Below are 116889 nucleotides of genomic sequence, written 5' to 3'. Positions count from 1 at the left end.
CATAAACGGATTGTCTTAAATTTTAAAAACAAGCTCAAATAAATTATAAATGGATTAAGTTAATAACTTAACGGGAGTTAAATCTTCAAATTCTTGCAAGAATCCGCAAAAGAATCTAGACTGACCGCAAGATGTATTCGGAATAAAGCTCCAATTATTATCTCTTTCGACGCGCCCGATTCCATCTTCTTCCATGGGATATTGGGCAAGACGAGAGAGCTCCAATCCTCGCGTTTGCCTTCGCCGCTTCAACTCGCCAACTCCGTGATGCGATGCTTCCCGGTGCATCGCGTGGCGGGAGAACGCGGAGAATTTCCAGGTTGGCAGCCAGCTAACCACCCACGTGGGTCCTCCACGTGACGTGCCGCCCGACCCCGACACGTGTCGATGTCCAGCACGTGCTCGAGCCGAAACCACCCTCCCTCCTGTCGTATTTAAGACGACGCACGCACGAAGTGGGAGGGGGGCTCTGCGGGCCGGTGCCAGGCAAGCCTCTCTGATCCCGCCACGCGGCGCAACAAGCCGGGATCGCAGCGGTTCTCTGGAGTCCACGTTAAGGTACGACCTCGCGTCGGCCGATCCAACGGCGGAGATTTGACCGTCGACTGAAATGGCTGTTGGGTGGGTATTTGTTGGGGTGCATTTATTTGACTTTGAAGGGAGGAGATGTCCATGTTGTGGGCTGGAAAGGAAGCATGTTTTTCCAATCATGCGCAGGTGCGATGGATAAGGTAGGAATTGGATTATTTAAGGGGAAAAAAAAAATAGACATGTATATTCAATCTTCATTGAAGTCTAAAAGCCAACTCGAGAACTGATGTTAGCAAAAGATTAAATTAGTATAGGCACGCTATGACGAGGTATTGTTATTTGAAAGAGTAGAAGCAGGAAGGGATGACGCAAATGCTATTGATTTGCGCCCTTAATTTAATTCGGAAGTGGAATGTAGGATTAGAGACCGAGACCCGAGATTGGAACGAAGCATGGATTGGATACAAAAGTCCTAATTATGAAAGCTCCATGTCAACCCATGTTACTTGACCTCTTGGAGTGTCGTGATTGGGGAAATTATCAAAAAAGTCTTAAACATTTCACACTTTTACCAATTCAGTCATAAAATCTCTTAAATTTGCCGATCGGCCCTAAATTTTTTCACTTTGTGCCAATTTAGTCCTATTTATCGGAATCGCTGACAATAATTTTTAATAAATTTTTTATTTAAAAAAATCGATTTTTTTATTTTATTTTTGGGTTTGCTAATTTTAAGACCGACGACCCTCATCGGATTAGGGCCGGCGGGGGTCGCCGACCCCAGGCAAGGACCGACGACCCCCATGAGTTCCTGGATGAGGGTTGCAAACCCTTCACGGTTGAAGGTGAGGGGTTGCAACCCTCGCCCTCACGGGCTACGATGAGGGCGTCGCGGCTAAATTTGGGCCGGCGGGAGTCGCCATGGCTAGATAGGGTCACGATGAGGGCGGGTGAGGGTCGTGACACCCTCACCGTGGCTGGCGAGGGGGAGGGTTGCGACCCCTTGCCAAGAGGGGTTCACGACCCTCGCCCAAGGAACCGCAAGGGTCGCCATCGTCGGCCCTCGTTGGCTCTCGCCCAGGGGTCGGCGACCCCCGGCCGCTCCTTGCCTAGGAGCCGGCGATTCTCGCCGACCCTAATCTGACGGGGTCGCCGGCCTTGAAGCCGACAAGGTAAAAACAAAAAAAAAAAAAAGCAATAAAAAAATGGATTTTTTAAAATAAAATTATTACATATTATTCACATCGGCGTCGGAGGTGTCACGTAAGACGGTTGGTGTCCACGTCGGTGATTTTCGGAGAATAAGATTGAATCGGCACAAAGTGAAAAAGTTTAGGACTGAATTGACAAAAATATGAAAGGTTTAAGACTTTTTCTGACAATTTTCCCGTTGTGATTGGGTTCATTCATCATTAGAAGGACGCTTGGAGTAGCTATATTAGTTTTACTAACTCGATAAATAAAAAGGATGTCCATTGTTATACATTTACTTTTTATTAAAATTTTATCAAAAGTTACCGTTAGAAAAGATGACGTAGATTTGTGGAATAAGTGGTGCTGATAGTTACGCAAATGCGATATTGAAAAAAAAAAAAAAAATACAAACAAAAAAAGTGGCAGATTGCTTGGCCAAACTCCTCCGACACTCTTGCAACTGAGAGCGGATAAGTGTTGTCCCGTAACTTGGGGAAAGAAAGGTTAGACTATGCACACCGATGACTGCGCACGAAGTCATCTTCAAAGATCTTTTCATTTGCTTTTGGAGAGACGTGTTGGATTGCAATGCAGCTTTAGAGCATAGGAATTTGGCGATTTTCATCGAACATCACTTCATGTATGCTCTCAATTCTCCAGATGCAGTGAAGCAAGACTCACCGAAGAAGACGACGAGCAGTCCACGTCATCTTCTTCAATGGTGACTTCAGACGGGATTGTAACAGAAGATAAACATGCCACAATGGGCATAGTTCGAGAATTTGGTGTCGCAAAAAACGTTTAGGGTAAATGTGTTGTGGTAAACATAACTTGATATTTTTGGTGGCCTTTTTCCTTTGTTTAAGCACGCAGGTGCCACTTGAGGAGTCAATTTGCTTGCATTATGTTGCTACCTTTGTTCTCTTGATATGCAGGCACATTTGAGAACATAGAATTTGAATTAGGTTTTGTTAAACCTAATTGGATTGGGCTTCTCACGTCCCTCTTCATTTAGGCCCATAGTACCTTTATAAGGTTCCACCCTATCTTTCTTCCACGTGTACAATTTATCGAATGGCATGCGGGCATTCGATGGAACAATTAAGTTAGCAATCTCGGGTTATATTCTCAGAGCACCCTTGAACAGATGAAGTGCTGTAAGGCTCATCTCCATCGCATGACCTTAATATCGATTTAATGCATCGAACTATAGAAACTTAGCTGAAGTTAATACACTCTCTTTCATTGTCATTTCGTTATTTAAGGTGATGGTAATCTTAAAAAGGCCTAGTCAATGAATGCGTCGGACACGCATTGATTGTGCATAACATGAGCTAAGATGATATTATGGGATTAATGAAGTTTCTTTGTCTGAATGCTAAACAAGCGTTATCGGTACCGTCCCTTACAAAAATCCATTAATATAAAGCTAAGAGTGTGACAAGCTTCACATTGGGCTTTCGGCTTGATAATATAAGCGGGCTCCAATTTGGGCCCATCAGAATCAATGGCCGAGTGAGTGCACCGAAAAGCCTCTGGCTGCCCGGTATAGCTGCAACCGGCGCTAGAATACACACGTTACAAAGCGCAACCCATTCGTTTCCTACGCACCATCTCACTTAAATGGAAACCCCATGCCACGTGTCAACAAGTATTCCTAGTGGAACAGACATCCGTCACTAATTAGCTTTGCTAAATAACCAGTCTTTGAAAAAAGAGAAAAGTGTGCCTCTTACTAAACTGATCGCGTCGAGATGGAAGGATCCCCATTCAACTTCAAGGATCCTGTAGACCGATCGAAACAGAGGAATGATGCGATGTATTCTCATGCATTGATTCTTCGACCTCGCCCCCAACTTCGGTGAGTGCATGATTTTCTGTGGAATGCGGACATTACCAAGCCCATTTAGCTAGCAAAACAGGCCTAACGTCTGCGTATCCGGACACACTCAACCTCGGATAATAAGTTTCGACGAAAAGATCCGTTGCGAATAAGATATTGACCCAGAAAGAGGAATTTTAGCAAACAAGGTAAATGATATTTGACGTTTAGACCCTAAAAACACAATTCGAAGGCAATAGAAAGCGCAGTATTCGAACTGGCAAAATCAACTAGAGGCAAAGAAATCCTGGTTATCCGACACAAACAAAACAATAACACCTATCATGTAGCTAAAGGTGCACCATGCTTAGCAAACAAACTAATCGAACAAGCTGAAACCCATGTCGTCATCAGACTCCTCGGCAGGCTCTTCCTTCTTCTCTTCCTCCTTGGCAGCAGCAGCTGGAGCAGCTGCACCAGAGGCGGCGGCAGCAACCGGAGCCGCAGCGACAGCAAACTTGCTAGGATCCTGCCCAAAAAAAATTCTTTTCTTCGTTATAGAAGTTCAATGAAAAAACTACAAAAAGTAAGTAACATTGATGAACCAAAAACTCTTTACTCTCCACGAAAAGAACTAGCATTACAAACCTTGAGGAACTCCTTCACTTCATCAGCATGTGGGTACGAATACTCGGTCTCAACAGCAACAGCCAAAACATTCTTGTAGGCATTGATGAACATGTGAGGTGCAGCAGCCAGAGTTGGGTATGAGATGGCAAGCGACAAGGATGTGACCATAGAGACACCAAGAGCAAACTTCTCCAAAAGGTCATCCTCGGTAAGGTCAAGCACCTCAGGGCTGAAGACTGACCCGTTGTCGTAAACACATTGCACGACGAGACCATATGAGAAGGGTCTTATCCCAAGCTTAGCAAGAAGCGCGGCCTCAGATGAACCGACCTTGTCACCCTTCTTGATAAGCTCAACAGGGGTGATAATTTCCACAGTACCCTTGTTAATCTTGGTCGGAATGTTGAGCACCTGAAGTTACGATAAGTATGAATAAGCTGGCCAAAAGATGAAGAAAAATGTTATTGCCGTGAAAGAAAGGCTCCTGTTACCTGGAAGAAAGAAGTCTGCGAAGGGTCGAGCCCAGTGTTGCCAGGCGGGACAATGACATCAATTGGAGCAACCAAACCCACACGAGCAGGAGCTCCAACCTGTCAAAGCAGAGTTGATTTTAAGACATTAAAGTGAAAAACTCGAATTTAGCCCACAAATTAACATGATAAAAACACTAAAACTCGAATAGATTGTTAGAAATTAAATAGGAAACTTGAAATTATCAATTCCCAGTCAGATGTCACCCTGCCATACCATATCCAAATGGTGAGATCAAGTCTATTGTCATTTCGTTTTCGGGCCATCAGCTCAAGTCTATCGTTAGACATGAAAGAGAAACCCTCAATTTTAGTCATTCCCAGTCACAAATCACCGTATATCTACTATACCCATAGTGCAATAGAGGCTGATCGATTTGGCTTCTATTAAACAACACGGGAAGTAACCCAACAGACAAAGCGAAACATTTTGCAATTACACTCGTCATGGCAAATCTTATTCAATCCATTGATTCAGATCGAAACACTCCATCACCATGAAATAGCCACGCATAGAAACTGACATAGCAGGAAAGTGCATACTCTTTCGATAGATTATCCAGTTCCCAAATTATGGCACACAACCATGAAGTAACATACTAATTGAGGTAAATTAACGAGAGCAAGAGCATCAGAGAGTCGCACCTTGTACTTGGCAACCTCCTCGCTGACTTCCTTCAAGTCACCCTTGGTGAAAATCAAGCCCACATTGCCCTAATCACAACGAACCATCAAACAATCAATCACAGAAGCTCCCTTTTACTATCCATAAGCACCATGCCAAATGAATCAGAAGTGATCATTCAAACAAAAAGTGAAATGTACCTGGAGAAGTGGGATGAGGTTGAGGAAGGCCTGGTTACCAGTGTTGTCAGCATGGATCCTGATGGACCTCTTCATCATCGTGTTCTTCCCCATGAGCACGATCGAGTCGCCTCTCAAACCCTTCCTGATGTTCTGGAGCTGGTTCGACCCGACGTTGTCCGCGGCCACGATCAGGATCTGGCTGTAATCGTCCAGGAGCTTGCACAGCTTCGCGTCGTACGCGATCTTCTTGTCGGCCTTCGAGAGTTTCCCCATTACTTCTTATGAACTTTTTCCCCTACGCTGATACAAGCAAAGAAAAAACAGAGGAAAAGAAAATATCGAAGCAAAACTGAGGGCCAAGACGAAGCAGTAGGCTCGGTCAAGGCGGACAGCGACGACGGCCGTCACTTTAACCTCGGTGGCTACGGCGATTGTGGGGGGTTTCGGTGGAGCTCGAAAATAAACCCTAGAGCTGTGCCGTGAGGAGGGAGCTCACAGTGTTTTCGAGGGTTTATATACGGAGACGAAGGAAGAAGAAAGGGGGGGGCGGTGGCCAATTTTTAACCTAGATCGGACGGTTCATATTTTCCCGCTGTTTTTGCATCTGATGGCCCTGAAATGATTAGTTTCTTGGGGCTTGGGCTTCGAGAACAGGGCACTCCAATCCAAACCCGATCCAAAAACATATAAACATAAAGTGGCAGCCGAACCGGTCCGAGCCACAAAAGGGGACCCGCTGATCAAAGCGAACCCAACCGATCCTAACTGCAAACCGTTTTCTCTCCCCCATACGTGCAAACCGTGAGGCCTGAGGCACAGCTGATCTTAGCTGCCCACGATTTTTCCCCCGGCGAACGCACCAAACCATGTAGAGAGTGGTCCAGATTCCGGCGAAAATCGATCCATTTCCATGGCGTCTTCCTCCTACCGAGACCGGACGTCGGAGTTCCGCTCTCTCACCGAAACTCTCCAGAAGATCGGCGGGGCCCCCGCCGTCAATCCGTCGGAAGTTAGCGCCAACGCGTCGAAAGATGCGTCCCCGGCCTCCGCCAGATCCGAGTTCAACAAGAAAGCTGCTCGGATCGGGCTGGGCATCAATGAGACCTCGCAGAAGATTGCCAGGCTCGCCAATCGTATGTGGTTGTTCTCACTTGCTTAGTAGCGTTGGCGCCTTTTGTTTCTTTCGTTGCCTTGATCGCGTTTGAGATTTTTTTTTTTTTTTGGTTGGATTGGCGATCATGTTGAAACTTAGATGGTATCCGTGTGGTTTTTGGGAGGCTTTGGATCGCGAGAGGTTCTTTCTATGCCGAATCTTGAGTTTAGCTGTTGAGGTTCTGATCGACTTTGCTGTCCAGGGGGTGTTTATAGATGGATTAAGATCGATAGAGCTTAGTTGGTAGAGTTGATCGGTAGGTTTTGATCGGTTCCACTGCACAAGTAAAATCTGTAGAATTGGTCTTTTTCGGATTTCTCAGTTCAAAAGCAACATGATTACTTGGGAAGTTGGGATATCGAATAATTTCCTGGATGATAATTGATAAACATTATAATTTGCGTCACTTGAGATAGGTTTACAGCCAAATGGCAGATACCATACTACTTCTGTCATAGCCATTGCATCTTTCTATGCCTCTATGGATGATGGTGCGTCACTAAAATAAATCTATCGACATCCCAAGCAGTACGGTGTCACCCTCTAATGATTCATGAGCTGGTTACAAGATCCAGTTTATAGATTGCTCGATGTTTGGGATTCCTGATGTCGAACAAGCTACTAGGATGTCCTTACTTTGCTTTGAAGTGAGAGTGTTGGACTTTTTCTATTTTCTTCTTCTGGTAATGTTTTAGCATCGCATCCACATTTGATGCTACTAATTTGGACAATCTTAAAACTGTAAGCATCTAGACACTCTCGTGACTCTCGTCTCGTCTGGAGTTTGCAGGAAGATTCAGTCATTTAACATCAGACTTATGCTGTAATATTCTTGTGATAAATTAATATCATTAGGATGAGTTCCTGGTTTTTTTGTTGGCGGTCAATTTTGAGTGGAAGTCTCTGCTATTGTGTTTGGTTTCTTTCCACCTTTTGGTTGCTGAAATTACTTCTTGCAAACTCAGAAGTTACCATTGTAGTGAATCTGGATGAAATTTAGAGATGTGTTGTTTATGCTAAGCAGTGGTGTTGTTTGACAATTTTGTCAAATGCAGTGGCAAAAAGGTCATCTATGTTTGACGACCCCACAATTGAAATACAACAACTAACTTCATTGATTAAGGATGACATCACAGCGCTGAATATCGCCGTTCAAGATTTGCAGACCCTTCAAAATATAGAAATGAATGGTGGCAACTATTCAGAAGATAGAGCCGTCCATTCGACCACTGTTTGTGATGACCTGAAAAGCAAACTTATGGGAACTACAAAACACCTCCAGGATGTTTTGAAAACCAGAACTCAGGTTAGCTATTATTTTTGGGCAGGTCTTCATGTTTAATTTGATGTATTTCTACTCTCCTTCCATGTTCTCATACACGGTTTTTTGTATCAGAATATCAAGGCACATGAAAACCGGAAACAGATGTTTTCTGCCAATGCATCAAGAGAAAACCATTTTAAGCAGCATACAAAGCCTGTGACCGAGCCACCTCCCTGGTCAAGCTCATCCAATGAATCTGGAAGTCCACCCCAAGCAGCGTAAGTATTTCGTTGGATCCTTTGGAAACTGGTTGGCTTGACTTCGTCTGTGATTGCACAGAAACAGTTAACTCTTGCAAGGAGATTAAGTAAGAGAGTGCAAAATGTGCACATGGTGGAACATCAAGGAGATTATTCTTAAATCTTGCAGTGGTTTATCCATTTTCTATGTCTTGCCATAAGTTATCTCTGTAGGAATTTTCTTTTCAATATTCCTCGACTGTATGATGCTTTAATATCTTGTAACTTTTGCAACATACGACACTTACACTTGTCAAAAAACCCCATGTGAAGTTTTCATTTACAAGCAAATCCATTCAGAAGATACAAATAGTGTTTCTTCAAATAATATGGCAATTGAAACTTGGAGGGTTTGTGTATGTTTGGTGGCATATAGTTGGACTGGTTATGTTCATTAGATTTGCAAAAAAGGAAACACCAGATCCTAGTGTGCAACAGCATTTTAATTTTTCTTACATTTATAATCTCTTCGGCATCAATAATTTATTTTTCCTTGGTACCATTACTAAACGCAACTTCTCATTACTGTGCATCTTTCCCATTATCTTTACATATGTAAGAATTGCTTCACCTTCTAATTATTGATATCAAATTTTCTCTCTCCATCTATTTGGCCCCGACTCTGCCTCTTCGCGACTGCTCAGATTGCCTTCAAATGGATCGCAAGTTGGCAACCAATTGAGGTATGTCTTACACCATCTTACAAGCTAAGCTGTGGCTTCATCGATACTTTCTCCAAAGAAGATAAAGCGATACTTTTAGCATGATTTGGTGAAAGCACTCTGAAACATTGTCTCATTAAATAGTAGTTGAAACATTGTCTCATTAAATAGTAGTTGGCATAAAATGATGCTGCGGCTACAATGTAAAACAGCGAAACTCTGAAAACGCTTCCTTTTTTTACGTTAGTACCTTGTCAGAGTCTTATTCAATCTCCGACAGGTTGCATAGTTAGATGCGAACATATTTCGGAGCATATGCAATGAGATGAGAAAACTTAAGGCCAACCTTTAAATCGCAAAATTTGGATTTTGGCTACCCAACCCCCTCTGCTTTATGGTGCAATATTGAGAGTGGATTGCTCTCTTGATGGCGTGTAGCCAGTATCAATTTAAAGAATGCTGGAGTTGGTTTGTAGCTGTAATAGTTGCTACCGGGAGAACTTCATCTTTGAAGGGATTGACATTGGATTAGGGGATTGCAGCCCTCACAATATCTTATGCGATACTCTCTGTCAAAAAGACTGCGGAAGGTGGTTTTGCGTGGTGAACTCGACTTTGCATTGCTACTTGGTGCGACGAAAGTTCCTTAAGATTCTGCATATGCACTGTGCAGTGTGCACGCCAGCAGTAAAGTGACAGTTACTAGATAACTAGATCCTCTTCAAATAGGTTCATTGCTCCGGTCATGTAGGAGAGAATGAATAAATAGAGTATGAAAAAAGAAAACCCATATATTTGCACATACGTTAGAGCTATGTTCGGGGGCAACTGCCATTTGTAATTGTTAGTTTTGCCTGGCGAAACTGTTATCTAACTATCTATATATATTATTTGAACTTTTCTTGTGAATTAACAACTTTTTACTCAGACGAAGATTAGCAGCAGATAATAGTCCATCCGACTCCGTGGAGATGTCCATGTTGCAGCAGGTGGTTCCTCGGCAAGAAAACTATTCTCAAAGCCGCGCAACTGCTCTTCACAACGTGGAATCCACAATAACTGAACTGAGTGGCATATTCACGCATTTGGCTTCAATGGTTGCACAGCAAGGTGAAGTGGCTATCAGGTTTGCCCCCTTTCCATGGCAATCATCTTCTGTATGCTGCCCTGAAAATTAATGCAAGACATGAAACGAATAGAAGCCGTAAGGGACGATTAATAGTGCATTTTGGAGCTTGTCCATCTGCAAGTCGTTATGCTGAAATTACAATATGAACGCTTTTCATGATGGTCACCTTCAATGGTGCAACCAGGATTGACGACAATATGGAAGAGTCCTTGGTGAACGTAGAAGGAGCTCGCAGCGCTTTGTTGAGGCATCTCAATCAAATATCATCCAATAGGTGGTTGATGATAAAGATTTTTGCCATCTTGATATTTTTCCTGATGATTTTCATCTTCTTCATTGCTTGAATGTTGGTATAGAAAGGTAAGCCATTGATGTGTTTGTATATATGCATGCTCTACCAGTTGTTTTAGGAAATTGGTTCCATTCTATTTCTATTTTCTATTTCTATTTCACAGTTAATTTGAAGAAGAGTGAAATTCTATGTCAAAGTAGACAGCACCTATTAAGTGTGCGCATGATAACACTTTCGGAAGTGAAATTTCTGCTTCAGAAGTGTTTCTGGAATAGAAATGTGTTTGGTAAATTTTTTTACTTCTGAATAAATTTCTACTTCTGAAGTTTTGTTTCACCCAAATTGAGAAGTTAAAAAAAATTGCTTCTCATCTCAAAAAGTGCTTTTTGCCTCACTCTCTTTTCATTGGGTACTTACTCTCTTTTCAACCACGTCCGCTGTCCACTTCTAACCACTGCTCACTGCCGCTTGTGACCCCCGCCTCTAACTGCTGCCGACCTTCGCCTATCGCTGCCCACCACCAATCACCGATCGCCATCGATCTCCACCGCCCACCATCGACTACGTGGCCGCCAACCATTGATCACTGTCCCGGCAAGCTGCCGTCGCCACCGTCGAGTCGCTGAAAAAGTAAATAAATAATAAAAATTATTTTTTAATGAAATTTAAAAGGTTAAAAAATGAAGTAGAAATTTTTCAATTCTCGATAATAATTTTTTATAAAAGATTTTATGTTAATAATGTTTTGGCAGTAGAAATTTTCAATCGCTATCTTACGAATTTCTCTTATCTGAAATTGACTTTTAGAACAGAAGTAAAAAAAAATTAATTTTTAATTAATTTCTGAAGTAGAAATGCTGCCCGTGTATGTCTTAAGAGGCCAGTGTTTGTGCCGCCTGTGCGCCTGTCTTGTTCGTATTGAGAAACCGACATTTTTACAGGAGCCCTGTGATCCTCCGTATAGGCCCTGTAAGTGTAAGGCTGTGAGGGTCGGAATGCCAATGGAGAGACGCGTTGGCGAAAAGCAAAAGGTTTTGGAGAAATATAAAATCAGCAAAAGGCTTCAACCTAAACCCATTTATTTTCCTAAGAAGGCCAAAAGAAGCTTTCGAAGATTTCAACGTCTTGTTATAAGCGCTGCCGTTTCAGGGAAAACTATTCAGTCCCATGAGGAAAGACTACTTTGAAAATGCTCATCCTTTTTTTCACTGGAAAGACCTAAATCCACGAGCCAGTGCGATTCGTCATGCTGTGAAGTCACTGGGAATGGAGAAAACTAAGGGTATGTGTGATAATGATTTTGTTCTCGACAATAATTTTTAAGCACAAATGATTTTTTTTAATTCTATTTTCCAGAATAGAAAAATAATTTTTTTAAATTCTCGTTTCTGTTTTAAATATGTTCTCTGAGAACAAAAAAAAAAAAAAAAAAAAAAAATAAATTTCTATTCTTTTTCTATTCCCTAAAACAAAAAAACATGGATCATAGAGATATGAGCAGTACCAAACATGCCCTAAAGATATAGATGTCTACTCAACTCTTCGTCATTACTTGCATCCTATCCATCTACTTGTATTTCAATTGCATCTTTTTCGTGTGAACGAAGATGTTCCTATTTAGGAATCCATGTACCAACATGAAAATCGAATGTAGACTAGTCTCCCAAGCACATTTGCCAACAACAATACAATCTCGGAAGAGGCTCTTCTCGTGTGGCTCTGGAGTTTGCACCCTTGAAACGCGATTGAAACTTTTGAATGTGTATTAGGGTGATATTAATGATGCGTTTGTCTCGCGAAAAATTAATGATTCGTAAAATATTTTTTCGAAAAAATGATTGCTTATGTCTTTTAGGAAAATCAGTCAACGAAAAATATCCACTTCGATGCATGACCCATTTTCATATTACCTCGTGTGGAAGTTCGCCAATTAGGACGGCGGTATCAAAATTCGATCGAATTTTACATCATGAAATTGCTTAGGGAAGATGTAAGAGACTCCTCAACAGGAAATCAAGCAACTTCTATGAGGGTGATGCCCAAATCTCAAATACACCTCTCGAGAATTCGAAATTCAAGTGAATGCACCTTCTTCCTAACCCAAGGATGGCTTTTTCCGTGCCAACGCGGCGGTGATGACTTAAAGGCACTAAAAGACCAACCGAGCGCTATAAAAGAAAATGAAATGAAACGAGCAAATTCACTAGGCGATTCACTGATCGCATTTCTTACGTGGAGGATCTCGAGGAAAATTACCCAGTTAGTCATAAACTTATTATACAGAAATCCATTCATATCTAAACTTTCTAATTTTACCAATTTAGTGCTTAAATTGTTCTTCCGATAAATTTTTGCTGCAAAGCGCTGATCCGGTGATCCAGTCATTGCCGACTGTCCTAGGCGACGCATCGAAAGGACCACATTGGAATTTCACGCAAATATTTAGGATTGAATTGGCAAAATCGAAAAAAAAAAATTAAGACTAAATTGACATCCACATAATAAGCGTGGGATCGTTCGGACAATTTCCCGGAACATCTTGCAATGGGAAATTTTAATGGAAGGCCATTAAAACTAAGGATTAGCGGTTTGGCCAAGATTCATCATTCTCAGACAGTGCTCGCGAAAGAGAGGATTCTGTCTAGTCACAGAACTGCAAATCCATCCTACTCTTGCAAGAAAAGTCAACAGTTTAATCACTTTTTATAATCTCTTTGATTTCGTCTTGAGATGCGCATCCTGTCAATCAGAGGTGGAATCATAGCCGCAATCATATTGGTTAGTCTCACTCATTCAGGCTGTAATTCCATTTTAACCCCTGAACTTATTGTCAAATAATGGTAATAAAAAAGTTTGAAATGTTCTATCAAAGCAATAATGTGAAATTCATTTCGTATAATGTTTATTTATTCGTGCACGGGTTCCTGATAAATATGCGGTACTCTATGTGTAAGCCGAGAACCAAAAAGTTTTTCATGCCAATTTTCTTTCTCTATCTTTCGAAATTTCTCCGAAGCAATCGTGCTTATTATAAGATGAGTTAGTAATTACATGTTACTATAAAGATGATACTCGAAATCATAACGCAGCTGAAATTTTCTTGAATGTCGGGACACCATGTCGCCATTTGAACTAAAATCCGTTAGTTCCATGGAAATAAAGATTGTTGAAGATCATTTCCTTGTTCTGCTGCTTTTGAAACTTCTGTAAATTGTGCGATACACCATAGCCGGGACGTGACAGTGTAGCAACAAGTGAGCAGAAGAAAGAAAAGATCAATTCATGGAATATTGAACTCTGATCTAGATCTGGGCTTCGGAGATTTATCTAATGATTAAATAAGTAAGCCAAGAGACTGGAGAGTAACATGCTGAGACGGGCAAAAAAAAAAAAAAAAATATCATCAACGACATTTTCTGAGAACAGAGCATTCTGCAGAACTTATGAAGGTCCATGCAACTGAGGGAGAGAAAAACAGAGGAAAGAGAGAGCTTTCTTTCTTGGTGCAGTCTTCTTTTTCTCTGGTCCAAAGACGACTGACACGTTCCTATATGTACGGCACTGCTCATGCTCTTTCGCATGCAAAGGAATCCCCTGTTTTTCCTCTGTTTGGTTTGGGGTGCTCCTCCTTGTCAGATCTTGGGCCTCCGTCTTCAGAACACTTACTCTTGGTTTTTGTCTGTCTGGGCTTTGTGCCAAACACCAAAACCTACTTTTTCTGGACAAGAAACAGCTCGTTTTTTTTTTTTTTCTGCCTCCTAGTTGTTTTTGATCATATCCTCCCTGAACTGGAAATATTGGATCCTACACTTCAAGGATGACTGGATATACATTACATTACATGCAACTATAGGAAACCGCTCCACTCAACCTCTGTATTCTCTGGCAAGAATGGCAAGCGGTTTAAAGGGCATTGAAGAAGGAATCAAGCGTATCGAGTAGTTTCCTTACGTGAAGAATGGGTCGTCTCTCTTTTGGGCGTTACACAAAAAGAGCCCCCAACTGAGAAAACGTTTGGAGCTGCACACAGCTGTCACAGAGAGAGAGAGAGAGAGAGAGAGAGAGAGAGAGAGAGATCTCATCATGCTCCACATGTAAACATATGTGCGGAGAACAGAGCAACGGGCCCGTTTGAGTTTTGGGTCTGCTCTCTGTTTCTCTCTCGCATGCACTGGCTCTTTTGGTCACAAGCCTGCATTTTTCTTCCCGTTGGTCAGTGTCCATTCAATGGTTTGTTCTTCGCGTATTCAGAGGCTTGAATTTGGCTGCAGGACAAAGAGGAGAAAATGCTGTCTCAGACGCAGGCTGAAGAGGCGATGGTCTCTAGCTTCACCAACGCCGGAGAGAGAGGCAGAGCAGTAGGAGAAGACGAAAAGGAGCAAACAGATGACTCCGGCTCTGGCCTCAAGAGCCTCCTCTGGCATGGCGGGTCTGTGTATGATGCTTGGTTCAGCTGTGCCTCCAATCAGGTAGACTTAACTCTTGCGTCCAACAATCACTCTCTTGGACATGTGATGACTCATGCCAGTGATTTTGCCTCAAATTAAAGTATCTGGCTTCAGTTTACAAGTCAAAAGCTTGATCAATTTTGATCAGACTCTCATCCATTTTGAGACATTGCGCAGGTGGCACAGGTGCTGTTGACGCTGCCCTACTCGTTCTCTCAGCTTGGGATGCTTTCCGGGATAATTCTGCAGATCTTCTATGGCATTCTGGGGAGCTGGACGGCGTATCTCATCAGCGTGCTCTACGTCGAGTACCGAACCAGGAAAGAGAAGGAGAATCACAGCTTCAAGAACCATGTCATTCAGGTCCTTCTCTATTCAAGAATTTCCATAAACGAAACAAAGATCATGATTTACACATTCATCTAATCAAAATCGCTGAACTTGGGGTGAATCTGCTCTGGTTTTGGTTCAGTGGTTCGAGGTACTGGATGGTTTGCTGGGTACCTACTGGAAAGCCATTGGGCTGGCTTTTAACTGCACCTTCCTCCTCTTTGGATCAGTCATCCAGCTCATAGCCTGCGCAAGGTTGGTCATTTCTGATGATTGGTGATCTCTTTTCGCTTAATTGAGACAACAACTTGGTCAATCTGTGTGTTTTTACTGTCTTTTTGTCGTTCATATGTACGATTCTTTGGTTGGTCATGGCATTACAGCAACATATACTACATCAATGACCATTTGGACAAGAGGACATGGACGTACATATTCGGAGCATGCTGCGCGACCACCGTGTTCGTCCCCTCCTTCCACAACTATCGGGTTTGGTCCTTCCTCGGCCTTGGCATGACCACCTACACCGCTTGGTACTTGACCGCCGCGGCCCTCGCTCATGGCCAGGTAAGACTTTCAGGCCTTCTAATTTTACTTCATTTCTTTGGTTCTTGATAGAAATGCCAATTGAGAAAAATGGTGCAGGTTGAGGGTGTGACCCACTCAGGACCTACCAAGCTGGTCCTGTATTTCACCGGCGCCACCAATATCCTCTACACTTTTGGCGGGCATGCCGTCACAGTGTGAGTTCCTCCTCCGTCTCGCTCTTGTTTAATGTACGTGTTTGTGCTCGATTTCTTCTTACTAACTATAGTCATTGACTGAAGTTTATGTGATTAAACTCAAAAGGAGCAGTACTAGCCTGATTATTGACAGTGAATGTAGCACAATACTTAGATCAATTGTCTTCTAGGATTGATGGCGATGAGTATTGTCGAAAAATTTACCTTTTCTTCATGATCTGAACAAGTCGTGTAAAACCGCTACAGTGAAATAATGGACGCAATGTGGAAGCCGAGAAAGTTCAAGTACATATATCTGCTGGCCACACTATATGTGTTCACTCTCACGATTCCATCGGCGACGGCGGTGTACTGGGCCTTCGGCGACCAGCTGTTGACCCATGCCAACGCCTTCTCTCTCCTCCCTCCCTCGGGGTGGCGCGATGCTGCTGTCATTTTGATGCTCATCCACCAGGTTCCTCCCATCAAATTTCCCTCCATTACATGTTTTCACATACGTGCACTTGTACTACTCACTAGTATAGATAGTTTTCCCTTGAATCCATTGACAAAGATGTTTAATGTGTGATTTTATTGGCATCCCAGTTCATAACATTTGGGTTCGCGTGCACTCCGCTCTACTTTGTGTGGGAGAAGGTGATAGGGGTGCACCACACGAAGAGCATATTCTTGAGGGCGCTTGCCCGGTTGCCGGTGGTGATCCCCATCTGGTTCCTGGCCATCATTTTCCCCTTCTTCGGGCCCATCAACTCCGCCGTGGGCGCCCTCTTGGTCAGCTTCACTGTGTACATCATCCCTGCCGCCGCCCACATGGTCACTTACCGGTCGGCCTCCGCCCGGCAGGTCCTGACATGATATGAATCGTCCTTGCATAAGGCAGTACAACAATATATGCTGCTGATCGAGAGTCTAGTCTTCTTTTCATTTGACATGTATCGAATTCTTGCATGCAGAACGCAGCTGAGAAGCCCCCATCTTTCCTGGCGAGCTGGACGGGCATGTACGTGTTGAACGCTTTCGTGGTGTGCTGGGTCTTGGTGGTCGGGTTCGGGTTCGGAGGATGGGCGAGCATGACCAACTTCATCAAGCAAGTGGACACATTTGGGCTCTTTGCTAAGTGTTACCAGTGCAAGCCACCTTCCCCATCACACCATTGACCTCACACTGAACTTGTAATTTGGGTTTGCTGATACTAAAATTGGCTGCTGTGATTAGGAATTGGAAATAAATAAAGCAAGTTGAACTGGCTCAGTGATACAAATCCGCTGGCATCTGAGCTGGTCTTCAGAGTTCTTCCTTTTCTGAATTGCAGCATCTAATCTGAAACGTTTGGGGAAATCCCCTTAAATGGAATCTGCATTCACTTGGTTTTACACAGAGGGAAGATAGAAATTTTTTCCATGTGGAAGCACCTGAATACAAAATGATATTTGCAATATCTGGAGTTCTTTCACTTGAAAACGGGCTTTGACTGAACTGGTTCTTCTTCTTCTTCTTCTTCTTCACATGATTAGATCGCATCACTCCAATGTCGGTCAAGTTGGATTGTGTAGATTATACTGAAGAAGGTGACTCTAGTTGGTTGGTTTGTAATTTCCCCTTTCCTTTCACGAAATATACACATATTTTTGGGCAGTGGACACCTCAATTGTTGATATTTGTGTATGACCCTAGTCTGGTGCCAATAATTTTTTTTTTAAACACTTAAGTGTCAAATCGGAGAAAAATAATCACTTAAGTGCCAATGGCAAGAAATTCCAGCAAAACAGTCCACATGGCTTTTTTTTTTTATTAATTTTTTAATTTTACATGGATTTTTTTTTAAAGGCTTGCGTCAATTTCTTTTTTTAAATAAGGCCATGTGGCAATTTTTTTTTTTTATAGAAAATTCAGTACTGACTTTTACAAATTAAGCTAATTTTTTTTTAAAAAAAAGTTAAATCAAGTTTAAAAACAAGCTGAAAAACTATATAAAAAAAAAACAAAACTTCTTTGCACAGTGGCGAGGGCTCGCATAGCCCTCGCTGCCGCCACCCTATCCTCGGCGATAGCTGGCGATGGTGGGAGATGTGTGTTGACACCTATATTTTGATTTCTTATTATATAAAAATTAGGGGGCTAACTTTAGTCCCTACAAAAATAATTAAATCATATTGCATATAGTTTGCATTCATTTTATTTTATTTTTTAGCACGCATAAATTTACATTTTTTATTGGACTGACAGCGGATGGACTCGAGTGTTTGAGCTTAATTAAATTCATGGGACTAAGCACGACGAAAAGAAGTTTAAAACCACCCCACTTCACAACGGAATCCTTAAGATAAAAGGATTATCAGTTAGCGAAATTGAAGAGAAGAATTCGGTTTGGTATTTAGATTGATTGGTTAGAGATCTTCACGCGTCCATACTTGCAAGCGAAACAGAAAAAAGATTGCAATCTGATTTCTTTTTAGCTAACTCAAGTCTACTCGGCTATAAAAGGGACTCATACTTCAGGAGCTACGCAGTATTATAGTGCAGAAAAGTCAGGAGGAGTTTTGGTCCAAGTGAGGTCGGTCAGAGAAAGAAAAAAAAAAAAAACGAGAGATAGAGCGAGAAAGAGAATGAGATCAGCCACGAGAAGTCTCTTCTAGGCGTCTGATGAAGTGATGATTGATCCCTTTATCATCTTACCATGTCCTTTACACGAGAGAGAGAGAGTCCATCATCCACTGAGAAAGGGGATAGAAAAGGCGAGAAGAGGGTCTGACATCATTGAGGAAAAAGGGCTTCTTTTTCTTTCTCTCGGTGAATACAAGGTTCATTTTCATTCTTGATGGAGCAAATTCCGGCAACGACAAGTGACTGCCAAGCAGCCACCACTTCCGCTTGCTTGCTTCGACGACGAAGGTCTCGGCATCCCTACATGTCGTTGCAATCCCACGGCTAATTGATGTTCATCGCCAGTCACTACCTCAACAATGTCGTGACGTGAATACGGCCCCGAGACCAGCGAGCACGACAAATCACCGAGCACTTGATAACGTCACGAGAGGACACGAGAAGAGGAGAAGGAAAAAGTTGCTTTCTTTTCTGTGCATGTAAGATAAAATTCCAAGCGGTGGTCAAGATGGCTTTGGTGAAAGCTTGATCTAAACTGAGGAACGTCCGCCGAAGCGTAGCAAAAGAGTCCACTTGGAGGTTGGTTTGCACACTGGCATCCTCAGCCGTGGCTCTATCACAAGGCTACTACAGTACCTTGCCAAAAGTCAGAAGCCGATCTTCCCTCCATCCAAGAGGTCATTGTTCAAAGAGTCCCTCGAGCTGGTTCGCGGAGCCCAATGTTGGGTTATCAATTCCGGCGCGAATTCGAACTTGGAAAGGCAATCTTTTGGTATATTTTCTAATATTTAAATATTAATTTGATTTCACTTGAGATTATTGGCATATCTGAGCAGATCATAAAAGTGAATATTTTTTCCAAAAAAAAAAAAAAACAGACGAGCAAGGATTTGAGTTCAATCGTTAATCGTAGGATTACGAATTAAAGATTTTCTCAAATATTCGCGAAATATTTTCAAAATCGGTTGAGATATCCACTTTCTCTGATATTTAAAATTCTAAAAGATATTGCGTTGAATGAATTGTCATGTTCAGATAGATTTGCATCCTTAAATTAAAATCATGTAGATATTCTCACGTTTTATTAATTTAGAATGAGTTAATTTAAATTTGTATTCTATGATAGAATCAGCATATTTGAGTAGATTTTCATGTCTAAAATAATTTATCTTTAATATGTTGGGGATTAGGCAAACTTAAATAATACAAAACAAGCTTGCTATGTCATTTGTATTCTAGGTTTAGACCTTATAGAATTTGCATGTTTAGGTCTTCAATTAATTCGTAAGTCGTGTAGTCAATTTAATTAGAGCATAACATCATTTGTACATTAGCTTCATTTAATTGCATGTCATCTAGGTTAGTCATGTAGTTAATTAAATTAATTTCATATGCATGCTTAGGATTTCCTTGCATTTAATTTAATTCATTTGCATCTTAGATTAAATTCATGCATTGCATATAGGTTAGTCTTTATCCCATTAAAAAGCAAAAATTCAAAAGTGAGAACAATTTGTCTTGGCGTATGCTTCTTGCAATTACCTTGACTTCTGGATGTTCAATTAATTGATTGTGCATTCATTTTCCTGAAATAAAATGGTACCAAAATGACGTTAAAGTAATATAGCGTAATCAAGTCTCCGGACTTAAAATCTACTGTTCGCAGAAGTAATTTAGTTTTCCCTTTAATTTACTTAGGTTTCTAATCGACCTACCAAAAACGATTAGTAGTGACTCCAATTCAAATATCTTTGCATATTAAGTTGCAATTTGATATGAACTTGGGAGAGTTCGAGTTAGCTTGGTTAAATAATTGACACGATAATCCATTAACCTAGAGTCTTCGAATTTTAGGTCGCGACAATGGGTCGGCAAGGGTCATCGAGCCCTGGCTAGTGGCTAGCGAACCTAGTTGATGGCTAGCGAGGGCTTGACCTTGCGCCGCTGCAACTTTTTTTTTTTTTTTTTTGAATTTTTAGCTCAATTTTACTTTTTTAATATTACTTGGAATTATTTATTAATTTTTGTCTTTTTTTGTTGCCGATTGGCACCCTTCGGCGAGCCATGTAGACGCTATGTAAGATTTCTAGCGACGCTCACGGGAGTTGGCAATCAAATAATCATTTTTCAAAAAAATTTGCATTTAAGTAATAAAAAAAAATTAGCATCAAAGTGAGTGCCGTATACAAATATTGTCACTTGAGGTGTCATTTACCCATATTTTCCGATTATAATAAGCCAATTCGAAATTAGATAGAAGATCGAGTTGCATTTTTGATGAGATAAATGGATCTTCTTCTCTAGGACGTAATCAAGAAGATTAAGCAACTTAGGAATATTATGTCTCGGGAATTTTCAAGTTTAATTCTCAATTATACTATCTGTATCAATTCCCCTATTTACATTTCGAAATTTATAATTAGCATCCTAGTTTTGAATACCGAATTTCAAGTTTACATCTCCATATCGTACTTTTTATTTCCTTTAATTTAGTTCGTACTTTTCGAACTTTTGTTTTTCAAATCTGAAATTTTTGAAACTTTTGTAGAACGCCAATATTGATATTGTATACATAATTACTTCATAATTTTTTAGAATTTGAATGAAATGACGGTTAAAGAAACAAATACTTTCTACTACTATTTTTACGTGTAAACAAATAGGTCCTCAATTTAATTTCTTCATCATAGACTTGTTAAATAGGTGGATTTTCAACCAAAAAAAAAGGGTGGGTCGAGTCCGATCCATATTTAAAATTATATTGCTAAAATACCGTAGGCAATTTTTATTTGAAGTTCGGCAAGGGTGGGAAGGCCCTCACACACTGGATTTCATAGAAAAAAAAATCAAAGACAGAGAAAAAAAAACAGTAGGAAAATTTAAAAAAAAACTAATGACGTATTTATCACAACGTGCTTAAAAATAGTTAGGTAACCATTGAGGACCCATTCAATTTTTGAGTAGCTTATTTATGACTCATTTAAATATTTTTTTTAAAATTTAGGTCAATCTATTCATGACCCACACAATTAAATTCCGATTAAGATATACGTTCTAGACCTATCTTGCTGAGTTCATTGCAAGTAGTCACGGCCGGTTCGGTGGAACCGCCGGTTCCGGTTCAGGAATCGGCCGTGTATAATGGTAGTTCCGGTTCCGAACCGGAACCGGCGGTTCCCGGGCCGGTTCCGGTTCATTCCGATTCCTTTTTAATAATAATTTTTTAAATAATAAATAATATAATAAATATAATAAATTATAAATTATAAAATACAATTAAATTGTACATTGTAATAAAATATGGGAAAAAAAAAAAAGAAAGGAATGTGCTTGAACTTAATGAATTATCATTAAGCGTCTACATATCTTCTTGGGGATAGAAGAATCAAAGCTCATGTAGTTCTTTTACCTTTGAGAACCCCAACTTACCTCATCGTCAATCGTCGCTACCCGTTGTGGTACCCGTGGCGGTGGTATCTCCAACATCATCGCTAAAAAATTCGTGTTCACGATCTAACTCTTGGTGTCGATATTTCGCCCTCGTCCAATCGCCGACACAAGCTTGAGCTTCCACAGAGTCCGGGCTTAATCTTGAACGGCGAGAGTCCAAAATTAATCCTCCAGAACTAAATGTTTGTTCAACTGCAACCGTTGAAGAAGGGGTTGCTAATATTTGACGAGCGATGAGGGCGAGAACTGGATACTCGATTTGGTGACTCTTCCACCACTGCAGGATTTCGAAATCTGTACTATGTTACGCATCACGAAACTCAAATTGAGTGGTTAAATATTTTTCTAATTCAGAAATACTACCTGTTGCTCCTTTTTTGTTTTTTTGCCTACTCTCAAGCATATTATACCATCTACTAAGTGAACTACCACATTCGCTACGTGAGGCAGTAGATTGTAAAGATCCAGAATCACTTAAACCATATCTACTACAAAATTCTCCATATAATGCTACTATAGATTCTTTAACATGTCCTAATATATTTGAAATATCTATTGAATCATCCAAATGTAAACAATCATGATAATACACATTCAAATAATCTTGTAAACCGTCTAATTTAATACGTGGATCAAAAATAATACCAACTAAATAGACAAGAGGAATTTGCAAATAATAATGCAACCATTTTTCTCGCATTACTAAAATAGTTTGACCTAATTCGGTATCATTTTCATATTCACTAAAAACACTACTAATATTAACACACTCTATTAAAAATAAATGCGTTGTAGGATAATAAATACCAGATAAAGTCTTAGTAGCATCATTAAAAATTTTCAAAATATCTGAAATTTTCTTGCAAACGTCCCAATGTTGAGGAAGTAAAGTAATTTCGGGAATATTTTGTGAAATAAACATACATAATAAATCTTTATATTCAAAAGTTTGCCGAAGCAACTCGTACGTAGAATTCCAACGAGTCGGAATATCTTTTGGAAATCTTTTTGCCATTCTCCCATTTTGTTTACAAAATTTTCCCCATGATTTCATACATTGGGGACGACTCCATAAAAATTTAATTGCACTTTTTATTGGGGCGAGAGAAGTGTCAAGAGTTCGTAAACCATTTTGTACACATAAATTTAAAACATGACAAGCACATCTAATGTGAAAAAATTGTCCGCCAAAAGTGGGTTTGCAAATATTTTCTAATTCGGGAATAGAAGCGGTATTTGCGGCGGCATTATCAAAACCAATTGAAAATACTTTATTTATTAAATTATATTCTTCTAAAACTTGCCAATTATTCTATAAATATTATGAGCCGAATGGCTTTCATCAAAAACTTGAAATGCAATAAGTCTTTTTTGAATCATCCAATTGTCATCTATCCAAAGACACGTGATACCCATATAAGAATGAATTTGCCAAAGATCACTCCAAATATCGCTACCTATATGCAGACGTCCATTGAATTCCGCAAAAAATTTTGCTAAAGATTTTTTTCCTTTTTTATAAAGATGAAAAATTTCGCGTTTAAGAGTATTTTTTGGAATAGTTGGCGCTTGCGGAACCAACGCAGTATTTATCAAATATTTCATATTAAAATTTTCACCAGTATTAAACGGAGCATGATCAAGGGCAACATATTCACCTAATGTTTGTTTATAAAGTGCTTCGGTGAAACGAAATAAAGGATGAGGCTTAGAAGTGGCGTACTCGGAAATTTGTTGTTGTGTATTGTCGATCCCCGCTTGCGTTGGATGTTTTTTCGTCAAATGCCGACGGAATGTTCCGTAGCCGTCTCCTTTCGTGAATTTATATGTTTGCGAACAATATTTACATTTTACATTATACTTACTTTCGACTTCATCACGTACCTTGTCGAAGTGTAGCCACAAGTCCGATGTATTATCTCGGCCCTTCCGTTCCGGCTCATTTGCCGTTGACGTTTCTTCGACACCGGTGGGAGGATGAAGACTTTCTTGTGTTGGGATGTGCTCGACGTTCGGAATCGGGACATAGTTGATATTATCGTCGTCGTCTTCCCAACTTGCATACGGGAATGAGATACTCGGAATCTCCCATAACCATCTTGCCCTTGTCGGCATTTCTGCTTCCACTTGCCATTTTTGAGAGAATTGATCGGAAATCCGATTGAGAGAATTGAGTCGGGATTGAGAGAATTGGGAGAATTTGAGCGATTTGAGAGGATTTCAGAGAGAATTCGAAAGATTGTTCAGAGAATTTGTGACAAAAATGAAAGGGGAAGCATATGCATTTATAGGCAAGAATCATTTTTAATTCTTTTTTATTTATTTATTAAACCAACGGCCAAATTGGCCGTTGCACGTTGGCAACGGCCCAAAGGAGAAGGAGGGAGGGGGGGGGAGGGAGGGGAGGGGCCCGGGGGCGGGTGGGGCCTGGGGGCAGAGAGCCCAACGGCTCTCGCGCCCCGGGCCCACTTTTTTTTTTTTTTGTTTTTGTTTGGGACGGTTCCGAACCGGCCCGGAACCGCCGGTTCCGGGCCCACGGGCCCAAATGGCCCCCTCTAATTGCAAGTAAGTGAAAAAGTACGAGTTTTTTTTTTTGGGCTCGTTGAAAGAGTACAAGTTCAAAAGCTGAAATAAGGAGAAGCTTTTTTTTTTGGGGGTCGAAAAATAATGAGAAGTTAACAACTTCAGATAACGAAACCATGATTTTTTTTCCTTCCACTTCGGGTTTGTTTAGTCGAAAGTATAATTTCGTTTTCACTTAAAAACTTAAAAGGATAATAAAAAATGTGATACGTGAATTGACTCTCTCTCTCTCTCTCCTCTTTCTACACTTTTGAGCAGCAGACGCCACCCCGCTTTTTTCCCGTGTTTCCAGGAAAGTTCCACAGAGAGGGACTCCGTCGGAGATGCCTGGACGCCCCAGACAGGTTTCTCTCTCTCTCTCTCTCTCTCTCTCGCATTCCGCCGGTCGTCGCCGATCCGATCTTCCGCGCTCCTCCGTCGCGCTAACTCGTTTCTTCGCCCGGAACCACCCGTTTCTTTTTTCTCCTCCTCTTTCAAGACGATCCTTTTACGACGTCAAGCTTCACATGGACTCCGTTCTTTTTTTTCTCTCGGTGGAACTGGCGTTTCGCATCCAACTTGTTACTCTCGCGCATTTGTCGTTGTTGCTAATGGGATCTTTCCTTTTTTTTTTTGGCCATTTGTTTGGCTATCGTCCCTTACGGTGGTTATTCGCAGACGGAGAGAAATGCACGAATCACGCGAATGGACGCAGCCCTCCACGCCATGCGTCCGTACGGATTTCCAGAGAGGATGGTTCGCGAGACTGTTCGAGAGCTACTCGGAGTTGGTTTCCCTTCTCTTCTTCTTCTTCTTCTTCTTCTTCTTCTTCTTCTTCTTCTTCTCTTTTTGTTTGTCCTCTTATTTCGTCTTCCTTAGTTTATTTATTACGTGAATGGTGAACCGTGTTGGTGGGTTTGTGTTCTCTTCTTTGTTTTTGGCCTCTTGAACCTTCTTCTGACGACAACTTGTTCTTACTTTTTTCCTTTTCGTCCTACCAGGTTTATGATGAGAAATGGGACTTCATTGAGGCTGATGCGTATTCGACACTCATCGAAGCTCTTATTTATAAGCAGAATCAACGTGAGAACCTTAATATTCTCATCTTTCTCTATAATCTGGCGTTTCTGTTTTGCCTTTCTGTGTACTTTTGTTCGAGCTCGCGTGGAAATCCACTGGTTTTCCGAGAAATCGCTCTATTGCTGAATGGACTGGAGATTGAATGGTGAAATGATGTGAAAGATAGTTTTCGAATTGGGTCTCGGGTCTGTGCCGATGGGCTCAAAGGTTTTCCAATTTGCCAAGACTACATAAATGTTTTGCTGTCGTCGGGGTCGAGTGCAAAGAAATGTGTCTTTCATCTCATGTTGATTTGAGCTGTTACAATAGCGAAAATAATTAGGAAGTTTGTAGAGGGCATTGGGCCATATTACCCACAAACTTCAATATGTCGAAGGCGGAACTTTTGCTGAACAAGAATTCTATAGTAAATAATAGTCTGGGAATTGTTTTGGCGAATAATAGGATTGTGCATGACTGCCGTTTCAAAATGCTTCAGAAGATGAATTTTATAACTAAAAGGAGCAATTAGTATTGATTCAAGAGTTTGATGATGCCTTATGTGTGGTCTTAATACACCGTTTAGATGGATTTCTTGGGACTATAGGAGCTAAGATTCCGCAGGGTGATTGATGAGTATGTGATTCTTGTGCCTGCAATGATATATGATATGGTAGTCTGAGGACCATAATTTCTAGATCCGTATAACATCCTTCTTGTACTTACTTATAAAAGAAAGACATGAATTAATAAAGATCTGTGATGAACAAACTCGTTAAAAACTGATTACTTTGCGGAAGTGAAGTGATACTCTCGCTTCTGGCTTCTCTGCGATTTTAACTTAGTGTAGCAGATTTATATGGTGCTTAGCACACAAGGGGAACAAAAATAATTTGTAGTATTAGATGTTTATTGATTGGAACTGTGACGCGGTAAGATAGAAATCTGAATTCTTTGCAAATTACATCAGTTCGGGCGAATTCGTGCGCCTTCTTTCTCAATTATTCCGTAATCATTGCTGTACATACGCACACAAACACGCATATAATTACACTTGTGTGTGCCTGCGCGAAAAGATTAGTATGCCTTTGGGATACGGTAACCCTTAATATTGTTCGGAGTGTCATTTTCATTCAAACTTTTCTGCAGCTATAGAAGAACGAGATTTTCTTGTTGGTTCCATTTGCCTTCAGTCTTGGCATTCCATCAAATTCTTCTGTTTCTCTTCTACTTGGAGTCTCTAATTAAACATACATTGCTTGTGCTAAAAGAGTTGCTTAGCAACGGAAATATAGATGTCTATGCAAAGGATGTACAATGTTTTCTTTTTAATCGAACCCACTTCTAAAACTCGTTCCACTTCCTTTTCTTTTTTGAAGTTTGAAGCTTCAACAAGCAGTAGAAAAGATGGAGACACCTCCACAATACTAATAGCCGGGCCCTCTGGTGGAATAGCGTCGACCGAACATGAAGCTGAAGCTGCTGTGAATGATATTGAGGCCGCTGAATCTTCTTCACAACTGGATAAGGCTCCCCCGCTAGCTTCTGCTTTGCCGACTCTTCAAATTGGTAGCTCTCTTTTACTTTCTTTTCCCAAGGCTTAGGTTTTTTCTGGAATTCCATCGCGTGGCATCGTTACTTTGCTAGATTCAAGTGATTTCTTTTGCTTTGATCTGGGTGAAACTTGGTCTCGTAAATGCCGCATAAGAGGATCTGCATAAAACCTTACTCTTCTCTGCGACGTAGGAAGTTGAATATAATCTCTGTATTCAGTGGGCGCGGAGATAAAAATCTAGCTACAGAAGCAATATTTTCTGTTCTCCTAAGAAGTGAAAATGCAGTTGGTTTCGTCGGAGTGGATCAGATATAGGAATGTTCTTGGAGGTAAAGCTACATGGTCAGATTTTCGCTTGCCTAGAAGAGGACGCTTTAGCGCCAAAAATTTAGTGAAGTGGAATTTAGCATGTATCGTGAATTTCTTGTAGATGGTGATTACTGGAGGTGGTTATCGTTTAGTTGCATGAGAGGGCGGAGTTTATGGGTTATCTTTTTTTATTAACTGCTTTATGTTACCTCTGCCGAACCAAATTTCCTAATGCAATTTATGGTATTGAATGGCTGTGGCCTCCTGCTCGATGTGACCCAATGGTAGATGTCCAAGCTGCTGTTTGTGGGATTTTATTCTAACATCTCTTGATAGAATCATTTGGATTGAAGTTTCTAATGCTAAATTCTTAAGTAGTAGCGCTGCGTAGGCAGTCATCAAAGAGTACTTTGGCAGAAGCTAAATTGGTTGAATGCTTTTATTCAGAAGTATATTTCATTGCTTGGCTATGAGTTCCAAATCGTCCTGCATCCCGGCCACCGCCCACAAGGTCACTTACCGGTCGACCTCTGCCCGGCAGGTCGTGATATGATATGTATTTTCCTTGCTTAAGGCAGTACAACAACATATACTGCTAGTCGAAAGTCTACATTTTTTCCTTTTTATTCGACGTAAATCGAAATTCTCACATGCAGAACGTGGCCGAGAAGCCCCCATTTTTCCTACCAAGCTAGATGGGCAGGTACGTGGTGAACACTTTTGTGGTCTGTTGGGACTTGGTGATAGGGTTCGGGTTCGGGTTCGGAGGATGGGCGAGCATGACCAACTTCATCAAGCATGTGGGCACATTTGGGCTCTTTGCTAAATGTTACCGGTGCAAGCCACCTTCCCCATCACACCATTGACCTCACATTGAACCTGTAATTTGGCTTTGCTGATACTAAAATTGGCTGCTGTGATTAGGAAATGCCAATAAATTCCGAGTCAGCGAAAAAGCAAGTTAAATTGACTCAGTAATGCAAATTTGCTGGCATCTGAGCTGGTGTTCAGAGATTTTCCTTTTGTGTATTGCAGCACTTAATCTGAACTGTTTGGAGAAACTCTCCCTAAATGGAACCTGCTTTCACATGGCTTTTACACACAGGGAAGATAGAAATTTCCCACCTGGAATCACATGACATGGTCTTGCAATATCTTGAATTCCTGCACTTTAAAATGGGTTTTGACTGAATTTTTTCTTCTTCTTCTTCTTCTTCTTCTTCTTCTTCTTCACATGATTAGATCACACACCTCTCCAACGTCAGTCAAGTTGGATTGGGTGTGTTCAAGTTGGTTGGTTTGTAATTTCGCCTTTTCTTTTTGATCTTTATTACGTGCTATCAAGTTTCCATCAGGAAATATGCATATATTCTCGGATTATGACAAGCCGCTTTGGAATTTCATTGATGGTGGAGTTTTCACTTTTCATGAGATAAACGGATCTTATTATTCGGGAGTAGTTAGTAATACTAAGCAGCTTAGGAATGCTATGTCTTTTTCGTTGAGAATTTCTCTAGTGTAATTCTCAACTTGTATCGATACCGTCTTCACATTTCGAAATTTATAATTATCATCCTTGTTTTGAATATTGAATTTCACGTTGCATATCCACATCTGGCCTGGAACTTTTACAACATGTTCTCCCCGTAATTTTTTAAAATGTAATTTTTATGTTAAATTTTGACGGTTAAAGCAACACAATACTTTCGACTAGACTTTTTAGGTGTAAACAAATTTTGTCACATATGATTCAATTTTGTTCGATTGATCCTAAAACAATTTTCCCCTTGAAATCGGCCTATTTAGTCGGAAAGTAAATTTTCCCTTTCACTTAATAACATAAAAACACGTTCAAGTCTTAAAAAAATAATAAAAAAAAGTGATATGCCAATAAATGCAATAATATTTGTAAATGATGAATTTTTTTTTGGCATTTTTCACTTGTGAAAAAAATTAAAATATATTCGCCGTAAAATAAAAATTGAAAGTGATTGTTTATCCAAACACGCATCAACTGTTAAAATGATCGAGAAAGAAGAAAATGAAAAGGGAGCATTGCAAACAGGTTCTCTGTCTCTCTCTCTCCCTCCTCTTTTTTCCCACTTCGAGCAATAGACGGCACCCTGCGTTTTTCCTGTGTTTCCGGGGAAAGTTTCACAGAGAGGGACGCCATTGGAGATGCCTCGCCGACGCCCAAGACAGGTTTCTCCTTCTCTCTCTCTCTCTCTCTCTCTCTTTTCCCGGCCTTCTCGCGTTCTTCCGGTCGTCGCCGATCAAGACGATCCTTTTACGACGTCGAGCTTCGTCCAGCTAGGGACTGGCGTTGCATCCAAAACTTGTTACTGAACGAGCTTTGGTCTCTCATTTGGTCGTTCGCGTACTTGTTGTGGTTCATGGGCCTTCTTTTATTTGTTTGGATTTCGTCTCTTACGATGGTTATAAGCAGACGGAGAGAAATGCACGAAACACGCGTATGGACGCAGCCGTCGACGCCATGGGTCGGTTAGGCTTTCCAGAGAGGATGGTCCGCGAGTCTGTTCGAGAGCTACTCAAAGTTGGTTTTCCTTTCTTTCTTTTTTTTCCTCCTATTTCGTCTTCGTTGGTTTTCTGTATGGCGTGAATGATGAACCATGTCGGTGGGTTTGTGTTTTCTAAGTTCTGGCTTCTTGTACCTGGTCTGACGCTAACTTGTTGTTACTTTTTTCCTTTTCGTCCTACCAGGTTTATGATGACAAATGGGACTTCATTGAGGATGATGCGTATAATACGCTACTCGAATTTATTCTTGAGAAGCAGAATGAATGTGTGACTAAGGAGGTGAGTTTACCCTTTGGCCTTGAAATTTTTACTATTCTCATTTTTTTCTATAATCTGGCGTTCCTGTTTTGCCTTTCTGTGTACTTCTGCTCGAGCTCGAATCTACTAGTTTGCCTAGAAATCGCTCCATTGCTGAATGGACTGGAGATGGAATGGTGAAAATGATATGAAGATAGTTTTCGAATTGTGTCTCGGGTCTGTGCCGATGGGCTAAAAGGTTTTCCAATTTGCCAAGACTACATAAATGTTTTGCTGTTGTCGGGGTCTAGTGTAAAGAAGTGTGTCTTTCATCTCATATTGATTTCCGTGGAAGATAATGGTGGATTTATGTTGGACTGTTACAATAGCAAAAATTAGTTTGGAAGTTTGTAGAGGGCATTGGGCCATATTACCGGCAAACTAAAAATATGTTGGAGGCGGAACTTTTGCTGAAGAGCATTTGATAGTACATAATAGTCCGGGAATTCTTCTGGCGAATAATAGGATTGTGCATGGCTGCTGTTTCAAAATGCTTCAGAAGATGGATTTTATAACTAAAAGGAGCAATTAGTTTTGATTCAAGAGTTTGATGATTCCTTATTTGTTGTCTTAATCCACCGTTGAGATAATTTTCTTGACTCTGTAGGAGCTAATATTCCGGAGGGTGATTGATGATTATGTGATTCGTGTGCCTGCAATGATATATGATATGGTAGTCTGAGGACCATAATTTCTAGATCCGTATAACATCTTCCTTGTATTTACCAAGATCTATGAAGAGCAAACTCGTTAAAAACTGATTACTCTGCAGAAGTGGAGTGGTACTCTGTAGACTTCTTTGCGATTTTAACCGAGTGTTGCAGATTTATATGGTACCTGGCACACACGGCGAACAAAAAGATTTTGTAGTCCTAGATGTTTATGGATTGGAACTGTGATATGGTAAGATATTAGTCTGAATTATTTGCAAATTACATCAGTTCGGGTGAATTCATGTGCCTTCTTTCTCAATTATTTTTAATCATTGCTGTACATATGCACACAAACATGCATATATAATTACACTTGTGTGTGCGTGTGCAAAGAGAGTTCAAACTGTTTCATCCCTGAAAGTTGTTGGGAGTGTCATTTTCAATCAAACTTTTCTGCAGCTATAGAAGAAGGAGATTTTCTTGCAGGTTTCATTTACCTTCAGTTTTGGCATTCCATCAAATTCTTCTGTTTCTCTTCTACTTGGAGTCTCTAATTGGACATACTCTGTTTTGTGCTAAAATAGTTGCTTAGCAACAGAAACATAGATGTCCACGCAATGGATGTACAGATGTTTTCTTTTTATTTGAACACACTTCTAACACTTGTTGTGCTTCCTTTTCTTTTTTTGAAGGTTGAAGCTTCAGCTAGCAGTAGAAAAGATGGAGAGACCTCCACAATGCTAATGGCTGGGCCCTCTAGTGGAGTAGTGTTGTCTGAACATGAAGCTGAAGCTGCTACGAATGATATTGAGGCCGCTGAATCTTCTTCAAAAGTGGATGAGGCTCTCCCGCTAGCCTCTGCTTTGCCGACTCTTGAAATTGGTAGCTCTCTTTTCCTTTCTTTTCCCAAGGCGTAGGTTTTTCTGGAATTCCATTGCACGGTACAATTACTTTGCCTTGCTTTGATCTGGGTGAAACTTGATCTTTTATATGCCACATAAGGCGATCTGCATAAAATCTTGTTACTCTGCTACATAGGAAGTTGAATATAGTATCTGTATTCAGTGTGTGTGGAGATAAAAATTTAGCTACTGAAGCAATGTTCTCTATTCTCCTAAGAAGTGAAAATGCAGTTGTTTTCTTTGGAGTGGATCAGATATAGGAATGTTCTTGAAGGTAAAGCTACATGGTCAAATTTTCGCTTGCCTAGATGAGGATGCTTAAGTGCAAAAAACTTAGTGAGCTGGAATTTAGCACGTATCATGAATTTCTTCCAGATACTGATTACTGGAGCTGTTTCTCTTTCGGTTGCGTGGGTTCTAGCCTACAGACGCAGACGGCAGATTTTATGGGTAGTTAAAATGCCTAATTCAATTTTCTTGGCAAAAAATCTATCTACATAGAGATAAATACAGGCCTTGTGGCCTTGTGTTTGGCATGACTATGAGCTGGGGTGGATATGCGGCACCCGCTTTGCCCCCTTGTTGACTGTGTGCCTCTGGAATTTATTAACTTCTTCATGTCACCTCTGCCAAGCCAAATTTTCTAATGCAATTTGTGGTATGGAATGGCTATGGCCTCCTGCTCGATGTGATCAAATGGTAGATGTCCAAGCTGCTGTTTGTGGGACTTCATTCTAACATCTCTTGGTAGAATCATTTCCATTGAAGGTTCCAAAGATGAATTCTTTAGTGGGGCTTCGTACGCAGTCATCAAAGAGAGTACTTTGGCAGAAGCTTATTTGGTTGAATGCTTCTATTCAGAAGAACATTTTTATTGCTTGGCTACGAAATCATAATCGTCCTTCAAGTAAAGGATTGGTTAGTAAGATGATTGAGGTGGGTTGGACCAGATCTTATCCAATGTTCAGGTTGCTGCTGCTATCTGGCCTAATATTTTCAATGTTCATTGAGCTGTTGAAACATGGAATAATGAGGTAGGTTGGGCAATCAGGAACTGCAAATGAAAGACGCTTCTGGCTTGGGTTTACAAGCTGGCATCAGTGCGCCCACTTGTGTCCTGTGTGGAGAGCTCAAGATGTTGAGTTTAATACTCTTAGCGTTGCTGCAACTGTTTTGATCGTGTCCAGCAAATCAGAAATGATGTTTGACATAATCTTTTAGCTGCTGATATTATATTTCACATTTCTAATTCTTTTTCTACGATGCTAGATTGCCCTCCAGAAGTTGAAGGACACAGAAGAGGCCACAAAGACGTCGGGCACGATGAGGACTCTGGTGGAGGGAGACAGGCTCCTGCTTTAATAATCAAGAGAGAGAGCTCCGGTGCTAAGGATATCCTTCAATCTTTTTCTACGATGCTAGATTGTCCACCAGGATTTGAAGGATACAGAAGAGGCTGCAAAGACGTCAGGGACGATCACGACTCCAGTGGAGGGAGACAGGCTCCTGCTTTAACAAGCAAGAGAGAGAGCTCCGGTGCTGAGGATATCCTTCAATCTGCTCTGCGCCTCTTGCCTACAAATGGCTCTGCGCCTCAGGTTGTGGCGAATGGTGCTCACCTAAGGCGCCGTAGACGCTACCACGGTTGGATTGGCTGCGAAGAAGAGGAGGAGATGGTGCAACTACCACCAGCCTTGCTGCCCGAATTCTTAACTAACAACAGGATGGATAAGCAGAGTCCGGAGGGCCAGCGCAAGAGAAGGTGGGATGCGAGGCCTTAGGATTTGTAGTCATTCTCCCTCTCTCCATCTCCATTCGAAACATCCATCATTGAGACTAGCTACAGGTCAAATTCGCTAGATACTTCACTTAGATGTTATGCAGAAAGAAATGAGAGGATCAAACCCCTCTTGTTCATATGCTTGGAAACACAGATAGAATTTCGTGATAGCAATTCTGTTATCGAGTTAGTAACTTTCTCGGTAAATGCCCGGAACTGTAACTAAACCCCTATCTATTTCATTACAAATTGTATGAGCATATCAGATGTTGGAAAGCAACAGGGTCATCCAGTAATGGTGAATACCAAATAGGAAGAGGCTAGGATTGAACTGTTTCCAAGATTGGCTGTTGAAATTGAGCACGGTCAGCTGTGACCGTGTGCCGACTCGAACCTATACCTGAAGTGGAGTACCGCTCGCGTTCGGCGTTGCCATCGAAACAAGAACATCATGTAACATGTTCTGTCACGTCATCGTTTGAGTCAAACGCCTTTTGTGATCACGATTGTACTTGAATCTACTCAGAAAAAGAGATTAAATTCGGATTGTGGGTTGATCATATGATCAATCCGCCCGGCCCAAAGAAATCACATTCATGCTTTTTTCATTTTTTTTTTCAAAATTCTTGGTGGGATATAATTCAAAGTTCAAACGCTTTGGGTAATCACGATCGTTCTTGAATCTCCTAAAAAAGGAGATTAAATTCGGATCGTGAGTCGATCATATGATCAATCCGTCCGGCACAAAGTAATCACATTCATGCTTTTTCATTTTGTTTTTTGCAAAATTCTTGGTGGGATACGAGAATGGCTTTTCAAACAGGATTTAAATGTTTCGACCAAAAAAAAAAAGAGTAGTTAAATGCGATTAACGTGGGATTCTTGAAGTCACATGTTGCACACCGCCCGTGCGATTCTGCATGGGACCCTTTTGTTTGCTTCCTCCCATTATAGTACGTCCTCGCATCGAACTTCAATGATCCCTTGGCGATGATCACCGACTTAGAAAGTGATGGCGTCAACTCGGAAGTGGGAAAAGCTTTAATTATTTGCCTAACCTACCGTCACTCGAACTGGGGTCACACGTCGTAGATCTCATGACGTTACACTTTCCATGATATCACAAACTTTTCTGTCAAAAAAATGATAAAAAAAAAGGGCATGAAAATTACGATGTCGTACTACATTAGCTTAACGTTGCAATCGTATTTATCGAACTTTGAAGAGAGTTGAAGCAAGAAAGCAACAAAACTTTGCAATTCGAGGTCGGTACAACACTTAGCACATGGGCGGTATCTGCACAAGTTACACACATAATCACTTCCGGCCAACATAATTGGACAATATGTTGAATGCTGGTAAGTCTATCCAGGACATTGATGGACTTACTTGAATATAAAAATGGTGTGAAATTTAACTATGCATTTAATACAAGATTTACTTTCCTTTACGAGGCAAATTGGACAGTAATCCTTTCTAATTAAGGGACTTAAGACGAAATAAGGACAATTATATTAAATGGAAAATCAGATTGTTCTGAAATATCTGCCTAAAACATCAACTCAGTCATTACCGAAGAGGACAAATGATGAAACGAAAGGCATTTTCGTTTTCCATTTGAAGGTGTCTGACCGTCTCCACCAATCAGTTGTCTTCATAAGCGCGCCATTTGGAGCCCGTCACTCTCACACTCTCTGCAGTTCGAAACCACGCCCGCACCACCCCCCCCCTCTTTTCCAAATAGCGATCGGAAAAGCTCGGGACCGGCCACCACCGGCATCCGGCCAACGGCACTTCTGCCCTCAGCGTGGCAATGCAAACCCTAGCGTACCCTCGGAGCTTGGTCCCGGCGAGTCACCGGCTGCATCCCGCGCCGGTCCCCGGCGCCCGCGGCAGAAGCTCGAGCTCGATGCTAGGCGTCCGCACGTTCAAGTGCCTGTCTCTTTCAAGTCCTTCATTAGGTGAGGCTATGGTTCCTCGCCATTTGTTTAAGATTTTCGTTTTGATGTGTAATGGAGGAAATCGATATGAGTACGCGCGGTTTAGACGATTTGTTCTGTTCTGATTGGGACTAAGCGGTGAGTTGATTCCGTAATGGAGGAACGATATCCCGGATTGATGCGCTCCGCTAAATGGATGTGATTATCCACATTCGGTGAACTTGCATTTGCTATGAACTTCGACTCGGCATTTCTTGTTAGAGCTAGCTCTTTTTGGATGTTGTAGCCGTCTTGATTAAGTTGCGAGTAAATCTTCGAAACTACATAGATTAAGCGGACTAGAATTAATACCTGCTTTTTGAATTTTTGTAATCTTCTGAGTAACACAGAAGAGGTTAATCGACATTTATCTTGAAACTTTTCTGGTTGTCGGATTTTCCAGTTGACGATGCGGTGAAGTTTAAGGAAGCTTCTAAAACCGGAAACCTTATTCCTCTTCATCGGTGCATTTTCTCGGACCAACTCACTCCGGTCCTTGCTTATAGGTGTCTGGTTAGGGAAGATGATCGAGAGGCTCCAAGCTTTCTCTTCGAGTCGGTTCAGCCTGGCTTTCGGACTTCAACTGTGGTAAGAGCAGTTCATTGCGCATCTTTCTTTGAACATGTTTGGGGTAAAACACAGTCCCTGTTGACCACTGTACATCTGTTGTTTAATTAGGGAAGGTATAGTGTTGTTGGAGCCCAGCCAGCGATAGAAATTGTTGCTAAAGAAAACAAGGTAACCATTGTCGACCATGAAAAGGGGCATCTCACTGAGGAGTTGGTAGATGATCCAATGATGATTCCCAGGAGAATCTGCGAAACATGGAAACCTCAACTCATTGATGGTCTTCCGGATGCATTTTGTGGTAAGATGACATTACTACAGCATTGAATATGGCACAGTGAATACTGCTCTGCTTGCTTTAAGCTCCGTTGTACTTAAAACAGGCGAATATTATTGTGTTTGAGCTGTAGTGAAGCATATTGGAGTGATTTGTGATCATCATATTTCATGACGTCATCCATATCTAATTATGTAATTTGCTTGAATATGTGCTGATCGAGGTGCTCCATGTTAGGTGGCTGGGTTGGTTATTTTTCGTATGATACTGTTCGCTATGTGGAGAGGAAAAAGCTGGCATTCTCCTTGGCCCCACAAGATGATAGAAACTTGGCTGACATTCATCTGGGCCTCTATGATGATGTCATTGTGTTTGATCATGTAGAGAAGGTACTATTAAAGTTCTCTCTTAATCCAATTGGCTGTTCATTACAGTTAAATACTTCTTAAGAAGGACAACATTTCATATTGCGGAAATGATGCTTTGACATACTACAACTGTTGCTTTGGTGTAATAGTCTGTCCTGTTCACCAGACTTTAGATTGCTGCAAACATTTCACAACTCATGACCCAATGGTTCTTTCCTTAGACTAATTAGAATTAAGAGTTCAAGTACCAGCTTTTTTCTTAGTGATCTGTAATTAATTGGGAAGGAAGTGAAATAGTGAATGCATGCTTATTGGAAAGCCCATAAAGAAGAAAGATAAGTTGTAACTAAGTTGCAAACATTGGGTATCTTTTTCCGGTTGCAATATTACATCCGAACTGCGCAGCAAAGGAGTTGTTACTTCCAGTTCCCAATTAGGTTCCGTTCGTGCTAGAAACAACGGAGTAGTTGCTTTTTCATATTTCTCTTGAATGTCTCTCAGTGTACTTTCAGTGTGACAAGGGCTCTAATTTTGTTTTCCTTAGAAAGCATATGCAATTCACTGGGTTCGGCTTGATCAACACTCTTCAGTTGAGAATGCTTACAATGATGGCATGAAACGTTTGGAGTTGTTGGTGAGCAAAGTTCAGGATATCACCCCGTAAGTAACTTTACCTTGTTTATGCGAACCCGGCGGTTTTCTAGAAAATCAATATCTTTTAATATGATTGTCAACAACTTTCAGGCCAAGGCTATCTCCAGGTTCTGTGGATTTAAACACTAACCATTTTGGTCCTGCTTTAAACAAGTCAAACATGACGAGCGAAGCTTATAAGAAGGCGGTGCTCCAGGCCAAAGAACACATCCTGGCAGGAGATATATTCCAAATTGTACTAAGTCAGCGTTTTGAACGTCGCACATTTGCTGACCCATTTGAAGTGTACAGGGCACTGAGAATTGTGAATCCAAGTCCATATATGACGTATTTGCAAGTGCGTGTTTCCGGTAAATCGTTTCATCTACAGTTAGTCTCCATTCTGCTTTCCTGGTTGTCTATGGTTGATTTACTGTTATATGTTATACCAGGCTAAAGGGTGTATTCTGGTTGCCTCAAGTCCTGAAATTCTTACTCGCATAAAACAGGTGAATTTCCTCTTACTTTCATTTGGGATCGCCAGTTAATAAGGTTTGATTTTTGACTGTTCCTGCAATATTTTCCTGCCTTTTTGACATAGGCTTGTTGAATCTACTCTTCCATTGGTCTTAGTTTTAAGAGTATATTTTGTTCTTATGTGGGAACTTTTTATGGAAATGTGCAGAAGAAGGTTGTGAATCGCCCTTTAGCTGGAACTGCAAGAAGAGGGAAGACGCCTGAGGAAGATGAGATCTTAGAAGTCCAGCTGCTTAATGATGCAAAGCAACAGGCAGAACACATCATGCTGGTTGATTTGGGCCGAAATGATGTTGGCAAGGTCCGTACTTATATCTGAGATGTGGCACTACCATTACTATAGTTATGTGGAGACTTATGTTCTCGCTGTTACAGAATTGGCAGAACCTTTTTACTTGCTCAACCTGTGGTTCTGCATATTTCAACTTTCTTTCAGTTTTTCATTCTCTGGGAGGTTGAACAGAGAAAACCAGATATATGGATCTATTGGTGGATGGCAATATGTCAATGTCAGTTGGCATGGCCTTTGTCAACATCTTCTCCTTATACCACTACCGTTCATATGTTCTCACTCTTTGGATTCTTCATAAATTCCAGCAACACACACACACACAAACAACAACACACACACATAGGTAAATATGCAAATTTAAATGATAGTTCGCTGCAAACAGTGAGTTTTATTTGTGGAAAAATGACTTCTGTTCCATTTTAATTTCGCTAGGAGATTGCTCCTTTCCCTTAGGTCAAAGGCACTTTTTTGGCTAATATGGGCACAATGCACTTCGTACAGATTTCTGGCTTGAAACTTTTGCAGCATCAGGTTCCCTTTCATTTATGTCAATAGATAAATGATCACCGGATGCCCGGTTTTCTTTTTCCTTTTTCCCAGCGCAGGTTTCCAAATACGGTTCAGTGAAGGTGGAAAGGCTAATGGATGTGGAACGGTATTCTCATGTAATGCATATCAGCTCAACGGTGAGAATCCAGAATTATGCTTGAGCATGTTATCTAGAACACTCAGAAGGTGCTACGCGGGTGGATGATGATGGAAATAAATGTGCATCACTGTGAGGAAATGCATTCACTTTCATGGAGAATCTGTACCTTTAGATTTGAGTTGAACTCGTGCTTGTGTCCAAATATATCTGGACCAGGATAACTTATCCTTCATTGCATGTGCCGTCAGCTTGATACAATTGTCACAGCCTTCTGAAATGACTGGTGCATGCTACCCATAGTGAGTCAGTTGCTCTACGTATTCTTTATTTCTTGAATCCAAGGAAATAAGTATGAATACATAAATCCCAGCTTGCCGACTCCAAAACATCTACTATCATTGTTGTTATGCAAAAGGAAAAGCTCTATTATTCAATAAAAAAAGGTATGTGGTCCAGTAGTTCTGCTTTGTGGATTGCTCAACTTGTCAATGTTGGAAGTTGAACTGTCAATGGCGAAACTTATCTGATTTCCTTTTCTTAGAAGCGTTCTTGATCTTTCAACATTGCAACACTTGAATCTGGTGTTCATCAACAATAATGTCTGATTCTGAATTTACCATGTTGAATTAGTATAACTCACTCGAGCAGGTCACAATGACAGTTTTTGAGCGCCTACAATTCTGTACCAGTCTTAGCCTACCTTGGTGGTTTTATCCAATCATATCATCTGCATAGTGATAGCAAAACTACAGGTACCGTTCTTACAGTAGCACATTTTGATGTTGCAGGTGATGGGTGAATTAGATGATCAGCTCACTTGTTGGGATGCCTTGCAATCTGCATTGCCTGTTGGAACTGTCAGTGGAGCACCCAAGGTTGTGATTCTTGTGAAGTTGCTCTCTCTCTCTCTCTCTCTCTGCTTGTCTGATCGAACATAGTTTCCCTGATGTAGGTAAAGGCAATGGAACTGATCGATCAGTTGGAGGTGACGCGGCGTGGGCCATATAGCGGTGGATTCGGGGGCATCTCCTTTTTGGGAGACATGGACATCGCGCTTGCTCTCAGGACGATGGTGTTCCCGACAGGAATGCGTCACGACACCATGTATTCGTACAAGGACGCGAACAAGCGGAGGGAATGGATTGCTTACCTTCAGTCTGGCGCTGGCATCGTCGCCGACAGCGACCCCGACGACGAGCACCAGGAGTGCCAGAACAAAGCCGCTGGCCTCACCCGGGCCATCGACTTGGCTGAATCCGCTTTTGTCGATAAATGATTTCATCTTCCTGGGGGAACGTAGTGCCCGGTGTTTACTTATTTGGCCTCAGAGATAGAGTAGAGTAGACAGAGTAATAAATAAGTCAGCATCTGTGCAATAAAGAACATTCTTCTTCTGTTCTTATTTTGAATTGACTGCGAGGGTGATCGAGATCGATGATACTGATGATCGAAAGGAAGATGCCCGCGGAAAAAAATAGATATTAAAGAGAACAGCAAAGGAGTTATTTATTTAATATATCCGCGTCAGTCTGACGGCATTTCATTCAGCGGCTTACTTGTCGCCTCCAGTCACGGCAAAACCAAGAAAACGACTCATCCCCATCCCCAACCAGATCCGACCCGATCAGTCCCCAAAACTTCGATGGCGAGCCTGTGGCGGGCTGCGACGGGCTTCACGGCGAAGCCCGAGGCCGACAACGATGGCGTCGAGTTCTGGTCCAACCCGGAGCGCGCGGGTTGGCTCACGAAGCAAGGCGAGTACATCAAGACGTGGCGGCGGCGCTGGTTCGTCCTCAAGCAGGGCAAGCTCTTCTGGTTCAAGGACTCCGGCGTCACCCGCGCCTCCCGCCCGCGCGGCGTCATCCCGGTGGCCTCCTGCCTCACCGTGAAGGGCGCCGAGGACATCCTCAACAAGCAGTACGCCTTCGAGCTCTCCACCCGGAGCGACACCATGTACTTCATCGCCGACTCCGAGAAGGAGAAGGAGGACTGGATCAACTCGATTGGGCGGTCCATCGTCCAGCACTCGCGGTCCGTCACCGATTCCGAGATCGTCGACTACGACAGCAAGCGATGAGGTCGGGCAATCGAGGTTGATTTTGGTAATCTCCTGTTTCGGTCAGACGCTTGTGCCTTGAAACTGTTTGTTTTTTCGCCTGATCGTCGATTGCGACTTCAAGGGGCGGTGAGCTTTGTGCGAGCGAGATCGATCTCGCTATACTAGCGACAATCTGGTGCTTGTACATTGAGAATGGTGTTTTTAGTATGTTCCTTAAGGGTTGTTCTTAGTGATTTGTGAGGTGTTACTCCCATTTCTCTTCTGGCATAATGTCTTTCGATTTGGTCGATTGTTCATGTTTATTTGTTCATCAGTGGTCTAACGAGACGTCTCTGGATTTGTGCTAAACAGATCTACACGAGTAGTTCAAGCAGTGTGGTCTCCTATTCTGATGGAGATGAAAGCTGATGACTTGCGTCTAAGAAAAGACCTCTATCTGATAGTAATATGCATCAAGAGAACATATGGTAGTCTATTTTTGAGCAGCCTATTCATCTTCATAACACGTACGTTTTCGCTAAGTTGGACTGGAAACCAAATCATGGCAATTGGCAAGAAACAAGCCTGAATTCATTCTCATTCGAGAAACAAAACATAGAGTTGTCTAATAATGGCTGAAAGACGAGGTGTAGTTCCTTCCATGACTATAATTTGCTATTACGCTTCGGATCTGTTGGAGCTCCAAGGTCAAAAGCTTTTGCTGTTGTTGTAGCGGCTCAGCGACATTACTCCTATCAATCCAGTCATCTGGCATCCAGCAGAGGGGAACGTCGCTTTATAAAATGCAGAAACCAGGTACTCCTCAATTCTTAAAACCTGGGAAAAACTTGTAAATTTAAGTACAAATTGGGGGAATCTGTTCAGAAGCTAATTTTTTTTTTTAGCGAACGACAAACCCCTATAAGAGTGACTGTTTTAGTGCAAGCGCAGACGTACTTGTAAAATCTAACATACGAGGTTCTTAGCGAGCTGTTTTAATGCCTTGTGAGGGTGAGAATTTCTTCATGCGGTCTTCAGTGCATTTGGTTCTGAATGTCGAAGCCTTTACCTCTATCTCTCATTACTAGAAAATTGGATTTCTGCCTCCACGTATATCTGGGAATACGTATTGCCCTTTCCTGTCTAGACCTTAAAAGGAATTTGTTTCAGTCCCTGTGCTTGAGTGCGCAGGCACACTCCTGCTTTGCTCGACTATGGTTGAAGTGGTTCGTTTCCGTCTGCCATGGTTTTAACTCCAAGATAAGTCATTGCTTTTGCACATTAACTATCCTTGTAAACCAGCTGCATGGAGTCTGTCCCTAGCCAAACATAGTTGAGTTCCAGCTTCTATGATGCTCATTCTCTCTCCGGGTACTCCAACTGAGCAGGCAATTCCAATTCCACAGACCGTTACCAGGCAGCCTTGAGCTGTGTTGTCTCTGCTATGACCTGTACCGCAATCTCTTTCCAGAAGTAGAATGGGATCAGTAATTTCTAGAACTCGTCCGGGCAAAGCTTCCTCAACAAAATTGAGAAGGTACATATTCTCTTCAGTGGGCCGACTAATTCCGGTGAACGTCTCTAATAAGAGCATGCCATAACTAGAGACATCGTCTTCTCTAGAAAGCCATATTGTGCATGGCCCTATCAGCTGACTTGCCACTCAACTAAACGATTGAGCTAAAAGAAAATGGCGTCTACTCTGTCATTATGAAGTGTGAGATTCTTTTGAGAGGATACGTTGCATTATTTTTTTTTTTTGTGAAGAATAGTCTTCCATTTCGTAGGCAAAGGACGGGATTTTATTTGAAGCAGCATAACCAATCGTTCCTCTTAGACTAGCTGAGCTTATCTTTGAGTTGGTGTTAGGTGTGTTTTCAAGGACGCGCGTTTTGAAGGACGATTTTTGGGGATCCAAAAATCACTGAGATGTCCATCCGTCTCATCATCTAAGAGAACATTGCTCGGCTTTGGAGCCCCATGAACTATTTGACTTTGAGAATGGTTGTGAAGATAATCCAGTGCAGCAGCAATGTCAATGGCAATCTTTTATCCTACTGGGGAGGCTCAAAGTTTTTGGTGGCCCATCTGTGCTTCGATCGGTTAGTGATAGCAGCACAACCGCTCTTCAGCCATTGACCGTGAACCGGTTGACCAAAGCCTTTTACTCATTACCGTTATAACTAATGCTTGAGCAAAATGATAGTATTTTCAAAAGATTTCGGTGTCTAATATGCTTTAGAGACTCGCATTCGGCCATGAAACTCTTCATTGCATCACGGCACGTTGAATTCAGCACTTTGACAGCGGCAACTTGTTCCATTCTCTAGTTTACACTTGTAAACGGACCCAAAACTTCCTATTCCAATCCAATTAGTTGAAGGAAATCCATCAGTTGCTTTAAGAAGGAGAATTTCGCAAGATGGATTCTGCCATGCACCGCCTATGGAGCTTCAAGTGGGCTCTGTTCTTTTCTTCTTCAACCAACATGAAAACATGAAAAGCAAGAGGCAGAGCTATTCCCAGAAGCCCATAAGCTACAGAGATGGAAGATATCAGTATACGAACTACCCCACGCTCTACTTTATAGAGATGCACTTAGGGTGATGAAATTAAGGGATTCCTCCACATAGCCTCCTGTTTCCACTGACAAATGCAGCATTTGCATTCTTAAAGACTCCCTCAGTTGGTAGAGCGCCTTCCAATTGTTAAACCATGAATTTGTAAGGTCCAAATCAAATGCTTTCAAGCACCTTGGAATCTCACCAGATAAATTTTCAAAAGACAGCAACTTGGAACTTCAGATCTCTGAGCTTACATCGTCTGAGCTTGCTACAATTCTTTTTGAATCCCGCAATATGCATAGCTAATGGCCTCTCTGCAATTCTTTTTTGAGGTAGATGAGGAGTAGTATCTGATCAGTCGACTTTTCTATTTTTTGGTCCATGCGGTGGACTGAAATGAAAATTTGTTCATGTATTGCATTTGGTGAACTTGATTATGATGTTTTGGTCTTCCTCATAAAACTGATAGGGGCGATGACGTCAATTGTATCTATTATATTTCCTTTCAAGTTATTTGTGTGGGCGATATATGTTTCCCACAAAACTAGATTTTTGCAACTGAAAATAATTCCCGCTCGATGAGATGAACGAATGACCTAATTTGCTCTCCCAAGTGGGAGCATTTAGGTAATGTAGGACTCGAGTTCGCATTGTACTTGCAAATATCCAGAAAAACTCATGTACTAGTCTTTTGCTATAGATATTGACATTGTGCGGGATGCACAAGCTTAATGTCTACTCGTATTAATGGATTGAACTATCCAACTAGCAATAAAGAGGAAAAGGATAAATATAATTGCTCCGATAGCTTCAAGAGACATATATTGGCTTGCATGTATGCCTTTTCCTTTGGATAGTCTGAACACACGGTACAGCTATATACATGACAGCATAATTCCTAGTACTTCCTTCTCTTCTTACACGCTAACTTTCGTTTCAGAAGAACATTGAAACACACCTTTGTTCTTCACGGTCTAAACTATTCATAGTCTATGTCAGCACTCGATTCACCGACCTCACAACACATTAGAGAAGCATCTGTCCCACGTTTGAATAAGAGATGAAGACATCCTGCCACCTCTCCCTATCTCCCGAAGAGGACGAAGACATTGCCATGGACTTTGAGTCAACGAAAGGTTCCCATATGCCACAGTCCATCGGACGACTTCACCAGTTTCCAACCCCAATTTGGTTCTGCATGATGATTTTGTTACTTCCATGGTTCCATCTTCACATTAGCAGACAATTAAGTTTATCTAGAGATGAAAAAAAAAAAAAAAAAAAAGTTTTGTCACGTGCTTGTCTCTGCATAAGTGGTTCGGTTTGGCATTTGTAGGAAATACTAAAAAACTTACTGCTTTAGTGTATCACCTATCTTGGTAAACCAGTTGTGTGAAGCCTATCCCTAATCGAACATAGTTGGGTTGCTACATTTGTGATGTTCATTCGCTCTCCGGGGACTCCAACTGAGCAGGCGATCCCAATTCTGTAGACCATTAGCAGGCAATTCTGGATTGTGCTCTTCCCACTTTGGCTTGCGACGCTCTCTACTTCTTGAACTAAAATGGGATCGGTAATCTCTAGGACTTGTTCAGGCAAAGCTTCATCAACAAAATTATGAAGGTTCAAACTTTCTTTGAATATCTCGGCCGTGGGACTGATTCCTGTGAACATCTCTAGTAAAAGGATGCCATAACTATAGACATCACCTTCAATCGAAACCGCACTTCCCATTCCATATTCTGCATTTACCAAGAACGTCAAAATGATCAAGTTATGAGAAAAATGGTATGTGCACAATCTCATGATGAAGTTCAAAGTTTTATGAGAAGATGCATGAACAATTTTGTGATGAACAAATTCTTCATTTGAGAGGGATAGGGACAAAAGGGGGCATACCTGGAGCAACATAACCAATTGTTCCTCTCAAGCCAGCTGAGCTTGTATTTGTGTTTGTGTAAGATGTGGATTCAAGGACGAACTTTGCCAATCCAAAGTCACCGACATGTCCAACCATCTCAGCATCTAAAAGGACATTGCTTGGCTTTAGATCACAATGAACTATGGTGCTGTGGCATTGGTTATGAAGATAATCCAATGCAAAAGTAATGTCAATGGAAATTTTCATCCTTTGGATGAGACTCAAATGTTTTGGAGGCCCAACTGCATCAGCTGGAATTGGATTTGGGTGCAACCACTCTTTGAGGCTACCATTGACCATGAACTCATAGACCAAAGCCTTAAAGTCGTTCCCGTCATAATCAGTACTTGAGCATACTGTTAGTACCTTTAAAAGACTTCGGTGTCTGATACACTTTAGAGTCTCACACTCGGCTTTGAAGCTCTTCAGAGCACCATGACATGTTAAATTAAGCACCTTCACAGCAACATTAGCTCCATTCTCCTGGAGTACTCCCCTGTAAACAGATCCAAAACTGCCAACACCGATCAAATTATTTGAAGAGAACCCATCAGTTGCTCTAAGGAGAGTTCCATAAGATAAGTTTTGCCAACTGTCAGCCATGGAACTTGAAGTTGGTTCTTTTGCTTTCTTTTTCTTCAACCAACGTCCATACAAAAAAACCGGAACAAGGACCACTCCTAGAAGCCCAAAAATAATAGAGAGCAAGAGTTTCCATTTACAAACTACTCCTCTGCTCTTGGAGTGTCTAGGAACGCATTTAGGAAGTCGAAATTCCGGGATTCCTCCACATATCTTGTTGTTTCCAGCAATAAAAGTGGCACTCACATTCTTGAAGACTCCTTCAGTTGGTAACGTGCCTTCAAAATTGTTATAGGACAAATTTAGAGTTTCTAGGAAGTGAAACGCTTCTAAGAACTTTGGAATCTCCCCCGACAGTCTATTACAGGAAAGATCCAATTCCTCAATGCTTCTTAATGAGCTAATTGATTGAGGAATGGATCCTTGAAATTGGTTATCCCTCAGTACTAATACTGCCAATGCATTACAACCACCTAGAGTGCTTGGAATTTCACCATTGAACATGTTGTCAGAAATGTCCAAAGTATCTAAGTGGTTAATCTGTCCTACTTCCGCCGGAAGGGTCCCAGTCAAATGGTTGTGAGACAAGTTTAAATGAAGGAGAGTTTTAACTGCTGGGAAGACGGAACCATTGAGATTGTTGTTAGACAGATCGAGCTCCGTCAGACTCTGGCACTTATCTAGATGTGAAGGAATGTGCCCGTGAAAGTTATTCCCGTCAAGATATAATTCCATCAATTTCTTGTTCTGCTGAAAAGAAGATGGAATTACCCCAGACAGAAGGTTATTGGAGAGACCCAAATATGTTAGATTACGAAGATTTCCCACATCAGACGGGATAGAACCTGAAAGAATGCTATTGGCCATCCACAAGACTTCCAAGTTCACAAGATTGCTGATTGCTCTAGGAATCTCACCCGTAATAGGATTACTGGCTAATAGCAATGTTTTGATAGTAATGGAGAAATTACCAATACATTGAGGCAGTAGCCCACGGAGTCTATTAGCTGCGATACCTAAGTAGGTTAAGGTAGTGATATTGGTTAATGAGCAAAGGAAGTTCAAGTCACCAGATCCCCCACTTCCAAGATGGTTAATGCTAATTTGCAAAAATTGAAGGTCATGCAAACCTTCAAAGGAAGGTACGCTCCCGGAGAGCTTGTTGTCTCCAAGTTGAAGTAACTGTAGATTTGAGGCATTATTAGGTATCGACAAAGGGATTGATCCAACAAATTGGTTCGTCTGGATGCTGAAAAATGCTAAGTTGGGGAGACCAAAGCCGATTGTAGTGGGAAGACTTCCATGCATTTGGTTATATCCCGCATCAAATACCATCAATGACGACAAATTGTAGAGGGAAAGAGGAACCGTACCAGACAACGAGTTGTTGAACAAATCAAGGGCTGTTAATCTAGTCAGCTGGCCAAGAGCCCAGGGAAGACTCCCGCCCAAGTAATTAGAAGAAACATCAAGCTCCTCCAACGATGATAAGTTCCCTATGGAAGAAGGGACACTTCCGGTTAGATTGTTTTTTTCTAGATAAAGAATCCGAAGCTTTACCAATGAACCCATCTCCGGAGGAACTTCACCACTCAGTTGGTTACTAGACAAGTCCATGCCGAGGAGCTTAAGGCAACCTGAGATGTTCTTGGGGATTTCACCCATGAGTGAACTGTTGAACAACCCTATCATACGTAACCGGTGCAACCGCCCGATTTGGGGGGGGATTTCGTGGTGAAAGCTGTTATTTTGGAGCCACAATTCCCTTAAGAAGCTGAGATTTCCGATGTGAGGGGAGATAGACCCTTTGAGCTCCTGGGCACTCAAGTCCAACATGGTGACTCTATTTTCGTGTCGGCGACCACATGTAACACCGTGCCATCGGCAGAGATTCAATGTATTGTTCCAGGAGCTAAGCACCTTGAGAGGGTCCTCAGTTATCCCAGCCTTGAATGCAAGCAATGCGGAAATGTCGGTTTCATTTGATGTCGTGAAGACCGGAACAAAGCACAATGCAATCGCAATCGCAAAAATGAAGCGGTGATATGGAAATTTTGGAAAACTAAAGCACACGAGTTGCATGACTCAAAGCAGAAGCGGACCGAACTGATGAGCAGGGAGATTAAGAACGGATGAGAGATGGGATGCGTAACACGAACGTGGTTTAGACACCTCATTGGCAAGAGATTTATAGAGGGTCAGGATTTTGGAGAGAGCCTCTTTGTTTTGGTCAGAAAAGTAGTTAATGCACTGAAATCACTAGAAGACAAGAAAGATGTGACACTCCACCTAGCGTTCTCGCTACGGCAGAATTAACCTCTCACACCAATACATTAGAAATTAATGAAATTTGAACTTTTCATTCTTTCAAGAGGCTGTCCTCCTCGAGTTGCCCATCAATTAGGCAAGGAATTAAGAACTTGCACGAGTGACAATGTTCAGCTTCTCTGGAGGTATTGGAGAAGAGATCTATTTAAATAGCCGTGCAGATTTTCAGATTATGCCATCGTTTGTATAGATTAACAGATTAGTGGCAGATTGACTTGAAGTATCCCCGTGCTCCGTTTGGAAATAGTTCTTGGAAGTCTTACCAAACACATCGACTTTGGGAAATAGGCAACGAAAAATCGACCACTTTTCTTTAACCAAACGGGGTCCCAATACTTTGATTCCACCTAAGCCTAGTAGACCACATTCAGTTTTCAAGGAGCTTAGTTAATGCAGTCTGATGCTTCAGAAATTTCCTCTCACCAACCTCCGATTCATGACATGTTTAAGAAAATTTTGCATCTAGATGATCCGACCTAAAAGAAAGAAAGAAAGAGTGCTACCACTACTCTAAAGTAAAAGTACACCGGCAACTATCTTCAGACATGACATTCTTTTTGTACTTTAATGATATGATATGAAAATCTCGTGTCTTTTGGCGAATAAGTTGTTTCCAAAGTTTTTAAAAAGTCAGGTTAAGAATGAGAGAACACTTTCCAGTGGATTTTCCGCGTAAGGCTCGTAGACCATGTCCAATTATCAAGGAGCTTAGTTTGGCGATCTTATCTGGAAAATCCAATTTAAGCAAAGAGTCCTATCATTAATCTAAAGTACACAACAATTATCTTTTTGATCTGTCTTAATATTCAAAAATATCTTCAGCACGGCACAACATTTTTTTATTTTTTGTAAAATCATGTTAGGGATGAAAATCACTTCACCATTGAACCCCCACTTGAACCAATTTTCCTTTGAATAATTAGAGAGGTGAAAATCACCGCAACATCCTTCTCTATCCTCGAAGTGCCGTGTCATGACCGAAAGCTCCCGTATCCCCCACTACAAGTCCCGGTTTTGATTATTCCCACAAGAAGCTTCCCAGATGTCAAGGCCACTTTCACGGCTGTTGTTCGTAGAGTCAAGGAGATTTATTGTGAAAGCCGTGCTGCTGAAGTTGACAGTGCCGATCGTCTGCATCTGGGCAAAGACCTGATCGTTGATTTTGAGTCTTCACGTGTTGTATCCCCACATTCATTGAATGGCCTCGGGTCTACTGACTTTTCCAGCCCCCTCTTCTTCTTCATGCTCCGTTTTCCTTAGGACTACGTCGGTACCATACCAGGAACAACAACTAGTTTGTCCTTGTACATGGATTAGTGGTGCTAGATACAGTAGTATTTTAAACAAGTGCGCCATATTCAAACAATGACAGAAATCCCTCGTACAAACGAGTACACCAACTTCGTAAATCAATTTCATTTGTCATACTTCTTTAAACTTGTTATTGAACAAAGACCGCAGATTATCAGACTTTTGATCCACAGCAAGAATGCTACTCATACCAAATATCGTATCTGTTCCGCGTTATTTTTCATGATTGATCTCCTCTTTAGTTGGCATGACCTAATAAAGCATTTTGTTCTTGTTTGATGTTTCTGTTTAGAAAGAACAGGTACGATGTTCCGCGATATAGACAATATGTAACTTTCTTAGTAAGAAATGAATCTTGCTGGTAAATTCGTACAACTGGTAATCAGTTGTTCAAGTACTTACATGTAAATTATGAACGGCGTCGGCGACCTACTACCATCACGTAATCGAGTAATGCAAATATGTGTCCACTTGTCAAATGAACAATTGTTCATAATTTATGTTGGAGCTAGCGTTATCACCTAGAGGGAGGTGAATAGATGATTTCAAAGAACTATAGAAATCAATGTAGAATTTAAACAGATAAGCTCAGAGCTTAGTTCATATAATGATCATTAACAAGATCCGAGGTGTCCTCAAATTCAACAGCGTGCATAATTCAACTATCACAAGATAATAAGAAAGACTTTAAGGGATAGAGAATTTGCACAGAGAGTTTATAGTGGTTCGGCTTTGTTCAAACTTATGGTCATTGGTAACCAATCAGCTGGATTCTACTAGTGAATATCTCAGAGGTTACAACTCATTGACAACTCTTGAGTCGATAGACTTCTCATCTAACACTCACACACTTGAATGCACTCTCTGAATATTATAGTGTTTGGATCAAGAATATATGAAGGATGTGTATCTCTCTTGATCTTGAAATTTAAGTTTCTGCTCTCTCATGTTTACCATCTTTAGCCTTGGGGTCTCATTTTATACTTCTCCATCTTCAACTGCCCATTGTAAGATCTTCCGAGAATCACTCTCCAAACTTCCCATTTGGACGAGATTATATACAAAGAATTTCGTAGCTGTTGAAGTTAACCAAAGAAAGAATCTCACGTTAGATCGAATCTCACATACAATTATGATATTGGGTTTCCATAGATAGAGTTCTTTATAAGGTAAGTCACTCTCGTCTCCCTTAACCTATGTGCTTGATTGATCTTCATGATTGATAATCCCCAAGAATGAATCCAGCTTGATTTGCTAACCGTTGTGATGATATATAATCTTAATCAAATCATCTCAAAGATATTTCATAATATTCTGGTCTTTGCCCATGAAATACTCCCTTAGACCTCGAGCTATGTAACAACGTCCGAGCTCCCCACTCAACATCTGAGCTCTTTACACAGCGTCTGAGACTTTTAGACATCGTCCGAGCTTTTCCTACCACATTCATTCTGTGTAACCATTCTTTAACATTCGAATATTCATTAGGACAATTTGCAAAACAAGTATTTCATTGCATTAACTCAGATATTAGAGAATACGGGTTGTTTTGTCAACTTCAAAATCAATTAGGAGTTTTTCTCAACAATTTACAAGTGTGTTTATGCCTGGTAAATCAATTATTTATTTAGCTTGTTACTAACAAATTAGCATGTTACTAACAATTTACAAGTGTGTTTATGCCTAGGAATTTATGATGGTAAAATTGCTATTTTGTTCGTAAGTTACAAATATTAAGCTACACTATGTAAGCAATTTGTAATCTACTAGCGAGAAAATAGGCCCATTTGTAGAAGTGAATGACTACTCATAATCTATGCTAAGCAGGTAAATCAGCTATTCGGTTAATATGTTATTGTCAAATAAACGTTGGTACTGGTTAAACCAAAAAAGAAGAAGAAGAAGAAGAAGAAGACATCAATGATCCATTCAACATTTATAGTGGTAAAATTATTGTATTGGCAATTATTTATTAACTAATGAAGGACACCACTTACAAATTTTGAAGAGAATGAGTGATCTACTATTCAGATTGAGGATTGTAATATGGTCATTTCATTCATCACTTCACTAACAGTTGATCGGACCGATAAGTTCCTAGTAGCTTGCTGGCCCTAGATTCATGACATCTTTAAGAAAATTTTGCATCTAGATGATTCTACTTGAAGAAAGAGTCATACCACTACTCTAAATGTGCACAACAACTAATTTTTGGTCGACTCGATAGTCCAACATATCTTCTACACCACATAATTTTGCATCAAAGTCATCCGATTCGACGTGCATCGTCTCAACTCTAGACTTCCGAGTCGTGCGTAGTACGCAGTCAATGCCCTAATAGCGATGCTCCCACTCTTCCTTGCAAGAAAATGACATGGCATCTGTTAAATAAGATCCTGATAATCAATCTCGGATAGGCGGGATTGCGTGGGGAAGGAAAAAAAAATGCTAATACAGATTGTATCAACAATTAATAGTTGCATACGCATGTCAGAAAATCGTGCATTGAATTGTGTCAATTCCTTTTAGTTTTCCATAGGAAATCTACAACTGCCGGTGCATCTTGTTGATAATTAATTCTGCCCGTATTAATGGATCTAACTATTTAACTAGCAAAAGAGAACAAAAGGCTTTCTTTTCAATTTTCCAAAAACAATGCACAGCAGCTGTAAGATGACAGCATCATTCCTAATCTTCTCTTCTTACACGCCAAACTTTCATTTCAGAAGGAGCACTGAAAACACACGTCTGTTCTTCAGAATCTGAACTGTTCATAGTCTAAACTGTTAGAGAAGCATCTGTCCCACGTTTGCATATGACATGAAGACCTCCTGCCACCTCTCTCCACCTTCCAAAGAGGAAGAAAGACTTTGTCGTTGACGTTGAGTCAACTGAAGGTTCCCGTATGCCATCGTTCATTGGGTCACTTCACCGTTTTTCCAATCCCACTTTGGTTCTGCATGATGACTCTGTTACCTTCGCGGCTCCATCTTCACATTACCAGAACAACAAGTTAATCAAGATTGGGGGCAAAAAAAAAAACCGTTTAGTCACAAGCCAGCTATGCATAAGTGGTTCAGTTTGGCATTTGAAGGAGGTACTAGATAACTTACTGCTTATGTATATCACTTATCCTCGTAACCCCAGCTGCGTGAAGCTTGTCCCTAATCGAACGTAGTTGAGCTGCTACATCAGTGATGCTCTTTCGCTCTCCTAGGACTCCAACTGAGCAAGCAATCCCAATTCCGCAGACCATTAGCATACAATCTTGGATTGTGCTCTTTCTGCTTTGGCCTGCATAGCTCTCCACTTCGCAAACTAGAATGGGATCAGTAATCTCTAGGACTTGTTCAGACAAAGCTTCCTCAACAAAAATATGTAGGTTCAAATTTTCTTTGAATATCTTGGCTGTGGGCCTGATTCCTGTGAACATTTCCAGCAAGAGGATGCCATAACTGTAGACATCACCTTCAATAGAAACCCCACTACCCATTTCATATTCTGCACATATCAATAACCATGCACGGTTGACATATGAGAAAAATAATATGTGCTAAATGTCATTGAGAAGTTAAGAGTTTTGTGAAAAATTGCCATTAAGAATTTTGTGATGAACAAGTTCTTTTGAGGACACAAGGAGACAAACATGGAGCAGCATAAGCAGTTGTTCCTCTTAAGCCTGCTGAGCTTATATTTGTGCTCGTGTAAGATGGGGACTCAAGGACAATCTTCGCCAATCCAAAGTCGCTGACATGTCCAACCATCTCAGCATCTAAAAGGACATTGCTTGGCTTTAGATCACAATGGACTATGGTGCTCTGGCATTGGTTATGAAGATAATCCAATGCGAAAGCAATGTTGATGGAAATGTTTATCCTTCGGATGAGACTCAAATTTTTTGAAGGCCCATCTGCATCAACTGGTATTGCAGATGGGTGCAACCACTCTTCGAGGCTACGTACCATTCACAATGAACTCATAGACCAAAACTTTAAAGTCATTTCCGTCATAATCAGTACTTGAGCATACTATTAGTACCTTCAAAATATTTCGTTGTTTGATGCGCTTTAGAGCCTCGCACTCGGCTTTGAAGATTAAGCACCTTCACAGCAACATTAGTCCCATTCTCTTAGAGTATTCCCTTGTAAACAGATCCAAAACTGCTAACAACGATTAAATTAGTTGAAGAAAAATCATTGGTTGTTTTACGGAGAGTTCCATAATATAAATTTGCTTGGTATGAGCTATGGAACATGATGTTGGTTCTTTAGTTTTCTTCTTTTTCTTTAACCAACAGACATACACAAAAACCACAACAAAAAGCATCCCTAGAAGCCCACCAATAATAGAGAGCGCGAGTTTCAATTTGCAAGCAACTCCTTTGCTCTTGGAGTGTGTAGTGATGCATTTAGGGAGCCGAAATTCCGGGATTCCTCCACAGATCTTATTGTTTCCAGTAATAAAAGTGGCACTTGTATTCTTGAAGGCTCCTTCAGTTGGTAACATGCCGTCAAAATTGTTATAGGATAAATTCTTGAAGACTCCTTTTGGTATAAGTCAATAGACAAGTTGGGTGCTAAGCACTCAGATTGATTGATTGATTATCTTCGATGACTAATCAGCAGCATGGGTAGAAAAACAAGAAAGATGTATCATTCCTCTTAGCGTTCTCTCTACGGCAGAATTAACTTTCCACTCCAACAAATAGAAAATCTAATGACATCAATTTTCCATACCAAGATGTTGGATTTTATGGGGTGTACGGTAAGTACCATGGTCCGCCCATGTAGGCTACCACACCCCTTCTAACATTAGATAACTTCTAAAGGCGGTTACTCATATTTTGAACGTGAATAAGAATCACGTTTCTTCGTTCTGTTGGGGTGAGTCGCTTCAAACGCTCAATGAACAAGAGAAGAAGAAAATATCGATAAATCTCTCTTGATCGTCAAACGGACGAAGGACTCTCTCGAGGCTGCATCGTGTACATTTAATCTGTGAAAACCCGAGGTGCGTTCGTTACGTGATGCATTTCTCCGATCGATGATTCAAGATTGATTCTAGGGCTTGTTAATTTCGTGTAATCTGCTGTGTATGTTAATCGGGATTGGTTCCCTTCACAAGCAAATGAAAATAATTATGGTAGGAGCATGCCATCTTTTGCATAAATTAACAGATTAGTGGCAGATTGACTTGAAGGACCCATGCTTCGTTTGAAAATAATTTCTTGGGAGTCGCGACGAAAAAAATCGACCACTTTTCTTTAACCAAACAGGTCCCAATACTTTGATTCCATCTAAGCCTAGTAGACCACATTCAGTTTTCAAGGAGCTTAGTTACTGCAGTCTGATCTGCAGCGACTTCCTCCTACCAACCTCCGTTTCATGGCATCTTTAAGGAAATTCTTGCATCTAGACAAAATCCAACTTAAAGAAAGAAAGAAAGAGTGCTACCACTACTCTAAAGTTAAAGTACACAATAACTATCTTTTAGGTCGATTAAATAATCAAATATATCTTCAGACATGATAATCTTTTCGTATTTTAATGATAAGATATGAAAATACCACGGTGAATAAGTTGTTTCGAAAGTTTTTAGAAACTTAGGTTAAAAATAAGAGAACATTTTCCAGTGGATTCAATGAAAACAACTACTGAAATTTTTTAACTAATGCAGCCTTTATTCAAAGACCAGTTCGCTTAGCTAAGAAGATCAGCCTGCATTCAAGGTCAATAAGCCTAACATCGATAAGCCCTCCTTGGCAAGTCCCTCACCAGCAAGAGTCTCATCTTTGACTTTGTCATAAAGTCTTTTGTCATTTCCCATGCCTTGGAGGTTTACAACAAGACATTTTGGGACAACCACAGGCATTGAAAATATTGTACTTTTAATAACTCCTAATTTCTAAGAGCTTCTGGTTTCAATGTACTTTAATAACTTCTAGTTTCTAGATTTGACTTTAGTCTTTCGCTTTTCTTTTGTTTTGTTTTAAAAGGCCATCAAGTTTCTATAGAAAAAACACCAAATTTGATTAATTAAATTTTTTTTAGTGCAATTCCCTTGAACCTCGAAGAGTTCAAACCCCTTGAAAACTTAGAAGAATTTTACTCTGTCATTGAAGAGTCGGAGCTTTTTAAAAGTCTGCATTCTTAAAGAGTTGCAACCATTAATCTAAAAGAACTAATGTCATTTCAACTTCCTTGGACGCCTAGAAGAGCAACCACTAAATTTCTTGTCTTTTTTCTCATTCTGTCTATTCACGTTCATCCACTTCCTTCACAGTATCAACGTTCCTCAAGTGCTCACCTGAAAAAAAAAAAAAACCAGAAAAGTTATAGATCACAGAGTCTTCGCACTTTTGGCTTTGGAATCAGGTCATTTCGATTTGTGTCGACAATGTCATGACCATTTTCCCAAGCTAGCATGAAATTGAAATTTCTGCTCATTTTTGTTATGGAGTTTCCGTGTGTATAAGTAACTCTCCCAATCCTATTATTTGAGTAGTTAAGTGTGGACTACATCATTAACTAACCCATCGATTTTGGAAATTGAAAACAAAAAAACTGACAAGTTTTCTTTAATCATACAGAGCCATAAATTTTTATTCCACATAAGCCTCGCAGATCATGTTCAATTATCAAGGAGCTTAGTTCCGTAATCTGATAGGAAAAAATTTCCTCCTCCTACAAGCCTTCGATTCCCGACATCTTTCGAAAAATTTTGCATCTAGATAATCCAACTTAACCAAAGAGTTCTAGCTGTTGTTTTGGCTAGACCTAACACCTAGAGGGAGTGAATAGGTGTTTATAATCAAACTCAAAAAAAAAAAAGCAGAAATAAAATAATCAAGTTTGATAGGAGCAAAAGTAATCAGCAGAACTATGCAATGCTTCTATTAAACAATTAAATGAGGCAAGTAAAGAATAGAAGACAATGCACAAGAGATTATATTGGTTCGGCTTTTGGTAAGCCTATGTCAACTCTCCCACACTAACAGTCTACTGGCTGGATTCCACTAAGTAATCAATTAAAAAATTACAGGAGGTTGTGATTGCCACAAGCACTTCCGCAGAAACGAGTGCTGCCTCTATCAAGGCTGTCTGACTCTACACACTTGACTCTATTTACACCTCTCACAAGATCTCAAATAAACACTCAAGTTGACAATTTTGAGCAAGTAAAGCTTTCTTGAAACAAGGATGATGAACTCTTAATCTATCTCGCTGGTCTTCGAACTTGATGCTCTTTATACTCCTCGTCTTCCGAGCTTTCTACTGAATAGAACCACTCCGAGGATCAATCTCCAAAAACTAGCCGTTGGTTGATTGATGAATAAAGATCATGGGTCATTGAGGAGAGAACGATCAGAAGTTTGAGAGGATTTATTCGCCCATACAATCAAATCCTAGAATTCTTATATCAAGCTTCTAACAAAGGAAATTGTCTAAGGGGTGATTGCCAATCAATCAAGACTCCTCTTGTGGAAAGTCACATTAATATCTTTATGATTGATGGTCAATCAATTAAACTTAGAAACGCAATCATAACCGGAAAATCGACCGTTAGTGAGGGAAATTTATCCTGTTCAATAAAAGGAATAAGATTGAAGTAAACAGTGAGGATTAATCTGAAGATTAAAAAATATATCTCCCCTAAAACCTCGTATGAGACTGCTTCCGCCATAAATCCTGCATCTATCAAAATAAGAGCGTTAGGCTCATTAAGCATAAAAAGCATAGGGGTATATTAATAACAAATCCTCAATGTATAAATCAAAGTCTTTTCAATAGACCGAGTTTTGTTTCCTTCAAAATCATTTATATTTTTCTCAATACCATCATTAAGCTAAAGTACACAGCAATTATCTTTTTGACTGACTTAATATTCAAACATATCTTCAGCACGGCATAATATTCTTATTGTTTTCATTTTTATTTGATCATGTTAGGGATGGAAATCACTTCACCATTGAACCCCTACTAGAACCAATTTTCCATATCCTCGAAGTGCGTGTCATGATCGAAAGATCGTGGTTCAGCAAATTATACATCCTTAGTCTTTCTATTGCATGATGGTCTATCTTTCTACCCCAAACCATACGTAGGGGGACATAGGAAAAGATCATTAATAGAACAGTTACTAAGTTCTCTTGCCGTGCTCTACACGAACACTCGACCTAGAAATTACGAGATCACAGTGTCAGATTTGATTCAGTCTAACATTGAAAGAACTCTGGAACTCAGCTTCGTTTGTTATCATTAAGAAAGTCGCATATGGTTTCGAGACGGTATCGAATAGTCTTAGCCAGATTTCTCAAGCAGTCATAAACAGATTGATGAAGGTCTATGTGAAACCTTGACATTTTTCTTCGATCAGACAAGGTTGTATTATTACTAGTATGGCCGAATCGATTGGTCTATAGTGATGCTCCCACTCTTCCTTGCAAGAAAATGGCATGGTACCTTTTAACTAAGATCCTAAACATTTTTTTTTTCAATTGTGTTCTGAACTTTTTACATTTCTTCCAATTTAGTCCATCCGACCAATTTCAGCTGGAAATCACTGACGTGGTGCGGCCGGCGCTAACGTGAAGATTTTTAATAATTTTTAATTTTTTTATTGTTCCTTTTTTATTTTTCCTTTCTTTTTTTTTTCCTTCCCTTCTTCTTCTTCTTTCTCTAGCTGAAGCTTGACAATGGCTGATGACTGGTCATAGGCGAGGGCTGAAGCCTTGTCGCCTCTGGACGAGCTGGCGAGGTGTCCAGCCATGATTGGGCTTTGCATTCTTCGGCTTCGACGGTCACTCCGGCTTCGGCAACTCTGACTTAGACCTTGAGGGATGGCGATTTGGAAAGTATCGAAGTTGCAAAGGAGTCGATTCTAGATCTGGATTGGCCGCCATTTTCGTGTCGATTGGTCTATGACGAGAGGGAGAGAGATTGGGCTACACGATTGAAGGAAAGTTTCGAGGGAGGTTGCATGAATGATGACGAACCCAGAGTAAACCCAGGTGCTGCCCAGCGACAGCAAGGGTAAACCTTGCCAGGGTCGGCGAGGTCGACCTCGCCGACCCTCACCTCTGGCCAATCGTCGGCCGCGATGTCCGGCCACCGGTTGGAGAAGGAAGAAGAAGAGAAGAAAAAAAAAAGAAATGAACAATAAAATAAAATAAAAAATATAGATGAATAACATTTAAATATAATTAAAAAATTCACGTCGGCGTCGGTAGCGCCACATCACCGATTTTCGGTCAAAATTGGCCAGAAGGACTAAATGTGCAAAAGGTTTAGGACTGAATTGGCAAAAAAAAAAAAAAAAGATTTACGACTGAATTGATACAATTACAAACTTAACTTAGTTTCTGAAGTTTGATCGAGAAAAATTCCTCCTCTGGCCTTTGATTCATGGGATGTTCCAGAAAATTTTGCATATACATTATCCAACTTATAGAAAGAGTCATACCGCTGCTCTAAAGTACACAACAAGTATCTTTTTTGTCGACTTAATATTCAGACATGTCTTCAACACCACACAACACGGCATCGAATTCTTTATATATTTTACGGATATGATAGATGAAAACCACCACGACATTCTTTTCTATTATATGCTTTTTGTGCGGATTCCGAATCCTCGAATTGAGGTTTTAACACGCGAACAGGAAATTGGTGTGTTGTTTTTCTGTTTGGTTGATATTGTTCATTCCCTTGGCTAGACTTCCGTTTGGTTGATTTTGTTTGCTAGGCACAATGTGGTGAGTAGATCGAACTATTTAGCTAGCATAAAAGAACAAAAGGGTACATGCATGATTGCCGTTTCTTATAATTGTCCAAAGATACAGAACAGTTGTCCAGATTGACGGCATCATCCTAATACTTTCTTCTCTTCTTACACGGCAACTTTCGTTTCGGAAGGAACATTGAAACAGACCTTTGTTCTTCACGGTCTAAACTATTCATAATCTACATCAGAACTCGAATCGCCAACCTCAGGATGACCCTGCTACTTCCATGGCTCCATCTTCGCATTCCCAGAAAATTGAGTTTATCTAGATTGGAAAAAAAAAAAAAATGCGTGTAGTCACGTGCTTGTCTACGCATAAGTGGTTCAGTTTGGCATAATTTGGGGGAGGTACTAGAGAACTTACTGCTTTAGTAAATCATGTATCCTCATAAACCAACTGCGTAAAGTCTGTCCCTAATCGAATGTAGTTGAGCTGCAACATTTGTTATGCTCATCCGCTCTCCAGGGACTCCGACTGAGCAGGCGATCTCGATTCAGTAGACTATTGGCAGACAATCCTGGACTGTGCTCTTTTTGCTTTGGCATGCATTGCTCTTTACTTCTTGAACTAGAATCGGATCGCTAATCTCTAGGACTCATCCAGGCAAAGCTTCCTTAACAAAATTATGGAGGCTCGAATTTTCTTTGAATACCTCAGCTGTGGGACCGAGTCCTGTGTACATCTCTAGCAAGAAGATGCCATAACTATAGATATCGCCATTAACAGAAACCCCATGTCCCAATCCATATTCTGCACTTATCAAGAACCTCAAATGAGTTATGAGAAAATAGTATGCGCATTTGTGTCAAATGAGAAAACAACAGGTGCACAATCTTATTATGAGGTCCATTTGTAAGAAGATCCATCAACAATTTTGTGAGAGGGTCCTCAATTATCCCAGTCTTGAATGCAAGCAGTGCGGATTTGTCAGTTTCATTTGATGTCGAAGAGACTCGTGCAAAGCACAATGCAATAGCAATTGCAAAAATGAAGCCACGAAATTAATTATGACTTTGCAAAGATAAAAGCCCGCGAGTTGCATAACTCAAAGCAGAAGTGGATTAAAGTGATGTGCCGGGAGATTAACAAGGAATGAGAGATGTGATGCGTGATTCGGGTGTGGTTTAGCCACCTCATCGACAAGAGATTTATAGACGGTGAGGATTTTGGAGAGAGGCTCTTGTTTTGGTCTTAAAAGTCATATATCTGTATCCCCTTGGCAGTGAGTGGACAAGTTGGGTGGTAAGCACTCAGACATCGGCTGAAATTGATTTTCCACGCCAAGCAAATGAACATTTTTACATAAAGTAGACAGACAAGTGTCGGATAGACTTGAGTCCGCCACTACACTAAAGTGCACAATAATTACATTTTTGGTCTTTTCAAACATTTCTTCAACACCATATTAGCCACCACTGAACCCATCCCTTGAACCAATTTATTGACTGCTTTTTTTTTTTTTTTTATTCCCTTAGCTAGACTTCATTTCGTTTAGAGAGTCGATGGCCCTGTGCATTACGCGGATGTATTGCATAAAAAGAGGGAAAACTTATAAATAAAGACGTGTCCAGGGATTTTCAAAAGGATTTTGCTAGCATAATAGTTTTTGAGTCACTATGAGAATAACAGTATATTGTGAGTTGCAAATTCTTAAAAAAAGTCAACCCACAATAATTTTTAATAAATTGTTCGTGGCCCTAAATAGACTGCTAGTATAATAGTCACCCAAAGGCTGTTATATAATTAATTGTCTTTTCAAAAACATGTGATGACTAAAGAAAATCAAGCCCACTCTTCTTTCCTTGCGACCCAAATTGAGAAGCCTATAAGAGCTTACAAATGAGATTGAAAGAGAAATGCGAATAATTTAATCAAATCTTAAATTTGTACGATTTCAATTCCCAGAGATAATACTTCAAGATGTTTGACGATGTATACAAATTAGTCATTAGCCATTATTAATTTTGTAAGTACTTTTGAAGAAATTCCAACCACGACCATTTTTTTTGTTGGCTTTATCGAATCGAACCATTTATGTCAATTTTTATACTATACAGGACCATCAGGAAAGATTTAATTCTGCTAAGTATTGAATTTCTAAGTTTAAGGCTTTAAGCGAATGGATGAACAAATCAACAGCCAGCCTTCCTAATCAACATATGCAATTTCTATTATCAACAGTTCCCTTTTCTAGGATTTTGGAGAGAGCCTCTTTGTTTTGGTCTCAAAAGTCATTTTTTGATTACCTTTATGGTTAATCTGCAACATATGTAGTGCATTTGGGAAAACTGAAAAACGAGAAAGATGTGTCATTCCTCTTTGCTTTATCTGAACGGCAGAATTGACATCCCACACAACAAATAAAAAAATTATTATGGAAGGAATATTCCATGTTTTGCACAAATATTATCTTTTTGGTTGATTATTAAAATTTATCTAAAACGTCACATGATGCGACATGACATTCTTTTTATGTTCTAATGAACTGTGAATAATGCTCACGCATCTCTAGCTATACTAAAGGAATTAAGAGTGATGTTCACCCACGAAATTAGACAGTAAAATTTTCCATCACCGTTCTATGAATGTTTAGGATTAGCCAATTTGGTACGTAGATATCAAAACGTGCTCAAAGCAATGGAAGTTACATGAGGATGAGAATGAGAAACGTTTTGAGGACCAATCTACCAACAAGGATACCACTTTCTAAAGCTTGTTCACCATAACTCGTGTTCATGGAAATGAGGAGAGTTTAGCTTAATTCGCCAACATAAATTCATCGATCCTTTGGTTTCCGATTCGAAACAATGGATGATTCCAATTTCCACACGTAGGCGAATGACCATCCCACCTACTGGTAATATCGGCCGTTGTTGTTCACACTCACTTCAGAGCTAGCATTGCTGCTAGTCGCAAGTGGAGAGTCGGCGACACGCTGACTGTCCTGCGCCTTGAGTCCAGGATTGAGTTGAAGTGCAGTCACTTCACAAGACGACATCAATCTAATCGAAAGATTGGCCCGAGCAGCAGTTGAGCTGACAAAACTACTCCGTCCAACGATGTGAACTAGAACTCCTCTTGCACGAGTGGAAGGGTTGCTCGTCCGCTGTCGAGGAAAAGTTTTACTATTTTCCCAAGTTTTTCGAGGCGGCACCACCCTAATTCCCGCTTGTCGAGTGCTTTATTCCTGTTCTCCCATACAAAGTACGCACGACGCGATTATTTTGTCCATGTATTAACTTAAAACCTGAAAGTGCCACGTCACCTGACCACAGTGAATTATCTATTTTACTGTTTATTCTTTAAATCTCCAGTCACCAGAAACATAATTTCTTTTCTTTTTTCTTTTTGGAAGCTATGGAAAAGGACAACATAATCTGGAAAATCCTCCATGGCTCTTTGATGCAGGAGCATCGGACTCTATCTATTGGCTCGCAAGCTCAACTCAGTCCTAGTCGATTAATCCAACTAAAGATGCGGGAGCAACTAATTCTAAGGAAAAATCCAAAGTTCCCACATGGTTTCATCGGCTAGTCAAGCAACATCAATGTCTATTCATGCTAAAGCGAGTTCTGGTCTTAACTTGTCTTGATGGGTTCGAGCTCACTATGAAGCTATCGGCGTGAAAACTAGCAACCAAGATGCCAACAAATGGAGCTACCGACTTCTTCGTAACCGACAATCCTCGTCAAGCGTCTATCAGTAATCGGTCACTTCGTGCTTGGGAATGTTCACATTCATTTAAGGTCATTAATGCGGCGACTTGGGAATATTCAAAGAATGAAGACCTTCAACCATCTTATCTTTCTTATTTTCAAGGTCTAGTAATTACCGTTCAAGTTCTCAAAGAGTCCAAGTTCGAGTCTCTAAGTATTTAATGTCATTTTCTAGTTTCTAGGACTTTATTACTTTTTCTAGTTCCTATGTCCTTAAATGTTTAGTCTCTTTCCTATGAAGAGTCACCTATGTTTAAAAGGGTTCTTCCATGCTCGCCTATGTAAGCATACTAGGATGAATGTAAAGACAGACTTGATTATTTGATAAACTATTTGCCTTTTGGCTTGAGAATAAGAAGTTGTTCTTATTTTACTCTTATCCCTTAGGTGGATTCTTAATAGTGGCGAGTATTCTATCATTTTACTCTAATCCCTTAGGTGGATTCCTATGGGTGGCGAGTATCTTATCCTGTTACGTTGTCACTTGTTTTACCTCCTCTCTCTCTCTCTCTTGTAATTGCAAATCAGACCCAACAGAAAGGGCGGAATGCTTCATGGCCACCTTGGCTGATATTTCCAACCAAGATCATGGCCGATGGCTATATGGATTTGAAGGCCATTTTCCTATATCTTCTTGGCTAACGCCGACGAGTCAATTTTTCAGTTCTTTGGTCCGTGCATTGGACTGATGTGTCTTAAAAATTCCTGAGTAAAGAGAGAAAGCTCATTTCCTCCATTTCTCGAACTTGATTATGAAGGTATGCTCGCCTCATGAAAATGACAGTGTCAACATTCACGGTGACTACTATCTTTACTTGCAAGTTATGTGGCTGCGTGATAGCTGTTTCACTCAAAACTACATTTCTGTTTGTTTCTGGAAGTCATTACTTACCGCTTGGCGAGATGATGGAATAAAGTAATCTGCTCTCCCAAATGGAGCATTTAGGTAATGTAGGACTCTATCCAAGAAAACTCATGTAGTCATCCTTTTCGATAGACGTCGACATGGTGTGGGATGTGCAAGCATGATGTTTACTCATATTTGTAGATCGAACTATATAACTAGCATAAAAGCGATAACTGAACTTGCCTGCATAGCCTTATGAGACATATACAGGCTTGCATGTATGCTTTTCTTTTCAATTGTCCAAATATACAACAGGGCTGATAGAAAACAGCAACATTCCAAATACAAGGGTTCTCTTCTCGCACGCCAACTTTCATTTCAAAAGGAACATTGAAACACACCTTTGTTCTTGACGATCTAAACTATGTATAGTCTATGTCAGAGCGCAATTCACCAACCTCACGATACATTAGAAAAGCATCTGTCCCCCTTTGGTTCTGCATGATGACTCTGTTACCACCACGGCTTCATCTTCACATTACCAGACAATTGAGTTTATCTAGATTCAAAACAACAAAAATTCGAGCAGTCACGCGCTTGTTCATGCATGAGTGGTTCAGTTTGGCATTTGTAAGAGGTACTAGAAAACGTACTGCTTTAGTATTTCTCCTATCCCCGTAAGCCAGCTGTGCAAAGCCTATCCCTAGTCGAACGTAGTTGAGCTGCTACATCTGTGATGCTCATTCGCTCTCTTGGGGTTCCAACTGAGCAGGCAATCCCGATTCTGTACACCGTTAGCAAACAATCCTGAATTGTGCTCTTTCTGCTTTGGCCTTCATCACCCTCCAATTCTCGAACTAAAATAGGATCGGTAATCTCTAGGACTCGTTCAGGCAAAGCTTCCTCAACAAAAATATGTAGGTTCAAATTCTCTTTGAATAACTCGGCCGTGGGATTGATTCCTGTGAACAACTCTAGCAAGAGGATGCCATAACTATAGATATCACCTTCAATAGAAACCTCACTACCCATTCCATATTCTGCGCATGTCAAGAACCACATATGGTTGAGCTATGAGAAAATAATATGTGCACAATCTCATTATTTTGGATGCGATCAACAATTCTGTGATGAACAAATTCTTCATTTGATTTGAGGGACACAAGGAGACATACCTGGAGTAGCATAACCAATTGTTCCTCTAAAACCAGCTGAGCTTGCATTTATGTTCGTGTAAGACGTGGATTCAAGGACGATTTTTGCTAATCCAAAGTCGCCGACATGCCCAACCATCTCAGTATCTAAAAGGACATTGCTTGGCTTTAGATCACAATGAACTATGGTGCTATGGCATTGGTTATGACGGTAATCCAATGCGAAAGCAATGTCGATGGAAATCTTTATCCATTGGATGGGACTCAAATTTTTTGAAGGCCCGTATACATCTATTGGTATTGGAGATGGGTGCAACCACTCTTCAAGGCTACCATTGACCATGAACTCATAGACCAAAGCCTTAAAGTCATTTCCGTCATAATCAGTACCTGAGGATACTGTTAGTACCTTCAAAAGATTTCGGTGTTTGATATGCTTTAGAGTCTCACACTCGGCTTTGAAGCTCTTTAGAGCACCATGACTGGTTAAATTAAGCACCTTCACAGCAACATTAGTCCCATTCTCTTGGAGTATTCCCTTGTAAACAGATCCAAAGCTTCCAACACCGATCAAATTAGTGGAAGAAAAACCATCAGTTGCTCTGCGGAGGGTTCGATAAGATAAGTTTTGCCAAGTATTACCTATGGAACTTGAAGTTTGCTTTTGTGCTTTCTTCTTCTTCAACCAACAGACAAACACAAAAACCAGAACAATAACCACCCCTAGAAGCCCGAAGATAGTAGAGAGCAAGAGTTTCAATTTACGAACAACTCCTTTGCTCTTGGAATGTCTACGGATACATTTGGGGAACGAAAATTTCGAGATTCCTCCACAAATCTTGTTGTTTCCGACAATAAAGGTGGCACTTGTATTCTTGAAGACTCCTTCGGTTGGTAACATACCTTCAAAATTGTTATAGGATAAATTCAGAATTTCCAAGAAGTCAAATGCCTCCCAAAACTTCGGAATCTCACCTGACAGATTATTATTGGAAAGATCCAATATCTCAATACTTCTTAATGAGCTAAATGATAGAGGAATGGATCCCTGGAAGTAGTTATCCTTCATTACTAATATTAGCAGTCCATTACAATCGCCTAGAGTGCTTGGAATTTCACCACTAAACATATTGCCTGAAATGTCCAAAGTATTTATATGGTCCATTTGTCCTACTTCTGCTGGAAGGGCCCCACTCAAACGGTTGTACGACAAATTCAGAATGAGGAGGGTTTTAACTGCTGGAAATATGGAACCATTGAGGTTGTTGTTAGAAAGATCGAGCTGCATGAGATTTTGACACTGATCCAGATGTGAACGAATGTGGCCGTGGAAGTGATTCCTATCAAGAAACAGTGCAATCAATTTCTTGTTCTTTTGGAAAGAGGATGAAATTTCCCCCGATAGATTGTTATTCGAGAGTCTCAGATATGCTAGATTTTGAAGATTTCCCACAGTAGACGGGATAGCACCTGAAAGATTGGTGTTGCCCATCGACAAGGTTTCCAAGTTCACAAGATTGCCAAAGCAAGTGATGTTAGTTTGGTCAGTTGGTCTAGAGCCTGAGGAAGACTCCCGCCCAAATAATTCTCGGAAAGAGAAAGGCCCTCCAATGATGATAAGTTCCCAATGGAAGAAGGGATACTTCCTGTTAGATTGTTTGCTCCTAAATAAAGAAACTGGAGCTTCACCAATGAACCCATCTCTGGAGGAACTTCTCCACTCAGTTGGTTTCTAGTCAATCTGAGGCGAAGGAGGTTAAGCCAACCCGATGTGTTCTTGGGGATTTTGCCCGTGAGAGAATTGTTAGCTAGATATAAGAAACGTAACCGGTGCAACCGCCCGATTTGGGGAGGGATTTCATGGTGAAAGCTGTTATTTTGGAGCAACAAATACCTTAAGAAACTGAGATTCCCGATGTGAGGTGATATAGACCCAGAGAGCATCTACGAATTCAGATCCAACACGGTGACTCTGTCATGGTGCCATCGACTACAGGTGACACCGTACCACTGGCAGAGGTTGACCGTATTGTTCCAAGAGCCAAGCATCCCGAGAGGGTCCTCAGTTATGCCAGCCTTGAATGCAAGCAATGCGGATTTGTTGGTCTCATTTGATGCCGTGGAGACTCGTACAAGCCACAATGAAATGGCAATGGCAATGGCAAAAATGAAGCGAGGGAATAGTAACTTTGCAAAAGTAAAGCCCACGAGTTGCATGACTCGAAGCAGAGGTGGACCGAAGGGATGTGCAGGGAGGTCTAAGAAGGGTGAGAGATATGATGGGTGATTCAGGTATGGTGTAGCCACCTCCTTGACAAGAGATTTATAGAGGGTGGGGATTCTGGGGAAAAAAGAAAAGGACTCTTGTTTTTGGTATCAAAAATTCATTTTCGTGCATTCATTTGGCATGAGCGAGTGGCCAGTCCACCACTACTCCCTTGTGTTTCTAGAAATGTCAAGTCAAAAATGAGAAAAACACTTCGAAGGAGCTTAGTTCCGCAGTCTGATCGGCAAAAATTTCGTCCTAGCCGCCTTGCGATTCATGATTAAACAAAGAGTCCTACCACTGTTTTTGATCGACTTAACATTCAAACATGTCTTGACATGACATTCTTTTTTCCTTTTAATCCAATTAGGGATGAAAATCACCACACTGAAGTTCACCATTGAACCCGCACCTACACCAATTTTCGTATGAATGATTAGAGAGATCTTCTCTTTTCTGTTTGGTTACATTTTTTTTATTCCCTTTGCTAGACTTCTTTTTGGCCGCCATTAAAGTAGCGGAGCTTGAAGAGATGGAGAAAAAAATGGAGAAGAAGGACAATTCGAGGCTATATTTTTCTTCGGCAGTAGTTGGAGGAAGACTCTTTCAATTACGTTTCTAATCAATCGGTTACAAATACAGACATCTGCCACCTGGTGTTGTGATGATCATCGAGAAAAGCCGTGGTTCTGGAAATTAAACATTCTTAGTCTTAGTCTTTCTATTGCACGTTGATCTATCTTTTCTCCCCCCACACCATACGTAGGAATACAGGCAAGATCGTTAATGGAACACTGACTGGTTTTCTTGCCGTCCTCTACACGATCCGAGAGGACAACATCGGATTTAGTTTCTGAAACTAAGAACTCTGGAACTCAGCTTCGTTTATCAGCGTTAAGGAAGTTGCATGTTCTATATTGATGCTCCCACTCTTCCTTGCAAGGAAATGACAAAGCAATTTTTTAAAACTAAGATGCTGATCATAGACTTTGGGGATAGGATTGTAATAACAATTAATAGTTGCATACACGTACCAGAAAATCATGCATTGGAATTTCCGTTAAGCGTTAGGAAGTTCCCGAAATTCTGGGGGCTTTTTTCCAATTCACGCGAAAAAAAAATATATTTACCAAAATAGGGTTAAAAAAATATTTGCCAATTTAGGACCCGTTCGGCAGTCTTGGTGCCGAGCGGGCCTATGCTCAGCAGCTGGGCTGCCGAGCAAGGGGCCCGCCCCACCGCTGAGCGGGATCCAGCTTTCCGCTTAGATTTTTTTTCCAATTTTTAATAATTATTATTTTATTTATACTTTTTTTTAAACTTATTTTATTAATGTAATTAATTAAGAATATTCATAAAAGAAAAGTGCTGAGATATATGAAAAACATGTAATTTTCATAATAGATAACAATTGTTAATCGCAATTACATCTACTGACGATGCCATCTTCTTACATTACCTCATGTTCCGCAATTAGGTTCTCTTCGGTGCTTGGCGGGTCTAGTATTATACCGACAAGGACGAGGATCCGACCGAGGAGGATGTGTAAATGATAAAGGTATATCTTGTAAAATTATGCCATGCCCAAACGGTATACATCCTACTGTAGAAAAGCTTGGATAAAAAGGAGGAAAATCTGATCCATACGAAGCGGGAGAAGGAGCTGGAGTCTGCGGCGGTGGATTGTCGGGAAATGCAAAAGTAGATCTCTCGGGAAATGGGACGGCAAACTGGGTTATTTTTTTATTTACCTAAATTCGTAAACATTATAACTATTAAGGGTACAAATAATAATCAAATAAATAAAACAATACTTACGAAACTGCAAAAAATAACTATAACGAGATTTACCTCAAACTATTGAGGGTAAGCACGCGCCGAATAAAGAGCTCAAATTATTAAAAGAAAGCACCGAGTAAGGAGGCCGGCTTTGCTTTTGTCTCAACTTATGTAAAATAAAAAAGTCCCAATTTAATTTAAACATGACGAAAATATTAGCAATAAAATAAAAACATTAACAGCCTATAATAACATCAATAAAGGTACCCGAGGAGAGGGGGATCTCCTTCAACGAACAAATGAGGCCGATGGCTCTGTAATTCACGTGAAGGTGGAGAGGAGAGTGTTCGCGGAGGTGCTGCAAGAGGGCTCTGAGAGTGCGAGAAGAGGGAGACCTCAAAGAGTGCGAGAAGAGGGAGAGTTTTTGAGCAATCTGAGCACGGAGAGAAGAGAAGAGTGTTCTAAGCGCGGAGAGGAGAGGAGAGTGTTCTAAGCGCGGAGAGGAGAGGAGAGCGTTCTGACCGCAAAGAAGAGAGAAGAGCGTTACGAATGCGAAGGGCCTTCGGCTTTGTTTTAAACAAAGCCGAAGGCTCTACAAAACGTGTGAAGGCTCTGCAACACCTTTGCGGGCGCTGGTACGTTGGCCCCCACCTACTCGGTAGTCAGAGTGCCGAGCGGCCGGGGGGGGGGGCACTCAACCCAGCAGAGCAGCAGGCGCCGCTCTGCTGGGCGGAGTGGGCCCCCCCTCGCTCGGCATTATCGATGCCGAGGAGGCCACTCGGCGGTTCCGGTGCCAAGCGTGGGCCCACTCGGCACTTTAAATGCCGAGCGGGTCCTGCTCGGCATTAAGACTGCTGAGTGGACCCCAAATTGGTAAATTTTTTTTTTATACCTGTTTTGGTTTTTTTTTTTTTTTTTGCATAATTTGGAAAAAAGCCCAAATTCTGGTCTGCAGAAGATGGAAGAAAAACGAGGTATCCATCTGCCTCCTTCCACCAACCAGGAAATTCTGGTCTGCAGAAGATGGAAAAGAAAAAAGGACAGATTTTTTTTTTTTTTTTTGGGTCAAGACAGATGAGGTGGCCCGATTTAGGAAACCGTATGCAATTAACACAATCAAGATTCTCAGAGCTCAGAAGGCACAATGTGGTGAGTAGAGCATCAAAACGCGCTCAAAGCAACGGAAGAACAAAGGAGAGTTTAGCTGAATTCGCCGGCATCGAATAATACTCAGTCCTCAATAAGAGGTCCTCAACAGCCAGCTTTCCTCATTGACTCATACAGTTTTTATCATCGATGATAAAGCCCCCGTAACCGTAAGTCCTCTCGAGGGACGTTTCTCTTTGTTGATCCTGCGGTTTCTAATTCAAAATAATGGATGATCCAATTCATCACCGGTGCTTGCTTACACTCATTGAAGATTCTATCCACACCCCACCTAACCTGGCTCTGCTATCACTTGTCATGGCATTAGCACTCTGCTTGCTAGGGAAAGTGATTGCATCTACTTACCATCGCCTGCCGCGCATAGCCAAATGACCATTGCTCTCACTAGTGATATTACCATCCAGTCCGTTCAACGTTGATGATGACGCTAACTTCAGAGCTTGGCATTGCTGCTTGTCGCAAGTGGAAAGTCTGATAAGCTAGCTGCCCTACTTCTTTGTAGGCCCGGATCTCGCGCTGTACAAGGATGGAGCAGGAATATTTGTCATTAATGGTCGCAAATTCATTGTTAATGGTTGCAAATTCCCTTGAAACTCTTCAGAATCTTACGTATTTGAATCTTTCGAATAACAAGTTGTCCGAGGTGGTAATTCCATCCTTTTTGCACAATCTAAGCAAATTGATTTATCTGTATCTTGTTGGGAATAACTTTCAAGGGCGCATTCCTCCGTATCTAGATAAGTGTCAAAGATTGACGTAGCAAAAACTTTCTAGTATCAATCTCAGCGATTCCATATTCCCTGTGGTCACAAGTCTCTTCTTTTTGAACTTATTCCACAACCATCTGACTGGGGCCCTTCTCAAGGAAATAGGAGAGATGAAGAACTTAAATTATATGGACATCTCAGGAAACACGTTAGATGGTGAGATACCACGCAGTCTGGGCAATTGTGATGTACTCTGTACTATTAAGATTGCAGGACAACCTCTTCCAAGGGTCCATTCCTCAATCCATTAGTTCATTAAGAGGCATCAAAGTACTTGATCTTTCAGGGAAATAATTTATCTGGAGGGATTCCAAGGTTCTTGGAGGCATTTGATTGGGAATATGCTAATCTATCTTTTAACAATTTTGAAGGCTCTCCACCAACTGAAAGAGTCTTTAAGAATGCAAGTGCCACATTTGTCATTGGAAACGAGATGCTCTGTGGAGGAATTCCTGAATTTCATCTCCCTAAGTGCATCTCTAAAAACTCCAAGAGCAAGCGGCAGGTCCATATCCTGATACTTTCCATCTTTATCCATTTTGGCTTCTGGGAATAGCTCTTCTTCTTGCTTTTTTTGTACTCATGTTGGTTGAAGGAGAAAAGAAAAGAGCCTATTTATAGCCCCGTAGGCGGTGCATGGCAGAATTCTCCATAAAGCAACTAATGGATTTTCTTCAACTAATTTGATTGGTATCAGTAGTTTTGGGTCTGTTTACAAGGGTATACTCGTGAATGGAACGGTTGTCGCTGTGAAAGTGCTGAATTCAATACGCCGTGATGCATTCAAGAGTTTCATGGCTGAATGCGAGGCTCTAAAGCAGATTAGACACTGCAATCTTTTTAAAATCATATCAGTATGCTCAAGCATTGATTATTACGGTAATGATTTTAAGGCTTTAGTCTACGAGTTCATGGTTAATGGAAGCCTTGAAGAGTGGTTGCACCACCATCAAGAACCGACCGAAGCAGATGGGCCTTCAAAAATTTTTAGCCTCCTCCGCAGGATAAAGATTGCCATCGACATTGCTTCTGCATTGGATTATCTTCACAACCACTGTCACAGCCAAATTATTCATTGTGATCTAAAGCCAAGCAATGTTCTCTTAGATGATGAGATGGATGGACATGTTGTTGACTTTGGATTGGCAAAAGATACACCTGACACCAACTCAAGGATAAGCTCAGCTGGTCTAAGAGGAGCAGTTATGCTGCTCCAGGTAAAACCCCCTTGTCCTTCCTTCCTCTCAAAAGAGCCTTACAATTCAAATGATACAGTGGACGCTATTTTTTTTAATGTCTAATGTGAAATTTGACGAAGTGCAGAATATGGGATGGAAAGTGTGGTTACCAAAGAAGGCGATATCCATAGTTATGGCATGCTCTTGCTAGAGACATTTACCTGAATCACTCCCACTGACGATATCTTCAAAGAAAATTTGAACCTTCGGAATTTTGTTAAGGAAGGTTTGCCCGCACGAGTTCTGGAAATTACTGATCCCATTCTATAACAGGGAAGAGAGAACTATGCAGGCCATAGCGGAGACAACACAGTTCAAGAGTGTCTGGTAATGGTCTATGGAATTGGAATTGGCTGCTCAGTTGGAGTACGCAGAGAGAGAATAAGCATCACAGAAGCTGAAACAAACTTCATGCAGCTGGTTTACAAGGATAGGTAATATGCAAAAGCAATGACATTTCTAAAAATTATCACCTTGGCAGACTGACCAGATTCCCTGCATTTGTAGTTACGTTTTTACACTTTTTTCCTGGTCTTAAGGATCGATGGTTTCTGCATCTTCCAACCGTAATCAGCAAATTATAATTGCACTCATATGGAAAGAAATATTGCTCCTCTTTCAGCCGTGATTAAGCTACTCTATGTTTTGTTTCTCCAATGAGAATGAATTCGCTCTTGTTTATTTCCAGTACAACTTGGCAAACAGTACGAGATTATGAAGATGAATACACTGCTCAAGATAGACTACTGTATGTCTGTATGTACTCTTGATACATATGACTATCAGATAGAGGTCTTGACATCCGCATACAACTTTTCTAACTTTAAAAGATCCCAAGTGCTCTCGGGATCTCATCGGTTAAAGCATTCTTGCTCACTCCTCGTATTAATAGATCAAACTATTTAACTAGCATAAAGGAAGAAAAGGATAAATGAACTTGCTTGCATAGCTTTATGAGACATATACAGGCATGCATGAATGCCTCTCTTTTCATGATTCCAAATTTCAAATATACAGTAGCGCTGATATAAAACAGCAACATTCCAAGTATTTTGTTCACTTCTCACACGCCGCCAACTTTCATTTTAAAAGGAACATTGAAACACACCTTTGTTCTTCACGCTCTATCCTATTTATGATATATATCAGAACTCAATTCACCAACCACACGATACGTTAGGAAAGCATCTGCCCCACTTTACATTCTGCACGATGACTCTGTTACCTCCATGGCTTCATCTTCCCATTAGCGGAGAGTTGAGTTTATCTAAATTGAAAAAAAAAATGTGAGTAGTCACGTGCTTGTCTATGCTTAGGTGGTTCAGTTAGACATTTGTAGGAGGGACTAGAAAACTTAATGCTTTAGTATATCACCTGTCCTCGTAAGCCAGCTGCGTAAAGCCTGTCCCTAATCGAACATAGTTGAGCTGCTACATCTGTGATGCTTATTCGATCTCCTGGCACTCCAACTGAGCAAGCGATCCCAATTCCGTAGACCATTAGCAGACAATCCTGGACCGTCCTCTTTCTGCTTTCCCCTGCGTAGCTCTCCACTTCTCGAACTAGAATGGGATCGGTAATCTCTAGGACTCGATCAGGCAAAGCTTCCTCAACAAAAATATGCAGGTTCAAATTTTCTTTGAATATCTCAGCCGTGGGCCTGATTCCTGTGAACATCTCTAGCAAGAGAATGCCATAACTGTAGACATCACCTTTAATGGAAACTGCACTACCCATTCCATATTCTGCACATATCAAGAACCATGTATGATTGAGCTATGAGAAAATAATATATGCAAAATCTCATTATAAAGTTAAAAATTTTTGTGAAAATATGCCATCAACAATTTTGTGATGAACCAATTGTTCATTTGAGGGACACAAGGGGACAACCTGGAGCTGCATAACCAATTGTCCCTCGCAAACCAGCTGAGCTTATATTTGTGTTCGCGTCAAATGCGGATTCAAGGATGATCTTTGCCAATCCAAAATCACCAACATGTCCAACCATCTCAATGTCTAAAAGGACATTGCTTGGCTTTAGATCACAATGAACTGTGGCAATGTGGCATTGGTTATGAAGATAGTCCAATGCAAAAGCAATGTCAATGGAAATCTCTATCCGTTGGATGAAACTCAAATTTTTTGAAGCCCCGTTTGCATCAATCGGTATTGGATATGGGTGCAACCACTCTTCAAGGCTACCATTGATCATGAACTCATAGACCAAAGCCTTAAAATCATTTCCGTCATAATCAGTACCTGAGCATACAGTTAGTACCTTCAAAAGATTTCGGTGTTTGATATGCTTTAGAGCCTCGCACTCGGCTTTGAAGCTCTTCAAAGCACCTTGACGTGTTAAATTAAGCACCTTCACAGCGACGTTAGTTCCATCCTCCTGGAGTATTCCCCTATAAACAGATCCAAAACTGCCAACACCGATCAAATTAGTTGAAGAAAAACCGTCAGTTGCTTTAAGTAGAGTCCCATAAGATAAGTTTTGCCAGATCTCATCTATGGAACTTAAAGTCGGTTGTTCAGCTTTCTTCTTCTTCAACCAGCATACATACACAAAAACCAGAACGAGAACCACCCCTAGAAGTGCAAAGAGAATAGAGAGCGTGAGTTTCAATTTACGAACTACTCCTTTGTTCTTGAAGTGTGGAGAGATGCATTTAGGAAGTCCAAATTCTGGGATTCCTCCACACAACTTGTTTCCAGTAATAAAAGTGGCACTCGCATTCTTGAAGACGCCCTCAGTTGGTAACATTCCTTCAAAATTGTTATAGGATAAATTCAGAATCCCCAAGAAGGGAAAGGCCTCTAAGAACCTCGGAATTTCGCCGGATAGATTGTTGTTTGAAAGATCCAATTCCTCAATGCTTCTTCATGAGCTAATTGATTGGGGAATGAATCCTTGGAAGTGGTTGTCCTTCATTCGCAAAACTAGCAGTCCATCACAATCGCCCAAAGTGCTCGGAATTTCACCACTGAACATATTGCCTGAAATGTCCAAAGAATTTATATGTTCAACTTTTCCTACTTCCACCGGAAGGGACCCATTCAAATGGTTGTCAGACAAGTTCAAATAGAGAAGACTTTTAACAGCTGGGAATACGGAACCCCTGAGATTGTTGTTTGAAAGATCGAGCATCGTCAGACTTTGACACTCATCTAGATGCGAAGGAATGTGCCCATGGAAGTGATTCCCATCAAGATATAATGCAATCAATCTCTTGTTCTTATGAAAAGAGGATGATATTACCCCCGATAGATTGTTAGTGGAGAGATCCACATATGTTAGATTTGGAAGGTTTTCCACGTCAAACGGGATGGCACCTGAAAGAATATTGTTGGTCATATGCAAGATTTCCAAGTTCACGAGATTGCCCATTGCTCTAGGAATCTCACCAGTAATAGGATTTAGGCCCAGGGCCAATGTCGTGATGGCAAGGGACAAATTACCAATGCATTCCGGCACCGGCCCACCGAGTCTATTAGTATGCATGCTCAAGAGGTATAAGCTGGTCATATTGGTTAATGAGCAAATAAAGCTCAAGTCACCAGATCCCCCACTTCCAAGATGGTTAGTGTGAATGCTTAACCGTCGAAGGTTACGCAAATTTTCAAAAGAAGGTACGTTCCCGGAGAGTCTGTTGCCTCCAAGTTGAAGGGTCTGTAGATTTGTGGCATTATTAGGTATACACGGTGGGATTGATCCAACAAACTGGTTACCGTAGATGCTGAAAAGTTTTAAGCTGGGGAGACAAAAGCCCATTGCAGAGGGAAGACTTCCATGTATTTGGTTACCTCCGACGTTGAATTCTTCCAATGAAGATAAATTGTAGAGGGAAGACGGAAACGTACCGGACAACGAGTTCTCTCCAAAATCAAGTTGTGTTAGTTTGGTCAGTTGGCTTAGAACCCAAGGAAGACTCCCGCTTAAGTTGTTGTAGACAAGATAAAGCATCTCCAACGATGACAAGTTGCCGATGGAAAAAGGGACACTGCCCGTTAGATTGTTTCTTCCTAAATGAAGATACCGAAGCTTCACCAAGGAACCTATCTCTGGAGGAACTTCTCCACCGAGTTGGTTACCAGCCAATACAAGGAGATTCAGGTTAAGGCAGCCCGATGTGTTCTTGGGAATTTCGCCGATGAGAGAATTATTGCCCAGAATCAAGATGCTTAACCGTCGCAACCGACCGATTTGGGGAGGGATTTCCTGGCAAAAGCTGTTGTTATAGAGCCTTAATTCCCTCAAGAAGCTAAGGTTCCCGATATGAGGAGAGATAGGCCCCGACAGTTTCAAGGAGTAGAGGTTCAACGCAGTGACTCTATTGCGGTGCCGGCGGCCGCATGTGACCCCGTACCATTGACAGAGGTCGACCGTATTGTTCCAGGAGTTAAACACCCCGAGGGGGTCCTCGGTTATCCCGGCCTTGAATGCAAGCAATGCGGATTTGTCGGTTTCATTTGATGTCAAGGAGACTCGGGCAAAGCACGAGGCAATAGCAATCCCAAGAATGAAGCAACGAAACTGTAAGTTTGTAGAATTAAAGCCCAAGATCTGCATAACTCAAAGCAGAAGTGGAATATGAAGTGATGTTACTGGGAGACTAAGAAGCGATTTTGTAGAGAGTCTCTTCTCTTCTTTGGTCTCATAGGTCGTATTTGTCTGCGTCAACTAGGCATAAGTGAGTGGCCAAGCTGGGTGCTAAAAAGCAAGAAAGATGTGACATTTCTCCTAGCGGCCTCTCTACCGTAGAATTAAAATTGAAAAGTTTTAATGAAATCAGACGTCGGCTGAAATTGATTTTGCACAACATGACAAGAAGGAAATGACAATTAAATGGGGAAGGAGCATGCCGTGATTGGCACGAAAGTAGATAGATAAGTGGCAGATTGACTTGAGTCATCCCCTACTGCCCCGTGTTTACTTTTGAAAGTAATTTCTGAGATTTTTTTTTTACCAAACACTTGGATTTTGATAATTGAGAATGAAAAATCGGCAAATTTGCAAACCGAACTCGTTCAGTTCTCGCCGAGCTTCGTCTATGCTGATGGGCAGAAATTTGTTCCTACCGGCTTTTGATTCATGACGTCATTAATCTTATTAAGACACACGTGTGAGTTGTGAAAAAAGTTTTATTTCAAAAAATTGATGTCGTATGAAGTAGTTAATATATTTCCATTGACCCATAACTCATTAAGTTAAATTGTTTGAGTGAAAGTAGATTTAATCTGATATATAAACAAGCTCGAATTTAAATTCCCTCTTCGTCAAACTTATCTCCAACGCCACATGTTTTGCATCTCCAAGGTCCAACTTGGCGAACTCTTGACGCCAATGTCTAGTGCAGTAGGACCCAGGCAACGCTCCCACACTTCCTTGCAAGAAAATGACCGCTTAGCGGGATTGTTGTATCAGCAAGTAATAGTTGCAAACGCATGTCAGACAATCATGCATTGTGTTCTCTCAAATCCGTTCTAGTTCTCCCTATATGCATAGGATGTTCATGAAGGATGTCAACAGCTGCCCGTTCTAATTTGTCATCAACGTGAAGCCCCTGTTAAGTCCTTTCTAGGAACATTCTCTTCATCGATCCTGCGGATTCCGATTCAAAACAATGGATGACTACCAACTCATAACCGCTTCTACTTCCAATCGCCTGCCACGAGTAGGCGAATGACCATCCCGGTCACTGTTAATATCATCATCCAGTCCGTTCCCCTCCACGCCCAGACCATTGTTGTTCACACTCACTTCAGAGCTGGCATTGCTGCTTGTCGCAAGTGGGGAGTCTGACACGCTACCTGTCCTACTTCTTGTAGGCCCAGATCTCACGCTATACGTGGATGAAGCGGGAATATTTGTCATCAATGGTCGCAAATTCCCAGGAATGCTTCGCCTCATGTCCTAGATCAGGTTGAAATACGATCACATCACAAAATAAAATCAATCTAATTAAAACACGGCCCTGAGTACTAGAAGTGAGTATAGAAATCCCGAAATTCAGGTATTAGCACTATAATAATGAACTAATACATTATTATAGCCATATCCTAGGATTTCTTGGATAGTGTTTGCCCAAAGCCTGAGGAGAATGTTTATTGTCTTGCTGGGTTTGCACCACTTTCCTCATGTTTATTACTCTTTCCAACAATTTAGTGCCAGAAACTCTCCTTAACAAGTCTCTTTGGATACTTGTCAAGTGGATCTTCCATACCGAACGGTGAAAAATATTTTCCAATCCATTTTTAGATTTCAATCGAACACCGAAAAATATTGTCATCTTCCTAAAAAATTGCTTCCTGAAAAATAATTTCCGGAAACATATCATTTTTTGCGAAACGAAACAAACGGAGCCTAAACGATAATTGTTGTCATTTTCAAGACCAAAAAATCCAAAGCCCTCGCCTATACTTTGACTCAACATATAGGGTGAGTTTGGTTCGACATTTAGAAGTAGCATTTGGCCCCGAATGCTCCTTTGAAAAATGTTGAACCCTTTGGCAAGCATTTCGAAGGAGCATTTGGCCAAATATTCCTCTTGGGAAGGCTGAAAGCCCAATGCTAGAAGCCCCAGCATTAGGCTTTTTAGCATTTTCGGGATGCTAAGGATGGGATTAATGAAATATGTTGACTTGCCTTTTTTGCCCTCAAACTTTTTCAAAAGTCCAAGTTTGCCCTTTTGGTAGCCCCGCTCTCTTTTCTTCAACATCGATCGATAGAGAGACTTCTTTTGCGCCTCGCCGTAGCGTCTTCTCCCTTGCGTCCGGTCGCTCTCCCTCCGTTTGCTCCCTCGCGTTTGGTCGCTCCTTCACTCGATTTCTCCCTCTCTCGAACGCGCTCTTTCGCTAAGACCAGGTGACTTTTCTTCGCTCTCTCCCTCGCTTGACTAGTTGGTGGCGTTGATTTGAGCAGATCTTAGGGTTTCCATGTTGCTATTTTGCTTCCCCCTTCAATGCCCCGATTGTACCACTCTTGGAAAGGGATCCGATCGATTGATTCCCTAAGAGCTTTAGTAATTTTTTTTTCCAAAGATAATCAAACAAAATATGGCCTCCGGTATCAAAAATTAGGATAGATTGGTAGCAAGGTAACCAATTTCCCTACCCGCAGAGATTGTGACAAACTAGGTGCAAAAGAGGTAAAGTTTTGGAAGGAAAGGCGTTGCATTATGTATTCTCGGGGGGACTAAGATCTGTAAGAACTATGATTAGTATAACTTCTATCCGAGCTTTGCGAAAGACCAGCAAAGTTATGTGCGGTGAAGCCAAAATTAGCATCCGTAACAGGGGAGACTAACTTGTGACTTGTTAGTAATGCAACTCTTGTAAAGAGATCGGTATGAGAAGCATGACAAGACAAGGCGTTTGTGGTCATGTGCCCCGAGATTGTGTCGAAGGATTTTGTTTTTGGGGTGGTTCCTCTATAAGGCTGCCGAAGTTATTATTGTAAGTGATTATTCAAAAATCCCGCTATGCTTATACTGTGTTATGTAATAAATCCCATTTTGCTTATTGTTCTCTCGCGAGGCTCAAAGAACTCGGATATAAAAGGATATGAAGTGAAAATTGTGCATATGGATCTTTTTTCCCTAAATTTGTTAGGGTTCCTGCTGCTCTTCTTTCCCCAAAAAAATTTGCAACCTTTATTGCATGGAAACTTAGCATATACATGCTTATCATGTTCACCAGGACCCAGGTTGAAAGATGAACTCAAAACTGGATATCTAGAATGGCATACTTCAATTATAAGTAACAATATGTAACAGACGTCATATGCTTGCTCTAATGATCACATGCTTGGTAAGCTATGGTGTATATATGGGGAAGCCTCAATAGACTTTTCTACCATATTTGTTTTTTTTTTTCTCCTTTTTGCTCCTTTTAGTTCAATAAAGGGTTGTGTCTGTATTCCTTCCTTACGCCTCATCCACTTTTATGCTCCTTTTAGTTCAATAAAGGGATCCGATATGATCGTTTTGAACCGCTGAAATTGTGTTTCATGTGGCGTTTGTATTGATTTTCAACCTGATCTTATGGTTCAAGTGCTCTATTTTATGATATGTTTTGTCATTTGCATTAGTCTTTGATTAAATTTTTTAGAACAATTATGTTGATGGAATGTTTGCTAAGTTCTTCTTGAGTCCATGCTCCTATTTTAGAGACATTATGGGCTTATATGTTTGCGTGGATGTATTTTGCTGGCTGAATTAGGTTTTGTTTGTGGTCTTTTCTATTGTTTTAATAGTAGATGGCAAGTTCATCAAAGGAAAAAGCTGTTTGGAGCTCGGAGGATGTAGAAACCTTTTGTAGGTTGTGCGTTGAAGAAATTGAAAAAGGCAACCGTCCTTCAAACAACAAAAGGGATGGATGAACAGTCATAATTAACAAGTTTGAGGAGCAAAGGCACAAAAAGTATGATAAAAATAAAATGAAGAGTAAGTGGGACAATCTTAAGGACGAATGGAGACGATGGAGGTCATTGACTCTGAAAGAAACGGGAGTAGAATGGGATCCAATGAAGAATACTATTGATGCAACCGAGGAATGGTGGGAGAAGAAAATTCAGGTTTTTGTTCTCTTCTTTGGTTACTTTTTTTTTTTTTTCAAAGTTCACTTTATAATATAACTCATGAACATATTTAATATAACAGGAAAATCCTAAGTTTAGAGCTTTTAAAACGAAAGGCATTAAGCCGAGCCTTCAAGCTTTGATGGACAAAATGTTCGGTGATACGGTTGCCACTGGAAGTGTCACATGGACACCTGGGCGCGGTTTGTGTGTTGATAAGGATGATGTGGCCACACAACTTGATATTGAGGATTGTGCAGGTTCTACCGATGAAAATATAGAGTGTAGTGTTGGTGAAAAGACTGTGGATCGGGCTCAAAGCAAAAAAAGAGCATCGCAAAGTTCAGTGAGGCATGCACCAAATAAGAAACAAAAGAAATTGAGTACAAGTGCCGAGCTAAGTTCACAAATGGAAAGAATTGTTTTAGCTTTTGAAACTAGGAGCAATGCCCCAACTGTTGTGAGGGAATTTGATCCTTACAAAGAAATCATGGACGCTTTGGATGGCATACCCGAGATTATGCAAGATGGAGAGCTATACTTTTTTGCACTAGAACATTTTGCAAAAAAGAAGGATTTTAGGGAAATCTTCATGAACTTACGTGACAACGAGAAAAAAGTCCAATGGATCAAGCGTCGGTTCGAGAAGCATACTTCAAAGTAGGAATGCTCGTTATTTATTTTGACTTTTTCATATGCTATGTTGCTGTAATAGACCGATTTGGTGTTCTCTTTGCACTACTTATTTGTATTAGTTAGACTATTTCCTTGTGAGACTCTGTTATTTTAAGTTGGTGTTATCTTTATTTTGTGGAGGTTGCATATTTATGATGGTCAATTTGTGTGATGTTGATGAATGATTTACATAACTTGTTACCTCATTTTGTTATTTTATCCGGTTATGGATGAAAGTGCTCTTGACAGGGAAACCCAAGCAATAGTGCATGTAAAAGAGGAAGATGAATTTTTGTTAGCTTGCACAGTCGCCCATTTTGTAGCTGTTTATCAGACAAGATACCGATCCAAACAACCGTGCATGACCTCATCATATACAGGAAATGCATGGTTAAGAGAGCTAATGGATATTGATGCTAATTCGGTAAGGTGTTATAGAATGCTTAGAATGGATAGAGCTGTCTTTAATAATTTAACGCAGGAATTAGTGACATGATATGATCTTCAAGGATCTAGGAATATTGATGTTGTAGAAATGGTGGGAATGTTTCTTCATATTTTAGGACATGGTGTAAGTAACAAGTTAGCACAAGAGCGCTTTCAGCACTCTGGGGAAACCATATGCAGATTATTTAGCTTAGTGCTGGATAAAGTATGTGAAATGGGAGCATATTTGATTCAACCATCCGATCGACAATTCAAGGAAGTTCCAAAGAAGATCCGGAATAATCAAAGATTTTATCCACATTTTAAGGTTAGTTATGATTATACAATAGAAAGGATGAGCATAAATATAAATCAAGTAATATTTGCATTCTTGTTTTAGGATTGCATTGGAGCTATAGATGGTATGCATATCCCAGCGGTGGTACCTACACAAGATCAACTTCGTTTTATTGGACGAAAAGGAACATCGACGCAAAACGTGATGGCTGTGTGCAATTTTAACATGGAATTTACTTTTGTAATGGCCGGTTGGGAGGGAACAACTCATGATACACGTATTTTCTATGAAGCAATCCGTGAGAACACTTATCCTCATCCTCCGAAAGGTTCGTCAATTGATGGTTTTTATATATTTCTTTATGTATGTGGTATATGTTGTTTAAATTTATGTAATCATTGTGTAGGTAAATACTATTTGGTAGATGCTGGATATCCAAATCTCACGGGTTATTTGGGGCCATACAAAGAAGTTAGATATCATTTGCCCGAGTTTCAACGAGGTCCCGCACCTACAGGTCATAAAGAAGTGTTCAACCGTGCCCACTCCTCACTGCGATCAACAATTGAGCGAACCTTTGGTGTATTGAAAAAGAAGTGGAAGATTCTAAAGGGTATGCCTAGTTATCCATATCAAAAGCAAGTGAAAATTGTGATAGCGGCAATGACTTTGCACAATTACATACAAAAAAATGCCGTGGATGATGCACATTTTGCAAGAGTAGATTTGGATCCCAATTTATATATAGTAGATTCCGATGATGTAAATGGGGAGGGTAGTGCTTCAAATGATGATGCAACATCCGACATGGCACGTTTGCGTGATCAAATAGCTCGTAGTTTAAGAAATGTTTAAGGATGTTTGCAAAAGTACCTTGTGGTGTACGTTCCCATGAATGTTCTGTCTTGGTATAGCATTTTGATTTGTCTCAACACTAGTACGAAGCATCGGTGAAGTCAAGAAGCGGGAAGAAGGCCATTTCCACGGTGTTTCCCCGCCTCTGCCATATCTCTCTCTTTGTATTTTGCATGCTTGATCACGACTTCTACATTGGCGATGCAATGTGGGTAGCTCTCCTTTTTTTTTGTTATGACAGAGCACTTTGATTTTTCATTTTCTTTTTTTAAATCCGATCGAGATTTGATAATGAATAGATTGATAGCTCCCCTGTTTCGAGAGTTATTTTTTTTTTAATCGTTTCATTACCTTTTTTTTTTGTGGCCGGGAGCTTCCTCATTGCGGGACTACGTGCGCGACATGATCAATTATAGGGTGATTCTCCATATTCCAATTACCAACGTGCGCGACATGATCAACTAAGAAAATCGGCATCCGTCATCGAGCACATATTGTATTTTTGGAGAAGTAAGAAATCAATCAAAAAGGATTGCCAAAGATCTATCGATAGCAAATAAATCATGCAAAGAAGAGAGAATGAAACAATTATTTTCAATAAAAATTTGCTAGAACAAATTAATCAATGGGCAAAACTAAATTAATTCATATTTTTAACATTGTTGGCAATCTTTTCAATTTTAAACCAATTAAAAATAAATAGCGTAAAATAGTCACCCAAAGGAGCTTTCCTAATGTATTTCTACCAAACAGCATTTAACCCAAAGCCCCTTGAAAATGTTAAGTTTACCAAATAGTCTTTGCATTTCCACAAGGAGCTTTTAGCTTTCAGCATTTGCATTCCCCCAAAGCTCTTTCCAAATGTCGAACCAAACCCACCCATAGTCTGCACACGAGAGAAAGGAAACCAGAAGAGGAGAATGTAAGAAGATTTGCGTAATTCGCAGAAGTGAAATGGCCACGGTCGGCGATTGAGTGTTTCAGAAGCTCAATGGCACTGTGCCCTGGTCGCTGATCGAGGGTCCCTGTCATCATCTTTTCCATGGAAAAAGAGATCCCTGAATGAACATGTATGCGTGACAAAGAGATCTTAAAAGTCTTGAGCTTGGTCGAAGTCAATGACTTGACGGGTCTCTTACGGTGAAACTATTTTTCCAGGGGTGAGTAGAGGAAATCTGGAATTAGACTGCAGAAAATGAACATCGAACTCGCTACAAATATCTTCTCTGAGAGGCTCATTCCATTTTGAACCAAAATCTCTCCGCTTTAAGCATATGGAACATATTGACTTCCCTTCTCCTAAGTTTCCGACATGGCATCACATCTTCACCATTGTTCTCTTGTTGTGTTCCTACAACCGAGTCTCCTTCGCCTCCAATAATGAAACGGATAGGATTGCGTTGCTGGAGTTCAAGTCGGGAATAACTTTAGATCCCTTCGGGGTGTTCAGCTCATGGAACGACAGCATTGACTTCTGCCGGTGGTCTGGTGTTACGTGTAGTCGCCGGCACCACAGCCGAGTCACGGTATTGGACCTAAATTCACAGAAGCTCTCGGGATCAATCTCCCCTCACGTCGGGAACCTCAGCTTCTTGAGGGAATTACGGCTTCAAAACAATAGTTTTGACCATGAAATCCCACGGCAAATTGGACGGCTGCACCGCTTACGTTTCTTAGAATTGTCCAATAACTCTCTGGCGGGGGATATACCCAGGAACATATCAGGTTGCACGAACCTTATTGGCATTGGATTGCGGAATAACAGACTGACTGGACAAGTTCCCAGAGAGCTCGGTACGCTATTGAAGCTTCAGCATCTTGTTTTAATGGCAAACAATTTGTCAGGAAGCATCCCTCCAAGCATTGGCAACTTATCGTCCCTCGAGGATCTTTATCTTACTTTTAACTCCTTGAGTGGGAGCATTCCTGGGGCTCTTGGCCAACTAACCAAACTAGCCACACTTACTTTGGGATTCAACATGCTTTCCGGTACGCTCCCTGCTTCCCTCTTCAACCTGTCTTCATTGACTCAATTTGACGTATCATGTAACCAAATACATGGAAGTCTTCCTGCAACCATAGGCCTCACTCTCTCGTCTCTCGAATACTTCAACGTGGCCTCGAACCAATTTGATGGATCAATCCCATTCTCAATCTCTAATGCAACGAACCTCCGTGTACTTCCACTAGAGGACAACAATCTTTCAGGGAGCATACCTTCTTTTGAACGCCTACATAATCTTGAATGGTTTTCCATTCGCTCCAATCATCTCGGAAGCGGGGGCTCCCATGACTTGAGCTTCCTTTGCTCCTTAACAAATGCCTCTAGCTTAAAAGAGTTGAATGTCATGGAAAACAGACTGGGTGGGTCACTGCCTCAGTGCATTGGCAATTTCTCCATTACTCTCACAGCATTGGGGGTAAGCAAGAATGTTATAACAGGGGAGATCCCAAGAGCAATTGGGAATCTTGTGAACTTAGAAAAGTTGTATGTGGATGGCAACAGTCTTTCAGGTACATTCCCGTTAGACTTGAAAAACCTTCAGAATCTTACATATTTGAATCTCTCAAACAACAAGTTGTCCGGGGTACTTCCATCCTTTTTGCACAATCTGAGCGAATTGATTTATCTGTATCTTGATGGGAATAACTTTCAAGGGCACATTCCTCCGCATCTTGATAAGTGTCAACGATTGCTGTCGCTTGATCTTTCTAGTAACAATCTCAGCGATTCCGGAATCCCAGTGGTCACAAGTCTCTTCTTTTTGAACTTATCCCACAACCATCTGACCGGGGCCCTTCCCAAGGAAATAGGGGAGATGAAGAACTTAAACTATATGGACATATCAGGAAACATGTTAGATGGTGACATGCCAAGCAGTCTGGGCAATTGTGCTGTACTCGTACTATTAAGATTGCAGGACAACCTCTTCCAAGGGTCCATTCCTCAATCCCTTAGTTCGTTAAGAGGCATCAAAATACTTGATCTTTCATGCAATAATTTATCTGGAGGGATTCCAAGGTTCTTGGAGGCATTTGATTTGGAATATGCTAATTTATCATTTAACAATTTTGAAGGCTCTCTACCAACTGAAGGAGTCTTTAAGAATGCAACTGCCGCATTTGTCATTGGAAACGAGATGCTCTGTGGAGGAATTCCTGAATTTCATCTCCCTAAGTGCATCTCTAAAAACTCCAAAAGCAAGCGGCTTGTCCATATCCTGATACTTTCCATCGCTATCACCTTTGGGCTTCTGGGAGTAGCTCTTCTTCCTTTTTTGTACTCATGTTGGTTGAAGGAGAAAAGAAAAGAGCCTATTTCGAGCCCCGGAGGCGGTACATGGCAGAATCTACCTTATGGAATTCTCCTAAGAGCAACTAATGGATTTTCTTCAACTAATTTGATTGGTATCGGTAGTTTTGGGTCTGTTTACAAGGGTATACTCGAGAATGGAACGGTTGTCGCTGTGAAGGTGCTGAATGTAACTCGTCATGGTGCATTGAAGAGTTTCATGGCTGAATGTGAGGCTCTCAAGCACATCAGACACCGAAATCTTTTGAAAATCCTGTCAGTATGCTCAAGCATTGATTACTGCGGTAATGAGTTTAAGGCTTTAATCTACAAGTTCATGGTTAATGGCAGCCTTGAAGAGTGGTTACACCACCATCAAGAACCGACCGAAGCAGATGGGCCTTCAAAATCTTTGAGCCTCCTCCGTAGGATAAAGATAGCCATCGACATTGCTTCTGCATTGGATTATCTTCACAACCACTGTCACAGCCAAATTATTCATTGTGATCTAAAGCCAAGCAATGTTCTCTTAGATGATGAGATGGATGGACATGTCGGTGACTTTGGATTGGCAAAAATCGTCCTTGAAAATACACCTGACACCAACTCAAAGATAAGTTCAGCTGGTCTAAGAGGAACGGTTGGTTATGCTGCTCCAGGTAAAACCCCCTTGTCCTTCCTTCCTCTCAAAAGAACATTACAATTCATGATGATACTGTGGACGCTATGTTCTGTTATGTCTAATGTGAAATTTGGACGAAGTGCAGAATATGGAATGGGAAGTGTGGTTTCTAGAGAAGGCGATGTCTATAGTTATGGAATGCTCTTGCTAGAGATGTTCACCGGAATCAGGCCCACAGATGAGAGCTTCAAAGAAAATTTGAACCTTCACAATTTTGTTGTGGAAGCTTTGCCCGCCCGAGTTCTAGAAATTACTGATCCCATTCTACTTCAGGGAAGAAAGAACTATGCATGCCATAGCAGAGACAATGCAGTTCAAGAGTGTCTGGTAATGGTCTATGGAATTGGAATTGGCTGCTCAGTTGGAGTACCCAGAGAGAGAATGAGCATCACAGAAGCTGGAACTCAACTATGTTTGATTAGGGACAAACTTCACGCAGCTGGTTTACAAGGATAGGTAATGACATTTCTAAAAATTCACCTAAAGCCTAGTCAAGCATACAGAAGTGTGCCTGAACACTCGAGCACTGGGAATGACTAACATTTCTTTCCAGCCTAGACTAAGAGAGAGCAATACATATTCTCAGATATACGTGGAGGGCGAAATTCAATGTTACATCACAAGGCATTGAAACAGCTGACTAGGAACCTCATATGTTACATCTTACGTGTCTTTCTGCACTTGCACTAGAACAGTCATGCTTATAGGGCTTTGTGGTTCACTAAAAGAATTGGCTTCTGACCAGATCCCCTGCATTGGTAACTAATTTTTTACACTTTTTTTCCTGGTCTTAAGAATTGATGGTTTCTGCATCTTCCATAGGCTCATTCCACTCTGCAGGACGCCTGAGGAGTGGATTGGAAGAAGTATGATGCGGAGCTGCTAGATCCAAAGCAAAAGCTTTTGAGCTTGGAGGTCCAACAGATCCAAAGCTTATCAGCAAATTATAGTTGAACTCATATGGAAGGAAATGCTGCTCCTCTTTCAGCCGTAATCATGCTACTCTATGTTTTGTTTCTTGAATGAGAATGAATTCGTGCTTGTTTATTTCCAGTACAACTTATATGAAGATGAGTACACTGCTCAAGATAGACTACCGTATGTACTCTTGATACATATGACTATGAGATAAAGGTCTTGTTAGGATGCAAGTCATCAGCTTTCATCTCCATCAGAATAGGAGACCAAACTGCTTGAGATTCTATTGTAGATATGTTCAGCACAAATCCAGATACGTAGTGTCATTAAACGTATTAGACCGCGGACAGCACGTGATTCTGGTGAACAGAAAAACATGAACAATCGATCTCAGAAGTACTTTTCTAGATACAGAGGAACGCGCCCTCGAAAGTTATTCCCATCAAGATACGGATAAATCCATTTGCTTAGAGTTTGCATAAAGGATGGAGCTACCCCTTGACAGATTGTGGTATGAGAGATTCAAGTACGCAATGCTTTGCAGATTTTTCAAGTCAAACGGGATTGTACCTGAAAGATTGTTGCTCTAGGGATCTCACCGGTTAAAGCATTCTTGCTCGCTCCCAATGCTACAAGAGTATAGGGAAGTCGCCAATGCACTGAGGCAGTGACCCAATCATTCTATTTTCCATGACATTCAACTCGATTAAGCTAGAGGCATCTGTTAAGGAAGCAAAGGAAGCTCAAGTCATGGGAACCCCCACTTCTGATATGATAGGAGTGAATCAAAAACCATTGAAGGTTATGCAGTTTGTTAAGAGAAAGTATGTTCCCTGAAAGATTGTTGTCTATGCTCGCGGCATTAGAAATAAGATGAAAAGAAGTCATGGCTGATAGTCGTATGGATTTGATGGCCATTTTCCTGCATCTTCTCTGCTAAGGCAAACGAGGAGTGGTATCACGACCGGTCGACTTTTCAATTTTTTTGTCCGTGCAGTGGAATGAACGTCTTAAAAATTCCAAGCAATGAGAGAAAGTTTGATCATTTCCTCCATTTCTTGAACTTGATTATGATGGTTTGGTCTTCCTCATGAAAGTGGTAGAGTGACTACAATCTTTGCTTGTAAGTTATTTGGGTGAGATGATGGAATAACGTAATCTGCTCTCCCAAGCATGATGTTTCCTCGTATTAATAGATCGAACTAATTAACTAGCATAAAAGAAGAAAAGGATAAACGAACTTGCTTGCATAGCTTTATGAGACATATACAGCGTTGCATGTATGCCTTTCCTTTCAGTTGTCCAAATATACGACAGGGCTTACAGAAAACAGCAACATTCCAAATACTCTGTTCACTTCTCACACGCCGCCAACTTTCATTTCAAAAGGAACATTGAAACACACCTTTGTTCTTCAAGGTCTAAACTATTCATAATTTGTATCAGAGCTCAATTCACCAACCTCACGATGCATTAGAAAAGCATCTGCCCCACATTAATTCTGCACGATGACTCTGTTACCTCCATGGCTTCGTTGAGTTCATCTAAATTGAAAAAAAACAATGTGAGTTAGGCATTTGTAGGAGGGACTAGAAAACTTAATGCTTTAGTACATCACCTATTCTCGTAAGCCAGCAGCGTAAAGTATGTCCGTAATCGAACATAGTTGAGCTGCTACATCTGTGATGCTCATTCGCTCTCCTGGCACTCCAACTGAGCAAGCGATCCCAATTCCGTAGACCATTAGCAGACAATCTTGGACCGTGCTACTTCTGCTTTCACCTGCGTAGCTCTCCATTTCCCGAATTAGAATGGGATCGGTAATCTCTAGGACTCGTTCAGGCAATGCTTCCTCAATAAAAATATGCAGGTTCAAATTTTCTTTGAATATCTCAGCCGTGTGCCTAATTCCTGTGAACATCTCTTGCAAGAGAATGCCATAACTGTAGACATCACCTCTAATAGAAACCGCACTACCTATTCCATATTCTGCACATATCAAGAACCACGTATGGTTGAGCTATGAGAAAATAATATATGCAAAATATCATTATTAAGTTAAAAATTTTTGGAAAAAAGATGCCATTACAATTTGTGATGTACAATAGAACAAATACTTCGTTTGAGGTAACCAATTGTCCCTCGCAATCCAACTGAGCTTATGCTTGTGTTCGTGCCAGACATGGATTCAAGGATGATCTTTGCCAATCCAAAGTCACCGACATGTCCAACCATCTCAACATCTAAAAGGGTATTGTTTGGCTTTAGATCACAATGAACTGTGGCAATATGGCATTGGTTATGAAGATAATCCAATGCAAAAGCAATGTCAATGGAAATCTTTATCCTTTGGATGAGACTCAAATTTTTTGAAGGCCCCGTATGCATCAGCTGGCATTGGATCTGGGTGCAACCACTCTTCGAGACTACCATTGATCATAAACTCATAGACCAATGCCTTAAAATCATTTCTATTATAATCAGTACCAGAGCATACCGTTAGCACCTTCAAAAGATTTCGATGTTTGATATGCTTGAGAGCCTCGCACTCGGTTTTGAAGCTTTTTAGGGCACCATGACGTGTTAAATTAAGCACTTTCACAGCAACGTAAGTCTCATTCTCCTGGAGTAATCCCCTGTAAACAGATCCAAAACTGCCTACCCCAATCAAATTAGTTGAAGAAAAACCGTCAGTTGCTTTAAAAAGAGTCGAATAAGATAAGTTTTGCCAGGTATCAGCTATGGAACTTAAAGTCGGTTGTTGTACTTTCTTCTTCTTCAACCAGCATGCATACACAAAAACCAGAACAAGAACCACCCCTAGAAGTCCAAAAACAATAGAGAACGTGAGTTTCGAAAACATGAACAACTCCTTGGCTCTTGGAATGTGGAGAGACGCATTTAGGGAGTCCAAATTCTGGAATTCCTCCACGCAACTTGTTTCCGGTAACAAAAGTGGCACTTGCATTCTTGAAGACAACCTCAGTTGGTAACATTCCTTCAAAATTGTTGTAGGATAAGTTCAGGATCCTCAGGAAGTCAAATGCTTCTAAGAATTTTGGGATTTCGCCTGATAGATTGTTTGTTTGAAAGATCCAATTCCTCAATGCTTCTTCATGAGCTAATTGATTGGGGAATGGATCCTTGGAAGTGGTTATCCTTCATTTGCAAAACTAGCAGTCCGTCGCAATCACCTAGAGTGCTCGGAATTTCACCACTGAACATATTGCTTGAAATGTCCAAAGAATTTATATGTTCAATTTTTCCTACTTCCACCGGAAGGGACCCATTCAAATGGTTGTCAAACAAGTTCAAATAGAGAAGAGTTTTAACCACTGGGAATGCAGAACCGCTAAGATTGTTGTTTGAAAGATCGAGCATCGTCAGACTTTGACACTCATCTAGATGCGAAGGAATGTGCCCATGGAAGTGATTCCCATCAAGATATAATGCAATCAATCTCTTGTTCTTATGAAAAGAGGATGATATTACCCCCGATAGATTGTTAGTGGAGAGATCCACATATGTTAGATTTGGAAGGTTTTCCACGTCAAACGGGATGGCACCTGAAAGAATATTGTTGGTCACATGCAAGATTTCCAAGTTCACGAGATTGCCCATTGCTCTAGGAATCTCACCAGTAATAGGATTTAGGCCCAGGGCCAATGTCGTGATGGCAAGGGACAAATTACCAATGCATTCCGGCACCGGCCCACCGAGTCTATTAGTATTCATACTCAAGAGGAATAAGCTGGTCATATTGGTTAATGAGCAAATAAAGCTCAAGTCACCAGATCCCCCACTTCCAAGATGGTTAGTGTAAATGCTTAACCGCCGAAGGTTACACAAATTTTCAAAAGAAGGTACGCTCCCTGAGAGTCTGTTGCCTCCAAGTTGAAGAATCTGTAGATTTGTGGCATTATTAGGAATCCACGTAGGGATTGATCCATCTAGCTGGTTCGTGTGGATGCTGAAAAATTCTAAGTTGGGGAGACCAAAGCCCATTGCAGTAGGAAGACTTCCATGTATTTGGTTACCTCCGGCGTCAAATGTTACCAATGAAGATAAATTGCAGAGGGAAGGTGGAAGCATACCGGACAACGTGTTCTCTCCGAAAGCAAGTGATGTAAGGTTGGTCAGTCGGCCTAGAACCCAAGGAAGACTCCCGCCTAAGTTATTGTTGCTAAGATAAAGCTGCTCCAACGATGACAAGTTGCCGATGGAAGAAGGGACACCTCCCGTTAGATTGTTTCTTCTTAAATGAAGATACCGAAGCTTCACCAATGAACCTATCTCTGGAGGAACTTCTCCACCCAGTTGATTACCAGCCAATACAAGGTGATGCAGGTTAAGGCAGCGCGATGTGTTCCTGGGGATTTCACCCGTGAGAGAATTATTGCCCAGAATCAAGATGCGTAACCGTCGCAACTGACCGATTTGGGGAGGGATTTCATGGCCAAAGCTGTTGTTATAGAGCCTTAATTCCCTCAAGAAGCTGAGGTTCCCGATGTGAGGGGAGATAGGCCCCGAGAGTTTCAGGGAGTACAGATTCAATGCAGTGACTCTATTGCGGTGCCGACGGCTGCATGTAACTCCGTACCATTGGCAGAGATCGATCGTATTATTCCAGGAGCTGAGCACCCCGAGGGGGTCCTCAGTTATCCCAGCCTTGAATGCAAGCAATGCCGATTTGTCGGTTTCATTTGCTGCCGATGAGACTTGGGTAAAGCACGATACAATGGCAATCCCGAGAATGAAGCAACGAAACTGAAAGTCAGCAGAAGTAAAGCCCAAGATCTGCATAACTCAAAGTAGAAGTGGACTCTGAAGTGATGTTGCTGGGAGAATAAGAAGTGATTTTGTAAAGAGTCTCTTCTCTTCTTTGGTCTCAAAAGTCGCATTTGTCTGCGTCAACTGGGCATTACTAATAGTGAGTGGGACAAGTTGGGTATGCTCTCCTCATGAAAATGATAGCGCCAACTTCATCCATCACACGGCAGAACGTGGAGAGCACAAAACTTTTTTCCACAGAGAGGGGAGAAGGAGGTCTCTGACATTGATAAAAAGAAGGGTCCTCTCACCTCAGAAATTAAAGGGAAAACAAAAAAAAAAAGAACTAATTCAAATCAACAAATCAAAAAAATTGCATGAAAATTTGATATCGAAAAACTATTAATTAAAAAAATTAATATAATCAAGTTTCCAAATCAATTTAATCTCCGATTCGCATGAAATAAATTATTTTTTTCTGAACACGTTATTCGGGTTTATAATCTACCTACAGTAAAAGATTAATGGCGGCTTCGAAATTGAAAATAGTTTTGCATAATTAATCATGAACGTTAAGTCACAAATTGCTAGAGCCTAGAAGAGCTCGAACTAGGTTAGTTAATTCAATTTAATTAATCTGATAATCCATTAACCTAAGATTTTCAAATTTTAGGTCGTGACAGAAGCATGCCATGATTTGCATAAAAGTAGATGGATTAGTGGCGGATTAACTTGAGTCATCCCCTACTGCTCTGTGTTTCCTTTTGAAAGTAATTTATGAGAATTCTTTATCAAACGCCTAGGGCGCTCATGGCAATACTTTTGCTCTAGATATTAACTTTTGACCGGAAGTTAATTTTTCTATTTCTGCTATAGAAGTAGATTTCTGATCAGAGAAAAACGTTTGATAACGTAAGGCCATTGTGCCCATGTCTATACCCGGCAAGGCCGCGCTTAGGGCATTCATGGCCCCGACAGTTGCTGGTGAGGCCTTCACACTGGGCAAGGACTGTCGCGGCCTATTTTTCCCGACGCGGTCGAAAGATCATAGGTTTAGGGGTATTGGCCAAAAGGCTAGCCATATAGCCAATCAATTTAGACACGGACTCTTCTAAGCCCATACCTCACGTGACATTGAATTTAGTTTTCAATTCTTTACAACCTAAATATTTCAATGAGTTATCACTAGCCTATTGGATTGGTTAGAAATCAATCAAGAAGCAGAAGTATCATCTCAATTCCTACGTGACCAAAGATTTAGGATCGAGGACTTATTTTCGCTAATAATCTAATTAACGCCCTTTTGTTACCTAACTAGTTGGTCATTCTTCAAAGTGAACATGCATTTTAGAGGCGTCGTCAATACTAAGTGATCGTGCAAATGTTTTTATGATTTTCTTTTTATCAAGACTCTAGTCTAATGTTAACCTAATTCTAAGAAAGCGATTCACATCCAATTTATTGGAATACAGTGCAACAAGTAAAAATCAAAATATATAGAATAACTAACTAAGTGCTGGAAATGAAAACCCATAATCCTTCGGGTATTTACTTACAATGCTGATTAAAAACCTAATTAAGACATGATGGGATGTACAAAAATGAGATTGAGTTTGTAATGACCCAAGTTTTCCACTAGCTTAAGTCACAAGCAAATTAGCGCTCGTAGGGTTCGACTTAATAGTAAACGAGCTCTGAAAAGATTATTGCTATGGTGAATTTATTATTTTAGAGACACTATGTGTTTTATTTAGGTCACATCAAGTCAAATATGTGCAAAATCAGGACAATCAAAGACAAGCAGCATGGTGTGTCATGTAATGTGACACGTGCCACCGTGTAACAATACGTGGCAACACGTGTCACCGATCGATGACACGTGTCATCAACCGGAGTCACAAGAGTCACCAACGGTGCCATGTGGCAACACGTGTCAGTACGTTGGCGACACGTGGTGGCCGGCGATACTGACTCGTCGGCCATCCTCCACTATATGTAGTGCCTCTCCCTTCAGTTCTGATGGTAACGAACGTTAACCGAGCAATTCTTACATCCTTTTTCTCACTCCTTGGCACGCCGTGCCTCTCGCCGCGCGATTCACCCAACCGTTCGTCCAAGCCACGCCGTCGAACCAAATCTGCGATTGTCGAGCTGGCTCGAGGAGTTGTGTTGCTCGAGTGGTTCACGCACGCATATCAAGGAAGGAAAGAATATTCAAGCTCATTCGTGCGTCGTTTCTACTTTGGTTTTTTTCAAATATCAATCTAAGACAAATTGGATTCCCTATCCTTATTGCTAGATATGCTATGGTTCATCATTGTGAGTGTTAAGCTCCATTTAATTTTGATTGTGGTTGATTGCAAATCCGGTATGATTCTGAGACTTTATGCTTTGATTGTTAGAGTTTGACAACAGTGAACTTTACCTCGAATCTTACGATTCTATAGAAGATTTCGTCGTTCGACCTAGTGATCATACTTGTTGGGTATATACTTACTCCATTGGTTGAAACATTTTTCATTATATTACAATGTCGGATCTGTCGATTCCCGTGCATTAACGCTCCTACGGTGAACCCTTATGGATTAGTCGATATATAGAAGAGCATACAGAATCCCGACCCAACAGTCCTTTACGGATTCGTTATAAGATGATCCATTCTCGAGTTTATGTGAATGAAGGACCACCAGTCGAAACGGTTGCTTTCGAGTTCATAGCCATGTATCGTCCTGGTTTAACAAGATGGGTAGGTCCTATCGCACCTCCCTAGTTTGATAGGGATGGTGAGACTAAGAACATGGATGACAGTAGGGAATTCAAGCCACACACTATTATGATATGTTCATCTGGTACTCGGGAGTAGCTTTACCTTCTCTCTTCATAATCCTCCCAGAGTAATCAACGTAAATAAATGAGTGATGTACTTGGCTTAGTTCAGATATGAATATGAAGTGTTGAACCAATTTGCTAAATGATCTTGCTGATTGCAATGTGTCTTATCATGTTAGTGAAACCAATCGAGGCTATACCCCTTAATAGGCGTGCCTGCTGTATGTTTGACATGCACTTGTATACTGTATAGCCGACTTGTTTGTGCTTGGTTAAGTCTTCCGCATGCGCCAATGATATTATGTATAACTATAAGAGATTGAACAGAGCGAAGTGAGGTTAGTAAGCATTGTAAGCCGATGGTGGTCGAGGACGCCGCAGGGGTTGGACATTGGTCTATCGCCATAGATCAAGCATAAGAAAGCATTAATTAGACTAAAAGACAAGAAAAGACATTTTCCTAGCATTTCCTTATTTTTTCCATTTTTTATTTTTTTATATATTTATTACCATTTATATTTTAACTTATTTTATCTATTTTATGTTATTACATAGAATTAAATCAGGTCTAGGATCGAAAACCAGACCAGGTCAAGCCTTGTAGGATTATCTCTTTTTTATTGTAGCTTCTGGAGAGAAGTAAATTTTTCGTACTTCTTCAAGTGGCTCCAAAGCTACTTTTAGAATAAAAAAATGCTTTGGAAACTAAAAAATAAAGTTACATAACCAAATGAATTTCTGTTTCAGAAATTATGTTATCGAATAGATTTCTACTTCAAAAGTGTTTTGCCCATTTTGGAACTTGAAAATGGAAAATTGACAACTTCTCTTTATCTAAACAGGGCCCAAAATTTTCTATTCCCCAATAAGCCCAGCAGACCACGTTCAGTTCTCGACGAGCTCCGTCTCTGCAGTCTAATGGGCAGAACTTTCCTCTAACCAGCCTTCGATTTATGACACCGTCCGCATCTACATTATTCGACTTTAAAGAAAGAGTCCTACCATTATTCTTGTTAAAATACACGCATGGATTATGTTAGAAAATTTCTACATCGGAGAGTTAGTGTCGTGTGAAGTAATTAATATATCCTAATTGGCCCAGAACTCATTAACTTAAATTTTTGAGTGAAGATAAATCCAATTGGCTATGTTAGTAGGCTCGGATTTAAGCTCCCTCTTAATGACATTCCTAGGCAAAATGTATCGAACTTCTACTACATGCTCACACCGCATATAAAGTTCACAAAGGACTATGATCTCGGCTGATTCAAACTTATCTGCAACACCGCATGTTTTGCGTCTCCAAGGTCCAACTTGACGTGCTCCGACTCGACCCTTGACTTCCATGTTGTGCAGTAGAACCAGGTCGATGCCCAACTCTTGACGTCCATGTCTTGTGTAGTAGGACCCAGACAACGCCCCAACAGCGCTGCTCCCACACTTCCTTGCGAGAAAAAGATCGCTTAGCGGGATTGTTGTATCAGCAAGTAATAGTTGCAAACACACGTCAGAAAATCATGCATTGTATCCTCTCAAATTCGTTCTAGTTCTCCATAAATGCATAGGATGTTCATGAAGGATATCTACAACTGCCCGTTCTAATTGGTCATCATAAAGTGTTCCAAGAGAGAGAAATAATTTTAACGCATCACTAGCAATATTAAGGAATGAAGAGTAATATTCATCCAGAAACTAGCTTTTGTGATTAAAAGGAAAGAGAGAGAACTAAGTATTTTCTCTCCCTCTTACCTTCTTCCGCCAACCAAGAAACTCTGGTCTGCAGAGGACGGAGAAGAGAAGAGAATAGATGAGGTGGCCCGACTTAGGAGACGGTTTGCAATTTACATAATCAAGATTCTTTGAGCTTACCACCCGCTCAGGAGTGAGCAGATGTCAAAACGGGCTCAAAGCAGTGGAAGTTACATGAGGACGAGAACAAGGAACAATTGGACCAGAAGGGTACAACTTGCTAAAGCTTGTTCACCGTAACTCACGTTCATAAAAAATAAGGAGAGTTTAGCTAAATTCGCTGACAGTAACTAATACACGGACCTCAATAAGAGGGTCCTCAAAAGCCAGCCTTCCTAACCAACTCATACAATTTTTACCATCAACGTGAAGCCCCTGTTAAGTCCTTTCTAGGAAACATTCTCTTCATCGATCCTGCGGATTCCGACTCAAAACAATGTATGATTCCAACTCATCACCGCATCTACTTACAATCGCCTGCCACGAGTAGGCGAATGACCATCCCGGTCACTGGTAATATCATCATCCAGTCCGTTCCCCTCCATGCACAGACCATTGTTGTTCACACTCACTTCAGAGCTGGCATTGCTGCTTGTCGCAAGTGGGGAGTCTGACACACTAACTGTCCTACTTCTTGTAGGCCCAGATCTCACGCTATACATGGATGAAGCGGGAATATTTGTCATCAATGGTCGCAAATTCCCAGGAATGCTTCGCCTTATGTCCTGGATCAGGTTGAAGTTCAGTCACATCATAAAATAACATCAATCTAATTAAAACACGGCCCTGAGTAGTCGAACAACATTAGATATGGAAAGAGAGAAATAATGGTCTTCAAGCCTGATAGAGCAACCATGTCAAGCAGCATAAGCAATAAACTAGTTTACAGCATTTATGCAAAAGAAGAAAAAGGAACATACCATATGCCTAATAGCCATATCCAAGGATTTCTTGGATAGTGTTCGACCAAAGCCCGAGCTATCTGGTGAAGAAGCCGACTTCCCAGACATGTTACTGCGAGGAGAATGTTTATCATCTTGCTTGGGTGGCATTAGTTTCCTCATGTTTATTACCCTATCCACCATTTTTGTTCCAATCAAAACAGGGCTCACATTGTCATTTATTTTAGGATGCCCACGACTCACTGCAGGAACAGAGCTTCCACTTGTATGATGGACACCATTGGCAGGGCGCCCTCTCGACGGTGAGCATGATTGCCTTCTTGGTCTTGTAGTTGGACCAGGCTCAACAGAAGATGATCGAGAACTGGGTGCTCCAGGCCTACCCCTAGTAGCTGAAAGCGGCCTATCAGGGAGAGTTGTTCGCAAGTTCGGAGGAGCATCAAGAGAGAAACCCGGCATCTCCGAAGGTTTCCATGGTCTCGATTTCATTGTAGGGGAAGTTCCACGTGATGGCACTGGATTTCTTGACGTTGTTGAAGCAGATTTTGCAATAGTAGAGGACACTGCTTTTGTGGGAGGGGCAGATACAGTGGGACCGGTTGACGTTGTGAATGGTCTGCGTGTTGGAGTTCCCGCCCTTGATGCCGGCTTCGGTGGGTTAACGATAGGACGGGCAGTTGGCGTTGAAGATCTCCCTGTCGACCTTGATGGAGTCGATGATCTGGCAGGAACTGATTGCTTTGCAGCTGAAACTGCAGGCTTGGTCGAAGTACCTGCAGGCCTACTAGCAGCAACAGAGGGCTTGACAGGCCCAGTTGATTTACTTGAAGACAAGGTCGGGCGAGAGGTCGGTGTTGAAGGTCTTGAGGCTCTAGAGGATGTTGTAAGCGTAGGCCGACTAGTCGGCGTTGCCGGTCTTGATCCTGGACCCCCCGATGATGAGGGCCGGCGAATTCCTGTCCCCGAATTGTTCGACGCAGGAGAGGAAGCTGTTTGTCTAGATGTTACATTGGTTCTTGCAGGTGGCTCCACCATGGAATTCGCCAACTAAAGAAATGAACAAACAACCAAATAAGCAATCCAAGCACAGTTTAACCCTAGAGAAGAAAAAAGAATAAGAATTGAATTTCTTCTAGTTGAGTAACAATTAGCGGACAACCTAAGAAGCATATATTGTGGTAAGGAAACGAAAAAATTAAAGTGCATGGATGTACCACACTCACAATGGGAATCTACAACCAAGTAAGAACATCCCTAAGCTAATACCTTTGGCAGCTCCATCTATACCATATGCCATAAAAGAAACTAGAGAATACAATCGCACTATGCTTGAAGGCAGAAATATCAAAGAATTATTCACGATACAAGAACCTGATATTCAAACATAACAAATATGTATAACCAAGTCCAAAAGGCATCACAATTTTTTAGACACAAAAGGAAAAATGCTTCAGGGCCACCCGGTTGTTATTTCGAGCTAATTTATTTTTAAGATTTAAAGTAGAGATAAATTTAGTCCCTGAAAAAACATGAGACATGTTCGCTGTTTACTTTACTTTGCGTCCGTCTTCACCTCAAACAAAAGAGGAAAACAAAAATAAAAAAGAAACGCATATGCTGGGCTGCATTAAACGATATTGATACAAGCCCATCCTTCTTACAGTTCTCAATTTTCTTTTGGTATTGAGCACCAAGCAATTCCAGCCTAATATTACAGAAATTTTCTACACAAACGAGTACTATCTCAGATAGAACAGAAATGCTCTTACTCGTGATTTAAGCACTGTGGGGCGAGCTTTTGGAGTACCAAGCTGACTCATAACAGTCTTTTGTGATTCCATCTCCAGTGAAGGGAAAAGAGGCGTACCAGGTGGTGTCAGAAGCCTAGAAACAATACAGAGGAAACCAATACGAGCCTTAGAAGCAACGCCTAATGCCTCAACATATTCATGAAACACTACATTCTCAATAAAATTAGAAGTGCGTTCAAGGAATCCAAGTAATGAATGATTGTTCTAATAAACAAGCAGATTGAATTCTTTCACTGGCCAATGAACACCAAAGATATTATTGCCCTCTTGTTAACTTTCAACTGTAAATTTTAATTTTCACTTTACTTATCAGATTTTTTAAAATATGTGTCGCCAAAAGCCAGCAAAAAGGACAACCTCATTAAAATCCGAAAGCTGAAGACAAATATCTCCTCCTGGGACTCCAAATTGAAAAAAAAAAAGTGTAGGCATGTCAAGACATTCAAATTTCGCATCATTTGATCTCACAATAGAAGCGAATGACAAAGGAATTCCACCAGTCAATTGCAAACCATCCTAAACAGCTCCAAGATGCTTTCTTATTGGCTGCATATTGGAGTATAAAAATCCCGAAATTCAGGTGCTTTGAACCAAATCAATACATAGAAGTGGGCTAACTGTGGTAAAGATCACAACAAGTATGCAAAATGGCCATTCTCATACCATGATATACTTGTGTTGTAATGGGAAAATATTGAGGAAATGCAATTTGATTTAAGGAAAAAGAAATCAAACTATGAGATATGCTCTCCAACCACCTATCAAAACTGAAAATGTCCCAAACGAGTTCAAAGCATGCTCAAGAACAACTCATCATCTAAAATGTGTGATATTCAGTATGAAGTCAGCAAGGTTCTATATATGCAATTGACGAAAGCATGTGAGTTACAAGTGAGAAATCTAAATAATTAAATGTCCCAGATTTGACTTTTTACCCCAATTCCAGAGTCGAAAGTGGAAGTTGCTTCATTCACCACCTATCAAATATCTTTTAAAACCAAACGTTTTCTATAGTCCATAATCACTAAAAAGGTCACTGCAGAGCTCCAAAAATCTCCAACACTGCCATAACATGTCTCCTCTTACTTAAGAAAAGGATCCCCATTTGCTTTGAAAACTTCTTTCCTTTTCATATTAACAAGTCATTTTCTGAGAAGGCCGTGAGCAGTTCTCCACTCAATACAGCATAATTCTCAGTCGCTCAACAAAAGTGACCACGAGAAACTAATAGCATATTTTGCTTTATCCATTACCAAAATAAATGAGGACTGAGAAGATGGACATGAGTTGAGAGATTTTAGTGCAGGTGAAGTCAATCAAATAGGTTAAAAGAAGTGTCAATCATTCTACAGAAAGACAGGCAAGGAGCTCTCCACCTGTAGAGAAAGTCAGCAGAGCTAAGAAAGGCCTCAAACACAATGTATAACCCTGGATATCAAAATTTCAGCACTAGCATATACCTCCTGTCATATTGAGAAGCAAATGAAAACGGATGTGAAGGATATCCAAACTTACCAATCATAATCATTTTTATCGCTGTCAGAATTAAGAAAATCATCAGTGGCAGTTTTACGTGGAGGCGCCGAAGGGGCAATATTGAAAATGGGAGAAGAACCAGGCTTTGATCCTGCAAAATCAACCCTTGGTTGAGAATTGAGATACCCAACTTAACAAAATAACAAATGAGCCAAAATGCCAAGTAACAATAGACCACTAACAGCAAAGCAATGAACCAGTAAGCTTTCTTCTTCACTAGACTTAAAGAGCACAACTCACATAACGGGCACCTGTATAAATAACTAAACACCTAACCAAGAAAAGATACCAACATAGCTCTAGATTGTATTGATGCCATCAACTCCGGTAACTCCATCTCCGTCCTTTGGAAAATCTTACCTAATGGAGCATCGAATTCTTCTTCGGCATTGTTAAGGAGGAGATCATTGCGTTCCTTCTCGCGTTTCCGCATCTCGAGGAACAACGCGAGATCCTCCTCTTTGTCCTTCATCATCTGCTGCTGCCGGTGCCCCAGCATTCGCGACTCTTGAGCCCTAAAGCTACGATTCATCGCCAAATCCAGCCTCTAGAAAAGACTTTAAAAAAAAAAAAAAATCGACTCGCAGCCAACTAACAAACCTAAAAACCTAGCTTGGCTTCTCCTCCCGTCGATAAATAGAATCTAGTTTAGCTTCACTCCCACGCCTCCAACCATACCAATAATTTCTCCACCAAACACGTGACCCCGACGTCTCCAGAAAGTCGATAAGCAGCAGCAGCAGCAACAACGACAACTGTAGATCTGAGACCGAACTCAAACGCAGCTAATACTCGGACAACGAACAGGCTAACCGCGACGAAGCACTTCGCGAGTGCTTTCTCCAGCGCAAATCGAGAACATCCCTCGGAGCTCGGCGCGAACCAGACGAAGCTGCAAAACCTAGAAGTCGACAGAGAGAGAGGAATGCGGAGAGATTCGAGCTCAGTTCGGCTAATGCGCCATTCTCGCCGAGGGAAGCTCCAACCTAGAGAGAGAGAGAGAGAGAGAGAAACAGAGGATAGAATCTAGAGAGAGAAAAGGAGGACGGGAGCAGCACAGATCAGAAAAAAAAATGGAGATCGCGACGGGGAGAGGGGAGCAGAGAAAGGAAGAAGTAGTGGCAGTCAATGTAATTAGGTTATCATCGGTGGTCTATAATCGGAAACGGAGAGTGAGGTTAGACAGAGAGGGAGAGAGAGATCAGGTTTTTCGGTTTCTTCTGCGACCAGACAATTATATCGCGCCTCGAGTTTAATCCCAGCGGTGTTGGGTCCCGTAGATGAAACGATCTGCACCGTCGAACTGGAAGATCAACCGCGCACATCAGTATTTTTTTTCAAAGAAATCGAACGGATGAGATCAGTTCTCTTTTTCTTTTAATTTTCCTGGTCCGAAGATCAGTTCTCTGACTGGTGCTGGTGCTGGTGCAGGTGCAGGTGCAGGTGATTGCAACCCTCGCTCTGTCTCTCCCCTTGAAGCTTACGTCGTCGTCTGGTCTGGTCTGGTCTGGTCCTCGTTGGAGATTTTAGGTGGGGCTGCAATTACGGGAATGCCCCTCTGACGTCATTCGTCCCTTTTTGCGTCCTTTGAATTTTCAAATTTTGAGGTGGGGGGCGTCTCGGGCTCCGGTGAGCCGTCCAGAACCAGAAAGGGGCTTCGAACTTCAAAGCTTAAATAGAAAATCAACTAATTTTGAAAATGGATAAAATTTAATAAAAAAACAAAAACATTATTCCTCTGTCTAACCCAGAAGTATTTTGGTCAGGAAAAGAAGAAGGGCATTTGTAATCAAAGGAATCTCTCAAGATTCTCAAATACGGACTGACAATAGATTTTCACATTTACGAAATTCTTGCCACAATGTTCGATGAATCCGATATGGATTGACTCAAAATTATTCATAAGTCGGATGTGACCATATCGAGTTGTTCTTGAGCTACTCGATTACGTGTACAGTAAATGTAAGTTCAACCCGTGAATAATTAGTGATTTTCTTTACGCAGCAGTAGTTTTCTACATGCAAAGGTGAGCATCGATGTATATCATTCTTTAACTAAATCTTCACTCGATTCCAAGAACCGCTCGCAAAAACCTGTTCAAAGTAAGCCACAGCCAGTTCTGTTTAGACTCAACAAAGACAAGCCCGACAACCCACATGGATGGATTGGGTTTGTGTCTGAAAATCCTCATTGGTGTTGAGAGAAAGATTCCCCATTCACGAGTCTGTTTTCCTAGTCAAACTTCTCAATTCAATACAGGGACAGTAGTGGCAAGAAGTTGCGTTGACTTTCTTGCAGACGGTAACATTCATGCACCCAGAGTAAGTTGAGGATGCCGAGATGCTGCATATTGCAGCAACAGATCAATCATGTGCATGGCTTTTTGCCTCTTGTTGCAGCATATGATGAACGGACAACAGTTAGAAAAGGCCTATCGAACATATATGTGATCCAGACTTTTTCTCTGAGTAGTGATGGAGTGATTTGAAAGGCAAAAAGGCCAAATGGTTAAGCCTCCCTCTGCTGCCTTAACATTGTATTAAGATTCACTTTCTTGAATGTTGTTAGATCAGAGAAAGCCGGTAATCTTCAGATGCTCGATGAACGATGAACTAGTAGAGGTGGGGAATGATTGTATTGACTGCACTTAAGCCTGAGATCAGCTTCCACCAATGAGACATTGCCTGCAGAAAGAAACATAGCATAGACCAAATTTTGCCAACGCTTGCTTAGCTGGTTTATTGCATTATCTGTAACTAGAAACCGCAAGTTACATATATACTGACAAAATGACCCTGAGTGCTTGCGGTACAAAAGTCCTAATGGCACCATCGACGAGAGGAAGACGACAGGTATAAGAGCTTAACCATAGAGCAATGTCAAAAACTCGTATACATATCAACAGATAGGTTATGACTTTCAAACTCATCTTACAACTCAAATTCCCCAAGGAAGCATGACTAGGCTACATACAATCTCGCACAAGAATACTAACAAGCCGATAGTGATGCTTTACATAAAAGCTGCATTGCCCTCATTATTCCTCAAATCAATGAATCAACAAAATTCAAAGCGCATAAGCAGCTTTACAGATTTGTACTTATCTCCTTTAAGGTCGTGGAGCGATACCACTCTTATGCCACTCCTCAGTTCCGAGACGGGTAGGCATGTTTGACCTCCAAAGTCATCCTTCTCAGACATGTCATACTCATGAACTTCGATTCTGAGCAAAGCCAGCTCCGGGACAGTGAGTGGGAACTCGAATTCCTCATTCCAAGTAGGGGTCCAGTTATCTTCAAGCGTCTTTGTCTTCTTCATTATTTTATCGGCAGGAACTCCAGCAATTCCAACCTGGAAATAGGTTTTTCTCTTTCTTAAGCAAACTATTTTTATACACAGATCAAGGGGTAAATTCCAGAAAAGAGACCTCATCGATTATGTGAAGACTGGAACATGCAACATTAGTCCCGGTGGATTTTTTGTAGCACTCTCCCAACAAAAGAGTAATGAAGACCCTCTTAACTTACCCTGGCATAAAAATCTGGAGGGGAATATAAATCGAAATGGTTGTGATCGAAATCTTTATGCCAGCCCTCACCCATAAATACAGTCACCTAGAAAAAAAAAAAAAAGAAATTGAACGTACGGTCAGGCCATCAATAGAATCACCCTGAGAGAATAAGCTTGAACAGATTGGTTGCAAGTAATAGCAGAGGTTGAAAATGAAAAGGATCTGACCCTCAATGTTGTTTTCACGGGTAAGGGAGCTTTTGGATCAAAGAGGTCATTCAGTGGACCAGACTTCAGCAAGAAATCTGGTTTTTTAATATATCCGCATCCACCATTGGCTCTGAACATCCCTTGCATCAACCAAAGTGATCTTCCATATCCCTGCATCAAGTTTACAGAGCATCAAACTGGCTATCTAAATCCTCTTAGATGTAATTGCAAATAATAAACGGTGTAAATAAGTCGCTTCACTGCACATAAGCAGCTTTCTTATTGTCTATCTTGCTTCCACAATGACAGCATGTCCAACTAGTTCTCCTTCCCCAAACTATGTGCAAAGCACAGCTCACTAACTCTCAACAAACTTTCATACACAAATTTATGGGCATTTACTCGTCAAACATCAAGGCAGGAGGAAGCATGATCAGGGAGCATGGAAGCATTGTACTTTGTCCAAATCTAAACGATTTCACGGCTTCTACCAGGACTTTACAGGAGTGAAGCGTGAGAATTTCGTATAAAGTAAACAGAAAACATCTGAAGATTGACAGATAAAAATACTACCTGCATATTAAATGCAACCATCTGAGCTCCATGTGACCACCCAATAAGCGGGTTGTAATTTGAAGAAGTGATACGTGTGCCTTTTGGATAAATTCTCAGCAAATTCCGTTGAGTGAACCTGTAGTGGGCCATTCATCAGGCACAGGAAGCGATGTTTGAATCATGAAATTGATCGAGAAACCTTTCACAGTAAGTCGATATCTTATGACAACCGATGCTTTGGTTTCGACAAACAGCATTTTGTTGCAGCATTGCACGGAGCTTTGGACAACCAAGTATTTAGAGAGGGAAAAGGATAAATGGCAAAAAACAAGATTAATGGCAGCAACCTGTCATGATTGTATGCCAACAGGGACCCCTTTCTGACAATGACCAAGGCTCATCATGATTGTCAAGCACATGACCAATCCAGTATATAACAATACCAAATTGTCTGAGCATTTGTGCATTTGTCACTTAGCACAACATGCTACCACTTTTGGAGTTCATGACATTAACATGTTGAAAGCTGAGCACTTGTAAGCATATTATGCTAGATTTATTAGTCAATCTTGCGCAGCAAAGAACGGGGCCCAACACAAAATCCACTGTAGAGATTACAAAACAATACCTGACAATTTCCTTCGCATGTGTGACAACAGCTTTCTCAAGCTGTGGCTCACTTAAGCTCAGACGTCTAACTTTATCAGGATCAACCTTCAAACAATCGTCTAATCCCCCTTTAGGCTTTCCAGCATGAATGGCGATCAGCAGCTTGTACTCTGGAGCTGCATTTTTCCGTGGCTTACCTCCACCTGCACTATCATCCTCGTCATCCTCGTCATCCTCATCCTCATCATCTTCATCATCGTCATCCTAAAGAGAAAAACGCGACACAGCAACAATCAAAATAAAAATCCAAGAAAATCAAAATCTTTCATTCACAGAGTTACGACCTTGTCGTCATCTTGTCTCATGTCCGGGACTTCTTTTCCCCAAGCCTCTTCATCTGCTGCCTTCCCTCTCTGTGGATCAACTTCCTTCTCTGTTCTTTCTTTTGCCTGAAGGTACTCCTTCGGCGGTTTAGTGGATATAATAACCCTTTTCTTCAGTGACTCAGGGGAGGGGAATTCCTTCAAGCACTCTGTTCCGGGTGAAAACAGTACATCTCCAAATGTTTGAGTGACCATCTAGACATTAATAGGAGAATTAAATAAGCAGGACACAAGAAGATTTAAAAATTCATAAGATTGCAAAACCTCACCTCGGCGACTTTAGCTTGAAGATCAGCAGTGAGGTGATCCTCCAAGGTGATTACAACAGGGTAATCGGATGCAACAAAGGCATGCTCTTTAATAGATCTTAAACACTTGATAAGTTCCACTGGACTAGTCAAGGTCCTGTACAAATAGTAGACATGACAAGCTGGATTTAGAAGTCATCGAACCAACTTTGTCCACATATCTCTGTTATCAATCAATTTGCATTCTTCTAAAAAGTAAAAAATGAGAACAGGATAGGAAAATGCACAAAATTTGACACTATACTCATTGTTCCTCTTGCATTGCACTAAAGAAACAATATCCTTGCGGCCAAATTCAACTAGCACTTTGCACCATACCTTCCATGAAGAACATGCACATCATCCTTGTTGGAATTTGGCCATATATCCAATTCGATTACTCTAACCCCTCTCTTTAGGGCATCAATAATAGGTTTATCGCTGCAGTCGCTGCTGAGTTGATTGCCAGTTAGGTAGGAATTGTGGCCAGTATAAATGTAATAATGAGAGAGAGGAGCATTCATATCATGATGCACCTGAACAAGAGAGATGAGAAAAACAGAAGGTTAAAAGAATCAATCATAAATTGATATTTTCATCTACTGACACGATGTTCATCCTCCCTAAAAGAGTTTCACTCTTTTTCATGTAGTTGAAGGCTTAGAAAGTTGTAGGATAGCAACACTGGGCTCAGCAAGTTAAAAAAAAATCAGGCACAACACTTGAAGAAAAGAACTTCTGTTCACGTTGCAGGAATTCCATGCGTTTTATTGGTTCTCGTATTGCGGCTTCAATGCAGTTCTTAGGATATGGTTTCCGAGCATCTAAGAGGGAATAGGCCTCGGGAAAATCAAAGGCAAAGCTTAATGCAGGAACATGAGAAAATATATACACGAACAGCTGGACCATATCAAACCACAAGGATATCAATTATTCTAAGCGCCATTAGATACTGGTAACCGTTTCTGTAGAATGCAATTGTCCATCAGCTGATCAGAACTGATACCATACAAGAAAAAAAGTACTCATCACGATGGACTCGATACAAAAGGCGAAAGTTAGATCTTTCTTCTGTCTCTTGTGAGGAAATATTCAGCCAATTCTACTTTTAGACAAACTTCTCCACGAAGTCGCTTCTGTTGCAGCTACTAATGTTAAGACCATGTTTCCTAGATGAAATGATGAAGTGAATTTACGAACAAGAACCAATAACATCGCTCTGTCTAACTAGGAGAAAATCGATCGAGCATCAAGACAGAATCTTGGCACCCAAACGAGATTGTATTCACTCTATTCACGCACAACAATACAAGGATGTTGTCTTGCTTCCTTCCATCAGCTCCACATATCTCAGCTGGTGCAGAATCACATAGCTCACCCCGATCGTCAGGCCTTAATAGAAAACAACAAAAGAATGGAAAACGCAGAGACCTAATGTAGGAAATCCAACACGCAGCAATGAAAAAGATCACGGTCGTACCCCAAGATTCGGCGACAGAGGAGGATTGATATCACCAAACAAGTACCAGAAGAAGGCTTCGAGAGTGAGACCCTTCCTCTGGAAAATGTTCAAATGCCCCTGCTGGTGAAGCCTATCGAGGATGCCCTGCGCGTCCTCCTTGGTGACCTTGTCTTCCCTCTGGACGTCGATCAAGAACCTCTGGAGCTGATCGACGGACATGACCTCATTCTCGGAGTACTGCCGGAAGAGGTCCTTGACCGCCCCCGGCGCCTCCGCCTCCGTGAGCCCGAACTTCCGGCGGAAGCAGAAGCACACTCTGTACGCCTGTTTCGGCATGGTTTGTCCCACCACGTACGAACGGATGAAAACACCCAAGACGAGACGCAACCTCTCGAGAAGCAAGACGAGGACTTTCAAGAACCGGGGAGAGATCGGGGGCGAGCTGGGTAGACGAGATGATATGGAGAGTGGGGCGAGATGTGTTTCTCGGAGGGGATGGCGAGTCGAGAATCGAGAGGAAGGAAAGAAGGAAGGTAGGAGAAGCGTTGCATTACAGTTGACGAGGGGGGTGATGAATCACTTCGTTCCAGAAAGATGGAAAGGAAAGGGATAAAGGATGGGGTGGGCCCCATTTTACCCGATGCGGGTCCCGCGCCTCCGCCAATCCGAATGAAGCTGAAAGTTGTCGAGTCGGGGGCAAATTAATGCGTGGAGTGGAGATGTGTGCGCTTCATTAGGATTAGGTTGTCGGCACATCATCTTCTCCTTCTTTCCGCTGGATAATGCGCGGTCGTTTCATCAGGACATCTATTCCTCTCCTTTTCGTGGCTTGGCGTAGCCTCTAGGTGAGAAATGGAGACACCCCATCTTTTTCTTTTTCTTTTTCTTTTTCTTTTTCTTTTTCTTCACCCCCAATATAATTGAACTCCAAAAATTATCGAAAAAGTCTTTAACTTTGGAGGGTGCATGAGAACCATTCCACTTCTCTATTTATATTCCAAACTTATTTCTAGAACAGATTTGGAATCAGAAACTCGTGTGGTAATATAATTCTATTTTTCTATTTCCAAAACAAAAATTTATTCTAGAAATATATTTTGAAGAGAAATCGGAAACAAAAAATTTTAGCTCTCGAAGAAATAGAAATCAGAAATAATAATCTCTTACTTTTTCTCAAGTACCCACCATTAGGGGTGAGCATGGTTCCATTGAACCAAGAACCCGGAACCGAAACCCGTAGGATTCGGCCTGGTTCCAGGTTCCAAGGTATGTAAAGTAGGTTCCAGGTTCTAAAAATTAAGAAAACTGTTCTATCGGGTAGGTTCCAGATTCCACTACCCGGAACCCGGAACCTGGACTTTAAATCATGAAATAAATTTTTATATTTTTCTTGGTATATGTCTTTGCACAATCGTACAATATTCTATGGCATCCAATGATGAGTGTATAATCCGAAGTCAAACAAATTTTTAGGTTTCAGATTCCGAAAAATGATAAACGTGTTCCAATGTATTGGTTTCGGGTTCTAAGCGTGACTCGTATGAAACTTAAAATCACCCACCTCTACTTTCTCTCAAATGTTGTGGTGTTCACTCTCATTTTGCTTAAACTAAAAATGAAAAAATAAATAAAAGAAATTGATAGGTTCTCAGATACCCCGAAACCGACTCTAGAACCCGTGATAGGGTAGGTTCCAAGTTCAAAGTTTCGATTTCGAGGATATGATGGATAGGTTCCAGGTTCCAAAAAACGAGGAATCCGTTTCGATGGGGTAAGTTACAAGTTCCCAGTGAAACTTATAAGGAACCCGGAACCGCTCACCTCTACCCGCCATCGCCAACCACCACCCGCCGTCCCCCCCGCCTCACCATCGGCCGCTACCACCCGCCGTCGCCAACCATCGCCTACCACCAACCACCGCCACCGACCTTCACCATCGCCAACCGTTACCCTCGATCTCTCGCCGCCTATCGCCCCTCGCCTCATCGTCAACCACCACCACCCATCACCGACCTCCGTTGGTAGCTGCCGCCTACGGTTGTGACCATCGCCTCCAACCACCGGTGACCTTCGCCGCCACCGACCACCACGCTTCGCCCTATCTCACACCCGACACCTGCCACCCACCACCTGCAATCGTCGGCCGCCGCCGACCCTACCACCACCGCCTATTGCCAACCACGGCCCACCATCAACCTTTGCCGCCCACCATCACCTTCCGCCGGTCATCGCAACCATCGCCGATCGCCATCAACCACCGCCGACCTCCGCCGACCGCCGCCACCCACCACCGCAAGCCACCACAACTACCGCCGCCGCTGGAGTTAAAAATAAATAATTTTTTTTATTTTTAAATAATAAATAATAATTTCTAGAAGTAGAAATTTTCAACTATTATCAAACGAACTTCTATTTTAGGATCATAAATTTTATGTCGTTATCAAACGTAGTTTTTTACTCAAAAACTCATCCAAAAATAAAAATAGAAAAATCCATTTCTGGAACAGAACAATTATCATACACCCCCTTATTATAATTGTGTCAATTCAATCTTAAAATATTTTTTTTTATCAATTCGGTCCCTTCTACAGTGATGTGATAATTTTTAATAATATCTTATTATTATTTTCCTTTTTTTTATATGGTAAGGTAAGGAGAAGTTTCAGCTTTAATTTGTAATGGATGATTTCTCATTCTCAAGTCATTGTATCGAATTTGTAACTTTGTAGTCCCGGAGGCTAGAACGTCTGGCCCGCAAAGGAGAATAGAATCATGAAGGCAATTGCCCTGCCCACGATCACACAAACTCGCCAAGGCAATAATGAAGCCGGTCATACAATCGATGCATGTGCGCTCCCCACGCAAATGTATATCACAGAAATCTATAGCAAATCAATTTGTCTAACTTCCTTATATACCGGAAAGCACTCCATACCGATTCTCATTCTGACCCAACTTGGAAGTCATCACTCCAACAAATTTAGCTTCCTTTTCATAAGTTCCAATGCTCGCCTCCACAGAGATTGCGACGGCAACTAAATCTAAATTCCAATAGACCAAAAAGAAAATGCAAACATCTCGTCCGCACCCAATGTTACTCCGTACTAGCTCAGATCACGCCTGGCCCCTGTTGCGATGTTTGTGGTTCTTTTGGCGAGAATGCAGAACATATAGTTTGACTTGTGAATGACATCCACGGCCACAACACTCATCTACAATGTAACACTACAGAAACTCCAAAACAAGCCCCGGTCTTGCACTTCAATGAAGTGCAAGAATCCAGTGTACATACTAAACTTTAGACCCAAAAAACAGAAAAGAAACTAAAATGCTTATTTGGTCCGGATATCACGTAAATGACTTCTCTTTGCTGGAATAGGTTAGAACAACAAAAACACAGCTAACTTGACAAGAGCTTGAAAATTGAAGCTGTTGCATTGCGGAACTTTATATCAAGAGGTGAATAACCCCCTTCGGTGCTTTGTCACGCGACTGACTGCACGGATAGGACGTGATGCTCTCCAATAGGGCAGTGCTCCTCCATAACCAAATTCAAGTTGAGGTCAGAGCCTTTATTAAGATCAAAATGTGGCGTGGATTGAATGAGAAATTACACCATTCATTCCTCTGATCTCCTCTTCCTCCCTAGAACAGATGCGGGCTGAAATCTCCGGCCACCTACACGCCACTTCTTAAAGGCAGCCACTGACGATTGAGCTGCCTCATACACTACACAGGAAACCACAGCATCACTATCTCACATAATGCAGGATAAGAACGGAAAGCAGACATAAATATCCAATCAATCTCTTACAATTGACTTCTTCTTTAGTAAGTCGGGAGAGAATTTTCGGAGCTGCCACATGCGACGCAGTGTGTGCCTTAGTCAGTACTTCTTTATATCTACTTCTAAATGCGGAGAAGAGCAGAAATCCAAGGGTCCTATCACCAACACTATTCATCAAAGGAACAAGGAGAAATCATAAGTTTACATAGAACAAGATCTCAAAATTATAAGGAACCAGAACTATTGATGATCGCAACAGATGTATATAGGTGAACGAGTAAATCCCGAGAGACGCCTCCTCTTCAGCACATGGGAGAAATATAACATTGACTAGCAAATCTTTGAGTTGTAACTTGAAACACAATCATAAAAAAGCGCTTCTTAGATGAAGCCCATCTCAACTACAGTGTCAGTAGTAGATCCAAAATTTTCACCAACATGAACTACCCACAAGTTTCTTGCTGCGTTGAGTGAACCAACTGCAGAACTATCTGCCGTGAAAATGAGGAAGGAAAAGAGATAGGCTGCAAAATGACAACTTCCTCTATAACATAATATTCCTAACAAACTTCTCCCCCAAAAATGGATTTTGCTTAAACATAAACTGGGAAAGAAGCTAAGGGAGCAGAAACTGATAGATGTTCAAGGAATGAACCAACCGGTTGAAATGACCAGGTATCGTTTAAAATTGGTACAGAGTTTTAGTCTTCTGGGCAATCTCCAAAACAATACAGGGAGGATGCCCATAGTGCTATGGAGAAGAATTAGTTTGTTCCATGCAAGTCGCGCACATAAAAGCTCACTAATCCCCTGCACTTCTTCAAGTTAAAGTTATTAAATATGTTCACGACCTTTTGTTTTGACCAAAACTTACGTGCAGGACCTCGACAGTGCCAGAACAAATTAGAAAAATCTGATGGGAGTATTCAGTCAATGCTACAGAAGAAACGCCAAGATTCTGGGCTGTGGAGGGGAAAGGTGTTGCAAAAGATACTCACATCGGCACCATCTTGCAGCCAAATTCATAAAAATATGGACTTCGAGATCTCAAATCCACACATGCAGGATCAGCCTGGATTTCCAGTCTAGTTCTGACATCACCCCAAATACAATATAAACCAGTTAGAGTGTCACTATGGACTCAACATTTTGAAACTTTAAGAAGTCCATAAACAAGGACTCGACAACTCTAATATGTATCATGATATTGTGTTCTTATGAGGGAAGGGTAGACACGCTACTTCTCCATGTAGATCATCCATGAACTCATGCCCCATATGTAGTTTGAATATCATATTCCAAGGCAAAGCATATGAATAACAGTGATCACCGTCTTACTTTTCATCAAAACATGCCGGAACAAGCACTGATACTGCATTTCTCTGGCACAACTCATTAGCAAGCCAGAAGGGCAGCTCTACTTTTGATCCTTGGTCAACCTGGAGAGAGAAAAGAAGGGACATAGAAACGATAAGTTAATGTATACTCCAGACAACCAACTAGATAAAGCCCCAGAGCATTTGAAAACCTACACAATTTTTCTCTGCACTAGGATCGATCCCAACTCCATTTGCCGGCTTTTGGAATATAACTGAAACTGGCTGTCATCAAGGACAACGGAAACCCAGAATTAAAGACTTTGAGTCTAAAAACTGACCGAAAGACCAACAGAGAGGAGAGAACAAAGCCAGTGTAGACCTCTTCTTCGGCAATGATATCATCAATGTCATAATAACTTGCCATCCTTCAGATCAGCTCGTCGAGACAGCGAGACCAGAAAATTAACCTACGCTGAGCTCGCTTTCACACAATCCCGGCTAGGGAACCATCAAGACTGCCACAAGAACAGCGACCATCAGCAATAGCACGAGCAAGGATGAATTCGTGTCATCATCATCTCAGCTCAAAAATCAACAGCCGTATGCGAATGCCTCGACCAGTGAGCAACCACGAGTCACTGTAAGTTCCACACTCCTACACCACCCCGCAACCCCCCACCCCCAAAAAAACAAAACCCCAATGAACAAGAAAAGCAAAATTAGCAGTCGAATCTGATCTTATGACAGTGACGTAGCTGGTCCCCAAATTTTAGCAAAGAGTTTGTCTTCCTTGCACCAATGGACGACCAAAGCTGGGATTTTTATAAGCATGAGACCACGAACGTCGAAACGGGCATACGACACGAGACCAGAGCAATCACCAATTCGACATTTGGCCAAATCCCGCATTAGGGTTGTGATGGAAACAACATGACCAACTACAAACTACCAATTCAAAGCAATTAAGATCAAATCGCGGTGCAGAAGAAGAGAATCAAAGAGAGAGAGAGAGAGAGAGAGCGAAAGCACCTGTCGCCCGAGCTTCCCTCTACCTTCAGACCCGGACTCGAATTCGGGAGGCGAAAACGAGAGAGGGAGATGGAAAAATGGAGGGAAACTTGAAATTTCTTGCGCCGCTTGAGAGTCGGGTGGAAACTTTTGTGGGCCAAAAGGCCCATTACTCTCAAATGAAGCCCAAAACGAGCCCACTAGAAATGTGCACCATCCAGATCCACATCGCGTCGACGTCGTCGCCATCGAACCCATTTTCTATCGTCTTTCTCACGATACGCGCATAATCATTCGTCGGGACAATTTCCAATGAACCAAGCAAGTTCTCGATAAGATTTCCACGTCATTTCAGCACATGACGTGTATAAAGCTTCGCTGGTTTCGTAAAAAATATATATATGAAAAATGAGACATTTTCCTCGTACACGCTCGACCACGCCATTTGCCTCGAGCGAACTTGTCCCTCGCCTGTGGTCAGTCACAGCAGACCGATAGAGAAAGAAAGGAAAACAAAGAAAAATAATTAGAAAGAAAAAATTATAAAGAAAATGGCATTGAAGTAGTGGAAGCAAGAAGCAAAGAAGAGGAAAAATGATTTCATCTCTTCGAAAAAAGAAATCATTTTACTCACTTTTGAGGGTATCTTTTCGATCAACCGAAAATATTTTCCGTAACTAGATTATTTTATGTGACTCGAATATCCAAAAGTTCGAAAAAAAAATTCTCGAAAATGGTTTTCCAAACTTCCAAAAACAACCAGAGCCTAAATCTTACGAAACACGGCTTTTTTTTTGTCCCTCTTCCCGAGAATAGTTTCGTAATCAGAAGACTCTATCAGTATGTGTGATTGAGCTAAGAGTGCGATCATCATGGTCGAAGCAAACGTTAAAAGTGAATGCGGTTATTTCGGTTTCGCATGCGTCTTCTATCCTAAATTCCGTCACATCGATGAGGAACCATCGTTCGAAACTAAGAGTTGTTCGTTCGTTTGCCCGACCACGCCAAGGAACGCACATGGAGATCTTAGGACGAGTTGCTTATGCTTATCACCTTCAACTTCGATTATTTCTAGGAATTCTTGTCCTATAGTTTTATAATGTCTTGGGCCCATTGGAACCGGCCCCGTGTGGGAGACGCGTGTGGGAGTGGGCCGACATTCAACGGGACAAAAAAAAAAAAGGACCCCCTACCTTCCTCGGCAAGGTGTCCCCGATCTTCTATCCGAAGCTCGACCACGCATCATGTCGCACGTCCCATACTTTCTTTCCATTTCGTGCCAAAGTTGATTCAGATTTTGATTTGGTCGGTTGATAGGTTGGTGTCGTCTTTAAGGAACCTATATCGAACTTTAGCTGAGTCGCCAATTAATATAATTAGACATTGAATACGTGTGTAATCGTCGTACAGCAATCAAACGCAAAATATATATCCAATCACAACACGCAATAGTATCTTAAATTAGTTTTTGCTTGCTAAATGAATATTTATCATTTTGTAAAACGAGAAAAAAAAAAGGACACAAGGCTTTTATCCTTATTTATCCTTAAATTAGTTATGCGTTCGACAGAGGTACCACTTTAATTTTAAAATCAAAACATTTAATGATGATTTTGCCCTTTTCTTGTGCCGTGTTGTTGCTGGGTCCCCAAATTTTTTTTTTTTTTTATGATCGAGGTTCCGCGCGGATGACGAGCTTCGCTCAACACAACGGTAGAACACGACTAGTCCTCGAGAGAGGCTAGCGCAGGAGTCCACCACCACGACCCCCCACTTAAGACACCGGCGCCGAGGAGTTTTGAACCCGTAACCTCTCGTGAAAGGAATCGAACTCAAACCAACTCGACCACCGATCGGTGGGTCCGGGTCCCCAAATTTTATTGTCCGAAAAATTGAGAATTGCCTAACGAGGTCAATTATTTATGCCGACTCTTGGCTTGGCTCAGCAATGTTTGCGAAATCCAAGCATTAGCAACAAAAAAAAAAAAAAAAGGCAAAATGCACAGTTTGGTAATATGGCAACACGAGGACTTCGGCACGTGCGGTGGCAGCGCCAGAGGCAGCCACGACACAACAGCGACAGTCACATTCCGATTCCCAACGTCGGCCCAACGCGGCGGCTTAG

The 116889-nt window shown here is 41.1% G+C and overlaps 16 protein-coding genes and 1 pseudogene across 25 annotated transcripts; 8 read left to right on the top strand and 9 right to left on the bottom strand.

Annotated features, from left to right (window-relative positions):
• Positions 1-3816: 3816 nt before the first annotated feature.
• On the bottom strand, positions 3817-6014 carry LOC115743722 (60S acidic ribosomal protein P0). Its single transcript, XM_030678644.2, has 5 exons — positions 5533-6014; positions 5353-5421; positions 4669-4767; positions 4196-4588; positions 3817-4076 (listed from the first exon to the last, which is right to left on the bottom strand). The coding sequence occupies exons 1-5, from the start codon at positions 5785-5787 to the stop codon at positions 3927-3929; spliced, it is 966 nt and encodes a 321-aa protein (XP_030534504.1). The 5' UTR covers positions 5788-6014; the 3' UTR covers positions 3817-3926.
• Positions 6015-6319: 305 nt separating this feature from the next.
• Positions 6320-10403, top strand: LOC115743641 (syntaxin-31). The gene is made up of 6 exons (XM_030678502.2): positions 6320-6647; positions 7723-7973; positions 8064-8209; positions 8875-8913; positions 9821-10018; positions 10206-10403. The coding sequence occupies exons 1-6, from the start codon at positions 6425-6427 to the stop codon at positions 10363-10365; spliced, it is 1017 nt and encodes a 338-aa protein (XP_030534362.1). The 5' UTR covers positions 6320-6424; the 3' UTR covers positions 10366-10403.
• Positions 10404-14383: 3980 nt separating this feature from the next.
• Positions 14384-17052, top strand: LOC115743637 (auxin transporter-like protein 2). Its single transcript, XM_030678490.2, has 9 exons — positions 14384-14455; positions 14565-14782; positions 14939-15124; positions 15234-15346; positions 15475-15658; positions 15737-15834; positions 16081-16288; positions 16420-16677; positions 16788-17052. Exons 2-9 carry the CDS (start codon positions 14600-14602, stop codon positions 16989-16991), a joined length of 1434 nt encoding a protein of 477 aa, XP_030534350.1. The 5' UTR covers positions 14384-14455; positions 14565-14599; the 3' UTR covers positions 16992-17052.
• Positions 17053-24695: 7643 nt separating this feature from the next.
• Positions 24696-33907, top strand: LOC115743642. 3 transcript variants are annotated; one of them, XM_030678506.2, is made up of 5 exons: positions 24696-24815; positions 25129-25236; positions 30095-30190; positions 31554-31743; positions 33033-33905. In XM_030678506.2, exons 1-5 carry the CDS (start codon positions 24795-24797, stop codon positions 33542-33544), a joined length of 927 nt encoding a protein of 308 aa, XP_030534366.2. In that variant the 5' UTR covers positions 24696-24794; the 3' UTR covers positions 33545-33905. The 3 variants fall into 3 exon arrangements, with proteins under 3 accessions (XP_030534366.2, XP_030534367.1, XP_030534364.1); XM_030678507.2 differs by lacking the exons at positions 24696-24815; positions 25129-25236 and adding exons at positions 29438-29575; positions 29820-29927 and having other exon boundaries at positions 33186-33907; XM_030678504.2 differs by lacking the exons at positions 24696-24815; positions 25129-25236 and adding exons at positions 29438-29575; positions 29820-29927 and having other exon boundaries at positions 33033-33904.
• A 1350-nt stretch (positions 33908-35257) lies between these two features.
• LOC115743634 (anthranilate synthase alpha subunit 1, chloroplastic-like) lies at positions 35258-40225 on the top strand. Its single transcript, XM_030678486.2, has 11 exons — positions 35258-35504; positions 35926-36110; positions 36201-36390; positions 36604-36755; positions 37279-37394; positions 37479-37725; positions 37820-37876; positions 38053-38205; positions 38802-38882; positions 39634-39720; positions 39798-40225. Exons 1-11 carry the CDS (start codon positions 35357-35359, stop codon positions 40119-40121), a joined length of 1740 nt encoding a protein of 579 aa, XP_030534346.1. The 5' UTR covers positions 35258-35356; the 3' UTR covers positions 40122-40225.
• A 153-nt stretch (positions 40226-40378) lies between these two features.
• On the top strand, positions 40379-41389 carry LOC115743646 (pleckstrin homology domain-containing protein 1). The gene has a single exon (XM_048279549.1). It carries the CDS (start codon positions 40488-40490, stop codon positions 40920-40922), a length of 435 nt encoding a protein of 144 aa, XP_048135506.1. The 5' UTR covers positions 40379-40487; the 3' UTR covers positions 40923-41389.
• A 3429-nt stretch (positions 41390-44818) lies between these two features.
• LOC125315059 (probable LRR receptor-like serine/threonine-protein kinase At3g47570) lies at positions 44819-66582 on the bottom strand. The gene is made up of 4 exons (XM_048278971.1): positions 65994-66582; positions 65590-65813; positions 45347-45824; positions 44819-45189 (listed from the first exon to the last, which is right to left on the bottom strand). Exons 1-4 carry the CDS (start codon positions 66580-66582, stop codon positions 44819-44821), a joined length of 1662 nt encoding a protein of 553 aa, XP_048134928.1.
• A 4246-nt stretch (positions 66583-70828) lies between these two features.
• LOC125315058 (probable LRR receptor-like serine/threonine-protein kinase At3g47570) lies at positions 70829-72877 on the top strand. The gene is made up of 5 exons (XM_048278970.1): positions 70829-70948; positions 71356-71574; positions 71789-72286; positions 72581-72741; positions 72847-72877. The coding sequence occupies exons 1-5, from the start codon at positions 70829-70831 to the stop codon at positions 72875-72877; spliced, it is 1029 nt and encodes a 342-aa protein (XP_048134927.1).
• A 366-nt stretch (positions 72878-73243) lies between these two features.
• LOC115743639 (probable LRR receptor-like serine/threonine-protein kinase At3g47570) lies at positions 73244-75210 on the bottom strand. Its single transcript, XM_030678497.2, has 3 exons — positions 74201-75210; positions 73666-74052; positions 73244-73574 (listed from the first exon to the last, which is right to left on the bottom strand). The coding sequence occupies exons 1-2, from the start codon at positions 75075-75077 to the stop codon at positions 73670-73672; spliced, it is 1260 nt and encodes a 419-aa protein (XP_030534357.1). The 5' UTR covers positions 75078-75210; the 3' UTR covers positions 73244-73574; positions 73666-73669.
• LOC115743635 (LRR receptor-like serine/threonine-protein kinase EFR) lies at positions 75195-77011 on the bottom strand. The gene has a single exon (XM_030678487.2). The coding sequence runs from the start codon at positions 76881-76883 to the stop codon at positions 75195-75197; it is 1689 nt and encodes a 562-aa protein (XP_030534347.1). The 5' UTR covers positions 76884-77011.
• A 3559-nt stretch (positions 77012-80570) lies between these two features.
• Positions 80571-81555, top strand: LOC115743817 (annotated as a pseudogene).
• A 2864-nt stretch (positions 81556-84419) lies between these two features.
• On the top strand, positions 84420-87853 carry LOC115743818 (probable LRR receptor-like serine/threonine-protein kinase At3g47570). Its single transcript, XM_048278968.1, has 2 exons — positions 84420-87096; positions 87205-87853. The coding sequence occupies exons 1-2, from the start codon at positions 84420-84422 to the stop codon at positions 87573-87575; spliced, it is 3048 nt and encodes a 1015-aa protein (XP_048134925.1). The 3' UTR covers positions 87576-87853.
• A 1802-nt stretch (positions 87854-89655) lies between these two features.
• On the bottom strand, positions 89656-91796 carry LOC115743819 (putative receptor-like protein kinase At3g47110). Its single transcript, XM_048278967.1, has 3 exons — positions 91232-91796; positions 90468-90857; positions 89656-90026 (listed from the first exon to the last, which is right to left on the bottom strand). The coding sequence occupies exons 1-3, from the start codon at positions 91794-91796 to the stop codon at positions 89656-89658; spliced, it is 1326 nt and encodes a 441-aa protein (XP_048134924.1).
• Positions 91626-92870, bottom strand: LOC125315189 (probable LRR receptor-like serine/threonine-protein kinase At3g47570). The gene is made up of 2 exons (XM_048279547.1): positions 92132-92870; positions 91626-91991 (listed from the first exon to the last, which is right to left on the bottom strand). Exons 1-2 carry the CDS (start codon positions 92838-92840, stop codon positions 91960-91962), a joined length of 741 nt encoding a protein of 246 aa, XP_048135504.1. The 5' UTR covers positions 92841-92870; the 3' UTR covers positions 91626-91959.
• A 4715-nt stretch (positions 92871-97585) lies between these two features.
• On the bottom strand, positions 97586-102819 carry LOC115743636 (mucin-5AC). Of its 2 annotated transcripts, XM_048279328.1 has the most exons (6): positions 102313-102819; positions 101995-102155; positions 101614-101725; positions 100057-100171; positions 98306-99334; positions 97586-98110 (listed from the first exon to the last, which is right to left on the bottom strand). In XM_048279328.1, exons 2-6 carry the CDS (start codon positions 102131-102133, stop codon positions 97853-97855), a joined length of 1653 nt encoding a protein of 550 aa, XP_048135285.1. In that variant the 5' UTR covers positions 102134-102155; positions 102313-102819; the 3' UTR covers positions 97586-97852. The 2 variants fall into 2 exon arrangements, with proteins under 2 accessions (XP_048135285.1, XP_030534348.1); XM_030678488.2 differs by having other exon boundaries at positions 101995-102819.
• A 1688-nt stretch (positions 102820-104507) lies between these two features.
• LOC115743632 (phosphoinositide phospholipase C 2-like) lies at positions 104508-109311 on the bottom strand. 3 transcript variants are annotated; one of them, XM_048279326.1, is made up of 10 exons: positions 109047-109309; positions 108669-108990; positions 107528-107724; positions 107171-107306; positions 106863-107096; positions 106538-106782; positions 105928-106045; positions 105373-105525; positions 105162-105248; positions 104508-104985 (listed from the first exon to the last, which is right to left on the bottom strand). In XM_048279326.1, exons 2-10 carry the CDS (start codon positions 108984-108986, stop codon positions 104692-104694), a joined length of 1782 nt encoding a protein of 593 aa, XP_048135283.1. In that variant the 5' UTR covers positions 108987-108990; positions 109047-109309; the 3' UTR covers positions 104508-104691. The 3 variants fall into 3 exon arrangements, with proteins under 3 accessions (XP_048135283.1, XP_048135284.1, XP_030534345.1); XM_048279327.1 differs by having other exon boundaries at positions 106538-106758; positions 108669-109311; XM_030678485.2 differs by having other exon boundaries at positions 108669-109309.
• Positions 109312-111819: 2508 nt separating this feature from the next.
• LOC115743645 (probable DNA replication complex GINS protein PSF3) lies at positions 111820-114901 on the bottom strand. 5 transcript variants are annotated; one of them, XM_030678513.2, is made up of 8 exons: positions 114786-114901; positions 114136-114271; positions 113970-114038; positions 113776-113876; positions 113436-113528; positions 112465-112604; positions 112262-112379; positions 111820-112227 (listed from the first exon to the last, which is right to left on the bottom strand). In XM_030678513.2, the coding sequence occupies exons 2-7, from the start codon at positions 114178-114180 to the stop codon at positions 112270-112272; spliced, it is 558 nt and encodes a 185-aa protein (XP_030534373.1). In that variant the 5' UTR covers positions 114181-114271; positions 114786-114901; the 3' UTR covers positions 111820-112227; positions 112262-112269. The 5 variants fall into 5 exon arrangements, with proteins under 5 accessions (XP_030534373.1, XP_030534375.1, XP_030534371.1 ...); XM_030678515.2 differs by having other exon boundaries at positions 111820-112188; positions 112267-112379; XM_030678511.2 differs by having other exon boundaries at positions 111820-112379.
• Between the last annotated feature and the right edge of the window lie 1988 nt (positions 114902-116889).

Source organism: Rhodamnia argentea, chromosome 5, assembly GCF_020921035.1.
Source record: "Rhodamnia argentea isolate NSW1041297 chromosome 5, ASM2092103v1, whole genome shotgun sequence".
Lineage (NCBI taxonomy): Eukaryota > Viridiplantae > Streptophyta > Magnoliopsida > Myrtales > Myrtaceae > Rhodamnia > Rhodamnia argentea.
The sequence above is the reverse complement of the archived record's forward strand: the minus strand, read 5'-3'. Positions and strand labels throughout refer to the sequence as shown.

Coding starts and splice junctions, on each gene's coding strand:
- LOC115743818 (XM_048278968.1), top strand. CDS start 84,420: ATGGAACATATTGACTTCCCTTCTCCTAAGTTTCCGACATGGCATCAC. Junction 87,097..87,204: donor GGTTGGTTATGCTGCTCCAG/GTAAAACCCCCT, acceptor GACGAAGTGCAG/AATATGGAATGGGAAGTGTG.
- LOC115743634 (XM_030678486.2), top strand. CDS start 35,357: ATGCAAACCCTAGCGTACCCTCGGAGCTTGGTCCCGGCGAGTCACCGG. Junction 35,505..35,925: donor TCTTTCAAGTCCTTCATTAG/GTGAGGCTATGG, acceptor CGGATTTTCCAG/TTGACGATGCGGTGAAGTTT. Junction 38,883..39,633: donor TAATGCATATCAGCTCAACG/GTGAGAATCCAG, acceptor TTGATGTTGCAG/GTGATGGGTGAATTAGATGA.
- LOC115743632 (XM_030678485.2), bottom strand. CDS start 108,986: ATGCCGAAACAGGCGTACAGAGTGTGCTTCTGCTTCCGCCGGAAGTTC. Junction 107,307..107,527: donor GTGCATGTTCTTCATGGAAG/GTATGGTGCAAA, acceptor CTATTTGTACAG/GACCTTGACTAGTCCAGTGG. Junction 105,526..105,927: donor TGGTTGCATTTAATATGCAG/GTAGTATTTTTA, acceptor AACTTGATGCAG/GGATATGGAAGATCACTTTG.
- LOC125315059 (XM_048278971.1), bottom strand. CDS start 66,582: ATGGGCAACACCAATCTTTCAGGTGCTATCCCGTCTACTGTGGGAAAT. Junction 65,814..65,993: donor ATCCTATAACAATTTTGAAG/GTATGTTACCAA, acceptor TCGGGCTTCTAG/GGGTGGTTATTGTTCTGGTT. Junction 45,190..45,346: donor AATTGGTTATGTTGCTCCAG/GTATGCCCCCTT, acceptor TGGTAAATGCAG/AATATGGAATGGGAAGTGCG.
- LOC115743819 (XM_048278967.1), bottom strand. CDS start 91,796: ATGACCAGCTTATTCCTCTTGAGTATGAATACTAATAGACTCGGTGGG. Junction 90,858..91,231: donor TGAAATTCCGAGCACTCTAG/GTGATTGCGACG, acceptor TTGGACTTCTAG/GGGTGGTTCTTGTTCTGGTT. Junction 90,027..90,467: donor CTATGAGTTTATGATCAATG/GTAGTCTCGAAG, acceptor TGATATGTGCAG/AATATGGAATAGGTAGTGCG.
- LOC125315058 (XM_048278970.1), top strand. CDS start 70,829: ATGGAGCAGGAATATTTGTCATTAATGGTCGCAAATTCATTGTTAATG. Junction 70,949..71,355: donor ATAACAAGTTGTCCGAGGTG/GTAATTCCATCC, acceptor TTGATCTTTCAG/GGAAATAATTTATCTGGAGG. Junction 71,575..71,788: donor ACTCCAAGAGCAAGCGGCAG/GTCCATATCCTG, acceptor TCTGTTTACAAG/GGTATACTCGTGAATGGAAC.
- LOC125315189 (XM_048279547.1), bottom strand. CDS start 92,840: ATGCAGATCTTGGGCTTTACTTCTGCTGACTTTCAGTTTCGTTGCTTC. Junction 91,992..92,131: donor CGGAGAGAACACGTTGTCCG/GTATGCTTCCAC, acceptor CACACGAACCAG/CTAGATGGATCAATCCCTAC.
- LOC115743639 (XM_030678497.2), bottom strand. CDS start 75,077: ATGTTACCAACTGAGGGCGTCTTCAAGAATGCGAGTGCCACTTTTATT. Junction 74,053..74,200: donor AATTGGTTATGCAGCTCCAG/GTTGTCCCCTTG, acceptor TGATATGTGCAG/AATATGGAATGGGTAGTGCA.
- LOC115743722 (XM_030678644.2), bottom strand. CDS start 5,787: ATGGGGAAACTCTCGAAGGCCGACAAGAAGATCGCGTACGACGCGAAG. Junction 4,589..4,668: donor CGCAGACTTCTTTCTTCCAG/GTAACAGGAGCC, acceptor TCGTAACTTCAG/GTGCTCAACATTCCGACCAA. Junction 4,077..4,195: donor AAGTGAAGGAGTTCCTCAAG/GTTTGTAATGCT, acceptor TTTTTTGGGCAG/GATCCTAGCAAGTTTGCTGT.
- LOC115743646 (XM_048279549.1), top strand. CDS start 40,488: ATGGCGAGCCTGTGGCGGGCTGCGACGGGCTTCACGGCGAAGCCCGAG.
- LOC115743645 (XM_030678511.2), bottom strand. CDS start 114,180: ATGGCAAGTTATTATGACATTGATGATATCATTGCCGAAGAAGAG. Junction 113,877..113,969: donor CTAGTGCAGAGAAAAATTGT/GTAGGTTTTCAA, acceptor TTCTCTCTCCAG/GTTGACCAAGGATCAAAAGT. Junction 112,380..112,464: donor TACTAAAGAAGAAGTCAATT/GTAAGAGATTGA, acceptor TTTCCTGTGTAG/TGTATGAGGCAGCTCAATCG.
- LOC115743636 (XM_030678488.2), bottom strand. CDS start 102,166: ATGAATCGTAGCTTTAGGGCTCAAGAGTCGCGAATGCTGGGGCACCGG. Junction 101,726..101,994: donor AGAATTCGATGCTCCATTAG/GTAAGATTTTCC, acceptor TTGATTTTGCAG/GATCAAAGCCTGGTTCTTCT. Junction 100,172..101,613: donor GATAAAAATGATTATGATTG/GTAAGTTTGGAT, acceptor TATTGTTTCTAG/GCTTCTGACACCACCTGGTA.
- LOC115743641 (XM_030678502.2), top strand. CDS start 6,425: ATGGCGTCTTCCTCCTACCGAGACCGGACGTCGGAGTTCCGCTCTCTC. Junction 6,648..7,722: donor GATTGCCAGGCTCGCCAATC/GTATGTGGTTGT, acceptor TGTCAAATGCAG/TGGCAAAAAGGTCATCTATG. Junction 7,974..8,063: donor TTTTGAAAACCAGAACTCAG/GTTAGCTATTAT, acceptor TTTTTGTATCAG/AATATCAAGGCACATGAAAA.
- LOC115743637 (XM_030678490.2), top strand. CDS start 14,600: ATGCTGTCTCAGACGCAGGCTGAAGAGGCGATGGTCTCTAGCTTCACC. Junction 15,835..16,080: donor GGCGGGCATGCCGTCACAGT/GTGAGTTCCTCC, acceptor AAACCGCTACAG/TGAAATAATGGACGCAATGT. Junction 16,289..16,419: donor TTTTGATGCTCATCCACCAG/GTTCCTCCCATC, acceptor TTGGCATCCCAG/TTCATAACATTTGGGTTCGC.
- LOC115743642 (XM_030678504.2), top strand. CDS start 29,552: ATGCCTCGCCGACGCCCAAGACAG. Junction 29,928..30,094: donor CTGTTCGAGAGCTACTCAAA/GTTGGTTTTCCT, acceptor TCGTCCTACCAG/GTTTATGATGACAAATGGGA. Junction 30,191..31,553: donor ATGAATGTGTGACTAAGGAG/GTGAGTTTACCC, acceptor CTTTTTTTGAAG/GTTGAAGCTTCAGCTAGCAG.
- LOC115743635 (XM_030678487.2), bottom strand. CDS start 76,883: ATGCAGATCTTGGGCTTTAATTCTACAAACTTACAGTTTCGTTGCTTC.